The sequence below is a fragment of the Malaclemys terrapin genome, chromosome 3 (assembly GCF_027887155.1).
Source record: "Malaclemys terrapin pileata isolate rMalTer1 chromosome 3, rMalTer1.hap1, whole genome shotgun sequence".
Classification (NCBI taxonomy): Eukaryota; Metazoa; Chordata; order Testudines; family Emydidae; genus Malaclemys; species Malaclemys terrapin.
In genome coordinates this window covers 107,848,060-107,969,955 of record NC_071507.1, presented here as the reverse complement: position 1 = coordinate 107,969,955, position 121,896 = coordinate 107,848,060, and the positions used below count along the sequence as shown (strand labels likewise).

General features: G+C 41.9%; 3 protein-coding genes across 3 annotated transcripts; 2 read left to right on the top strand and 1 right to left on the bottom strand.

Moving 5' to 3' along the window:
• Positions 1 to 14,166: 14,166 nt before the first annotated feature.
• Positions 14,167 to 17,192, top strand: TCF21 (transcription factor 21). The gene is made up of 2 exons (XM_054023049.1): positions 14,167 to 14,768; positions 16,678 to 17,192. Exons 1-2 carry the CDS (start codon positions 14,319 to 14,321, stop codon positions 16,765 to 16,767), a joined length of 540 nt encoding a protein of 179 aa, XP_053879024.1. The 5' UTR covers positions 14,167 to 14,318; the 3' UTR covers positions 16,768 to 17,192.
• A 10,199-nt stretch (positions 17,193 to 27,391) lies between these two features.
• On the top strand, positions 27,392 to 46,046 carry TBPL1 (TATA-box binding protein like 1). The gene is made up of 7 exons (XM_054023751.1): positions 27,392 to 27,521; positions 36,281 to 36,467; positions 37,872 to 37,954; positions 39,922 to 39,985; positions 41,982 to 42,085; positions 42,186 to 42,280; positions 45,366 to 46,046. Exons 2-7 carry the CDS (start codon positions 36,333 to 36,335, stop codon positions 45,443 to 45,445), a joined length of 561 nt encoding a protein of 186 aa, XP_053879726.1. The 5' UTR covers positions 27,392 to 27,521; positions 36,281 to 36,332; the 3' UTR covers positions 45,446 to 46,046.
• A 5,387-nt stretch (positions 46,047 to 51,433) lies between these two features.
• On the bottom strand, positions 51,434 to 88,534 carry SLC2A12 (solute carrier family 2 member 12). The gene is made up of 5 exons (XM_054022959.1): positions 88,270 to 88,534; positions 80,304 to 81,641; positions 60,753 to 60,875; positions 57,731 to 57,863; positions 51,434 to 54,115 (listed from the first exon to the last, which is right to left on the bottom strand). Exons 1-5 carry the CDS (start codon positions 88,394 to 88,396, stop codon positions 54,016 to 54,018), a joined length of 1,821 nt encoding a protein of 606 aa, XP_053878934.1. The 5' UTR covers positions 88,397 to 88,534; the 3' UTR covers positions 51,434 to 54,015.
• Between the last annotated feature and the right edge of the window lie 33,362 nt (positions 88,535 to 121,896).

The following is a 121,896-nucleotide window of genomic DNA, read 5'->3' as shown; positions in this document are numbered from 1 at the left end:
CTCAGTAAAAGTGACTCTGATTTATTTGGATTTGTCACTATAAAGGTCTTTGGAGACAGCTATTTATCCGATGGGATTCTTGACAAATTGGCCGAGTGATCTGTGCAATGCACAGGGAGGACAGTCTCCTATGACCCTTCAGATGGGCTGAGATGAGAACAGGTAACAACTTCTCTGCCTGATCAGAAACATGCACAGAGATCACGTCATCTGTAAAGCCTGCTCTGCCCATCTAGGAGCTAGTCACCCCCAGTTCAGCAAAGCAGTTAAGCATGGGCTTAACTCCAATGAGACTTATGCACATGCTTAACTTTAAATATGCACTTAACTGCTTTGCTAAATACGGATGGACTTAACCACATAATCAAATGGATTGTTGAACTGGAGCCTTACAAAAACATTTGTCCAATGGTGTCAGAATTCATAAAATGCTTGGATAAAATGTGGATTCTCCATCACTGGAAATTTTAAAATCAAGACAGGATGATTTTGTAAAAGATTTGCTCTTATTCAAGCAGGAATAGATTTAGGAAAGTTCTATGGCCTGTGTTATACAGGTGAGCAGACTTGATGATCACAGTTGTACCTTCTGGCTTTATAATCTATAATTTTATAATCTATAACTGTTAGGATCAATTTGAAATCTAATTTTATTGGTAGTATACTTTAACCCTCTCCCTCCACCTCCTGTCTCCTTCAGCTGCCCACATTAACTCCTTTGCCCACACTGAGAAAGGCAGGGCTAGAATCGTCTGCTACTTTCTTAATTCAACACTCATATAAATCTCATTAAAATCTCTAGCTTTGATACTTCCCTCTTATTATCAGCTAGCCCACTAGCAGGACAGTTGTCTGAGCACTTGGCCACTGCTGGTGTGTTACAGATACTGTATTGAGCCTACCTTTTTCTAGCACACTCATTTGTCTGTCCTGCCCTCTGCTCACCTCCACTGGATTTCATTAAACAAATAAATAATACTTAATTTGGATCCAAAAGTGCTGATCCAAGTGAGAAGGAATGAAGATTAAACATATGCTAAGGATAAATAGAGATATACTCCAAATGAATAACAGCCCTTCCAGGAATTTAGTTGCCATTTTCTGCGGTTTTTAGTTTTATATGGCCCCATTCTCCTCTCACTTACACCAGTAAAAATCAGAAGTAGGTTGACAGATTTCAATGGAATAAGATTGATATAAAACTGATGCATTTGAGAGAAGAATCAGGCTCAGTGATATCTAAAGCAGAGATGTGCAAATAACTGATTTATCAGATTGAGGGCCAAACCAAAAAATCAAAAACCAAATTCATTTGGGGTCTATCTGAAATGATTTTTTTTTTAGGTTTTTGTTTGTTTGTTTGTTTGTTTGTTTGTTTGTTTGTTTGTTTGTTTGTTTGTTGCAAACTGAAAAAGTTGAAAAAAAAATCATTCCAGTTCAAAATGTTTTGTCTGAGCCAGAATGAAATATTTCATTTTGCTTGCAATGTTATTTACCACTGTAACAAATTAATAAAATTGAAGTGAACTTTGAAACATAAAGGCATTTTGACTTAAATTTGTCAAAATTTAGCCAACTAAATATTTCAGTTGACCCAAATCTGCATTATTGAGTGAAAAAAGTTTAGTCTGAAAAACTTCACCCAGTTCTAATCTAAAGTAATGTGCATGTTACTTATGTTGTACCATTTGCTGTTACTAAGGGCCTCAGCCTACCTCTTTTATTCAGGGTGAATAATAATTTACCTTTCAAGTAGTCTTACTCTTACTTGTGGATTAAAGTACTAAGTGTGAGTAAGGATGGCAGAATCTGGCCCTAAATGAATCACTTCAGCTTGCCTTTAATTTAGCAAACCCAGGATTTTAAATGCCATGCTAATGTTTTCAGAGTCAGTGGGAAAAAAACCCAGAATCTTAACAGGAGCTGGAGCTAGTGTGAGCTATGAGAGTGCAACTGGGATGGTCTTTTCACCCTGCTTGGTGGTTGGATGATTTCAGCCTGGGGGTTTTGCATGGCAATCTGTCTTGCTAAAAGTCAGGGTAAGATAAACTGTACTCTGTCTCTGATTTCTGCAAGAAAGAAAACAATTGAACGACTGATCATTCATCACTGAACTTCCCCTCCCCCTCCCCAACACCTCCATGTATCCCAACATGTATTCCAGAGCTGTTTTGCTTTCCTTATCCATTTTTTTAAAGTGAAAACAATGAGTTTAGAGTAGTTTGTCTGTATTTTACAATTTATCTTTAACAAAAACTGTTGGAGAGAATTAATAATGCATTTTGGTGAGAATGATACTTCTTAAAGCACTTTGAGATTCACTAAAGAAGAGCACCAGGTAAATAACATTATTATTGTTGTTGTATTTGCCATCTATACTTACATGTCCACTACATAAAAGTAACATTAATATTAAAGAGCTACATTTGCAAAATCAGCCTCTCAAATTGTGCCCACAGGTATTCACAGCTACATATTCGAAAATCAAACCTACACAGAAAATCAAACCTACATGCACAAATGCAGTTTATGGACATGCAAATCTGAGTTTTTCACATTTAATTGTGAAAAGCTGTAAGTATAATTTTACAGCTCATGTAGAAACCCCTTTGAAAATGTGGACTCATATCAGCTGTTAACATCACTAAGAAAACCACTGGAAGACAGATTAGAAAGCTCAGAAAGGCAGATCTGTTAAGAGGTACTGCAGATTGAGAAGAAAAAGATAGGATGGAAGCAAAGGAGGATGAAGAAAAATGGAAGAATGTGGAATTTATGTGGAGAAGAAAGGAAGCATATATAGAGCTATCCAAACTAGAAAGCAGAAATAACTAGGTTTCCCTTGCTGAGTTAAAGTTGTTTATACATATTCTATTATCACTTCTGCTGTAAAGCCAATAAAGCTATAGCCTTCATTATATCAAACTCATACTTGTTCTGTGTCATGATCATTGCTGTTTGATTAACTGCAATGAACAAATGTCCTTCTATGATGTACAAGTTCTTCACTTGTGGGGCCGATCCTGCTACTGCAGGTACTGAATGTCTCCTCCTCCTCCTGTGAGGTGCTGAGCATGCTCATTTCCCACTGTAGCATGGTACTATCAGAGCTGAAAGTGTGCTGGAGACAGGGCCGGCTCCAGGCACCAGCTTCTCAAGCAGGTGTTTGGGGCGGCGGCTCCGGAGAGGGGCGGCACATCCAGGTATTCGGCGGCAATTCGGCGGACGGTCCCTCACTCCGCCTGGGAGCGAAGGACCTCCCGCCGAATTGCCGCCGCAGATCGCGATCGCGGCTTTTTGTTTTGTTTTGTTTTTGTTTTGTTTTGGCTGCTTGGGGCGGTCAAAACCCTGGAACCAGCCCTGGCTGGAGACCTAAAAGACCAGGCCCCCAAGCAAAAACTTCCTGGGTCAGATTCTCAATAGAGCTCAGCTCCCCTATGGGGAGCTAAAGAAGAGGCTGCATGTTCGAAAGGGCTAAGCATCCAACAACTCCTGTTGGAGCTGCTGAGTACTGAACTCATTGGAAAGACTGGGTACTCATTTAAGTGTGTGTAACCCACTGGTGTCAGTATGTGTGTTACGTGTATCCCTCTGGGTTTGCATGTTTCAGTTCTCACACACAAATTCAAATCCTGGCTCTTTAATGCAAGTTGTAGCAATTCATGCTTTTAGCTCTGCCAATCTCTGGTTCAATCCCTAATGTGTCAGCCAAATCTGATGGTGAAAATATGCCCGTTGTGATCTTCACAATTGTGCTGCTCCTGGATTGTTTAAACTAGGATTTCTTAATATTTATTTGGGAATGTAAATATTCATTATTTTCTTTTTAATTTAAGCTGTTGGCCTCAGATGGACCAATTAAATGAAACTTTTTTTAAATATAAAACAATAAAAAAGTTCCTATTTATTATGTGTGAAACTACTGGGTTTTGAAAACAGATTGAGGCAAACAAGGTTTGATTCTCTGCACACCTCTAGCATGTCATGTGTCAGCATAAACTATTCGATGTTAAAATACTGTGTAGATGCTTTTTTAAAATGCTCAGATAATAAATCATTTTGGAGGATAACTGGCTAATAAAGGTAATCTTTAAACAATAAGGGTTGAAATCTTCACCCCACTGAAGTCAATGGGAGTTTTGCCATTGATTTCAATGGGGCCATCATTTCACCCTGAGAAGATGCATTAGTTATTTATTCAACAGAAGTGGTCTGGAGTAAGACTCTTTATAGAAGGGAATAAGTGTTACAAAGGGTGTAAGGAACGTTTATAAATGTCTTTAGATCTCCCAAGGGAATCCTGTGTCATCAATGAGAGAGAATTACAGGAAACTTTGAGCAACACTCTATTTTCTTTCCTGGAGAGCTTGGGGACTTTTGAGTAATTTAGGCTAAGGTCACTTGCTACTTGTGCTATAATGTTACCAACAATGGCCTTCTTGGTTTTCCTGTTAAATCCCAGGGTCATCACTAAGATGATCAAAGTTAGCATTTTTCTTCCTACAGAATCTGTTTTTACACCTTTCTGAATTATGTCCAAATCGGGGTACCAGTGCTCTTATCTAAAATAATATAAATTGACCAATCAAAGTGCCTTAAAGTCAGTAAAGCATCCAGCTTGTGAGCAAGACACAGGGGTATAAAAATTTACCATCTCAATTGGGGTTTCAAGAAATAAGATGAGATCAAAGATTCAAAACTTTCATCATATTTCTATTGTTCTGACATTAATCATTACCTTCCAATTATCTATCAGTCTATTTATCCTAGGCATTGATATGGTCCCTGTTACTATAGGGACTGAGCACCAAACAATAGGCCTGTGATGTAGAAAAGTATTATTATCCTTGTTTTACAGAGGGGGAATTGAGGCATTGAGACACTTGCCCAAGGTCAGAGCAAGGAATTGTATGTGGCTATCCAAAATTCCAGGTAGCACCCTGTCCATCCTCATTTGCCTTAGCCTACTTCGTACTATATTATCTTCACACTGAGGACTTAATAGACTAGAATGTGTAACTTTTATTCATGGGGAGGGTCCCTTACATATATGAATAGTCCCATTGTCTTCAATGACTTAAGGGACTGCACCTGGCTAACACCCGAAAAGAGGCACCAGTCACCTCAAAAGGGAGAAGGAGAGGCACAGAGAAGACCCTCCTATGTGCCAGCCAGAAACGCAAGAAAGCAGAAGAAGGGAGAACACACTGCACACTGCAGGGGGTGGGGGGTGGAGTAGGGAGATCTGGGAAGCTTTACCTGGGGTATTTCCACACCAGTTCTTATATAGGCTGATACCTTAAAGGTAGACTATGGCTGTAGGGTTGGGATTTTCAAAGGGGCCTGTCCTGGGGTCTGCTTTTCACTTTTTGGCAGCACCTCCTCATGGCTCATCTGGGGAATTAGCTCAACACCGTCCACACCCCATCCTGTAGTTTCTCAGCTGGTTACCTCAGTTACCTGCTCTGCAGCCCCTCACTTTCTAATCCAGAGTTGCAGCACCTCATCTTTGTAGCTTAGCCCTCCAGACAAGTCACAGTCACCCTCCCCTTCCAGGATTCCATCAGAGTCTCTCAGGCAGTCTCCCTACCACTACACTGACTATGCCACTCCCACAGCAGCTGGTATGAGAACCTGAGCCCAGTCTCTACTCCAGGTTCCAGTCCAGGGACCCTTAAACCAGTAGTTCAGGTCTATATGGTTTCATACTTTACTGCTCCTTCCCTGGACTGCTTCCTACATTCCTATTACAAGCTCCCCCTTGTATAAGGAAGTGTGACTGGAGACTTCCTTACTACTCTGTTGCCAGCTCCCTGGCTTTATAGAAGCCCTGCCTGTTTCTGCCCACGTGAGCTTCATCCCCAATTAAGCCTCATTGCATCCTAGTTCCCCTCCAGGTGCAGCCTATGGCTAATTGGTCTCTCTTGCCTCCAAGGCTAGTTTGGGTCGAACACCCCATCACAGGGCCTAGGAGATTAAGATGCCCAATGGAAGTCCAAAGAAATTGATCGCTTAACTCCCTTTGAAAATCCTGTCCTAGAAGGGTAGCTGTACCATGTAAGTCTTGGTTTTACCTGTACAAATCTGCAGTGTGAATTCACTTACAGTGATGAATAGGAAGGGCTTGGATGCAAAGCTACATGTCTGTTAATTTTATGTTCACCTTCCAACTTTGGGGTGAATCTCTGCAATAGGGTTTGTCAGCAATGTGGGTATGTTGTTGTCACAGTTTCAGGGTAACTGCACCTTTGTCCCCCTCTCCATGGTCCACTCTAGGGGTGGCTAATCAGGTCTCAAGTCTCTAGCCATCATCTGTCTCTGGGCAGGGACCCTTATCCCACTCCCTTCTGACCAGGGGGTTTAAGGCTGGTCAGCTTCCAACTTTACACTGTGATGTCCCCAGCAAGACAGTCTGCCTAAAGGTGAGCACCTGTGTGTTGCTTTCTCTCCAAGGACTATGAACTATGTATTGCCAGCAGTTAATACCCAGTTCTTTCTGAGCAAGCACATTTATTCTTAAGGTATGAGCATTTCAGAGAAAACATATAAAACCAATAGAAGTTCCTATATGCATACTAAAAGCTCACCAGATGTCACCCATCAGTCTTATGTGGCCCTAGTAGGCCAGTCTTTCTAACCCTTCTGCAAGGATTGGACTCGCTTTGGACAGTCGATCTTGTCCAATTGCTGGACCAGAAGGGAGGCCCTGAGGCAGTTTAACTGCAGCTTCTTTATGCCAAAAGCCCTTTCTTTGTCTGTTGGTCTCCAGGAATCCCAGTTTGAACCAGTCGATGCAAATCCTCTCAGGGGGTGCTGCCTCTCTGAATGAACTCACACAGAAAAAAGGATAAAAGACAAAAACACCATATCACCCATGGGTGAACACTTTTCACAAAGCGATTAATCTGTAGCTGACCTCTCAGTCCTCATCCTCAAAGAAAACCTGCACAACACCTTCAAAAGATGAGTCTGGAAATTTAAATTTATCACTTTACAAGACACTAAAAATCATGATAATAATAAATGGAGATATCCCATCTCCTAGAACGGACTTTGAAAGGTCATTGAGTCCAGCCCCCTGCCTTCACTAGCAGGACCAAGTGCTGATTTTGCCCCAGATCCCCAAGTGGCCCCCTCAAGGATTGAACTCACAACCCTGGGTTTAGCAGGCCAATGCTCAAACCACTGAGCTATCCCTCCCACCAAGGCATCTTAATAAAGACACTGGATTTATGTCTTATTACAACAATCTGTAACCCACTAGCCTTGCTTTTTTGTCCTATGACTTTTAATAGGCAACTTCACTTAGAATGGTCTCTTACAATATGTGTGAACTATTTATGCTAAACAACCTGTTCCACCTTGTATTTAACGGTGACACTCTGAATACCTTTCCCAGATCTGGAGAAAAGCTCTGTGTAGCTCAAAACTTTGTCTCTTTTATCAACAGAAGTTGGTCCAATAAAAGATATTACCTCACCCACCTTGTCTCTTTACAACCTATATGAATCACCTTAATCATCTTCCACTATATTTGGTTCCTGAAGGAGTTGTGGTAACCCTCCCAATGGAGTTGCATACAATCCCTGGCCCATAGAGATATATGAACTTAAAGTAATATGGTCCCCAAAGATATTGCATGGGATTGCAATATTTGCCACAATGATCACATTTATATCTTTGTTTAGTTCAAAAACGGTTGGATCAGGATTTTCCCCCTAACAAACCGTGATGTACATTTGCAGCACAGTACAATTTGCCTCAATGTCACATGATTTCAAGCTCTACCAAAATGTTCCTTGATTATGGGGGATATTCCATATCCTATCTAAATTCTCCTCATAAATTATAATCAAAGAAGTTCAGATTTAAATGTAAGATTTACCATTAGCTTGTTTTAGAGATGACAGAACAAATTAAAATACATTAAACCCATATAAATTTATGGGATAAAAATATACAGCAAGAACTAAAACTTTTAAAAGGCATCATTTAAAGAGAGATGCCTTCTACCCATATCACCTTGGGCTGTGATCTCAGCAGATCTCCCAAGATAAGCAAGTCCAGGTCTAGGACGTAATCCTTCCTTGGGATATGCTAGCAAAGACCACTGTGTTAACTCATATATCTTGGTCAAATTCCTAAAATTTGGGGATAACCTAGGATGAAAGGCACCCTAACTGTAAGATAATATTATTTAAGATGCAATGGTGTGCCCTCAAATAATCCCCAGAAGAGTGGAGAAATATTTCTTCTACACTACCCCAGTGAGAGGCTTCTCAGGGAAAAGGATTATTACACCTCTACCCTGATATAACGTGACCCGATATAACACGAATTCGGATATAATGCAGTAAAGCAGCGCTCCGGGGGGGCAGGGCTGCGCACTCCAATGGATCAAAGCAAGTTCGATATAACGCAGTTTCACTTATAACCCGGTAAGATTTTTTGGCTCCCGAGGACAGCGTTATATCGAGGTAGAGGTGTATTTGTAGAAGATAGCAGCCTCAAAGAGTACGATTCACACCAGGAATGGGCAAGAAGAACAGTTGTAGAGGAAAATTAATGGAAATTGGTAGCAGGATGCTTGTGAGTATGATTTTCCATACTAGCCGCCTAGAAAATTGTTTAAAAAATAATCTGCGGCCCAGCTCTTTTGAAGTGACTAGTGATTTGCATTCCTCAGTTTTGGGGCGCCCAACTTGATACACCTTAAAGAGGCCTGATTTTCAGAAAGGGGGTGCACGTTCTGAAAATTAGGCCTCTTTAAAGGGTCTCAAGATGGACATCTAAAGCACAGGCATTCAGATCTCTAGTTTATTTGGAAAATCTTGGCCTCTATATCTATATGATCTGTACCTAGCTATACCTATGGAGTAGTAGTATGGGGGAAGAAAGATCTCCTTTCCACTCTGTAGTTTTTGTCATCTTTTCCTCTCACTTCTCCTGTAATTTTAGTTCTTCAGTCCTTTCCCAACCATGCTAAATTCCCCTTCAGCATGCACATGCGCACACACACACACACCACAGACGCACACACAAACACACATACACACACACACACACACACACACGTTTTTCTAGTCTTCTTTTTATTCTCTTCCCTGTTTCGTTTTTAAAAACTGTTTTTCTCTAAATTACATACATTGAGTTTTATTATGTGCTTTTGCAACACTGCTTTCTAAAACAACCATGTTTTCTATATGTATTACAGCTCTCCATCTATTAGACGCATCATAAAACCAAAGGGCTGGATTGTGGCAAACAGCCATGACCCCACTTTGGGGGTGTGCCAGGAGCTAGGAGAGTCATTGTTTGTGAGACATGTACAAGGCCTGTCAGAGCTTAAAGGAGTGCAGGGTGACTGTGGTCTCTGCACCCCCTAGGAGATGCAACATTTGCTTTCCTCTGTGTACCCCTGGCCCCAGCTCCATTTGTTCTGGCTAATTGTTCCCAGCTCAGAGCCATGCACACACACACATCTCCAAGAAACTACTGAGTTGAGCAAATCCATGTCCCTGCATGCAATCACATATATGTGTGTGTATGTATGTAACTAGTTTTCTGGTTTGTTGTAGTACCATTTTCAGCTGAATACTGGCTTTGATGGGCATGGATCTCCCATTGATTTCAGTGGAGCTGTACATGTGCCTCTGAAGGCTTAATGTGGCCCCATATCAGAGGTGGGAGAATGGCACCCTACATGCCCAGTGGAGCCCATGGAGGCCTACAGTGCAATTTGTGGCCAACTCCACCTGTAAGAGAGAAATCCAGCCCATGAAAACAATGGGTCCCAGCATGTGGTGCTTAATTTGGATGTAGATGGAGGACATAGAATGACCCAGTCTATTAAGGGTGAGAGTAGCAGCTGTAATCTGTTGCATTTTATACCACATACCTGTGTCCCTTGACATCTTGGAAAGTTGCCACTGCAGCCCCTATCTTGACAAAAGATGGATACTCCTGGGGTAGGGTGACCAGACAGCAAGTGTGAGAAAATCAGGACAGGGGTGGGGGTAATAGGACCCTATATAAGAAAAAGACCCAAAAATCGGGACTGTCCCTATAAAATTGGGACATCTGGTCACCCTATCCTGGGGCCTGATTTTAGGAAGTTCAAGTCAATGGGAGCTTCAGATTCTCAACCCCTCTACAAATCAGGCTGTGTGTGTGTGTGTGTGTGTGTGTGTGTGTGTGTGTGTGTGTGTGTGTGTGTGTGTGTGTGTGTGTGTGTGTGTGTGTGTGTGTGTGTGTGTCGCCAAAGAAACAAAACCCACCAAAATTGTTGTGATTCCCCCTCTCACACACACCCCAACAATGACAACAAGGTCTGGGCATTTGCATCCTGCTTTTCCATTTTTTCAAGAAGCTGAAACCATCTTTCACAACTGTGTCCAAGGTACTAACTATTGGAAGACAAAAGGGGGAAATTATTTCTTATCAACAAGCTTCATCATGTTTTAAAACCACAAAAATGCAAAGAATTAGCCAACATAGAAACAGTATGAAAAGAGATATTCAAAATAAAAACAGTTATGTCTGCTCTTTAATCCTTCAGTGATAATTTTTCATGAAATATATTGCTTCTTGCATACTTCTCTTTTGAGCATTTGGTAGAGGGACCTGTGATTTATAATGTCAACTATGTGGCAATGTTTCTGAGATGCATCCTGTAAGCATTAGATAATATGCTGTGTAGCACAGATGGGCGGATACTACACATCATTGTCTGTGAGTTCTTGCTTGCATTTTAAAATGCATGTGCATCAGCCGTGCTCACACCCTTTTTGTGTTTGGCTCCTACAAACGTTGGAGAGATCAAGGCTTATTTGCATGCATGGTTGTGAAAAGCAAATTGTAAGCTTGTTCATTTGCTCATGGACAGCACAAATGGTAACTTATGATGATAAACGTATATTGGTGATAATACTGAAACTACTTGTTTGTGTGTGCCTATAATTGTAATGTATCTCTTGAAGGAAAAATGTATCCATCTTCTGCTGTTATAAATATGCCTCTACATTTTGTGCTGTTCACCAGTAAAGGTAATTAATAGATCCCATACAAACTTAACCCAGCAAGGCAAGAGGATTCCCAGTAGTACTTATCTGAGACCTGTCACAGAGGCAGGAAGTGAGTCACACGAGGGACATGACTGCAGGCTTCATAACTAGGGCCACAAATGCGCACACACACTTCCTTTGTTTCCAGCTTCTGTTTTGAACGTTAATATCACCTGAAGTCAACCCTGTTCATATTCTGCCACTCTTATTCATGGAGTATCACTTTATATACTATATATATATATACACTCCATATGTTTCTATATTAAAAATATGATCTAGATTATTCTGATTTTCAGAGTATATGTGCATGTGTATGCATGTATACACCCACACCCTCTGTATCCATTTTTATAAAAAAATACAATCTATATTAGTTTGATTTTCAGAAGTGCTGAGGACTCAAAACTCCATTTGAAGTCAATGAAAGCCAAAGATGCACACTGTCTCTAAAATTCAGATTCATACTGTATGTGTATGAAGATGCATTTTATAATGTATTTATTAGCATGTGTTTTAGATGTTTTCATAAAATCTGAAAATTATTTTTGCTTTCCCGTCTAGTCAAGACTTTGAGAAATTTCTAGGATGCAGTTAAAAGTCACTTAACTGAAAGCCTATGGAGACATACTGCTTGATATCCTTTTACTATTTTCTGTGCTTTTCTTGTGCTTTACATATTGCACTCTGTGGTCACTTGTGCTCAAAGAAACACGCACCTTCAACTTGATATTTCTGTCATCCCTGTTCTGGGAAGAATCCTGTTGCTGGTTAATAACATCAATCACTTAGGCCATAAATCTTTGCAGTGGATATGGTCATTTAAATCTCCACCTGCACAAACAACAATCAGGCACAGAAAATAAGAAAGCTCATAAATCTCCATGCTGGTGATTAGTAATTTTTGGATCTGTAACAAGGATGTTATAAAGAAAGAAATCCTAATTCATTCATTAGAGCTGATATGCTGACAATTTGTTTAGTTTATAGCACAGGGAAAATGCAAACAGGGCACAGTTAACATAACATGACATTAGAGGTTAGTGAATTCCCAACAGATCCCAGAGCTTGAAGATATGATATCTTAATATTCTTATCCTATTCTGAGTAGGGGGTGTTATCTTGCAGCCAAATGGCAAGGACTGGTTTAAAGTTTAGATCTGCACTTCTTTTTCTGGCTTATATAACTAAGGGAAAACCTAAATGGATGAAGAGGTAAGAGATACTTTCATTGCTTATTAAAATCTATATTTAATAATATTTGTTCCTCTATAAAAACTCTCATCTGAAGATCTCAGACCACTATACCATCATTTACTAATTTAGCATCACAGTATCCCCTAAATATTATGTTGGTTTGAGGGTTATTTTAGAAGTGTGGACAAAGGGCCTGATGCAGTGCTCACGGAAGCCAATGAGAGTCTTTCTCCTGTTTTCAAGGAGCTTTCGATCAGGCCTGGAGCAATTAAGTTACACATTGTGATTAAGTCTCCTAAGTAATTGTTTTCCCTGGGGACCAGATAGTACGTTCTGCATACACACAGAGGGCACCACCCATATGTGGATCTGCTTTTCTGTAGTCCTGTTCTCTCCTCCCACACATATGCACAACCCAATCTCCAGAGAGACTTATTTTTGGTCCAAGATCTATGTGTGGGGAGGGGATGAGATAGGGAAGGAAATACAACAGGCTGCATTTACTTTTCTATGGAGCTCCCTCTACACTTGCCCCCTCCAGGGATAGAGGCATGTAACCATTGACTTCAGTGGAAGTGGAGTTAGGCCAGAGATGAGTGCTTTTAAAAATCTACTATATATAGTTCAGAAAAAGCTTTACATGGGTTTTAATAACATTTACACATGTACACATTATGGGTTGGATTATGAAAACACTCAGTATCGATCTAACTCTGCACTCATTAAAATCAGTGGTAAAATTCCTATCGACTTCAATAGCAGCAGAAATAGGCCAAAGTTGAGTTCTTTTGAAATTCTTACTCTATGGGCCACCTCATGCTGTATTTGCTCAGACAAACCTCCCAGCAGGTCTTTGATAATGGATCATGCAGTAAACTGAATATAGACAACTAGATCTATTTCTACAATATAAATGAACAAAATAAATATTAACATAAGTACCAAAATCTTTGAAAAAAATATATTTATTTAAATTGATGTTTTATTTAAAGGCAACTTTTTATGCAAACTTTGCAACATTTGGTAAATATTTTTCCTGATTTCATTTCAATTTGCAGGTATATATTTTTATTCTATTTCTTATTAAAAGAAAATATTCTAACATTAAATTATAATATCACTTTGCACTTATACAGGGCCTTCAATTGGAAGAATTTCTAAGTGCTTTGCAGATATTGATGAAATAAGTTGAACAGCATACCTGAGAATTAGGGAAGAATTAATTATTAATTACATTTATTATTGTTGTTGTTGTTGTTTTATTATTGTTATTATTCCCATTTTACACATGGGTAAACTCAAACACAGAGAGATTAAGGTGCTTAGCCACGGTCACACAGGAAGCCTATAACAGAATTTAGATCTCCTGGCTTCAATTTCTGTGCTTTCACTAAGGGACCCAGCTTCCGTGTTTCAGAGTATATCCTAATAGGATGCATTCTCAAACAATCATCCACAAATTTCTTTCAGATGAGTTTACAGGACACAGTTCAGAAGCTCTGTGTTAAAAATCCATCTCCAAGTCAGCTACCTGGTAGATCCTCTGGGCACCCTGATCAGGAGGCATTTTAACTTTCATCAGGAGTCAGGGACAAGGATGACACCAGACGCCTGGGTCATCTAGCAGGCAGGAGGGAGAGCCATGCAGAGTTCTAAGGGGCAGAGGAGGGGGGAGCTGCCTTGCTCCAGTTGGGAAGATTTGAATTACAATGTTGAGATCACTGGAACTCTTCTTTGGTGCCTGTTTTCCCCTCCTGTTCTTGAGCAGAGGTTTGTGAATTTGGTGAGCAGCAACAGGCAGTGGCCGGACAGGGCCCCTCCCCTGGGCTGCAGCCGGATCCGCCTCTCTATTCCCCAGATAAATTACTAGTGTCCTCACCAAATTCCTCAGCTTTCTCTCTCACTCAAACACGGGCAAGAAGCGGGGGTGGGGCGGGGATCCTCTCTTGCCTGCAAACCTATCACACCCCAGGGCGAGGGGAAACGTCTTCTCAACCTGAGGTATTCACCCAACGCCTGCCCCTGAGGAAGCTTTGATCTTTGTGCATCTCTCAGACCATGTCCACTGGCTCGCTCAGCGATGTGGAAGACCTTCAGGAGGTGGAAATGCTGGAATGCGATGGCCTGAAAATGGATTCTAACAAAGAGTTTGGGACGTCGAACGAGAGCAACGAAGAGGGCTCCAATTGCGAGAATGCGTCCCCCCAAAAGGGGAGAGGCGCCCCAGGCAAGAGGAAAAAGGCTCCCACCAAAAAGAGCCCTTTAAATGGAGTGAGCCAAGAGGGGAAGCAAGTCCAGAGAAACGCTGCCAACGCCAGGGAGAGAGCGAGGATGAGGGTACTCAGCAAAGCTTTCTCGAGGCTTAAGACCACTTTGCCCTGGGTACCTCCAGACACCAAGCTTTCCAAACTGGACACCTTGAGACTGGCATCCAGCTACATTGCTCACCTGAGACAGATCCTGGCCAATGACAAGTACGAAAATGGTTACATTCACCCAGTCAATCTGGTAAGTTCCTGCATGGTCGCGTTTAATAGTTCATCAATACACTTGATCACTGAGGTGAAGGGAGGGGAAAATCAACATGTGTTGCACCCTTCAGAGGGGACTGCTGGCAGATCCACTGAGAGTATATTTGGGGCGTTGAATTATTGCGTTTATTAGAATAAATCAGACGCCTTCCAAGTCACCTCCCTCCCCAAACGCTGTTAGTTGACTTATAAAAAGATCTTAACATTATAATGGCACTAGCTTTTCCTGTGTTAATCTGCTCAAAAGGGGGTGACAGGTCAAAAGCGCTGCAACTGTGCAAATCGATTCAGTAACATCTTTTACACACACACTGTTGGGAGAGGGATGACGTCCCTAAAAAAACTGTGTAACAAGTTCATTGTATTTATCCAACCAGGATTTCTCGTTCAATTAAGTACTTTAGCATTGTTCAGTATATAGGAACAGGTCCGATTTCTTAAGATTCAGCCTTCATTTCTTCTTTATTTTCTGGTGTTTATTGATGTAAAATAGCACACACACACATAAAAAAATTGCCTTTTTTAAACATCACCATAGATCTGTTCTTTCATTACCTCGGATTTACTGTTCTCGGGATGTTTCTTTTATAAATGAGAACTTTAGAGTAGAAAAAAAATCCTCTAAATCCTAGGTGAGAGTTTTCTAATTTAACCACGGATTCAAAAGATGTATTAGGTAATTGTAGCTATTACTGTAGCGTTGGAAGTACAGTAAAGATAAATGAAACACAAGTTCTCTCTCGTGTGTGTGTGTGTGTGTGTGTGTGTAATTCATTCTCGCTGTACTGCCAACCGTATCCATAATAGTAATAATTCAAGCCACTACAAGGACTGAATACATTTTCTAAAATCGGTGGTTAAAATAGATCATTCTTACTCTTCATTTAGCGTTTAAATTTTAATACACGTTTGGACATTGCACGATAAATGAATTTCATCAAACATTGTGGCCGTTCAGTGGGGTGATCTTTTTAAGCTGTTTTTCAAACGTTTTGGGCTCAGCAGAAAAATAACCGGCAGTTTGCTATCCACAAGGTGATTTGATAAGGGTTTGCGCTATTTCTTTTTTAAATAGTTGCATCTTAACTTGTGGGTAGACCCAGCAATCTAACAAGTGGGCAGACTGCAGTCTGAGGGAAACCCCTTTGTACTCCTGGCAAAATCTTTTCGGGTGTGCAGCTTTTTGTTGCTAAGGCTATTAAAGGAGGCTGTTCTTAGTGCAGCTGTAAAACGAGGGGGAAATAATATAATTTAAATTATGGGTCTAATCCTGCACTCTTTACTCAGCTAAACCTCCCCTTAACCTCAGTGAGACTTTTTCCTGAGTAAGAACAACAGGAGTTGGCTTTCTAATAGTAGAATTACAGTAATCGGTACAGCATAGAAGGCTGAGACTTTTGGTAAGATGGGTTTCATTTCAAAAGCAGAGGAGCAGCACATGAGAGCGGTGCCTTGACATTACCCAGTTTAGGAAGAACGGTTTTGATCTGTCTTTACTCCTATATCCTAGTATTAATTATGTGCTCAGGAAAACGCTGTCGGTTATCTAAAAAGCGACAGAGAGCGGTTTCTGGGATGGATAGAACACGATTCATCACTGGGAGGACTATATATAATCACAAGGGAGAGAGACGAATGACTTTGGGAGGCTAAGCGTTTTTATGTGCGTTGTCACTGCGTACAATCCGGCGGAGTCATCGCTAGAAATGATTAACCCGGCACTTGGTTGCCTAGCTCAACCACTTTTTATTGCTGATAAAAGTTTGGCGAGGCTGTTCTGACCGTGTGTTCTGGTGTAGCACAGTCTCACTAGACACTTGTAATATCATAGTGATAACCCCATTTTTTTTATCCCCTTTCCCATCCCATGTCATTTCCTGCTACAGACTTGGCCTTTTATGGTGGCTGGCAAACCCGAGAGTGACCTGAAAGAAGTGGTGAACACAAATCGCCTGTGTGGACCTACAGCATCCTGACCAACCTCAAGCCTAGGAGATCATCTTCAGTGTGTAAGGCGGGGGAAATGGAGAGGGAAGCTGGAGACTCTTCCCCCCCCACCCCCAAGGAACACTTTATAGAGACGAGGGGATTCATCCTCAGTAAAGAGGAGACCAAATGTACATTAGCAAAGACTCCACCCCAAAGATCCCATATATTTAACTTTATTAACGCGTGTACAGTTGATTGTCCTGCAAAGCAGCCTTGCTGGTTCAAGTGCTAATAGCGAGGAAGATCAAACAGAACGTACCAATGTGTATCTTTTGTATGATACATTGTGACATATGTAGATTCATAGAATAATTGACTTTGATAGTCACATCTATAAAGTAATTCACGTTAAAGATATATAGATATATTTTCTTCAAACAGGTTTTGCTATATTTCTGTGAATAAATCTTCCTTTCTATTGAAAATAAATACAGAGCGGTCTAATTTTCATTTCAGCGTTTTGTGAAATGACACCACATTCTCGGTTCTTCTGAAAGCAACCACATTTATGTGAGATGATAGATCCGGGAACAAAACTCTTTGACCCCAGATTATAAGGTGTTTATTTTCCCAATTAAGAAGATTTAGACTATATCCTTTGGGGGGTGGGGAGGATGGCGGTGTTTGGAGCCTGATTGCCAGTTCGCACTTCTTTTTTATATTTTGTGGAGAAAAAGAATTACCCCTGAAGTGCAATAATAACCTGGCAGATTGGGGATTCAGGCATTTCTAAAGCAGCCGCCTGCAATTTGAAACTGACCAGCAACAAAGTTCGCAGCCTGCTGCTCCGCATGTGATGCTCGAGTTTTCATAGCAGTTTTATTGCGAAGTACACCTTAATATCGATTGTCAAGACTAGCTCCTTACTTTAGTTTTAAAAAGACTAACTTTTAGTAACTACGGGGGAGGAAAATCCGAGGCCTGATCCATTCTGGAGGCGGTTTTCCTCCCCGACAATTTAAGTTTTGGGGGAAGAGGTGTTAATGAGTTACTTATTGACGAAGTGCAGCTAGAGGAAGGATTTCCCCTGGGCCCGGGTTCTTGGTGCCTAGAATTTTTAATTTAAACATCTTCCCCTCTATTGATCAGATAGTCTGTGGGAGATTAAAGTTGAGATAAACAGACCGCGCCGGGCTCTTTCCCCTGAGCCAGCGAAGTCCACAGGCAGCTGATGCGCCAGATCCCCACCGAGCTGTTTAATGTTTCAGGGTTATGACCGCACTGTTTACAAGATGTCTTCGGTTATTTATACTGTTATTATTAGCAGAGGGGCTTTAAATTTCCGCTTCACTTGCTCTTTCAATATTTTTTTCAGTTCAATTTGATACCTGGGTATTTTCTTTTTCTTTACGAAAATAGACAACATTGGCTTTCTGGTCGCTGCCTTACACCGTCTCTGTCTCCGCCAGGAAGAGTTTACCAGGAAACGAGAACTGCACAAGAACAAAAATCTAAACAAAACAAAACAACAACCGCTGAAATACAAGTTAAAAGTGTCACGGGAGAAGCCTAAGGGCTTGCTTTGGGGGAGTCAGGGGAAGATAAGACCGCGCAGGCAATATAGCTGATTTACATTAGGGGCTAGGTGGTGATCCGATTCGATATCACTGGGAAGACAGCTAGAAAAATCTAGGGCCAGAACTTTCAAATTTAGTGGTTTAAAATTAGGCACCTACATTCATATTTCTGGCCTGACCCAGCAAGCACTTTTGCACCTGAGTAACTTTGTGCATTTCAATGTATTTCATTGAAGCCACTGAGACCCCTGGGCTAAGTCAAGTTAGATGCAAAAGTTTTTGTAGGACCGGGTTTTCAGCTATCTAATACCCTTATTTATACAAGCCCATTGAAGTCAATGGGAGCTGCGGATGCTCCGCACCTGGGGAAAACAGACTACTTCTTCAAGAGCCTAAATATGGATTTCAGTGCCAAACATTAGTTATCTACGGCTCAGTCCTGAACCCTTTAAGTCAACGGCAAAACTCCCCTTGACATCAGACCTCTACATCTGATAATTTTGGCCAAGATAAATAAATTAGATAGATAGTAGCCAATAGAAGTTTTGCTCCAGTAAGGACTGAGAGATTGAGGCCCAGGTATATCTTTCCGATTTTGTATCTCCAAACCCGGCGCACTTTCTTCTTTTTCTAGTGATGTTTTGTTAACGTTTTTTCTCTTTGCTCTAGACTCCATCACACTGTCATTTCTTCCATTTCATTTCTGACGTCTCCCTCCCGTGTAAATCTGATCTACAATCCTTTATTCAGGCAAAATCCCTCTTGAAGAAAGGGGGGTAGGATCCTGCCCTGTTTTACATAAACAGAGTCCGGACTCAAATAGGAAGGAGTGGTGAGGTCACAGACTCTGTATTATTAGATGAATGCTAATAATAGTTTAGGATAATAGCTTATTGCAAATCGGTTTCCTGATTTGTCCAATATATCAGTGTAGTGAGTTACTGATTATATTTCTCTTTTACTAACCTCTGATTTAATTTTACATTTAGATTCACAAATTATTTAGTCCCTCAGATGAATCCAGATTATAAGAGAACTAAGATCTAGTGAATTCATGTAACTAACAATAAACTGATAAACACATTATGGTCTCATAAATACAGCTAAAGAAAACAACTACCTATATATATATATATATAAACATGTTTGTGTAGGAAATATGTGTGTGTGTGAGAATTTGAAGTAACTGTTCTAATACTTTTTAATAATAGTGCTATTTACTTTCATTTTCTTCAGTTCTTTAACTTAACACTTGATGAAATTAAAAACCCAGAGAGACATCCCCATCTGGGGCAAACTAACATAATCCCCTTGACTTCAGTGGAGCTATGCCACTTTAAAACAGCTGAAGATCTGGTCTTGAATATTTTACTTATTATAGGGTAAATATAAGTTGGTCAATCCTGAATTTTTGCACACCTAAAGATGATGGTAACCTTGCCTGAATAAAAATTGCAGGACCAGAGGCATGCTCTTATTTCCACAGAATTAACCGGAGTTTTACCATTCCCTTCAGGAGGAACAGAATCCCATGACCTTAAACTAGGTGTACTTTATAATCAAGGATCCCTTGAGATTCACATTTTTATGTTACCTAATGAAACAGAAAAAAATAATGTTATTGATACTTAAAATCCTGAATTGGGTCATTATTAACTACTGCTTGCTAAAGAATTGAAGCCAAGTGCTGTTCTCTTTTCACTCCTTGAAGTCAATTGGAGTTTTGGATGTACAAAAAATGCAGGATTGGACTCCAGATTTCCTACATAAATAAATAACTCCAGTTCTCAACAATGACTAAATTTAGTCAACATTTTTCTGCTCCTTTTTTAATCTGGTGATATTAATTGTTCATTAGAGGCTAGGATTTCAAGGGATATTTGCCACTTTAAATGTACAGGAACAGGGTAGTGAAAAAGGAAATCATCTAAAATGGAAATATGAGAAATGTAATTGCAATCATGTATAAAAGCCTGCATTTAAACCAATGTAGAGACAACAGGTTCATAGTCACATAGTAGATACAAGGAGACAGATTCTGCCACCTTCACTCGCTTTGGGTAAAACCTTATTCTGCAAGTAGTCCCATTCAAGACTACTTGTGGAGTAATGTACCCCTCAAAATGAGTAAAGGCATTGGAACGTGGCCCAGTGAGACCAATTGTGCAGCAAACAAAAAAGTAAATGGTTTTACTTAGATTGAAAAAAATGAACCAAATGTTTTTCTTTACATGTATTTAAGAGACAACAGGTGACATTTTCAAAAACTTCTAAGTGACTTGCAAGTCTGAGTCCCATTTTCAAAAGTGACTCAGGCACTTAGGAGTTTAATTCCCATTAACTCTCACTGAGTGGACTCCTGAGGGGACTGGACTCGATGACCTCTCGAGGTCCCTTCCAGTCCTATAATCTATGAATCTATGAATCTATGAAAACATACTTCTTCTGTGGAGCCCTTGTACAGCAGTCTAGACTCAATAATCCAGATGGTTATTAAAGCACACACACAGCACTCTTATAAGACTGTACCCTCTATCTGTGCATCACGTGTGTGAACTTTGCTATCTGTATCTGAATTAGACTGTGAATTGAGGATAGGGACTGTGTTTTTACAGCACTGATAATCAATAACACCAATGAGATCTAAGGACCAGGTTTTTTTGAAAATAGGTATTATGAAGAATATGAAAGCAATGGCATTGGTGAAGTCACAAGCACATTTTCCTAGGCAATCAGTCACAAGTGTGAGGTCAAAAATGTTCATGCTTCAACCAAATACACAATATTTTGCAGTGTCCGATCATAGTATATTGGTTTCACATGGTCCTTTCCCACAGATGAAAAACCTGGTCTACACAGTTTTTGTACTGATTTAATTATGTCATTCAGGGGTGTGATTTTTTTTACTGAAATAGTTAAATCAGTGCAACCCCTCTGTGGATGCAGTTATAACCAAATGAAGGTGCCCATACATTTACAAGAGCACGTTATATCTGCATAACTATGACTACACAAGGGTCACCATTTTAACTATATAGGTTTCAAATGGATATAGTTAAAGCAGTCCAAAAACTCTTTGTGAACAAGCCCTTACTGTCAGAACAGTCTTGAAATTAGGCATTCTTGTATCTTATAGTTTTGCCCTGAAACCTGAACTTACTAAACTTACTAAATAAACATTAATATGTGTGTACAAATAGGCACAGGCACCAAGTGAAGAATTTGAAGTGTCCCCGGTGAGAGAGACATTTGAAAAATATCCCTCCTGATTCCTTAAAATATGTGAGGTAATTTTCACCAAAAGAGTGAAAAAGACAAGCAGATCTATATTCCACTGCACTCTTTAGCATAAACTGTACCCAAGTCCATTTCCCAGCTATAAATATGGATTAACTATTTACTAGAGTCATAGGTTCCTAGGACAGAATGGACCATTGTGATCATCTAAGCTGACTTTCTGTATAACACCCACTATAGAATTTCCCCCAAAATAATTCCTAAGGCATATCTTTTAGAAACGTCCTTTTGGGGTTGTTTAGCTGTTGTTTGGAACACTGTGGATGATGTAATATCTTTTATTGGACTAACAGAAGTTGTTCCAGTAAAAAATATTACTCCATTCACCTTGTCTTTCTAGTATCCTGGGACCAATATGGTTACAACACTGCAAACAACAATGCCATTCCAGATCAGAGAGGCCAGGAAAGGGGAGAGGTAGCAAGTTAGCCCCAGAAGGAGCCTGTGAGTCTGTATAGGTACCCAAGGAGGAGTCAGGAGTAGAGGTGAATGAACAGCCATAGAATGATCTCTCTTTCTCCCACTACTGCTCAGTCCTTCGAAAGGGAGGGGATGGACCATAAGCATCTAGATCACAAAAGGGCGGAGTCAGACCACCAAAGAGGAAGGGAACATAGCTGAGTGAGCCTAAGAGCTGCAGCTGCCTTTGTCTACTCTGGGATGAACATCTGTGAAATTCTGGATTACAGCAGCAAAGAGGAGGAGCAGGAGAAAGAGACAATGAACGTTCCCAGAGATGAAGCACACACACAGAGAGAGAACTGTTTAATTGGACGGCAGCCCAGATCACTACAGCTACATACCTCTCACCCTTCAAACATATATGAGACAAAAGCCAGTGTATGACAAATGACCAGAATGACTGTGCTACCCCGGCTTTTGGGTTTGTGCCTATTGTGACATATTTAACCATCAAGGCAATATTTTTCTTCATTGAAACAATATAACAATAATACGCAGTGTCTTTTATACAAACAAAATAAGAGATTGCAGAATAACACCACCACCTACCACTTACATTTAGTGCTTTTCATGTTTCTTCTATATTTAAAGTTCTCCCAGAGGCAAAATAAAAAATTAGTTAATAATGCTTTTGGGGTGAAAATTAATATAGAAATAGAAAAACACAGTCAGCAACCCATCTGCACTAGGGATCCCAACATTGTTAACACTGGTAATAGCAACTGAAACATTTGTACAATTTCCTTAGTGAGGATGAGGCTTTTGTATTTTCAAGGGAGCACAGCCATTGGGAGTGGAGAGTATTCAGCACTTCTGTGCAAAGAGAATTCAGCAATTCGCAGGATCAGGCCCCGGAGAAACTGATGATAGAAATACAGAATCTGAAACTGAGTGAGTGATTCTGAAGAACATAGGAAGAAACTAGAAACAAACAGAAACATAATCATTTCCTCTTTTCTCCATTTTATCCCACACCACAATCCAGCCATTTTATCAGTGGAAAGCAGAAGCCAAATCTGTGGCAATTTAGAGTGCTCAGCATGTCATGAGAGTCATTCAACACCTCTTAAGTTCTAGACCCTGATTAATATTCTGTTGCTCTTCTAATTTTATTATTCATCTCTTTATTTCCTTGGTATTGCCAACAGAATCTTTTTATGCTAAGGATACAATCTGTAAGTTTCATTAAATCCCAGCTGCTGAAATTAGATATGGTTAAGCAGGAAAGATGGTACCATTCTGCCTGCTGTAAAGTTACTAAAGGAGAATCTTGTCAGTAGCTCTTTATCTTTTCCATTTTCTTTTTGGTATAGCGCTTCTATACTTTTTTTCATGCATTAGGTTGTAAAATAAAATCTGAGGAAATAACCTTTTGTTTGCTTGGATATAAATGCTTACTGTGGAGCTGTTTTTACTATTTACACCAGAAATGTCATCATATGATTGAATACACCGAATGAGAGTTATCATACTGCACATAAAGGCATATCTATCTCAGAAGCATATGAGTATGCTGAAGGCAAGGGCAGCAGATAAGCCAGAGTGCTTACACTATTCAATCTGATAGCAAACTCAGCAACCAGTGGGTTCCTTCTCTTACAAGCCTCTTCCCATGGCTGTGTCTTTCTCCCTAGTGGCTGCTGCCTTCTGAATGCTCCTCAACAATCCCTGAGATGCTCAATATAAGCTCTCCCTTGATGATGATCTCCCCAATAAGATATTGCTGCCTCCACTTTAAGATTTAGTGCAGGAGCTGATTGTCTCTAGATATCTATTATTAAAACGGAGTGCACACTAGCTCTTTCAGTGTAGTCTGGGATACTTACACCAGGCATTACAAAACAAACAATAACTGGAGATACCTAGGGCTCAATTATAATTATTTTCATTATCATAGCACCTAGGGGCCTAATTTGAGAACAGGGCCCTATCGTGCTAGGCACTGTACAAACATAGTAAGAGACTGCCCCACCTCCCAGAAGCTTACAATCTAATAGACAACACAAATGGTGGAAGGGGAAACAGAGGGAGAGTGAAGTGACTTGCTCAAAGTCACACAGCAGATCAATGACAGAGGCAGGAATAGAAAACAGGTCTCCCAAGTTGCAATTCAGGACACTATCCACGGGATCAAAAAGATAGCAATAGCTGGCCCAAGCAATTGATCTTCAAAGGAAGGTGAGAGGGAGCATCCAACCCGTAGAGAATTACAGGGAGGCGGGAAAGAATTAGTTGTGTGTTAGAGGAAGAAGCAGCCACAGTCCAATTTAGAATGCTGTAGGGGAGTGCAAGTAATCCAAGGTCTTGTAGAGAGGAAACAGGGGAAGATGACTCTGGGAGAGTATAGGGAAGAATTTCAAGGTATCTGGTTAAACATCTAAACTTTTTACTTAGTTTCTAATTGTGTGAAAACATTTACTTAAACATTTGCATGCAAACTTATCAATCATTGAATTTGTATGCACAATTGTCTGTTTGCACATGCAAATACAATAGCTGTATATGCATCTGTCTGTGCATATTTATGTGGACAATTAGAGGCCCTGTCTTGAAAATATAGCCCAGTATGAATGAGGAACAAATGATAAACAGATAATTGGAAGCTCAAAATAATGTGGGATTAATTTCTTTCGAATACAAAACTATATTAATAACATCAGGGTCATGACTAAGCATCTCTATGGAAATAACACTAGAAGAAGGACCTGAAAAAGTAACAGTAGGTTTGTGGAAAATAAGTACATTTAGAGAGACACTGTTTGTAACACCAGGCATTTAATAACATGCTTAAAAGCTGGGCATTAAAGCCAAAAGTTTAGCTAAACCGCAATTTATTTATCTTTTTTTCATAACATGACCGCCTAGTTACTCACAAATCGACCACAGTCCTCCAGAAAAAACCTCAGCATCCTTTGTGATAGTATATCTAGCACCCCAGAGGAACTGCCAAGTTCCACAGAAGGCACCATAGGAATCTGTGCAATGGCTAAGAGATTTTTTGTAACATCTGAGGGTGACTGAGCAGACCACAGACAAGGAATGGAAAGTCACATGACACACCCCAGAACACTGCTAGCAATTCTCTGGGGTGTCACTCAACTACAGGATATGAGCAGCTGCTCTAAATTTATAAGAATCCCTCCTTTTAAAGAGTTTCCTCAATTTACTGTGTATCTTCCATGTACATTTCTTGCACTGTTGTTGTAGCCATGTTGTTCCAGGATATTAAAGAGACAAGCTCGGTGAGGTACTATTTTTTTGGATGAACTTCTGTTGGTGAGAGAGACATGCTTTCCAGCTATACAGAGCTCTTCTTCAGATGTGGGAAAGGTACTCTGAGTCTCTCACCAACGGCAGTTCGTCCAATAACAGATATCACCCTCACTTTATATCAGTTTCTGTCCATTTCATGAGCCACAAGGTGGCAGTCCTGTTGCACATAAGCATTAAGCAAAGACAGGGCAGAAGATGTAATGTTCCCAATGCTGCAAAAAGTAAAAATTGCTATAAGAAGCAGTGCTATTCTTAATAGTCTCCCAAAGGCTAGATAAAATATTTGAAGTGGGGAAATCTGAGAAAATTGCTCCTGATCAATTCCTATTTTTGGGGTGAAAATTAATGTGGATTTTGAACCAGTTGTCCCAATGCTGAGAGACGGTTTTTAAAATAATTGTAATTCAGTTTCACTTGTCCTATACACAATCAGTACTATTCCACTGTAATTTCTTACATAAAACATACTAATTTATAAAACTAAAGTTTAAAAAAACCTTAAATAAGAGCAATACATTGCACTGTGTAGTACCTTTCAGACAAGGTTCTCAAAATGCTTTACAAAATTAACATTCTCGACTCCACAATGAAGTAGTATCATATCCATATTACGAGGAGGTAATTTAAGGTACAGAGAGGTTAAGTGACTTTTTCCAGGGTCACATTTCAAGTCCATTTCAGAACTGGGAACAAAATCCAGGAGTCTTGACTGCCAAGTTTTCTAACCACTACACCATAATCACAAGTACCCCCCTGCCAACAGACATTATTGGAATACGCCTATTAATCTAGTTTTTCTGCTATTACATGTTCTTAAGTTACATTTTAAAGAGCAATGTATCTGACTGAAACGATGTTTTGGGAGACTGAATATTGAATATAGTGCAATCACACTCTTTATGTGCATAGCCACAGACCATTTCTTTCACAATAGTGAAGCCTGTCAGGCTGTAAGCAGTAACATTTCCTGCTAGCTGCAGTCACATGTAGACCTCTTAGAAGTTCCACTTTCCAGATGCTTTTCTTGACCAGACAAATTTAAAAACAAACACAATCAAATCAAATCCAGGCTCCTCTCTCTCTCTCTCTCTCTCTCATCTTAACTGTGGTGTCAATTTAAACCTGATCTGGAAGTTAGAGAGACAGGGTGGGTGAGGTAATATCTTTTATTGGACCAACTTCTACTGCTGAGAGACCAGCTTTTGAGCTTGACCTTAAGAAGGGCTCTTAGTGACTCAAAAGCTTGTCTCTCTCATCAACAGAAGCTGGTCTAATAAAAGACATTCCCTCATCCACCTTGTCTCTCTAATATCTTGGGACCAACAACACAGCTCCAACCACACAGCATACAAATTTGGAAACACTATCAAAGGGGTAGCCGTGTTAGTCTGGATCTGTAAAATCAGCAAAGAGTCCTGTGGCACCTTATAGACTAACAGATATATTGGAGCATGAGTTTTCGTGGGTGAATACCCACATGCATCCGACGAAGTGGGTATTCACCCACGAAAGCTCATGCTCCAATACGTCTGTTAGTCACTCTATAAGGTGCCACAGGACTCTTTGCTGCTTTTACAAAATTGGAAATGACACTGAAGTTAAAAGGGCAGCGGCAAACCCGTTGGACATAACCACTTTGCAAAATACCTGGAACAACCAAAGACAGCAGGGGCTAGGCTGGGACAGATACTGCCTGCTCGATTATAACCCGGTCGGGGGGAGCAAACAGCTGTAGCCCAAGTGCCTGCGCTGCACTGCCCAAGCATTGATCTCGCGGGCTGCTGAGCAGTGAACGGAGCCTGGGCAATCGCACGGGCCGCCACTAGCAACCCAGGCGCAGCGCCGACTGCAAAAGAGGGTAAAAAAAGGCTCGAGCCCGCTCCGCCCTGAACAAGGCGCTCGGCTCCTCGCCTCGTTCCGCAAATGTCCCCACGCGCACACTGCTCTGGGCTCCCTGGCGGGAGGGAGGAAGGCGAGAAAACCCGGAAGCGCGCGTCCAGCGCGGCCCTCGTGGCACTTCCGGCGGCGGCCGTTCTAGCCGGAGCCGTCTCTATGGCCGCCGCGTTTTGCGATGTTTATTGTCGCGGGGACAGGGCCCGGGACCCGGAACAACAAAGAGCGAGAGCGACGGGGCGCGTAGCAACCGGGCCGCGCGCGGCGGAGCCGGGGACACTCAACCGCCGGCCCACGCGGTAACTGCAGCCGCCGCCGCCCACCCCGGGCGCTGGCCGGGGAGAGTCTGGCGCTGGGGGCGGGCGCTGCGGGGCCGGGGCGCGGGGACAGCTGCAGGGGGCCTGGCAGGCAGGTGCCGCGGAGGGGACGGGGGGGCGCCAGTCTGGGCCCGCGGTCTGATCCCGATCCCCCAAGAGCGAGCGCTGAGCCCCTCGCGGCCTCTCTGTCGCCCCCCACCCCAATAAAGGCGCCTCTGGGTGCTGCCCCCTGCGGAGCGGGGCCGGGGGCGCAGGGCTCGGGCTCCTCAGCCCCGTGGCGCTCCCACGTCCGCTCTCGCCTAGTGGTTCGTTTCTGGGCGGTGTGGGGCAGAGATCCGAGCAATGTCTGGGCCTCCCCTCCCCCTGTCCCAACAGCTGGTGTGCTGCAAAAATAACGGTGTGTGCACAGAACGTAGTTCAAGCTGCCAGCCGCCCCATCCACTCCCTGCCCCCCTTTCCAGGGGAAGGGGAAAGTAAGGTGGAGGAGAACGAGACAAGAGCATCCACCATGGGAAACACTGTTTCCTGGCAACCAGTAGGGGCTCCTCAAAATGGCAAATACTTACCTAACCCTTTTCCCCCCACTCCTCCCAAACGATGATTTTTGTAAGTTTTTAAAATAACATTTGTTGGTTAGATTAAACCCTGGTGGTGGCATGTTAAACTAGATCTAGAATCTGTCCTAGGTGATCAGCGTTGTGAAATGGAAACTGTCAAATGATTTAGGCCTGAAATCTATGCTTTGTAGTTTAACAAAAGTTAAGCAAAAATCTAACATTCATATGTTTCCATGAAAAGATTTTGGCTAAGTTTAAAAAACAAATCATTGCTAAAAATGATTGATTACTTTTCTCTATTTATGTTCATTGATGTTTTGTACTTCATTCAGTTTGTCCCAAAACAAGAAGCTAGTCAGTTTTATTTTTTGGTTCTGATACAGCAGCATGATCCAACCTAGACATTGCAGCAAGTACTGCAAAGGAATGTTTAACACACCTTTTATAAAAAGCTTTCAAAGCAATTTTTTATATAATGAAAATATTTCTATAAATATTATGCTTTATAAAGCCTCCTTTCCTTGCAAAACCTAGATTGGGGACCTAAAGTTCCTGACAATGTCCCTAAGAAAAATATGAGTGGAGCATGTTAACAGTTTTGTGCTGCTAAGTAAGTGCTCTGTAAAAGGAAAAATTAACCTAGGAGCAACGTGTCTTGGATGCAGTGAGTTTCCTAAACTGTGAATCTGTAGAGAATCACCATCTCAAAAGAGGAAATACTTACTTGGCAGTGGATACAAGCAATAATAGTTATATGCAGCAGCACTTAAAGGCCTCAGTAGGAACCAATGCCCCTGTGTGGTAGGTGCTGTACAAACATACAGACTCCGCCCTAAAAGCTTACAATCTATAAAAACCAAAAATCAAAATAAACACAACACACCAAACACAAGGGAGGGAAATGAGATACAGTGCAAACAAAATATTACTTTAGGCATTACGATGGCCATCTCTGATCAGAGGAAAAAATTTTCCTCTGATCAGCTTGACAGCCATGTAATGTGATGGTTATGATATTGAGAGACAAAATAACTATCACCTGGTATCCTTATGTAAGGATGGGTTCTTTCTTCCCTGGCTGACAGTCATCTAATTAGGAAACTAAGAAGAACCACTGCATGACAACTGTGTGTGTGTGAGAAAGAGATTGTAATATACATATTACATACACTCACACAAAAACATATACTAGACTCCGCAGACCGCCAATCAGGTGAAGGGAAAGGTTCATCTTCTTCTTCTAAAGTTTGTTTTTAGTGTGCAAGAAGTTGGATTCTCAAACCATCTCCCCACTGAGACTATCGAGGCATTACACAAGTGCTACTGGAACTCCTATGAGTAGGGTCCTACCAAATTCACAGTCCATTTTGGTCAATTTAATGGACATAGGATTTTAAAAATTGTAAATGTCATGATTTCAGCTATTTAAATCTGAAATTTCACAGTGTTGTAATTGTAGGGGTCCTGACACAAAAATGAGTGTGGGGAGAGGGGGGTCACAAGGTTATTGGCGGGGGAGTTGCGGCACTGTTACCCTTACTTCTGTGCTGCTGCAGGCAGCAGCGCTGCCTTCAGAGCTGGGCTCCTGGCCAGCTGCTGCCGATCTTCAGCTGCCCAGCTCTGAAGGCAGAGCCGCTGCCAGCAGCAGCACAGAAGTAAGGATGGCATGGTATGGTATTGCCACCCTTACTTTTGAAAGTCTGTGAAATCTGTATAGTGTAGGGCAGTGGTTCCCAAATTTGTTACACTGCTTGTGCAGGGAAAGCCCCTGGCGGGCCGGGCCGGTTTATTTACCTGCCGCATCTGCAGGTTCAGCCGATCGTGGCTCCCAGTGGCCGTGGTTCGCTGCTCCAGACCAATGGAAGCTGCTGGAAGCAGCGCGGGCCAAGGAATGTACTGGCCGTCGCTTCCAGCAGCTCCCATTGGCCTGGAGCAGCGAACCGCGGCCACTGGGAGCTGCGATCGGCTGAACCTGCGGATGCGGCAGGTAAATAAACCAGCCCGGCCCGCCAGGGGCTTTCCCTGCTCAAGCAGCGGAACAAGTTTGGGAACCACTGGTATAGGGTAAAAGCACACAAAAGACCAGATTTCACGGGGGAGACCAGATTTCATGGTCTGATGCATTTTTCATGGCCATGAATTTGGTAGGGCCCTACTTATGAGCTACGCAGCGTTGGTGAGGCATTGATGTTTTCTAAGATTTGAGAGCTGCATAGCTTACTAGTTGGTTGGGAAGCTCTCTGCCCAGAGTAGCTTCCCAACTTCCTGCCACAGAGCTAGAGATTTAGGGAGGTTTTTTTTTTTTTTGTGGCAAGCTAACCTTTCCCTTAAATAAAACAGACTATTGTGAAGCCAACATCTGCATCCCTTAAGGCTTACTCAGGCCAGGAATGTTTTCTGCTGAATTCAGACCGTCAATTATGTTTTAAGGAACACCTCAGCATTTAAGTAAAATAATGTCCAATTAGAACCAAAGTCTTTGTTTACAAAAGAAAGCAAACATGAAGCATTGTATTACAGCTTTATTTCTATCATATAAAATAAATGTAGTTTTAATCATTTCATCATGTGGATGTTGGTACAATAGACTGACAGTACCATGATTAGCTAACAGCCTATGAAGGCCCTAGTTCTGAATTCAGAGCTGCATGAGTGAACTCTGCAACTACACAGTGGTCTTTCCACGCAGATCCAATTGTGGGACTGAGGCCAAAGTGGCTTGCAGAGCAAGACTAGTATCTCCATAAAAGTAAGTGTGTGTCATTTCCCCCATTAAAAGACTCTGGAAACACCATAAACCATGAGTAGTTATTCCCTTACATCAGCTAATTCCCTCACAGTACTTTATAGCATCAAGATGCTGAAAGACCTTAAGGCTTGTCATGAGTAAATCTATGACAGGTGTCCATGTATTACAGACTGGTTTGAACTTTTATTAATTAATTGTTTCTAGTTATCTTAAGGTAGTAGCTTTATCAGTTAAAATAACATGTCAGGTTAAGTATTATTTAAAATGTTTCTGTGCATGTGCTACTAATATTTTAGGTTATTAAAAGTGAAAAACATAATACTGAATTTGCTTTCCCCCAAATAGGCCGTTCACCTTAGGCATTTTTCTAAGCTAGGACAATAAAAAGTACGCTAACTAGTGCTTCTCAAGCACTGGCACAATGTTGCAGTACTCTTTAAGTTGACAGTATCTTTTTAATACTTTTAGGTAGGAAAGTTCATGAACAGAGCTAATCAACAAAATCTAGTGGAGTCTAATAGGGCAGGTTTAGAAATTTGGCCCTTAATAATAATTATAATTAATAAATAATAAATGCACAATTAGAACTGGAAACTTTGTTCCCATTCCTTTACAAGTATAGTTGCTACATCTGGAGTAATAATAGCGAGCCCTATAAAGCTGTTTGTTGAGTGATCTCAAAAAGTGCTTTACCAAAGGTATATAAGCACTTTTATTCTCATTTTAAAGATAGAAAAGCTGAGGTACAGTGATTAAGTGATTTGCTGAAGGTCATATAGCAAGTCAGTGGCAGAGTTAGGGATAGATACTAGAGGTGAAACATTGACTTCACTGGGGTCAGGATTTTACCCTATCGTGTGCTGCCCCCTGTCTGGACCATGTTCACTGGACCATGCTGCCTCTCAAATACGTTATCTATAATTTAAAGAACAGTTATATATAAACTCTGAATATATTTTTGCATCTTTCCTCTTGTTAAGATTGTTGATTTGCCCTTTTCTTAAAAAGGAATAACCATGCAGCTGAATCTGTATTTCTATCTTGAAGGACGGTGGCCCACCAGACTTCATTTCCCCAGAATCTTTTCATTCTTCTCAGTATAATTTTATACTGTACTAAAATGAATGTCTGAAGATTTTGTTTTAGATTTCCTCCTTTATCCAACTTCTTGGACTGTTCCTGAGACAGTGACAGCTACCTACCCCCTCTTCCCCTCCCGCCCCCCGCCTTTTACACCACAAAAGGGAACTCACCTGTTTTATTCAATGTCATTAGATCATGTAATGAAAGACCTTATCATTATGCATATGTAACAAAGGGTGAACAAGAAATCCAGCTATGAAATTCCTGACTCTTGTGGGTTCATATTCTGAAAGAACACTAAAGTAATAATGTTTTGTATTAAGTAGATTGTTCAACATGCTACTGTTAATGAGGGAACTTAAATCAGTATTAAACATCTGAAGTAGTTTACTGTGTAAACTCGCAGCATTGAAATATTAAATGTTCAAGTTTGTTTGTTTTTTCAACCACTGGAGTGGAAAGTGGTTTTCAGTCTTTTACGTTGGGCTCAGATATTGCTTGTATAACAAATGTCGCTTTTTACCAAATAACTGTCACAATCTGTAGACTACAATTATAAAGTGATGGTTAAAATTCATTTTGAAATTTCCAGTTATGTGCTTTGAATCATGTTAACTTTCAGAATATCACTGATGAAAATAGGTGCATTACTGTTACAATTTAAAATTTCAGCTTGCCAAAATCTGCACATTTAAATTGTTCTTTATTATATTCTTGTGGATGAAATCACTCTGATTGGCTGGGACCCCCAGTATATTAGTGTTCTTACTGGTAATTTTCAGCTCCCATACTGAACTTGTGGATTGTTTGTTTTTGTAATCTCTCCACCCTGTACCCACTGTTCTTAATCACTTCTATCATATAGCTGGCATTTACTTCTAAAAGATGGGTGTTTTGTGATAAAGAGTTGGAGGCATCTCTCAGGAAAGCAGTTATATTATTTAACAGCTGCTGTGGTGCAGTTAAGTAAGCATTATACTGTAATAGGCCAGCAAAAACAGACCTGTTAGGGCATTAGTAAGCTTAGGGATATGTATAGTTCTCAGTAGAAAAATATTAGTTACCATTTTTCTTTCTCCTCCATACCCTGTATCATCTTTTTTGTTTCCTCTGTTCTTTCTTTCTTTCTATTTCTCACTATTCTTTGGCCTTTCCTTTGATTCTTTTACTCTCTCCCCCCTGCCTCCTTTTTCCTCTGACAAGCCAAGAGCTATGACATGATGTTTTGGATATGGAGCCAGCTGCACAGTGAAATAGATCAGTGATCACACAGCAGCCAGTTCTATATGTAAAACACATCTGCATTTCAATGCATCACTACTATATGATGGTTCTCTTTTGCTTCTGCTTCTCTTTTGTTATCCAGCTGTAGTCCTCCACACAAGGTGTGTCTGAGAAGGCTATTGGTCAGAAGTTGTGGCAGGGTGCCATGTGGTAGGAGGCCAAGAATGCATGGCAAAATAACATTAAAAGTGCTTAGGTGGAAAAGTTGATACTAACAATCTTGGTTTCCCTCTTGCTTATTTCTAATAAATATTTTGATCTTGCCTCTGTATTTCATTTAGCAAGGGAGTATATGTGATGGTCTCCTTTTACATGTGGCAGTTTCTTGTCTTGTGGCCTCCTGCTTTTTTGATAAAACGAATCAGCATAGAGAATTTATCTTAAGGCTGACTGCTTTTCTTTCATTATATTCTTTGCTGTTTGTTGTGTTCATTCAGTATGAGGTGTTACAGGATTTTCAGCTAATGGATCAATAGTGATTTGATGTACTGTGGCTAAGGCTTACAAGTCTGTCGAGGAGGTCACGGATTCTGTGATTTTTTTCATTACCTCCGCGACTTCAGGACTCGGGCTATCAGTCCTGGGCGGTGAGGCTCAGGCTGTCACCTCTGCGCTGGGATGCTCAGGCTTCCATGAATTTTTGTTTTTTGCCTGCGACCGGTATGTGACTTTTGCTAAAAATAACTTTGACAAAATCTTAACCTTAACTGTGGCCTCCATCTCTTGAGTTGTGGTCTGCTTTAGCTTTTGAATCTTTCCTTGCCAAATTCTTGCCCATTTTGCCTGCCGGTAATGTTTCAAGGACTTTCCTAACAAGCAGCATTAAAATTTTTACTTTTCTATATTGGTAAAAAGTTACAAAAATAATTGCAGCGCCTCAGTGAGACCCTTAGTGTATGTCTACACTGCAGCTCGGAGCATGCTTCCCAGCCCAGATAGACAGATATGTGCTAGCTCCACTCAAGCTAGCATACTGAATAGCAGTGCACACTTTGTGGCAGTGGCTAATCACCCAAGTTCAGACACTCCTGATCTCCTGGGTCTGAGTTCAGTGAATCGCATGCTAAAAATAGCAGTGGAGACATCGTTGTGTCACTGGCTAGTCACCTGACCTTGGACCTGGAGGGTTATGCACACCTGGGCTAAGGTGATTAGCCCATGCCACAATGGCAGCACCGCAATTGTTAGCACACTAGCTCAAGCGGACCTAGCTTTTATCTGTCTATTGAGACTGGAAGGCATTGTCCCAACTACAGTGTAGATATACCCTTAGATATATGTCTTCTCTCTTCCTTCCCCTGCCTCCTCTCTGCTTCAAAAAACAAAACTAAAAACACCCCCACAAAACCAAAGGAGCTGACTTTCCTATCCAATTTTAGGGAGGATGGGTGTATGCTGGTAAAAATGACAAAAAACATTGAAGCTGTCATTGCATAGTTCTATTTGAATTTTAATTGTTAGTGGCAAAATTGTGTTGAAATAATTAGTTTAAAAAAAACCAAGTCTGCAGTGGGAAATGAAAGTTCAGTGTAGAGCACTTGAACTCTGGGATGTTTCAGAGTTAATTTATTTTAGTTGTGTTGGACTGATTTTCACAAATGAGAAACTGAACAATCCTTAAGTATGACAGAAGTTGGTCCAATAAAAGATGTTATCTCACTCACCTTATCTCTCTAATATGCTAGTATGTGTTATTTGTAGGGGAGAAGATTCTGAAGTAGTTTCTGGCATAAAACAGGAACTACTTTTAACCATCAAATGATGAAAGTTTCTTTTTATATTGTAGTCCAGGGGTGGGCAAACTACGGCCCCGTGGGCCACATTCGGCCCATCCGACCATTTAATCCGGCCCTCAGCTCCTGCTGGGGAGCGGGGTTGGGGGTTTGTTCCGATCCAGCCGGGAAGCAGGATCGGGGGCTTGCCCCGCTCCTTGCGGCTCCCAGGAAACAGCCGGCTTCTCCGGTTCCTACCTAGTACGCGGCGGCATGGCCAGGCAGCTCTATGCCCCATCCGCCCGGTTCCCAGCCAATGGAGCTGCAGGGGTGGTGCCTGCGGATGGGGCAGTGCGCAGAGCCACCTGGCCACACCACAGAACTGGAGGGGGGGGCATGCTTCCGGGAGCTGCTTGCAATAAGCGCTGCCTGGAGCCTGCACCCCTGAGCACCCCCCCGGGTGCCCCATTCCCCTGCCACAGCCCTGATCTCCCTCCCACCCTTCAAACCCCTCGATCCTAACCCAGAGCCCCCTCTTGAACCCCAAGCTCCCCAGCCCCACCCCAGAGCCAGCAACCCCCTTCCCCCGATGCCCCCACAGCTTGTCCCATCCCTCATCCCTAATCAAGTGCCTCTCCTCCCAGTTCGTTCATAGCATTGACTATACACAGGAAAGCTAATTTAAGGATAAAAAATACTTTGAAGGTATGTTTATTCTTTTAATGTATGCGTGTTTTGTGCATATCTTAATGTTTCAAAGGCAGCGAGAAGGCTTATAGTTCCAAAGCATAAACTTTGGCAAATATTTGATCCTTATATTTGGAATTAAATTTTATCCATGTAATCATCATTAATCGAAACAGTCAAGAGAAACAAATTTTTCCTTATGTCTAAATCTATCCTGCACTGATTTGAGGAAGGAATTGAGGAAAGGTTATCACTTATAGGTACTAGAAAGCTTTTCCTTTGTTTCATAGAAATCCTAAATCATCTTCATATTCAGCTTTTAAAAATATTTTTGTTGAAAGAACAGCAAAGTATAATTAAGATATCCTATTCCTTTATTTTTTTTTCAGTTTTTATATATAATTAGTTCTTTCATGACTATTTCTGATAAGTTGGTTTCACTGTATTGAAATGTGAGTTTTAATAAGCAATAGATTTCCTGTTTTCTGATATACAGGATGCAAAACTTTGTGGTTAACAGAGACTATAAATGAGTCAGAATGGCATAAAATTTATTTTTCAGTTCCAGATTCTAAGACTGTCTCAATTAAGGAACTAAGGTACATGAAAGGGATTTTTTTACATAACTGTGTGACACAGTATTTTTAATTGTATTGTTTTCTTTTTCAGAATGTGATCTTCATGGTGTGCTGGTGGGGAATTTGAGTTTTCAACCACCCCAATGGATGCAGACAGTGATGTTGCATTGGACATTTTAATCACAAATGTAGTGTGTGTTTTTAGAACAAGATGTCATTTAAACTTGAGGAAGATTGCATTAGAGGGAGCAAATGTGATCTACAAGCGTGATGTTGGGGTAAGAAATTTAACATATCTCAAATGCCAAACTAGACTAACTTTTATACATGTTTATCAGTTTGAGCTCTGTCAATATCCATATGGTGGATACAGTTGGTAGTGTGAATTCAGTCAGTGTAGCAGAACTGTGTTTAGAATGGCTGGATTCTTATCTCTTTGACTTCTTCCAGTTTCTTTCTTGTTCAAGTTTGCCAGGCTTCTATCTGTTCTTTGATACTAAATTTGAGGCGATAAATATTGCAGTGCTTGGAAGCCATAAGAAATGTTGTGAAATTAAATCTCTGCAGTTTGTTTCCAGTGCACACTCAGCTAATATTAAAATAAACAGGGAGAAAGTCTTGTTTGGTCATCTAATCCAGCGTTTCTCAAACTTTCTGGTCAAGGGACCAGCTTGCTGCCTTCCTAAATTGCGTCCGGGAAATTTCAGGGACCAGCACAAATCCACGGACTGGTTGTTGAAAAACACTGATCTAGTCCATCTTCCTGTCCATGCAGGGCTAGTTGGGCTGACCAGAAAAATACTCATTCTGACATGCCAAAAACGTGGCTTGAATCTTATTTATTTATATCGCTCCCTATTGTAGACGTGCACATATCTGTGCAGAAATAAAGTAAGACACAGATCACTGCCTTGAGAAACTTAATCTGATGTGTACAGTTGGCTCCCATGTATGGGTAAGGGGAACAGCTTGTTAGAAAGATATTACACAATCTTGTGTTTGTGTGTCTAGCATGGTCAAGCATAAGTGGTAGCAGGGAAGTGCTCAAGTGGTGATCAGTGTTGAATGCTAGTCAAAAAACGAGTTTTGAGTTGGGATTTTGAAGCAAAATAGTGAGGTTGCTAGGTATACTGATGTAGGGAGGCTCTTCCAGGTATATGGTGTGGAAAAAATGGGCAGCTTCGCAGGTTAGAGGAGGAGACAAACACAGTGAGAAATCAAGAGGGAATTAGCAGAGGAAGGATGCTTGGGGAAGCAAAAGAAAATGGGATCTGAAATGTAGACAAAGTGAAGTTGTGTAAAACTCTGCAGATGAGATCAAGAAGTTTGAATTTGTGCAGAAGGAGACAATCAGTGGAAAGAGTCAGAGCAGTGATGTGGTCATAGTGACAGGAGATGATTTTAGCACAGTGCTACCAGACTTAAAAAAGCTTATTTAAATAATTTCTGTTCACTTGAGCCACCAGCTAACCTGTTACTTTAATACTTGCTCATTGGCTAAGATACTTAAGGTTTATTTTGCTCTTCTCAGGAGTTGATATTGATTTAACTTCTGAAGGCAAGGAAGGAACAGTCCTCATGGCTAAAATAGAATAAAGGAAGTATTTTATTAGTATAATACTTGTTTTTTCAGTATGAAATCACACATACACTAAAACCTATTTTTCTTCTAATTCTTTCAGAAAGTATTAATGAAGCTTAGGAAACCTAGGATTACGGCCACAATTTGGTCCTCAGGAAAAGTTATTTGCACAGGAGCCACAAGGTAAACTTCCTTTTTTGTAGGAGAAGGAAAAAATTGTTCCTGGATGAAACTCTTGTATATGACATTGGAAAATACCACTTTATTGTCATGAAATCTATTGCATATATTATTGGCAAGTCTGGTACAACCATCTATTATGAAGGTTGCATGACAGTTCCCATTATAAGAGCCTGTTTTCAGTTGCTTATAATTTTGCCAAATTTTAACCCTTTGGGCAGAATTTTTTTGTGCTGAATGTCTGCTTCAGGATGAATTTTTTTGAAAATTTTAACTAAAACAGTTCAACCATTATTTCTGAGAATGACACGAGGGAAAAATACATTGTTTTACCTACATTTAAAAAAAAAAGTCTGGCAACCTTTTCTTTGAAATACTCTAGCACGGGGTAGGCAACGCATGGCACGCGTGCCGAAGGTGGCACGCAAGCTGATTTTCAGTGACACTCACGCTGCCCAGTGTCCTGGCCACCAATCCGGGGGGCTCTGCATTTTAATTTAATTTTAAATGAAGTTTCTTAAGGTTTTTAAAATGTTTATTTACTTTACATACAACAATAGTTTAGTTATATATTATAGACTTATAGAAAGAGACCTTCTAAAAACTTTAAATGTCTTATGGCACACGAAATCTTAAATTAGTGTGAATAAATGAAGACTCGGCACATCACTTCTGAAATGTTGCCGACTCCTGCTCTAGCATCTCCATGCTTTGGAGCAATGACTTGAAATTGGAGTGTGGGGAAGTGGGGTAGTTTGTGTCAGGGAAGTATTCTTTGCTGTCCCTATGAAAATCCATCCAAATTTGGCCAACTTCTAAACCCTGCGGGAAAAGAATCTCCATTTGCACATTCTCAATAGAGGCTTAATTTTAGCAGGTACATTCCCTGAAGAATTGGTCTGCACTTGGCATACTCCAGCCCAGAACTGAGCAGGACTTTCCCTACAATTGCTGTGGGCTGTGCTAGGTCTAGATCCTGGCACCTGAACTGGGAGCATGTCTCTCTTGTATTTTCCATGACCTCCTGCTTGGGACCAGGCAGCGTGGAGCAGGTTGCTGCCTGACTCCAATGCAGAGGGGACAAGGGACTAGATTGGGACGGGAGGGAGACTGAAATTGCAGGCTGGGGGAAGGGAGGGGCGGAATCTGGGACTTGGGACAGGGGGGACTGGGACTGGCTGGGCAAGGGGACTGAAATGAAGCAGGGTTCTACAGACAAAAGTCTCCTTCAATACACAAGGCCGATTTATCCCCAGAGCAGGTCCATTCTGCGAACTGAATGAAGCAAGGGACCTGTGGAAAACATAGTATCGATTGTGTAATTGAAGACTGTAACATAATACAGTGGTTCACAAACTTTTTACAAAGGCAACCCATCAAATGCATTTTGTCTTTTTGGGGGACCCACCATTATCCCCTCTCCTCCCCCTCCCTCCCTTTCTCAGCCCACCAACTTCTTACTCCCCCCTAGTCCCCTTGCTCTTGCTTTCCCCACCTTGCCCCATCCTGCAGCCTCAGCTGGCCCCTCTCTCTGTGCAGCTGGGTTGCGATCACTACCAGGCTGCTGACTGTCCAATTCTGGCTTCAGCTGCTTCCTCCATGCTGCTGCTGCCCAAATCCCTCTCCCTTCACTGCTGCCTTCCAGGGGAAGTGAAAGTGCGGGTGGAGAGAGCACCTCTGGGCCACAAGTGACCCACCTAGATGCTTTCCAAGACTCACTGGTGGATTGAGACCAGCTGTTTGGAAAACGCTGTCAATGCATATGCTCAAGGGGGCTGATTTCATATGTACCTTAATGCTGGCACTTCTTCACTTGACTTTGCATTTTAATGTTCTTTTAATATAGTTTTTGGTGTGATTACATATGTAAGTATGTGAACGTGTGTATGTATACATCTTACAATTTTAGTTTTATTGCAGTAGCTATTAGTAAAACTAGTCCCTTATTATTTCTCTCCTTTAAATTATAGTGAAGAAGAAGCTAAATTTGGTGCCAGACGTTTAGCTCGTACTTTGCAAAAACTAGGTTTTCAGGTAATGATCCTTTTGATAATAACCTTCTCTTTTAGGGGTGAACAATAGTATATGTATGTATTTCTGTTGATAGGGACTAGCATGTTTGGACCTTTTAAAACTGATGGCCAGCAGAAGAGGTGCTATAACAATTTCATAACCAGCATTTTCTCACTCAAATTCTCATTGTGTAGCAACACAAGTTATCTTGAGATTGTATTTATTTTACTGTATTTGGGGCTCCCACTTGGTAGTTCAGCATCGTGCTTTCTTATCAGCTCATGAGCAGAAATTTGTTTCAGGAAATTGGGTAAATTAACCACCTGCATATATATAATGTCCTCCTTATTCTCAAAATCTCTAAAAGGATTGCATTGAAGAAAAGTGGAAATTTGCCCCCTCCATTTGTAAAATATGCTGATTGGCATAAATATGGTTGTCATATGAACAAACACATTTTCCAAGTGGATCTAGTTTTAGGAGAGCCATTATGGTGAACAACTCCTAACTGCTACAAGTTTGATTTAAAAAAAAATTAAACTAAAGCAAGTTCCTATAGTCTAATCAGACTGTGCGCTGGGACCAGAATTTACTCCTAAATTAGAACTCACAAAGTGGAACTCCTTCTTGCCTGAGCTTGGGTCAGTTACATCTACCAGTCAGTTGCAAAGTCTGCTACTGTAAGTGACTTAGGCGTGGCTGATAGAACTATTCAGTTTGGTGTTTGTTCCTTGAGCAGAAGGGCATGTAATGACATTTTAGAGCTATCATGCAACCAGTTGCTCTAATTTAATTAAATAAACCATAAATTTACTATCAGGCAAGTAGCTAGACATCAGAGTGATGATTCAAAAGTAAGACTGTCCTACTTCCAAGTTTGTTTAGCATATAAAATGGCCACCAAATTTTAGAGGTGGGCAATCAGCCCACAGCAACTCTTACTGAGTGCATTAAATCAAACTGAAAAACTGAGTTATGGGGCTATTAAGCATTGGATATCATGTAAAAGTGAAAATGATGGAGCAGAATGTTGAATTAAGTCAAATGAAATATATACCCATGTAAAGCTTTAGTAATGGCTTTATAGGAAATAAACAGGTTCATTTATGTGCAGAAACAGATTAATGTGGCTTCTCTTTATTGTAAGAGTGAACGTTCTAGGCAGAGCACATGTTGATGTCTAATTAATATTGCACAAGCATTTCCATTCTAAGGGGGTCATTTTCATCTGCTTGTAATTTAATTGTTCAAACTGAAATTTGGTAGACTCATTCTCAAGCTGCAAACATTTTTTTTTTTTTAAAGTTTGAGCAAAAATGGTTCTTCATTGGCCATGTCTGTGTTAAGTTTCAGGAAAATCTCCCACTATTGCATTGGCTTTGCTGGTAATTCGCCACAGGCATTTTACCACCATATTGTAGCATTTTGTGGCTGTGGATAAAAGGCTATTAGCTTTTTGTTTCAAAAAGAAAAAGGAAATGGCTTTCTCTGTACTAGCCACAGGAGAAAGAAAGCAAACAAACAATTAATTTTCTCGCATTTTCTTTTTTATTTTTAACTTAAATAAAACAATGATAAACTGTTAATATGAACTAATTATGTAGCACCTTAGTGGGTTCTAGTAACACTACAAACCAAGCTTTCCTATGTCATTTATTTTGGTGTTTCATGAATAATTTGGTTTAGTTAATTTTTAACTTAGTTATAAGTGCTTACTACAGTGATATAGACCATGCATGTTCATTCTAAATGTAATTGAATCTACATGAGAAGACAATTGTGTTTTGTTTTTGTTTTTGTTTTTTGCTAGACAAGTTATTGGATTACAAACATAGTTCAGAACTAAGTTAGGTATTTAAAAATTTATCCTAGTTCTGTTTGGATTCCTACTCTTACCAGCTTTGTGTTAAACACAGGGTTTTATTGGTTGAAATAATCAAATTATTGTCAGAAGATATCTTTTCTGTATCAGATATCATAACATTTCTTATTCTTGTTCTCTTTCTCTCTCCAAAAGGTAATTTTCACAGATTTTAAGGTTGTCAATGTTTTAGCAGTGTGCAACATGCCCTTTGAAATCAGATTGCCAGAATTTACGAAGAATAATAGACCTCATGCTAGGTACAGTAGGTCTTAAGAGAATTCTTATCTTTTTCTTCAATGTATCAGCTTTTTATTAGCAAATATAGAAGTGTCTTTGACAATCTTTTCTGTTTTCTAGTTATGAACCGGAGCTTCATCCTGCAGTGTGCTACAGAATAAAACCTCTCAGAGCTACCTTACAGATTTTTTCAACAGGAAGTATCACAGTAACGGGTACTTTATGATGCCAAAATAAATATTTAACTTACTTTCTTTCATGGGAGTTCAGTTAGACTTTGAAAGCAACAGAGAGACAGGCATGTGAGATTTCATTTGTACTTAATGCTGCCAGATAACTTGTCTTTCAGTGAAAATGCCTGAATAACTGTGGGAGAATGTAATACTCCCAGCAGATCAAATGTGTTTGTTTTATACACGTGGCTGTAGTCAGTTTCTGAGGAGATGAGGCATATGAGGAAATTGAGCTTATATACCAGAGATGGAGGATATTTGCTTGTTTAATTACAAATTCTAAAACTTTTAACCTTCCTTCTCATTTTTCTTCAGTACAGTCCCATAAACTACTGCTGTTTAAGCAAGAGTTCCTATCACAGGCATACACCTTGAGACTAGAGAGAGGCCCAGCCAATATAAAATGGCAACATCATCCTGTGACCAACAACTAGGGGGTGTTAGAGATTGCCCTATTTCAGGTTTTGGTCCTAGTCTATCAAATGCTTGGGTAAACTTCCTCCTGCCCCTTTTGGATGGAAACATTACACACAACCTTGGCTGGAAACTTAAAATGAAACAAACAACTAAATAGTTGTGTGGCAACCTCTTCCTAGTTACCAGACATCTAACGGATTTCCTCAGTCATTGGAACGCTTTTGTTAACTTTGGTCCTGAAATTAAAATATATATATATTTATTTTCTTGGAGGCTTTGTGCCACCTTTCCCACTCCCCTCTATTCGTACTTGGCATCCTCTGCCCCATATCTCAAAAAGGACTTTACTGTGTTTCCCAGATATGCACAAAACATCAGCTGAGAGCAAATACAATACTTGCTAAAATGGGGGGAAAAAAACATGAATAAAAAAGATTCAGAAACTGTGGGAAATTAAAATAGAACTTCGACACGCATGATATGGAATTATCCCATACTAAATTTCTGTTGGTTGAAAATGACAGATAAGATATTGGTATCTAAAATAATGCTTAGAGACACTTGTATTGGGGGTGTGTGGGATATGGGATCCTTACAAATATCTAACATTTTATAGAATACATTTCTTTTAACTGTAATCATTATAGCTAAAACCCACAAACATCCAAAATGGAAACCTACCAAAAACGTAAATGTTCCAGCAAGCTAATTTGAACTAGTAACAGCCAAACATAGAAGAAAAATTACTTTTCAGATAAATGAGAAACTTTAATGTTCCCCAGAAATGCAGCCAACTTATTGAATTGTGATTTAACTATTTGTATTTCATAACTAAGAATCTCTATTAAAATTCAGGAGAAATACTTTTTTTTTTTTAAAAATGACGTGGGTGGGGAGGGTTGCAGGTTCGATGAAGAGAGAAAAAGAAATGAGGAAGCTGGTGGAAGTGTCATCAATTCCAGCTTTTCTTCCCCTAAAATGAGTGTTGGGTTTTCTCAACTTCTGTCTCTCTTCTCTCCCTGTGCTAACCTCCACAATCCTCTGTCTTGCTGTGGAGGGTCCCTTCCAGGTCTTCAACCTTGGAAGAATCACTACTATCCTTCAAGACCCATTCACCTGCTCATGCTCTTTCTGCTTTCCACAGCCTGCTGGGTGTTACTGGGCATTGCTCTCTAGAACTTCATATTTCTGTGGTAGCAGAGAAATTGGAGGGAGGTGCAGTGCATTCAGTGGTGCCTGCGTGAAAAGCAGAGTATGTGGACTGATAGGCCTCGTATAATCCTCACAAGGTTTGAAAATATGAGAAGGATCCTCTTCCTGGTCCATTTTCTTATTTTCAAAAAAGCACTAAAATACTGTTTTCTGAAATTTGCACATAAATAGGACATACAAAGATTTGTGATCTCTTTAAAGATCACTACATTAGGAAGAAACTTCTGGAGTCCTCTTCTCCTTCCTGGTGAAACCATTAGTTCATTAAGTCGGGTATCCTGTCTTTGACAGTGGTCAACAGCTGTTCTTTACAGGAAGGCAGAAAACCCTCCCCAAATTCACTCAACCAAACTGGCAGTGTTATCCATGAGGCAGAGAGGGACCCCAGCAGTAATTTTATGCCATGAAACATGTGACTTGATTACCCTTGTCCTAGTTTTATACAGATTTTGTTAATGGTTTTAAAATTATGCAGGCCATTAAAAATCCAGCTATGATATTTGATACTGACTTTGAGAGGCAGTGAATTATATAAGTTGTCTGAAATATTATTGTCCTTATCTTTATTTTGTCTAAAAATACTGGCTGTTTTCATTGGGTGACCCAGAAGGTTATGGGTTGCAAAATTTTGAATAAATTAATTAATTCCTTTCTAAATCTGTTCCCTTCTGGGGTAAGTAATCCTAATTTTTCCACCTACATGATCCAAAATACCTTTAGGAAGGGCTTTTTAAAGGCATAAAGGCCAGGCATGTTCCCAAATCTTCCCCTTAATCATCTTCATTGAGAAAGTCCACAGACACAATCTCGGGTCACCAAAAATTGGCAATACTCTAAATGGGGGCATGCTAGCGTTTGATACAATTTTAGCTGTATTTTCTGCATTTTCTATACTTTTTTTAAATACTGCTGCAAATTAGGCAGACCCTTTTTACTGAGCCTCCAAAATAGTTTTCGTCAGAGGAAATCACAACTTCACATGCTATCGGTGTGGTTGAAAAGTTGACTATTTTGGTCAATATATCACTAAGCTCCTATCCAAGATTAATTTTATTTGTCATTCTGCTCAATCATCTGCAACCTTCATAGTTTGTTACATAGTGACTTAGTGCCATCAGGAGACATTACCAACTCGCTCTTTCTGGGATTCTTCTATTCCAGTGCACTAGACAGTATATAATTTCTTATGAGATAAAAGTGACAGATATGGAGATATTAATTTCTAATCTAGTCAACAACCAGTTCAAATGTCATTACAGGCTCTAGAGGTTGCATATTATTTTCTTCCTCTAAGTACTTAGTAACTTCCTTAAATATGAAAAAAGGTGTGTCTACAGTGTAAAGTTGTGTTAGCTAGTATATTCTGAATGGTTTTTGAGGTACTGTTACTTTGCCCTGACTTTTTCTCCCTCTTCTCTCCATTTTTTAAATGTCTCAGGGCCAAACGTAAAGGCTGTTGCCAGTGCTGTGGAACAGATTTACCCATTCGTGTTTGAAAGCAGGAAAGAAATTTTATAATTCACCACTTAATGGTTAGGTTCCCTAACCAAGCACCTTTAAAGACTGCTGCACATTGGACTAAAAGCAAAAAAAAGGAAAACTGGACCAACAATAGCTGAGGAAATACAGACTCTTTTACTTGTTCATGGCCACAGTGTAAACTCCAGTCCCTTTGGATTTTATTTTGAACAGTGCTGTATTGTAAAAACAAAAGTTTACAAGATATGAAATTGCTGCTTTTAAAAAGACGTTCTATTTATTTTTGCAGTAATTTCTGTGTATTCATAAGTGAACCTGTCACGATGTGCACTACCTTTCAAACATTTTTTTAGTTTGAGCTTGTGTTTTATTTGTGAATAGTCTTTTACATTTTTGTATGCTGAATATTGGGCACCAAAGAAGCTGTAAAAGTTACCTTTTTCACTTGATGAATGTGCACAAATAAAAATTTGGAAAATATCTCTCTTAATACCTGTTGTTATATTCCTTTCCCCTTTTTCTATTACAATTAAAATTGTATAGTTGCAAACTAATTTGGAAACAATGTAAGTGTAGTCTTTTGCTGATACTTTTGTTCCTAGTTGTAGTGTGTGTGTATAAAGTAATATGCAGAGGTCTAGACTGAAATCAGTGGTAGTTGCATACGTGTATCAGAGGGCAGAAGTTGGTTTGTTATATTCTTAGTTCTCTTAACTAAATGCCAGATTTTAACCGTTTTTTTGCTGTCGTGTTGAAGAGAATATGCTTCTAAGCATAATGGCCGATGAGCTTTCATCTTTAGGTGACGGGAAAAGCTTACATTCTGAAGAAGCCTCAGTAGAAAAGACAAGCAACCCTTGTCTACTGGTTGGATGTGAAGAAGGAGCCATTGCATGAGCCCGTTCTTGGTGACTGACTGAAGGAAAGATCATCTTCTTGGAGCCGAAGCGAAGCAATGTATTTACCATGCTATTTCTGAAGACTAACCAAGTCCTGTGTCCTATTGGTACTGTATAATAGTATTATCCTGACAAGAACTGCCAACAAGCAACAGAGCTTGGCTCTGGCATGTAATTTCATTGGTTTTAATTTTGGACTTGAAAGCCAGTATTTATCCTCTTAACACATGCACATATGGAACACAAGAGGGGTGAATACTTAAAGTAAATGAAAATGTTACTTTTAAAAGTGACAATAAATATGTATAAATGTATATATGTCTATTTTCCCCTGTCTGAACCTTCAGAAATTAACACAAAGTGCATATTTGGTGCCACAGGTAGTGTACAACCTTAACTTGAGTCATAAAAAAATATACTGTGAACTTTCATAGTACATGAAATCCATAAATGTGAAACAAAAATAGAGCACCCTAAAGAAATCATAGCTAAAGCACAGCAGCCTACCCTTTATACGTGCATGTAAGGAAGAAATGGAAGGAGTTGGGAACAGCCATTGTGTCTTCATGGGGAAATGGCAGAGGAAGGGAAACAAACAGTAAATATACAGTCAAGGTTGGTAGAGGAAAAGAATATCCATCAGTCAAAAGGCAGAATCAGTTACTGGTAGCCAAAGGCATTAAGTGAAATAAGAATGGTTTTTATAGTTGTATCAATGAAGGTGGTGTGTGAGGGTAGGGAGAGCATGTCTGGCCTTCAATAAAAGTGAGAAACTAAACAGTCTAAAATCACTGAGAAACATTTTTAAAATTTATCTTTAAGCAGATGAAAAGAGAAATATGTCTACAGATATTGGTTAAAAGACAGTTAAAGGAATACTTGCAAACACAAATTGGCATGTTTGTATAATATCTTATGGATTCTAAAGTGTCCTGAACCAGTGGGAGTTATTTGAAAAGTCATGGAGAACAACGGCGGTAACAAGATGAGGGAGGAAGGGGGAAGCAAATGTGGTAGCCAATCTTGTTCGTTACTGTTAAGTAAATGTGCCTAATAAAATTATGTATCATCTGTCTTAAGTATTTATATTGAATTTATCATACTAAGAAATTAAGCAGCTATGTATCTATCTGAAGTACTTATCTGTTCCCCATCACCATAGCATTTGAGTGCCTCACAATTCTTATTTATCTTCACAACACCCCTGTGAGCTAGAGAAGTGCTGTTATCCATATTTTACAAATAAAGGACTTATGCATGTAACTACCTCTTTAGGCACCTAAGTCTAACATTTAAGTGCCTCTGACATTCACAAAACCACTGCTCAGCTGCTACTTAATTCTGTTGGTGCTCAAGTCCCCATATATGCCAGCCTAAATTTTTGCCAGTAGGAATGTACAGAGCGGTCTTGGCTGCCACACACCCCCTCCTCCCACCACCTAATGAGCTGCCGGGAGCAACCACACCTGATCCTCAGCAGAATTTGCAAATTTGGTTTTTCACCCACCCTGCCTTTGGGACCCATTAGGTAGGTGTACTCAGAGCATTGCTAGCCCCTACAAAACAGCTGGGATTGGGCAGGTTGAGCAGGGACACACAAATTCCCAAGTACCCAATAGCCTAGTCACTGGATATTTACCTGTGGTGAGGGGAGACCCAGGTTTGAATCCCCACTCTGCCTGATTTGGATCAAAGTTTTGAACCCAGGTCAACCAAATCCTAGGTGTGTGCCCAAACTACCAGCTTACTAGTTTTTGGGGTGGATTTCTCTCAGTCTCTCCTGTTGAAGATTTGTATAAATAGTTAATTATTGGAGAAGGGACTTGAACCCAACTCTTCCCCGCAACCCATGTGAGTACCCTAACCACTGGGCTATAAAATTAGTCTCTTGTGTTTTGTTGCCTAGTGACTAATTATTTATCCATCTTCAACAGAAGAGAGTGAGAGATACGCACATCAGAATTCCCCCTAATGTGGTCAGCACACTCACCTGGAATCAGGTAGACCTGGGTTCAAGTTCCTGCTCTATAGCAGAGCAGGTGAATACTGTAGCCACTGGGATATTGGCTATAATGGGATGAGGATGCCAAATCCTAAGTGGACTTAGGTTCCTACCTCCAACCTGTCACTCAGGTACTTAAGGCCCATCTCAATCGGAGTTAGTGCTGAGGTACCTTTGTGACTCAGGGCCCTCAGTTCCACCCCTTTCCTCTGCATTTCACTGCTGGCTAGGTTAGACATCTCCCTGCTCAGCTTGCTGGCTTCTGAGCGTCACCTTCTTAGGCACTTGACTACAATGTATAGGGAGCCTGGGTCCCTACCTTGGGGCTGTGAATTCCAGATGGCAGAAGACCTAGGACTTAGATGTTGGTCCACTTTGTGAATCTATCCCTAAATGACTTTCCCAGGGTCATACACAGAACATGTGGCAGAGGAAGGACATGAATCCAGGACTCCCCAGTGCCAGGCTTTTGCCCTGATCACTGAACCAATTGTTCATTTCTGAAAAATAACTTATAGGGACAATTTTTGAACTCTATAATTTCTAAAACAGTTTATGTAAAATGTGTAAAGAAATGCATGATGGTATCAAGTTTTTAGTGGTGCTAGTTTGGAGGAGCTGCATAATTCACTTTCAGGTTCAGTGTGTGAGGCATGCAGCACTTCTGAATTCATGCTGATTTAGATAACAGGACAATGAGCAGTAAATATGATGGGTTTCTAAAGAACAAAATCCTGGTATAAAGGCTGGGTTGTGATCCTGCAGTCCTTAACTGCTGAAGGAGAGTTTGGGGTATGCAACTGCAAGAGGTGGACTTGCTTGCTTCTTTTGTATCAAATCATAAATCAATTGGGTGCAGTCAATGAAATATTTCTGGATTTTCATTAAAATTAATTTGAGAAAAAAACATTGGCTTGGATATTAGTAGTTACTTGGTGTGAAAGATGGGGGGGAAGGCATACGATGGGCTGCTGCAGTGATTCATGTTCATTTTATTTAATATCTTTATTAAAGATCTGGAAGAGGAAACAAAATGTGTGATAGTTAAATTTCCAGATAATTGCAAATTGGGAGGTTGTGTTAAGACAGAAATAATACAAAAGGCCCCTGTGATTAGATGTATAGATCCTTATCTTCCCCCCCACTTCCATCCCAAAAGGGACCCTACTTAGGTGGACCATGGAGATGGAAATGCCAGTTCTGTGCCATCATACATCATTCACTGTGACCTTGTGTAAATCCCCGTACTGGAGTTCCAGGGGGATAGGGCTGCATAGAGCTTTGCACAATAAAAAGGAAAGCCACAGTCTACATCATCTCATTTTGGAGATGTTGGATGTCCGGTTAGATAGCTGCAGCGAAGTTAATGGTGGCTTTGTCCTGGCACCCAGAGAATTTTTCCTTTCTTTCTTTCTGCCAGGTCAATGGGGAATATGAGGTGAGAGCTGAGGTATAAAGATGTCCAGTCCTTTATGAGAATGGGTTGGTAGGTAACTGCCATGGGATTTCCTCAGCCAATTATCTTTTTTTGTGGGAACACTTGCAGGGTATAACACCAATGTTCAGTGGCAGACATTTATTTAGAAAACCGTAATTCTGCAAAGGACCAAGTGATTGATAGTGGAAAGTAAATTACACGAGATCTGTAGAAAGAATGTAGTATGGTGGTAATAATAAACCAATACAGCTTTGGACTACCTGCGTAGAGGCATCGTGAAGATATAGAGGCACAAATCAGGAAGCTGATGGTCTCCTGCCAAATGCTGTTGCTAAGACTATAACAACTTAAGAAAGCTTCATTTATTCCTCGGCACTTAGTAATGTAAAGATGTTGACAAATTGGGAGCAAATCATTTATCAAGTAACAAGAATGATTGAAGGACTGAAATGGATGACGTGAAAAAAGATAACTTACCCAAAGCTGCCTGACTGGAATATGATAATAATTCTCTACAAGTGTAACTATGAAGAGGGCTTAGAGGTCTGTCTGGGTAGAGCTCAGTGCAGGATCAGTGGCTGTCAGAGGCTAGCTGGCCTGTTAAGGTGGAGGTGAGGGCAGCTCAGCATCACCTGTGATGCAGCAACTATTTTCCTGCTGATCCTGACTTGGTAGCTTGATTGCAATTATTGGAGAACTGGGAAAGGAAGGCTGACAGAGAGAGAGCTTAGTGCGGGGGAACACACCTAGAAGATTGAGAGTCAAAGATCAAAGCCACTCTTTGAACTAGGTCTGATAGAAGTTAGGTAGCAGGATAACTGGGAGAAAGCTGTAGGAGGGAGGTAGCTTCTGTGGTGGGCCTTGAAATAGGAGTTAGAGTCTAAGAGAGATAGCCTTGGGACTCCATGTTCAGCTAAGGAATGGCACCTAGGGGTAATTTAAGAGAGAGGAGAAATTGAGCCTGAGGGGGATAGAAGCGGTTTAAGTTTGTGGTTTTAGTTGGAATTTGTTGGGAATTCTAGAGGGGACACCTGGAAGCCCCTTCCTTGAAAAAAAAAGGTGAACCTAGAGAGGCTGGGGAACCTGGGAAGGTAGAGATGTTGTGAGGCTCTGAGACAAGGAGTGTAAGGATGACAGAGACCAGAGACAGGGGCTGAAGACCTAACACAAGGTCATTGAATAATTTATTGGTAGGAACTCCTGTTACCCCAGGAAGAGGAGGGACTATAAGTGACCTGAGTCATGAGAAGAAGTGGGCCACAGTAGGGCTGGAGTGGTGTTTGGCAGCAGGTTCCAGGTGATGAGAGCCTGCTACCCCATCCTGAGCCATGAGGGGGTCTGCTGATTGGGGAGTCACTCTCCTCCAGTGCCAAAAAGTTAAAAATGAGAAAACTAGTTGCACGTGGAAGCCCAGAGAACAGCCTCATATAAATAATAGAGCACTGTTGCATTACATGTGGTCCAAATCTTCTTTTCTAAAAGTACATTTGTGCAAATGTCTAGGAGCAACAGGAATATTCTGTGACTTTGTTTAATTTCACTGTATTTTTTCAACATTGCAGTGTTTGCAGCCCTAGCACAATATTTTGCTAATGCATGAGAAAATGAAAGTGAATCTGTCTCTTTTTGCTTTTCTGTCTGGTGTGTGTTTAACACACAAACAAAACATAAAACGTAACAGCCTAGATTCTTTATTATCCACGTGGTGAGAAACACAAAATAAACACATGGCATAAACAGTACACTACAACCTTTAATATTCTTCAGTTTTAATAGTCCAAAGTGGAGCATTTAATATAGGGAAGGACACTAGTATTTTTAAATTATTAACCGGCCTATACTGCCTTAAGGGAACGAAAATTCAGGCTGAGTTACAGTATGGCCAACCCTAAGAGTTTGAAAATCATGAGTCTGAACCCAAAATTTCCTGAGACTTTCAAAAGGTGAATAAATTGTAAGTTTTGGTCTGGCTTTTGCACACCCCCTTGCCATCTTCAAAGTGTATATAACAATGGCAGGTTGAAAATTCAAACTTGAATGCCTACAAAATGTATGTGTGTGCACACATCCTGCTCTCCTGGATTCCATTTGTCTCTGGCCCTCCCCACTCCTTAGCTTCTCACTGCACAACTCCAGCTGCCCCCACAGTTCCAACAGCTGCCTCCTGGCTCCAGCCTGCAGGTGAGGTTCCAACCTCTATTAACTCCTCCTTTCTGCAGTGTAGTGCTTTTGGAGGGAAAGGGGGAGTTTGAGGAACCTGCTGCTGGGCTCAATAGAAGGGTTGGGTTCACCCTGTTGTGCTGTGCCTGCTCTGGGGCTCTGCCCCACTCAGAGCGCACAGCAATACCTCTGTATTGCAAGCAGTGAGTATAGCTCTGCTCAAAAAGGGAAACTGCAGATGACTCAAGCAAAATTCTTGATCTGTCTGATTGATCAGAATTCAGCCCAAAATTGACACGCTTGGTAATGTGAGTATTGACAACACCAGTGACAGGAAAAAATGGCCAACCATGAGATTTTACCAGTCTCTGGAGCAATGATCTAAGGGCTTTGGTGGAAGTTCCAGGGCCTGTGACCTTTAAAACAAGGAGAGCTCTGGAAAATATCATGGTATTAAAACTCCTGTGTTGGCAGGAGGATGGACTATGACTGCTACTTCCTGTATAAAAAGGTTGGGTAGCATTTTGATGTCAATTCTCTGAGAGATCAGGCTGTAGCCCTCCATTGCCTGCAGGATAAGGTGAAGCTGTGATCAGTAGGCTCACAGCCTGAGGTAGCTAAATTCCTAATAGCTGCTAGTAAATTGTATCTTTGACTATTCTCTAGCTTTTCTATGGGATTTGAACTTAGTATTCAATGCTTTAATATATGCACTTCTTAAATCCTTAATTGCTTTAGAACCTGTATCCTGAGTAGGCCTATAGCTTTGGCCAGATGGGTCAGAAAATTACAGTTCCTCTTGTGCAAAAAAATCTGGTTTTTCAATGAGATGAGAGTAGTTAAAGTAATGCCACATTTCTTGCCCAAAGTTGCATTCAAATATCAACTGAAGGTATCATTTCTGATTCCTTGACTAAATCCTGGTCATGAGGAGAAGAGACTCCACTGTATGATTGCGGTGAGCCATCAGGATTTTCCTAAAAAAAAAGACTTGATACCCATATGTTTGGGTCACTTATTTGTTTTCTAAGAGCTCACTCTACCAGAACATTAATGACCTTCTAGGCAAAGAGAGTAGAAGTTTCTCCACTTGAGCTGTCCAGGGTAACCACCATGGCCACTCCATATACTTTTGTTGAGTACTGGAGGCTGCATTTGGTGAAAGCTACAGCTTGACATTTCTAAGCAGTACAACCAGTTAGTTATGGTCACCATTGAATACAGATTGAAGTCCTATGTGTTTCAGCATGTAAGAGGGCGCTGGAAAATGGCTATTTGTGTCCTGCTGATTTGCTTTTTCCAAGTACTCCTTTAGCAGGTACCAGTCCAGCAAGCATCCGAAGTCTAGAAGTTCAACAGCGTAGCTTTAATGGCTATTGCTGCTGTTTTAAAAGTTAATCAAGCTTACTGCAGCAACTGACTGTGAGCTAGCTAGTGCCTACCGCAGGGTGAGTGGTGACTGTTCGGGGAAGATCACTTTCATGTTCCTGACTCTGGAATAACTAAAGTAGACAGTGAAATCCAATCCACGTTTCACACAAGACCTTGTGCACGCTGGGCCAAGGGTGCTGAGAGAGTCATGGAGACCTCCAGCATGGCCAGATGTGAATAATAAAGCTGCTAACTGCACTGCATAGATTCTTCCTTTTATATATTCAAGGCTTCCAGTCTAATGTGACCTGTGCTGCAACACAAAGTGATCTTGAAGTCAACTCTGATTGTTCTTGACTCCAGTTGCTAGGATAGAGGCGATATCAATCCTTTCCATCTCCCTGAGGGTCCCCACAAGTTGAAGAAGTTAGGAGTGTGGTTATCTCTATGTTAAATATCGTAATTGTTTTATTTCAATACCCATTCACCTCCCATATTTCAGAGGTGGGTTAATTTGGAGGAGGTGAGGAATGTTGGCTTTACTTATTTTAAGCCATTCTAATAAACTTTAAACTACAAAAATCTTAAATGTTTTTCTTTCAGTGACAATATAAAGCTACTAAAGAATGGAGTACAGACTAAGTGTTGTGTAGTAGTGTCAGTATTGCAGAATGGTTTTGAGCATTATTTCTCTAGAGAAACTGTCTTGGTTGCCCTTGGACAAATATTCTTCTCCAGTCTAGTAGAACGGCTCATGATGATCTCTCTTCGGAAGTTCTATTGGCACTAGTTTCTCTCTATGTTGGCCCATCCAACAAATGGAGCTCTTTGTATACTTCCTGAAAGAGAAGAAACATTTAGCATTCAATCAAATGGGCAAAGTTTGTTCTCCCCTTGTAAATATTTCTACCTCTTTGGCCAGTTCAGTGACACAGAAATAAGTTTTGATTACAGCTGGTCACATAATGCACAATCATTTGCTAGTAATACATTCAATAACTGCTTCAAGGATTTGTTGAATAGATTTATTCAATAAGCAGTTTTTACAGCTTATCATGTAAAACATTATTTGCTGAGTAACGTAAGGAACAAAAACTGGCAAATTCATTGACTAGACTATTGGGATATCACTCGGACCGCTTTAGTTTTGACACAGGATTCCTACAGCTTAATTTTTGTCTGTGTAAGTATTTTAGTTACTTTACTATTTATTCAGAAACATAAATATCTTTGGAGCTTTGAAGAGAAAGACATGGTCCCATGAACTGTGGGAGCATGTTACCCTACTTATCCACTAGGTGGCAGTTTTTGCTTAACTTTTTTTTCTTTTTAAATTTGAATTAGATGGAGAAAGGAAAATACACCTCTACCCTGATATAACGCGACCCGATATAACACGAATTTGGATATAACGCGGCTAAAGCAGCACTCTGGGGGAGGGAATGGGGGGGAGGGACTGCGTGCTTCAGCGGATCAAAGCAAGTTCAATATAACGCGGTTTCGCCTAAAATGCGGTAAGATTTTTTGACTCCCAAGGACAGCGTTATATCGGGATAGAGGTGTACTTTATTATGCCATGTGTAACAGACACTTGCATGTTGCTAGCTTTGATCTTTGTAATGATTCTTTCTCTTTCTGCAGTTTGCTTAATGATAGAGGAGAAAGGTGAGAGCAAAGGAGATTGAGTCCTTAAATCTTGTCCAATAAATATGCATTTCTCAGACTGGTAGTCAGCAACTACCCCATTCTATTCTCAAGTTCATTGATTTTTAAGGTCAGAAAGGTCAGATTTTTAAGGTCAGAAAGACATCCATAGAATCATAGAAGATTAGGGTTGGAAGAGACCTCAGGAGGTCATCTAGTCCAACCCCCTGCTCAAAGCAGGACCAACACCAACTAAATCATCCCAGCCAGGGCTTTGTCAAGCTGGGCCTTAAAAACATCTAAGGATGGAGATTCCACCACCTCCCTAGGTAACCCATTCCAGTGCTTCACCACCCTCCTAGTAAAATAGATTTTCCTAATATCCAACTTAAACCTCCCCGACTGCAACTTGAGACATTGCTTCTTGTTCTGTCATCTGCCACCACTGAGAACAATCGACCTTCAGTCTTGCTTTAAAGACTCCAAGTCATAAAGAATCTCCCTTGATAAGTTTCTCCAATGGCTAATTACCCTCCCTGTCAAAAATGTCTTATTTCTTATAAGATTTTTTTCTCATTTCAACATCCAGCCAGTAGAACTTGTTATATCCTGTCCTTCAAATTAGTAGTACTTAATGAAGGGGCACAGAGCAGCAGCAGAAATTGGATAGCAATAGTCTACTCAAATTCAAATAATGGTTGGTTTGATTAGCCAAAAGAATCCTCTGGGACCAGGATTTCACCAATAAAGACAGTAGCAAAATTCCCATTGACTTCAGTGGGGCCAGGATTTCACCCTATAACATCTGTAACATGACCGCATAAGAATTACAGTGGCCAACTACATTTTTCTGTGATTTCCCTATCCCTTTTTCCATGATGTTGGACTCCTTTGAGGCTGATCTTTGTTAAAGCAAACAGCTGGTGTAGCTAAAGGCTTCTCGCCATCAGAGGAGTGAGGCCCTGAAGCCAGGGCCAGCTCCAGGCACCAGACGAGAAAGCACGTGCTTGGGGCGGCACATTGTAAGGGGCGGCATTCCGGCCAATCTTGGGGCGGCCAGCCCAGCCCTGAAGGGGCACGGACCCCGACCCGGGGGGCAGGAAGTAGTGATCCCCCCCGGGACGCGCCACTCCCCACCACCTGCATCGGCCTCCGCCTCCCGCACCGCTCTGAGCCTGGCCTGGCCAAGCCACCTTTAAAGGAGCGGCTGAGCCATCACCTCCTGCAGCCCCTGGGCACCGGAAGGAGGGAGGGTTCTGTGGCGGCCCGGTGGGCACTGGAAGGAGGGAGGGTTCTGCGGCGGCCCAGCGGGCAGCGGTGGCAGGGACGGTTCTGCAGTGGCCCGGCAGGCACCGGAGGGAGGGAGGATTCTGCGGCGGCCCGGCGGCCAGCGGAGGGGCAGGCCCCACTGATCCCGGCGCCATTTGCACTGTGCCGAGCCCCGCTGCAATGCCGGCCCCACACAGAGGTCGCAGACCCCAGCCAGCGCTGCCTGTGTCGGCCCCCTTGGAACCTGCCCGGCCGGGAGAGGCACCCCAAGCCGGAGGGGGGAGCCCCTCTCGCCAGGCTGCAAGCGGGCTGCAGCGCCTGGCTGCCCGCGGGTGGGTGCCGCCCTTCACTCCCCTGCAAGCTGCCTTGACCGCCCTCCATGCGCTCCCTGCAGCTGCCGGTTTTTGGGGGGTTTTTTTTGCTTTGGCAGTCCGGCCACCTTTTTTTTTTGCCTGGGGCGGCAAAAAAGCTAGAGCCAGCCCTGCTTGAAGCAGCCTTCCAATTGGAGTAATGGGACAAACAACTGAACTAGTTTTTAAATGGAGCTTGATAAGTTTGTGAACAGGCTTATATGACTGGATTCCCTATGAAGTCTCTGACCCAGGAGGTCCTTTGCAGTCCTGTGCCCTATGTAGGGTTGCAGCACATCTTGAGAAAAGTCAGGAAAGTCCTGAGTTTTACAATTCAGTCCTGTTTATCCCTCCAAAGATTTTCAGGGGACACACACAGAAATTAGCGCACTGTTAAAAGGCATCAGTTAATTTCTGATCAGTGAAGCTCCTACCTAAAGAATGTGGATACAGCATATAAATACCATAGAACTGTAACTTTGTGCCCCTACGAGATTTGGGGGTTCATTGTTAAATATGTAATCACATAGGACCTCATCTGCTTATGCATTATGGAAGGTAGCAGATGGAGCTCCATTACATAAAGGATGGTCAGCATGAACCAGGCAGAAGGAAAATGTGCAAGGATCCTCATTCCCATGTAGCCATCTAACTCCACCTTTGCTGTGCTGGAGTTGCCCTATACAACAGAGTAGGGACATACACAAGACCTCCTGGTAGGTCTTTTTTGGTGAGATTTCCCCAACGAATCTGCAGACCTGAGCAATCTGGAAGGTTCTTTCAGATCAGGATTTTTGTGTGCTTAAAACTCATCTGAATCTCTGAAGCTTTTGATGTCCTCCCCATCATTAAAGGACAGATTCACTAGTGCACTCTTCCTCTTTTGTTCTGATACAAAGCAGCTGGAATGTACTGGGAGAACCTGACCTCTAGTCTAGATATTCTTACTGTTTACTTATTCATCACAATGAAGTTGATAGTGGGAGACTTTAAATCCTCTTTTGGGACCTGGTCCTTCACCATTGAAATAAATGAGGGGTTTGCATTGACTTCAGTGAACGAAGGATCAAACCCTCAAGGAGTTTGATCTTGCAAGCAAACCTAAAGTAATTTTCCATTTATTAATCTGGCAGTAAAAGGCCACAAGTTAACTAGGAGTGTGGTGAGGATGCAAATACACTTGATACTTACTGTTTAGCTAGTTCCATGGATATTTGCTCTAAAGAGCATCCCTTTGTCTCTGGTATAAACACAATGATGAAAGCCAGTGATGCTAGACTCATTATTGAGTAAATGAAACACACCCATGGCAGACCAATTAGGTCTATAAAAGAAAAAAAATATGTTTTGTTAGTATTACAAGAGGGGTATTTTTGGCAATCCCACTGAACTCAGGGTTGACAGCACTGAGCCCTCGTATCTGTAAGTAACTGTTATGCCACAAGGAAAACTTATATTTTTAATTGGTGCCTGGTGCAGGGGTGCTGGAACAATGTGTATAGTGGGGGTCCTGAGAGCCATTGAACCAAACTATAAACCCTATAATGGAAGGAAACCAATTCAAGCCAGGGGATGCGGCAGCACCCATAGTTCCAGCCTTGTGCAAGCAAACTAGGAAACCACAAATAGAATTCAGCCATGTTCTACTGGCTTGACTTTTAACTGCTATCCCCCAATAGCAGGTCTGGTAACCACTGGTGCAGGTCAGAAAGGTCAGAGGCTCTGAAATGTATTTTTGATGCGAACATTTTGATGCAAAAATAACATATTTCACATAGTTGTAGTTGCCAGCTCTAACTAATCCTTTCATGCTGGCAGTTTCCAGTACTTCCATTGCTGATAGTCCACTCTGTGCCAGTAATGGATCAAGGAGTTAACTACTGTTGGTTCCAGTGAATAACCAGTTTTTGAAAATACATTTGGAACAATGGAGAATACAAGAGATTAGAATCACAATCTCCTAGCATCTGTCAATTTGTGTCATGAGCTGAAAGTTAAGGCTGACACTCTGGGCTCTATTGTACGCTCAGATATGCAAGTACAACTCCTGCTTGCTTCAATGGAACCTGAATGCACCTTCAGTCTTTTGACTGAAGACTAACAGCCAAATTTGCTTGCCTGTGTAAATCCAGACTAACTCCACTTTTGCTAGACGAATTTTTGTGGATTTACACTCATTTAACTGAACAGAATTTGGCCTGAAATTTCTCTTGCATTTTAACCAGGGAAAAGCAGTCTATTTTTCCTTACCCTGTTTTAAGTCTGGATCGTACCTCTTTTTGATAATCTAATCTCAGCACTCTATCTAACATTACTGACCTGCAGTGAGTTCCAAGATAACCAGCTGAGGGCTTGCTCTGCTTCTGCTGAACTCTAGCTGGTTGAAACTCTGTTCTACAGGAAATTCTGACATTTGGAAACTTGTTTTTGTTTGAAATGGTCTAAAACCAAAACATTTCTAAACTTCTGGTGAAATAAAGTTCTGGAAATAAACTGTTTGAGGTTGATCAAATCATTTTAGTTATTTCTTCTTCTTATTTTGTGATATAATTTATAAACAGTCTTTTTTTTTCAAAACAAAAAATCATAACATTTCATTCTGATACAGTTGAAACAATGTTTCAGCCTTATCAAAACACTTTTTTCCAGTTTTTTCCTAAACAGAACTTCATCAGAATTGAAACTTGGCAGGAACGTGTCAGTTTTGATTAAATGGAAAAACATTTGACTGGAAAATTTTCAACCAGCACAGGTCTAGAGTAAAACTTCCATTACTTCAGGGGAAGCAGGATTGAGTCCTAACTATTATTTGTATAGCTTATTAGTGAAGAGATCTTTGATAGCCAGAGTAAGAGACCTTTGGCCAGATTCAGAGGTAATAGAAGTTAGTCCCGTACTCTGATTCCATTACGTTTCCTCAGGCATATTTACCCCCTACTTACGGGTGCGTGAGTGGAAGGCAGTGAGGGCTTCAGTTGAAGTCTAAATTGATCTAGTGTATTCTTTGTGGGGTCTGGAACACTCACCAGCAAATCACCTCTGAATTTGGCCCTTGCATTTTATTTCTAACATTTCAGTGACTGTTATGTTGTCCATACGGGAAAGGTTCATTGTGCCTGTGATGCACAGGCACATTGGTAGTTCACTACTGCATCAGCAACTCTTGTCAGGCCTGAAAAACTCACTACACCTCACACATTGCTGTCACAGTGTTTATTTGTAAAGAATGTTGTGTGAGATGTCAAATGAAATCCGGTGATGCACTGGTCATTAGTATCATTGTGAAATGTATGTATTAACACTATAGGAGGAATTATGGATACTTAATGATATTAAGCTCTAAAATCTGTAACCAAAGGGAGAAACAGGTTTTCTTCCAGACAAGAGGGAGAACAGTTATCTCCCTCTTTCTGATGTAAAGTGAGCATGGTGATGCCAGAAACATTGGGCAGTTCATTTTGAGTTGGAGGTAAACAGGAGGAGCAAATTAACATGAGGATGAGAAATCAGCATAGGAAGACACTGGAGTCTGATCCCCAGGGGTTCATCCTGACTAGTGAAAAGGACCAACTTTGGGGAATATAAGGAGAAGCAAAAAGACGCGTTGGTTATCCATCACTGAGGGGACAGAGAGGTCAGTACTCTTTGTAATCATGAACCACCGATGCATGAATGACAAGGATTGTAGCCCATTAAGTTTGTCACTAGAAAGTGTGATAATACTTTTGTTTTATTTGTAACCATTTTCTGTGTATTATCTCTGCTTAGTATCACATAACTTTCTGTTCTTGGTTAATAAACTTCTTTGTTTCATTGTAAGTACATCTCAGTGCTGTTGTGTTAAGTAGAGTGTGAATTCCTGGTTAAATCAAGCAAGCAGGTGTGTCTCTTTAGAGCCAGCACACTTGGTAATTTCTGTGAGGGTCCAGTGACCGGCTAGATGCTGCAGGGAGATGCTTCTGGTTCAGGAACTGAAGTGCACCAAGGGTTAACTTGCAAGGCAAAGTTAGGACTGGCAGAGTCCTGAGGGATCTGTGGGGCTGGCTAACCAACAGGAGTGGCGGGGAGTCGTCACTCAGTTTGACATCAACAGTTCCTTTTTATGCTGAGGCACAGGGCTAACACAGTGACATACAATGCTAGACACCCTGAGAAAACATCACAATGCCCGGTAATGGGCATGTACACTCAAGAAGAAACAAAGAATTCTTACCAGTTACAGTCAAAAATGTCAAGGAGATGAGGAGATTTATACCCCAATTCATGCTAGAGGTTAAAGCCATGGCCCGTCCTCTGATCCCACCAGGGAAAATTTCACTCAGCACTAGCCAGGTCACTGAAAGGAAGGGAAAAAAAGACATTATTTTTGAAAGGAAGCCTGGGTGACTAAAATTAGGGACATAAATCCACAATTAGGCACCTGAATGAGTGACCTGATTTTGTTTTGTGGTGCTGAACACCAGCAGCTCCCACTGGACCAAGGCCCGAACTCCAAGCTGTGTGTGGTACCTTAGTCATGTGACTCACATTCAGTCAATAAAATGCCTGTCAACTGCTGTACTATAGGGTTTTCAGGGGCAACCCAACACTAGAACAATTTTTTCCTGTTTCAAGCGTATGCATAACACTACATGTCTGAAAAGTGTGAGGCGAGTTTGAGAGTGCAATCCCTGCACAGCTGAATGTGAAAGAGGGAACTGACTAAACCTCTCTCTCAGAATACATGTTAATGTATGTGGAGGCAGCGAAACAGAGTACCCATTGGTTTGTGAGCAGCACTGCATGGTATGTTGAATTATGAATACCTGCCAAAAATACAGCAAGTTTGCTATTCCAGCCATATGCTATATATATAAGCTTTCTTTCCTCTTGAGGTAAAGGTAGATATGATTAATATATTTCTATTCTTGTTTCATGAGTCTCTTGCCTTTGTCTTATATAAAATATTGTATCACTCTAATATCCATATACACATAAAGCCAAATTCTGACTTCACTTACACACAGTGATTTTAATTGGATTGCACAGGTGGAACTGAAGACAGAGGCCCTGCTCTTTGGCTGTGCTGTGGCTGCTTTATGTTTCATACCACCAGTGCAAAATGATCCAAAAACTGGGTTATCCAGACACAAGAGGAGAACCCTAGTATAGGGGGATCTTCCTGTGGTGGAGAGTTGGTTTAGTAGCTCCTAAGCCCACCTGACCCAAGGAAGAATACTAGGCCTTTCTTGTGCCCTGACAATCTGTTGTTGTCATAACAGATCCTTTAGGTCATTGGCAGCAGAGCATAACTTAGATCAGCCGAAGGATGGTGATAGCTTATGCAGGAGGCGTGGACAACATCAGGAGAGCACACAGGTGGGGCACAGGCATCTTCAGGTCTTTGGTCACAGCCATGACTCTGGACCAGAACTGGGCCCTTAATGATTTTCTTTCTGTAGATCACTAATTGCTTGTTTCCTGTACACTTACACTAAAATCTCTGAAAATTACAATTTTAAAATAGAACATTTGCCAGTGCTTCCCGTTAGGCCATGTGCCACACCAAGTATGATGAAAGGATTCCTGTTTGGCAGGGGCAGAACTCATTGCTCCACGGCAGTGACAAATGTGGGTAAAAGAGAGATATTTCTGGGAAGAAAATGTGGATAACCTGTACTTTGCTGGCTCTGAGTGTTTGGATTTAGTATCCAGGAGAAGTAGAGAAATATAAGCCACTCCTCTTGTCTTTGTAGTTTAAGGAATAACTCCACTGCCACTTGTGATGTGTTGGTCAGACTGAGCAGCATACTGGTCAACAGTTCGAGATCCATTCCTGCAGCCCGAAGAGGCAGGGGGCACAGTACACAAACCCTTGAAAGATGGTGCCAAATGTGGACAGACGCACAGGGATTGCTGGGATGCGAAGCAGTGCATCGCGAGGCATTGGGACAGGATCCAGGATGCCCCGCGAGCCCCTCCACCTTCCCACAAGTCTTAGCGGCAGAAGAGGAAAAGATGCTCTGTGGAATAGCTGCCCAGAGTGCACTGCTCAGAATACCGCTGCAAGTGCCGAAAGTGTGAACACGCTATTGCGCAGGCAACTGTCAGTGTGAACACAATAGCGGTTTCCCGTCAGCGGTCGCTGAGCGGCACTGTAACTGCCGGCGGTGTAACTTTGCCAGTGTAGACATACCCTAATACACCTCTACTTCAATATAATGCTGTCCTCGGGAGCCAAAAAATCTTACCGAGTTATAGGTGAAACCACATTATATTGACTTGCTTTGATCCACCGGTGTGTGCAGCCCCATCCCCCCGGAGCGCTGCTTTACCACGTTATATCTGAATTCGTGTTATATCGGGTTGCATTATATCAAGGTAGTGGTGTATGTTCTGTCCATCTTTTCCCCTAATCTGAATAGTAAATAATGAATGATTCTTGGCTTTTGACCCCTCTCTGGAATTACTATCACTGTTTGTCCTTTTGCCAAGAAACAGCCGCTGCAACGGGCACAAAGGGGCTGTGTTTTCCTCTTGGGATACCTGTAACTAGGTGTCAGCTTCTGTTTGTCATCATAATTAATACCGAGAGCTGTGAATCTAGTCCCCATGCAAAGCTCGGAAAATCTAACCTGCCTATCTCTAAAGCCACTTCTGCAGAGAAACTGACTGCTCCACCTGCCCTCGCTTCAGCAGATATGTTCAGCACTATAGCAATAAGCCCAAAACTCAACTCCGGGTCAGAAAATGGTGCCCTTCCCGCACCATGTATAGCATTCCAGCATTGCTTCAAGTGTGCATTATAGTAATAATCACACAGCATATGTCTGGACAGTCCTTGGGTGGTGTGCATGCTGCAGAGAGCACAAAGCTGTGGTTTGAGTGTGAGCCAAGGAGTGCCAGGGAGGAGTGAGGTTAAGAATAGGGGGTGCATTGACACTGAAGGTGAAGGTGTAATTTCCAGCTAGGAGAGCAGAGCCATGCTAGCTTTGATTGAGCTAACAAGCTAACGATAGCAGCGTAGTTGTGGTGGTGCAGGTGAGGAGAGGGGCTAGCTGCCCTGAGTACAATCCCAGCCAGGATCCAGCTAGGCACTTCCTTGGGTGGCTAGTCCATGCCATCACCTGTGCTGTCATGGCTCTGCTGCTATTTTTTGTGCACTAGTGCGATCAAAGGTAGCACATGTACGTTTACCTGTGGTGGGAATTGTGCCTTCAGCTTGAGTGTTGATGCAGTCTAAGCGTGAGCCTCTGTGCTGAGGGCTAAGCCCTGTGCCTACTGAAGTCAAAGGGAAAGTCTCTCTTTGATTTCAGTGGGCTTTGGATGAGGCCTAAGTGAAAGTATGCCTCAGCCCCTGTGTGTTCTCTCACTTACACTCAAGCGTGGAATGCAAAAAACCCAAACAAAACCACACACCAGGGGCAGGTTGTGCTAAAAATGAGCATATTTGAAGTATTACATGGCTTTAAATGTGATCCTCAATATGCAAATGAGGCACTTGACTAAGAAGTCCCCTCTCTGATCTCACTCCTTCTAGTAAGCAAAGTAGCTGCACAGCAGTGCTTTCAATGAGAAATTGGGCTTGTGCATTCAGTTCCCTGCTCGTGTTTCCTTTCCTGCACCTGTGTTGTGCAGAATCAAGCCCTTGATGGACAGATTTAAAAAGCAGAGTACTTGAAAGAATTCAGGGTTTTAGCAGCATAAATTGTGAGACGAGATTAGGAGGATTTACAGTTTAGAAATGAAAGAGGTAGAGGTATGCAAGACTGAAAGGAATGGAATGGTCTATTAGCAACAAGAAGTCCAAACTGAAGATAAGAAGGGGATTATCTCATAAGCAATGTCAGCAGAATATCTGTAGGCAAAGGGTTCTTAGAATATGTAACAAACTTTCAAAGTCAAGGAGAGAAATAAGTGAGCAAATAAAAAACCAGGCACGACACTGAAACTGCGCAGAGAAGCAATGAATCAGCGGGTGCAGCTAATGAGTAAAGTTTGCTCTGAGGACAGACTCTCCTTAGGTCTTTCTCCAGCGGGACTCCTGGCTCTAAGTATTTCCAAAGAGTCAGATGATGAAGTACTTTGAGTGAAGGACATCTCCACATTTTGCTAAACTACCTGGGGCCAGATGCTGCTCTGCTTACTCTTCAAAAATAGTATGCTATTCCACAGGTATTTCCACTGATTTCAATGGGACTTCTTGCAGAGTAAGATACATGTAACAGGGTCTAGATTGAACATGTAGCTTTGTGGCTCTGAAGGCCTGTCTACATGAGGAGATATCCTGATATTATACCTTTACAGTTATGCTACTTTAACTCCCCGTGTGGACACTCTTATTCTGGAATAAGAGACTTTTCTGGTTTAGTTTATGCTGCTTTCAAAGCGTGAGTGACAATTTTTTCCCTGGTTTGCCTTTATTTCCCCCTTGGAACAAATCAGCTACTGCCCCATACTAGCAGCACTTTACTTCTACCCATTCTCTCTCCTTCTTCAGTTGTTCCTCCACCATCTAAATGGATGTTGGGAGTGGGGTGGGTGGGAAGGAGAAGCAGCTGCCCATGGAGCCTGCTCTCTCCCCACTTCTACAGACCAGTGGTGCTGGTAGCCCAAGCAGAGAAACAAGGTGGAACATTTCCCCCCTTATTCTCTTGCATGGATGGGAAACGTGACAATCTTGCCATAATTGATTATTTTTTCTGTAACCTTTTTCTTCTGAGGCAGATAAAGCATACTGTGGAAAATCACACTTGTAAATTGTGTGGTGAGCTTAGAGCCATGTGACCCTCATTAACATCACCCGGTATGGTGTTTTAACACTGACCCCGGTGAATTTGATCATTTGCAAATACTTTAGCAGCAACTCCGGAGAAGGACAACAAAGATTGCTAGAAGTATGCGGAGGCTTACAAACAAACAAGTGCAAAAGCTAGGAATGTTTAAACTTGAAAAAAGGCAGAGTTAGAGGCAGTTTGTTTTATTCCAAACCAGGTAAGATAGTTAAGATGCATTAATAATGGCCTGTCTTGTTCGGGAGATCAGACTAGATCAGTGGTTCTCAAACTTTTGTGCTGGTGACCCCTTTCAAATAGCAAGCCTCTGAGTGTGACCCCCCCTTATAAATTAAAAACACTTTTAAATATATTTAACACTGTTATAAATGCTAGATGCAAAGTGGGGTTTGGGGTGGAGGCTGATAGCTTGCAACCCCCTCCCCCATGTAATAACCTTGTGATCCCCTGAGGGGTCCCGACAACCCAGTTTGAGAACCCCTGGACTAGATGATCATTACAGTCCCTCCTGGCCTTAAAATGTGTGTAAATGAACACAATCCTCCTTTTTGGCTCTATCCCATAATATGACAAGAGTGGTCACTCAAGATTAATAGTCAGTAAATATGGAACAAGTGAAAGGATATATTTGCCTGTAGTCAAAAACTGTATCTAGATTTGAAAAAGGACTGCATTTAATTACCATTGGTAAAACTAGCAAGCTAAGACAAGGGTAATCAAATGTCATGCCTCAGTGTGTATCCCAGCTCCTTGGGAGATCAGGAAATAAACATTTTCCCATGTACCTCATTCTACAGTTTTCTAGGTACATTGATGTTTTAGGTATCTTATTTCTACTTTCCTCACATGAACTGGGCATTAGCTATTGCTGGAAGCAGGATACCAGAACTGATAGACCAATGATCTGGACTGGTGAGGCAAATTTTAAATTCACTTTTTTTTTTCTTCTGCTGTGATAAATTCTTTGGGCCAAATCCCTGAAGTCCATATGGATGACAATCAGGACTGTGGAAAACAGTGTTCAAGTCCTTACAGATAATTAGTCTGTGTCCAAACCATAAGCATCAATGATGTGGAGATAAGCTGAGCAATAATATAAGCACCCTTTGAGGAGCCCTTTTCTGAACCATAAAATATGTACTTCTTCCTCATTCCTCCTTCTGTCTGCTCCTCCAATTCATGTTAGAACAGAGTCGTTAAACATCCCTATTAGAACCCAGGGCCTCCTTTCTGTGTGCTCGATACTTGACAAGAATTGTAGCAATTCTAGTGTCTTTGGGAAGCAATACAATATTTTTCTTTGAATATATTCAGTAATATGTAGAAGAAAAAGAATATTCATGAATGTGGATTGCTTCCCTGTAAAAGGTGATTACTGTTGTGTAAAAGCTGAGCTGTTCTACAGGAAAATAAAAATTGCCATCCTGCATCAGGACTCACCTAGACCAGGGGTGGGCAAGCTTTTTGGCCTGAGGGCCACATCTGGGTGGGCCATGAATGCTCATGATATTGGGGTGCGGGCTCCAGGGTGGGGCCAGAAATGAAGAGTTCAGGGAGCAGGATGGGGCTCTGGGCTGGGGCAGGGAGGGGGGTGGTGAGAGCTCCAGCTGGGGGTGCGGGCTCTGGGGTGGGACTGGAGATGAGGGGTTTGGGGTGTAGGAGGGTGCTCTGGGCTGGGATTGAGGGGTTTGGAGGGCGGGAGGGGGATCAGGGCTGGGGAAGGGGGTTGGAGTGCGGGGGGAAAGAGGGTGGCTCAGGGGTGCAGGCTCCGGGTGATGCTTACCTCAAGCGACTCCTGGAAGCAGCGGCATGTCCCCCCTCCAGCTCCTATGCAGAGGTGCGGCCAGGCAGCTCTGCTGCACGCTGCCCTGTCCGCAGACACTGCTCCTGCAGCTCCTATTGGCTGCAGTTCCTGGCCAATGGGAGCTGCGCTTGGGGCAAGGGCAGCGTGCGGAGCGGAGCTCCTGGCTGCCCCTATGAATAGGAGCTGGAGGGGGGACATGCCACTGCTTCTGGGAGCCACTTGGAGCGACCCCCAATCCTGCTTCCCAGCTGGAGCGCCGGAGCAGGGCAAACCCCAGACTCCGCTCCCCAGTGGAGCTCGAGGGCCAGATTAAAATAGCTGGTGGGCCGGATGTGGCCCACGGGCCGTAGTTTGTCCACCCCGACCTAGACCAATATCCTGTCTCTGAACATGGCCAGTACCAGATGCTTCAAAGGAAAGTGTAAGAACCCCCACAGTAGACAGATATGGAGCAATTTGCTTCCCACATCAGGTTTCATCCTAATCTCTAATAGAGATTGGTTTAAACCCTGAAGTATGAGGTAAAGGTTCTCTCTGTAACCTTACTGCACAATCTGATTCCTTTTTGTTCTTGCCCATGTCGGCATTCATGCTGCCCCATCAACAAACAGTCCACTTGGCAGGCAAGCACACAAGAATGAAAAAATAAGCTTCAATGGAAAATGTGATTGCTTATAGTAAGTCACGTACTGTAGCTTAAGAAATGCCTTTCTTATTAAAACAGGGAATATGTATTTCTACTTGTGGGTGTTTGTTCAGAATATTGAATCTAGGATAATCCTGGGAGGCATTCGCACAGGAATGGCCATAGAAGCCAGAGGCTCTAATTCATAAACAAGTTATGCATAAACTACTCAGGATTATTGCATATTTCACTCCAGAAAAGTATGGAGAGAAAAAAATACACAACTTGGGTGGGTGAATGTACCTGCTTTTCTAGTACGGAAGAGGGGGTACAGTCTACTCCCAAGGGGACCACAGAACAGAAATGACTGCTGACTGAGACCCAGGAACAGGGGCAATACTAGTCTTTATGCTTTCAAACAGAAAGTATATTTTTTAACAGGAAAAAGTATGAATGTTTTTGATGTTTCCGTCCTATGAAGTGAGGTTGTTCAGGGCTTATCTGTTCTTGATTGTCTTCTGAGCATCTCCCTTTGAAGTTTGATCCTACAAGTCCCATTGAAGGCAAAGTTCTGTGCATGGAACGTTTGTAGAGTTGGGCCTGATACGGGCAATACTGCACATGCTTTTTTATTTTTTTAAAAAAGCTGTATATATTCCCCCTAGCAAACAGTCACATCAAATGAGTTAGATCTTTCTCACAGTTGCACTGCTGTAAATCCAGACCAACCTTATGAAGCAGTTACTTTGGAGCCTAAAGCCCCAATCCTGCAGACAACTCTGTATGCTGGCTTCAGGCTTTAAATTTAAGCCCACCCATGTTTGCAGGATCCAGGCCTCATACAGCAAAATGCAGCAGCAGGCTTGATCTACCTCTTCATATGTCATGTGTCTTTGGGAAGCAATCTTGAAAAACATGCCCCCTTAAACTTTCTACTTTGGATAAGCTATAAACTTGTGACTTTTAAAAAAAAATATTTTTTTGGCATCACGCACCTTGTCACCTTACAATACTTGATATGATGTGTTCATCTTTGCAGGTGAAATCAGGTAGTGTGTTTGTACTTAGGGTCCTATTGAATAAAAATTGCTCTGGGCTTTTGTACTAAGCCTTCTCAAGATCAAAGAGGTTCTGAAAGATCATCTTCCCAAGTGTGGAAACTGGACTGTGTTGAATTTGACACACTTTTAAAAAACTTTTTCACAGAATTACCACATACAGACCACATACAGACTTGCTCCAGTGAATGTCAAGTGAAATTAATGTAAAACCTTTACTATGATAATCAAAGGCCACTATTTACTGCATATTTGAATGTAACATTTGACCTACACTACATGAAGGGCAAATGTTAAATTCAAACATTCAGTAATTAATAGCGGCCTTTTGATAGCAGATAAAAGGTTCTATATTTTTATTTGTGTGCTGCCTTGCAGAAGAAAATGTCATTGTCACATAAAAATAAAATGTTAGACTGTATTGTTATTACAATAATATATATATATGAATGAGATGGTCTGCATGCATTTGTAAAATTCATTCGACATGAGTTTGGGTCAGTGACATTACTATTGCTACTACTAAATAACATTCAGCATAAATGTAGTGCTTTGTCTCTTCAAAACACTTTATACATGTTAGCTAACCAGGTCCTATCCCTCTCAGCCCCTGTGTGCATCTCCTGCACAGCTCCCTTACATGCAACCTCCCACTCTGCACAGTGGAACTACACCAGTTCTGCTTCTAAGTAGTGTTCTATGGCATAGCAATATGGAACTGGATTTGCACCTACCAGAGGCCCTGCTTATGCAAGGTACTTAAGCACATGCCTAACTTTAAGAACACGTAGTTCCATTGAAGTCAGTGGGATTACACAAAGCTTAAACACATGCTTACATACCGTGCTGAACTGGGGTCAGAACACCTAACATTATAGCATCAAGTTTTAATCCATTGTACTGAAGGTCTTTTATAGAAATAGGCAGCTAGCCTTACTCCTTGTCAATTCTCTTCTCACAAAGCCAAATTCTGCCCTTTGTTATACGTGTGCAATCCATTGACTTCAGTGGGGTTACAGGGATATATTACTGAGAGCAGAATTGGGTTTATGCGCTCAACATGCAACTCATTTGTTTGGAGGTAGCTAAGGGCTTCATCCTTCAGGGTGTTGAGCACTTCAACCTGATCTACCAAAGCACTTCATCATAGGTTAAAGTTTAAGGACTTGAGTGGGCCCTTTGAAGTCACTGGGAGGGACTCCTCCTGCGCTAAAAGCTTGACAACTGCTTAAGTGATTTGCTGAATTGGGCCAGACTACTCAGCACCTTGCAGAGTTGAATCCTAATTGAACTAAGGGAAAACTCTGGAATCTCAGCATTTTTTAAAAAATGATTTCTATGCAGGACCAAACCTGCGGCGGCCAGAACAGCAAAGCAAAAAAAAAAAAAAAAAACCGGCGGCGCAGCCAGAGCCAGGGTGCAGGGGGACTCCCTGCCTTGCAGATGTGCCCCAGCTAGCGGGGGGAGGGAGGGAGAGCGGGGGGAGAGAGAGAAGGGGGGCAGCCAGGGCTTCAGCTGGGCGCTGCCACGCAGCCCCTCCCACCATGCCCCCTGCCGGGAGGGCTCCACACTGCTCCGGTCGGCTGGGAGGGAAGGACACGGGCTGCCCTGCCGGGCTTGCTGTAGGGTGCTCCCGTCCTCCACGCCGCTGCCCCCTACAGGGCGGCCGGATCGGCGAACCAACCAATCAAAAAAAAAAAAAAAAAAGCGGCCGTGCCGCCCTAGGATTGGGCGGAATGCCGCCTCCTACAAGCTGCCGCCCCAAGCACCAGCTTGCTTGCCTGGTGCCTGGAGCCGGCCCTGTTTCTATGAAATTTGTCAATGCTCATGCATAGATTAAGTAAATCCCTTTCTTGCTATAAAATGAACAATATTTAGTTATTCCACCACCTTGGCTCAGATTAATCTATTTTAGGAGTAGTTTAGAAAACTCACACTGCTCTCTGATGTTTATAATTCAGCTTCAGACTACCTAAGGATAATTCAAACTAGCTGGCCCTTTACTTGCATCAAGTATTCTATGAAAACTCAAACTGAATGCTGGCAGATGGATGGTGTTCAATCCACAGCAAGTGTTTTCTCTTGTGTTTTGGCATGTGCTCTCACTACACAGCAGCCTATCAGCCTGTGGACATAATATGAAATGAAGACTACATATGGTGTTATTTGAATAGCCCATGAACAATGAATTGGATAAATTCTATCTACATCAAATCCAAAACAACATCAGTGTAGTAGAGCAGAGCAAACTCTCAAATGACTCTGCAGTACATGCTGGCTATGCTATGAACCTCAAAATAAAAAGATGAATCAGTTGTTTTCTAGGAAAAATAACCCTAAAATATGCCACTTTTTTATTTCGTTTGAGCATGGGGGTTTCTATACTGTAAACCAGTGGTTCTCAAATAGAGTGACCAGACAGCAAATGTGAAAAATCAGGACAGGAGGTGGGGGGTAATAGGAGCCTATATAAGAAAAAGGCCCCAAAATTGGGACTGTCCCTATAAAATCGGGATATCTGGTCAACCTATTCTCAAACTGTGGGTCGGGACACCAAAGTGGGTCACGACCCCATTTTAATGGGGTCGCCATGGCTGGCTTAGACTTGCTGGGGTCTGGGGCCAAAGCCCAAGTCCCATTACCCAGGGCTGAAGCTGAAGCCCAAGGGTTACAGGCCCCCTGCATGGGGCTGAAGCCCTGGGGCTTTGCCCCGCCCTCAGGGCAGGGGGGCTTGAGTGGGCTCAGGCTTCAGTCCCCTCTCCTGGGGTTGTGTAGTAATTTTTGTTGTCAGAAAGGGGTCGCGGTGCAATGAAGTTTGAGAACCCCTGCTGTAAACTGATTAAACACACATTTTCCAGGTTTGAGCATTCTGGCTCCAATCCAGCAAAGCACTTAAGCACATGATTAACTTTAAGCACCTTGCTTTTTTTAAGTCATGTAAACGCTGGACATTTTATTTGTGTGAACTGATCATGAAGAGTTTGTAAAACTTATGAACTCATAAATACAATGCTTCAAACAAATGTACAAGGGAACACTGTAGCATGAATGATTAACATTAAATTTCTGTGCACTATAAACAAATATAGTAAATTGATGTCTTATAAAAGCTTGAAATGTTACTTTGTCTAGTGTCAGAGATATTGATGAGAGCTGTAGAACACTCAGCTTCTACCAATGTCTTCCAATCTATTGTAAGGCAATGTGGCTTATACTGTTTTGTAGCTGAATAATGTCCAACTAAACCAACTGCTGAGAGTAATGGGTTATGTTTACAGATGGGCAAAATTTTAAGGCTGAAACTTTTTTCACTGAAAAATGCAAATTTGGGTTGTCTGAAACGTTTTGTAAATTAATGTCAAATTTGCAGAATTGTTTCAGTCAGGGAAAAAACCCTGAAAAAATCAAAACATTTCATTTTGACATTTTTGAAAAATGTTTAAATATTTTTATTCAAAATGACTTGTTTTGAATTTAACTTGTTTTCTTTTTAAAAGCATTCACCCCTTGCAAAAACGAAATGGAACATTTCATTTGATCCAAACAAACATTTTTCAACTTTGCACAGCTCTAATGATGTGCAAGTAATACTGCATCCTCACTCACTTATTTTCTTTACCAGATTTTCCAATGTCTTGAAGGAGACGCAATGTCCCCATTTAAAATTTGGTCAAAGTTGGGTTCTGCAGCAATATGTTGGGGGTGGAGGGAAATAGTGGCTTGATCATAAATATAAGCATGGCGGATCACCCTTGTCATCACATCAGTGGGTTGATCAAAGCCAGAAGTGAAGCTGGCTATTTTGTTCTGTTTTAAATTTGCACCAAGTGTTTGAAGGGAATATGCCAAAGAAATGTACAAAACAAGACACTTAGCATCTTCAAACCATGTAACAAGTCAAACTAATGATTACAGATGTGCAAAATGCAATGGGCCAATATCATCCCTGATTTAACTCCAATGACTTCAGTGGAATTACTGAAAGGATGATGGTTTTGGTTTGCAAGGGCATGTCAGTATAGACAGATACTTGGGATTTTTGGAAGTTAATTATTCTAAACTACATGAAAACACATGAGATCTGTGTCCCCACTGAAGAGGACTACTCCAAAATAGTAAAAAGCTGGATGGGGATTTGTCCCTTTCATTTCCTCCAGTGGTTAATATTTCACTGCTTTGACTAGATTTCCACATACACACACACTGCCTCCTGCGTCTTGCCTTAAGTCTTTGGATTTACATAAGCTCAGAAACTCCCAGCAAAACTCACCCAAAACCGAAGTTTCTAGATTAGGCATAAATGATCTCGTTTTCACTCAGAATTTGGCTTCCATCTCATCTGAATTTCAACCCATTCTTGGTGAATTTGGCAAAACTGGCCCAAATTTGGGTTTGCAGCAAAACCTGAAGCTAGCCATATTTCATCCTGCTTTAGTTAGATTTCATTATTAGAAATTTCACAGGCCTCTAGTAAAGATTGGTCCTACATAGAGTATGTCTTCATTGGAGAATTAACTTAGGCTCTCACTGGGTTGCCCCTAATGTGGCTCCATCCACGCATAAACCCTCTCATCAGAGCTTAGTGGTACTTTACACTTAGGCTACTGGCCTCTCCTGAGATATAGGCTAAAACCCAAGTGGTTCTTACACTCAAACTAGTAACCCTCCTCCCCTTTGTGCCATGGATGTGGGCTAAATCACTGGAGTGCTGTTAATCCTTCAGTGCTTTTCCACGGTTCCCTGTCTGCCCAGAAGGACAGACACATTGTCCTACAATTCACTGGGATAGAAACAGAGAGTGGCTCAGCTTACTGCGGAATAAAGGACCATGAGATATGCCCCCAGAAGTCCTAGCAACACACACAGGTGACTGCAGCACCAGTGTGAGAAGACGGGGTATGTCCACATTGCAGCTGGAAGCTGTATTTTCCAGTTTGAGGAGACATATCACACTAGCTCTGATCGAGAGAGCACACTAACAATATAAGTGTAGCTGCGGCAGCGGGAGGGGATAGCCACCCCCAGTACACACACATCCAAAATGCTAAGTAGATACTTGGCTAGCAGCAAAGGAAGGGGAGAGCTACCCAAGTATGTAGCTAGCATCTAGGACAGGTATGGAGCTGTGAAACCCTCTCATCCCTTTTGTTGGTCTGACTGTGCTTCTAATTTTAGCATGCTAGCTCATGAGAGCTAGCTCAGGCATGTCTCCTCAAGCTGCAAATTACGTCCCAGCTCGAAGTGTAGATGAACTCTCAGTAACTCAGGTATGGCTTTGCAGTATGGCTGCTCAGTCCCGAGCGAAAGTAACCCTGGCGCTGACCACACAGTTAGCTCTGCAGTGACGACATTAGTGAGAAAAAATCTTCTGTTCAATGCAAATTAATTCAAAAGGGCACCTAATGGAGTCCAAATAGAATCATTTTTATCTTACTGGGCCCATTGCCAAGCCATAGTAGCTAGTTTGGGTGCTCAGGAGATGGGTGAGATTGAGTATAGGAATCCTCTCTCCCTACAGAGCAGCTGCGGTGTTGCTCCATGACAGCTACTGCAACACTGAGGCTGCACTGGACCTCTACATACTTCTTCCATGACGGGGTGGGGACAGAAATGGGGAGGGTCCAAGTAACTGCCTAGGCCCTCCCCTGTCCCCTTATACCACACTCACAAACACTTTTTGCATAGTGAGATGCAAAGGCCACTGTGAAATTGAGCTCAACACTGCCCTTCCCCCTCGTGCAGTGATTGCATTGCCATGACCACTCCACAGACAAAGAGGCATGATTAGGTCCCATTTGCTTAGCTACACAACATATTCTGACTCTAGAAGTTAAGGGGGGAAAGTGATTAACTGAATAATCGATATGTAATTCTGTTCTATTCTCCCAGTGCTGAATAACGAATGGCTGAGGTTAACAGAATGTCCATTTATTTCTTGGTGAAAATGTCAACTTGTGAACGTTAGGCTTATTAATTTTTTTTTAAAAACCCACCCCTGAGAACAAAAACTTAAAGTTGGCTTTGCCTTTGCAATTTTATAAAGCTGCTTACTGGGAAATAAATTTTCCTCTGAAGCCCTGTAAAGGACATTCAATTCCACTCTTAGGATAAGACTCCCAGATATTAAATCCCACTATTTAACTAATGATAACAAATACAAATATAGGGCCTGATCCTGCAAATGCCTACTTTGTAATAGATCTTCAATGGGAATAATCAAGGTAGTCAGCAGTACTCATCATAGTCAGTGTGTGCAAGATCAGGCCTCCGTAGTGTGTGTAGGGACAGAGCCAGAGGTGAGATTTTATTGAGGATGATATTTGGGAACAAAGGACCAAGTTCTCAGCTGGTGTAAATTACTGCATCTCCACTGTAGTCAAGGAAGCTGCACTAATTTATACCAGCAGAGGATTAGGCCTCAAGTGTATTGTTCAACTGCCTAAAAGCCTCTACAACTGCAAAGCAAACAGGTTAAGATTTTACATTAGAAAGAGGAGTCACTTTGTGAAAGTATTTAGAAGTATTTAGAGAACATGCTGGGGGGCGGGGTTTACATACATACACACACACACACACACACACACACACACACACATATATATATAACCAAAATGCAGAAAATTATTCATGCTCCCCTTCAATAAAAGCATTCCTCACCATAGAATAAGTGCCAAATGATGTTCCTAAACAGCAGAAAAAGTCCCTCCACCTTTTGGGAGAAGTGATCTGCATCTGGTGTTTCTATAACAGAAGTCAGTGTTGGCAGTTTCACAGCTTTACAAGCTCTGGGAAATGTGTAGACCTCATCTGGACAATTACTTTTCCCCGCAATTTCAGAATCGCATGCAGAATTCCCCTTATCTGTGTTAGTTTTGCCATTGCCCCAAACTCAGCTCTGTTCAAACTGTGAATTGCTCCTGTGTCCATGAGTTTAATTTCACTTGTTGGAATAAATTCAGACCTTGCCATACATTTCTGTGCTTTGTCCATCTTAGCGAGAGGCCATCAGGAACTGGTTATGGCTACCTAATAATCTGCCCTGGCCTTGGCCCTGCTGCAGGTTTGAGCTGCCTGAACGCTGCTCTAACTTATGCCAGTTAGGTACGGGCCTCTACAGATCACACACCAGTTGGCTATAACTGCACTTCATATGGCTATTCTCTCACTCTCCTCAACCATGAGACAACCCCTGGGCCAGAGGATGTCAGGTGGAACACATAGAAGCTGGTTCTGCCATCACTTTTGTTTGTTTCTTTGTGAATTCCAGATGCTGGGAATATCCCCAGCAGGGGATTTACTGGAGTTTTCCATTCTCTTTGCGCAGCGTGAGCTTCAGTCCTATGTGGCACAAAGGGAGCAGACTGGGACAAAGAATCTGATCCTTTGTAAACGGGTGTCATTCCATTACTGTTAGTGTGGAACTGTACACACTTATATCAGATCTGAAAGTAGCCTTGTTGTTTGCAGGGAAGAAACAAAAACAAAAAACAAAGCCCTGGCTGGGATGATTTAGTTGGGGTTGGTCCTGCTTTGAGCAGGTGGTTGGACTAGATGACCTCCTGAGGTCTCTTCCAACCCTAATCTTCTATGATTCTATGATTCTAACAGGATTATCACACTCAAATTCACAGGTCTCACTTAGGAAAATAGTCTCATCATCAGGAATTTCCATTGCCTCGGTCTTACAACTTAATGGTGACCAATGGAGTTTACTTTTATTTACAACAAAGAACTTTTTATTTCTGTCCCCAAATGGTTATCACATCATAGATATGACTTGCTTTTCTATTATTCCAATTAATTTTCTTTCCTTCAGAATGTGATCATGAGCAGATACCCTCTGTAGAAGACGTTTGTTTCCTAGTCTCTATTAAATACATTTTTACTATTGCATCCAGCTTTCAATGTAGGCAACTTATCTGTGATCCATGTACGTACAGCATTAAACTCAGCATCCTACTTCTGTTTTGTGTTCTGTTTTAGGCATAGTGTCATCTGTAGGCTCTAATTTTTCATGTCCTATGTGTATGGCAAGTTCTTATGCGTGAACATAGGTCCTGAGGGCCCATATCTCTTTGTAAACACTCACTGAAATCAAACAAGTTTCCACCTCACTCACTTTGCCTTTGCAGCTTCATTTTCATTATGGATTGATAATTATCTGCTGTGCACGTATTTTTGTTTCCTGGTTAATGGGGCTCCTCCCCATTTGACCTTTTTGAAATGCCAGATGTTGATGACAGAAGATAAAAAAACCAAAGGTGTGTCAAGTATGTCTAACATCTGCACCTTAGTTAATAGGCGCTCATGGTGCTTATGTGAGTATTGTCAGCGAGACAATGCGTGCTGTCCTGCAGTGTGGTGCAACACTGATTTATTGCGCTTGTAATGTACCCTAATAATTGTCTGAAACCGAGTGTAAGCGAGAAGCTGGATCGCACTTCATCAAACTTAATGCAAAACAGACAAATAAAGCTGCCCCTCTTATCTTGCATAAGGGCTTGTTTATATAAATATAAAGTATATTGGAATTAAAATTGGACTAGACAGCTGCTCTCTTGTCTACAACTCTTTTATAATGCAAAAAGGCTTTAATCTATCTGTTTTCATAATGGTTGTGTCTGAGTGCTTTCATAAACAGTAATAGACAGTGATATTTAATGAATCAGTTCATAAGAAAATCTAATTGCTTCTGGTAATTTGGTAAAAAGAAGAAACCACTGAGGTACAAAATATAAAACAAAAAATGGCTATTGAGAAAGCTTAAGCAATAACTGGACTCACATTAGAGCCAAAATTCCTTGCACAGTAGGAAAAAAGGAAGATTAAAGAGCTGGATTGGAATAATATGTCCGATGTATGTACTGCCATGTTCCAGATGGATTCATATGTACTCTCCATACGAATTTGAACTACACATACTCTAAATATCATATATTTTCTAAATAGAAGGCTATTGTGGCCAGCTTTGTCCCACTGGATGAGGTGGTGGAAACCTTCTGCCCCTTTCAAGGCTAGGCACAATCCCATCTGCCTGGGGGTGCTAATTACTCAAGAGAGAATACAGATGCCAAGTGAGGTCATCCCCAGCTCTCCTCCTTCATATCAACCAACGGAGCAAGCCAGACATGGAAGGGAAGTTGCATGCTGCACTCACTGAAAAGGTAGTGAAACCTCCACTACTGTCTGCACCATCTGGGGGCCCCATGGAGATTGTCTGGCTTTGTCAGTCAGAATGTTCTGGAACTTATACTGTGGCATGGCCCCTCCCTTTCCCACATGGATTGTGGTTTAAAAGTAACAATTTGGCATCCAGTGTAACAGGTTGAGGGAATGAGTAATCCAAACATTTTAAATGGGCCAATTTTTATAATTGAGGGATTGTTTTCTTTAAAAAGCTAACACTAAGAAAACTGAATTTAACAGATGAAATCTAAACATTTGAAATATCTTTAAAGGGTTTGAGCTGCAAGCAGAAAAGCCAGGAGTTACATATGAAACTCAATCCTTATCCTGCCTTTCAGCTACGGCACATATAATTACAATATATAAAACCTTCTATTATTTACAGACTCCAGCAATTCCTTGATTCAGTTAATCTGAACTTTCTGTATTTAATCAGTTTTAACTGAGCCTTGGACACTGACTTACTACACCGTATAGATACACCGGCACATTTATTTCATAGCCAGTGTACATTGCAAACGTGCCCTTGTTCAAACCTATCTATTTTAAAGTCCCTAGAACTCAAGTGTCTGTGGAAAGCACACTCAATTGCATCCCCGATGCTAGAATAAGTTGCCCCTTCCAATAAAATAGACGTCCACATTTTGTTTCATTTGAAGAACCTTTTAATTCCTTGTTTTAAGAAAACTTGTTAATGGAATAGGAATTGAAATTGTGATGCTTCCCTACTGGTTGCTATTCTAGGATTAGTTTGTGCTCTCTGTTACACTGGTGTAAATCTGAAGTAACTCTTTTTAGTGATGTTACTCAGGATTTATACCAGTGTAACTGAGAACAGAATCTAGCCCTTAGACTGGTTATAACGTACTAAAGTATGCTGGAGTAACATGCATCCAATGAAGTGGGTTTTAGCCCATGAAAGCTTATGCTCAAATAAATTTGTTAGTCTCTAAGGTGCCACAAGTACTCCTGTTCTTTTTGCGGATACAGACTAACATGACTGCTACTCTGAAAATTATCAAACTGCTATCCCTTAGGTCCCTCTTGGCAATGAATGTTTATCTCAGGCAACTATCCTAGTGAGCTATTTATCCTAAATAAATAACTATTGTTGGTTTTGTCTTCACTTTTTTGCCTTTAGTATGACAGTAGGGTTGTTATGCTCATGGTAAACTCTTTATCATAATTAACTGCAAGGAGTACACTATGTTTCCAAGCCATTTTTGTGTCAGGGCACACAGGCACACAAAGTCTGTTAATAAATAATGGGCTTCGTGCATGCACATTTTACAATCTGATTTTTAAAAAAATCAATCCGATGGGTAAAATAATATGAAAGAGTTTGTGAAAAAGAAGAAGGAAAAGAGTAGTTTTAGTCACTGGGAATGGGAATGACAGGAAAGTTGTCTTCTGTCATTAGTGAGGACCCTGTTGTGGTGTTTTTTCTAAAAGCTCGCTTTGGTTTAAATTGATATTTTATAGATTGAACAATTCTTAACTTTTTTGTTGCTTAGTCTGTTCAGAATAGGAAGTGTCTGGGCCAAGAGAGTTTACTCAGTAGGATTAAATGTTTTCCATTTCCTAGCAGTAGGTTGGATTACATGGTCAGTGTGGCTACATGCTCAGAGAGACAGAACCTCAGCTGGAGTCAATAGGTGTAGCTCCTGTCGAGTTGGGGATGCTATGCTCATTTGAAGCATCTAGCAATATGTTTTTAACTTGGGTTTATGAGCCATCACAGTATAGCTTATGTAGTATCGTTTACATGGTAAGAAAAAAGAAAAGAAAAGGGGTGGAGTGTGGGGAATTAAAAATGGCTCTGGACACACAGTCAATGGGATACAGAGTTTTTCACTTATAGGTCGCTGATTCAAATCAACACCAGTTGGCAGTGACTGAGGGTGAAATCCTGGCTTTGCCATTGACTTCAATGGGGCGAGGATTTCACCCTGAAAATTACCGCTGGTTGGATATTCTATAGCCCTATTTTAAAATTTCTCAACCTACTTTGTAGTGGTAACATGCCCTCATCACTATTAGGGCCTCTAGTGGCGATCTTAGCAGAGAGGTCAAAGACTGACTGGGCAATGGAGACTGAATTGCTCTCTCGCACGCCTTGAATTGGTTTCTCCGGAATAGGATCAGAGTCTGTTGGCAGAGCAGCATGGTGGAAACACATACTGCTGCTTATTGTGATGTTTGTTCTGTGGATTGAGAACTTCAATTTCCAGTGATGTCAACATGGGCATCTTACACCAGTGCTTAATTTACTTTTAAATAAGTCATTTAAAAGGAATAAAAAATATGAAATACTTACTTGGTCCAAGACCTATGGAAAAAGCAGCAACATAAACAAGCAAGCTGGCCAAAGACAGCCATTTCAGAGCAGCTGGAACTTCCACAGTGTCTATTACTATGTGGGATGCTGTTTGGCTGGCTGCAGAGGTCCTTCCTCCTGCCAAGGCTGTGCTGTTCTGCTCCTCCTCCTTAGCAATTTCAAATTTTCTCAGCGTGGTTAGTGATGTTCTGCCCTGGGAAGGCATACCAGCAAACTGCTCCTTGAGACTCTCGTTGCTGGCACTCACGTTTCCTGGTCCATGAAAAATGGAATCTTCCAGGAACTGGTTTCTACAGATATTAGTGAAATTCATGTGTATATTAAGATTCACCAATCCCATGGTGACCAGTGACACTGCCATAATAGAAGAACCAATACACAGAAAGGTTTTGCTTCCAACTTGATCCACAAAAACAGTGGCTGGGATTGTACTAACCACTTTAACCACTCCAACTCCAGTCGAGGCCAAGCTAGCTGCTTCATTGCTCTGGAACCCAACTGACTTCAAAACAGTGGATGCATAAAATAAAATGTTAGGCTGCCCTGTTGTTTGCACAAAAAACACTAGCGTGAGGCCTATTAGCATTCGGGCTCTCATGTTGTCTTTTGAACGAAACAGGTCCAAGAAACTGTACTGATGTTCATCTTTCAAAGAAGACTTGATCACAGTGAGTTCTTCAGCAGTATTTGAAGTTGCCCTTAGCCTTCCCAGTACCTTGCTAGCAGCTTCATCACTACCTTTCATAACAAGAAACCGAGGACTCGGTGGAAGGAAATACATGGCAATAGCTTGCAAGGCACCTATTGGTATCACAAGGCCAAACATATACTTCCAGCCATGGGAAACATTGGCGAATACATAATTTGAAATGTAGGCAAAAAGAATGCCAATCACAATCATAAGTTCATTTAATGATACAAGCAGGCCTCTTCTATGCTGTGGGGCTATCTCAGCGATATATACACATGTTGCAATTGAGGATAATGATATTGAAATGCCAATAGCAATCCGTCCTACAATAAGTATGCCATATGATGTACTGAGTATCAAGATCAGGCTTCCCAGTACAAGTAAACAAGATGCTATAATAATCGCAATTCTCCTTCCAAATCGGTCTATTAGGAATCCACCAGTAAGTGAGGCTAGTAAGGCCCCAATGAGGAGGGAGCTTACGACTATTTCCTGTTGTTTGCAAGAAAGTGCTAGTGTACTGCTTAGCTGAAGAAGAGCCCCAGAGATGAGTCCCAGTTCATAACCCATTAGGAATCCACTGATGGCAGCAATGGCAGATGACAGAAAAGTAAACGTTCCGCATCCTGGAATTACAGAAGAAAAACAAAAATGAGCTCTGTACCATTCTAATCATCAATAATAAAGTTATTTTATAAATCTGTCCTCAAAATCCTGTTCTAAGGTCTCAGTTTGGGGAACAACAATATGATCAAATGAAGAAGAACCCAACAACATTGGTTATATCTAGTGACATTGCCGAAAGCAGGAAAAAATATATCATGTAATGCACTTCGTTTTTCCCCTTTATTTTTAGTATCTCTTAAGCATCTGATCCCAAACCCATTGAAGTAACAGAAAGACTCCCATTCAGTTATAGAGTTTAATGCCAGGTGGGAGCACCAGATCATCTAGTTTGACCTCCTGTATATCACAGGCCACCAACATTACCCAGCACCTGCATATTAAGCCCAACGACTGAGGCCAGGTCTACACTACAGACGTATATTGGTATAACTATGTTGCTCAGGGATGTGAAAAATTCACACCCCCGAGTGACTTAACCCCCCATGTTGACAGTGCTGTGTTGGTGGGGAAGCTTCTCCTGTCAACATAGCTACCGCCCCTCAGGGAGGTGGATTCATTATGTCGATGGGAGACGCTCTCCTGTTGGCGTAGTAGCATCTTCGCTAAAGTGCTACAGTGGTGCAGCTGTGCTGCCGTAGTGCTGTACATGATGACAAGCCCTGAAATTAGACCAAAGTATTATGGCCCACAGGAGACTAGACTATTATGTGCCAAGACAGAGAATAGGAGGGACCAAGGTGCACCAGTGCCTGGGGAATGAGTAAGTGAGATATACGCAGATAATACTGGCCAGCGACCCACACCCACACAGTGCAGGAGAAGGAAAAAACCCCAAGGTCACTGCCACCTGCTGACTCCACATATGGTGATCAGTTAGACCCTGAGAATGTGAGCAAAAACCAACCAGCCAAGCACTTGAGAGAGAGAATGCTCAGCACCACCTCAGAGCCGTGGTGCTCTCTGTCCAGTGTTCCATCTCCAGCCATGGCCATCCCTGATTTTCCAGAAGAAGAAGATAAAAATAAATTGGTGCTGGGGGAAATCCCTTCCAATCCTGACCCCTGCAAGTGGTCAGCTGAAGCCCTCCTACATTAACTTTTAGAAACGTAAGATGTAAACAAGAAATGGGCCAACCCCAGGGCTGTTGAGCCCTGTCCGCTACCATCACAAGCAACCCCATCAGACAATCACACTCATAAATTTGTCCAGCTCTCATTTGACTTCACTGGTTTTTAGATCAGACCCTAAATAAGTAAGCCTGCCCAACAGTGACAATGGAACAGACATCCAATAAAGAGGCTTTTGCCAAGAAAGCATTTTTTCCTTTTAAATTTCCAACATTTTTCCTAAGTTGAATTTAGTCACCACGAAAGGCATCAGACTGACAGCCCTAGAACCCTTATCCACACAGTTGGTATATTATAGACAAGAATAGTACATACTTCCTAACCAAAGTGCTTCAATCCCACCTTAGAGGGACCACCCCTACATGTGAGAATATAGTTTATCCTGGACTCCCATTAAATCTCTGGCCTTGCTGAGAATGCCAAGGCTGCTGATTTTGGGGGTGTTTCTTTGTAATGTGGACACTTATCCACTGGGAACCAGACTAAGATTTCCAACCCAGTTTTGCTGCTCCAGATAGATAGATTGGATATTTCAGATAAGCCAAATTTTGGGGTGCAAACCTCTGAACACTTTGGGATTCACTCATCATTAATCCTTGGGTTCTTTGTAACAAAAAGATCAGATATTTCACATCAGAACCAGCACTAGGCATAAACAGACTAAGCAATTGCTTAGAGCCTGAGCAGCTCAAGGGGGCTCCCTAATTAATTATTAGTATGTGTTGTGTGTGGGGAGGTCCCTAAAAATATTCCTGCTTAGGGCCCCCAATGGGCTAGCATCACCTCTGTTTCATATAGTTTCTGATGGCTGCACCATTGGGAATAAAAACCAGATGGTGATAGAATAGACAAAATGGAAACATATGCCATTGTATCTCCACTTTAAAATAAACTGTGTTTTATACAACTGAAATTCATTGTTTATTACTACAAGAAAGATGTAACTGATCATATTCTGCTTATTGTGAAGCCTTTGCACCCTAGCCTTTGATGGATAAATCTAGTTTATTATTGTTGGGTTAATTCTTCCACTCAGCATAGTTGTTTTTTTTTTTTTTTTTTTAATTCTCAGCATGCTGTTGGCTACCATACAATTGGAGGCCAAGTGAATTGACTGCTGATTTTCCAGTTAGTTGCAGAGAGCTCATGTACCAGTGGGAAGTGGCTTCTGCAACATAGTGCAGACAGTATTTCAACTAATTCTTTTGGGGCAGGTTTGGATGAATAGTTCAGTCAACTTGGCTGGAGAGTGGTGTATGGTAGAAAGATACCTAGTCCATCTGAAAGTAATGGATAGCTCTGTATTTATTTTCAATTGCTGTGATCTCCTCTGCACTATATCCAATACTTTTTTCTCCATTTATATCTACAGTATCCAAGACCAATAGGTTTATTGGAAGCATCTGTGGGCCAGATCTTCAGGGGATATAAATTGGCTTCAACTGAGCAACCCCAATTTACACCTGCTACAAATCTGGCTAATGGTATACATATGTGATACAGGTGTTAACCTCACTGCAGAAACTAACCTTCTCCCACCTTTCATCCTCTGCTTTTAATACAGTAGTAGTGCTGGGGGGGGGAAATCCTTCAGTTATGCCCTTGTGGAGGAATTCAGTGGGGGCAGAAATAAGACTTGTGCCCCCAGGATAAATATTATGGTTATTTTAAAATAAATTATTTTTGATTAAAAAAAGTATGCCAGTTTGGTATGGTCCTCAGACAGCTTGGAAGTTACCAGTGTGGGACTCAAGGCCACAAAGGTTGTGCACCACTGATGCATGCCAATGTTTAATAAGAATAGGATGGTTATTGTATTGGTAATTTTAAATGTTAGCTTTGTTTTTTCACTACTAGTTGGAGAACCTCCTATAGGGCCTGACAATCATGTTATTAGATCTACCCAGTTTTACAAACTTGCGGAAACTTGTGTTACACTGTTGATCTACAACTCTCACCGCCTCTCTCTTCCACCAAGCAGGTTTGGGAACAGCTAGTTACACCAGTAGAGCAGGTTTTTAATTTTTAGGGAAGCCTCTGGTTCCCGTTTGTTGTCTGACAGTGCCCCCCACCCACCACAGTTCTGCAGATGAGCCTATCATCTGTCAATCCTGGCAGCCTTTTGAAATGAATTGTGCTGCCTTTTCAAATTTGGCCCTTGAATGTACAGCACCTTCTGGCATGAAAGGGGCAAATAGAACATTCTACAATCTCAGCAGCAAACTCTCTCAGCAGTTCTACGTGAATCACATTTAATCTGCAGTCATTGCTTTTCCCAGAAGCCTATATGTGTTTTTATTATTACTGGGCCAAATCTTAATGTCCCTTACCATACTCAGTCCTTACTTGGGCAAAATTCTCATTGGGTTAAATCCTGAGAGCTTTACTCAGCTTCCACTCAGGCCAGGTCTACACTATAGAGTTATATTGGTATAACTACATTGCTCAGGGGTGTCAAAAATCCTGACTGACGTAGTTATACCGACCTAACTCCCGGTGTAGACAGTGCTCTGTTGATGGGAGAGCTTCTTCCGTTAACATAGCTACCGCCTCTCATGGAGGTGGATTAACTATGCTGACGGGAGAAGCTCTTCTGTTGGCGTAGTAGCATCTTCACTTGCGCTACAGTTGCGCATCTGTAGTGCTGTATGTGAAGACAAGCTTCAAGTCTTTTCCCGACAAAACTCCCATTGACTTCAATGTGACTTTTGCTTTAGACTTCCAGTAGTTTTACAGACATTCCTTTTAAATACAGGCTTTTTGTAATATTTCTGGGCAGAGAGGGTTTTAGACATTCCCTTTAAAAACGCTTCTTTTAAAAATATATATATTTATTTTGTTTTTGTGAGAACCGTAAAATATAAAATATATATATTTCAATTCACTGTCATGTGCTGCTAATATATATATTTTAATGGGAGGCTTCTGTAAAAAATTCTGGATAAACCCCATGGCAAATGGGTGTGTGACTAAAAATAAAAAGGATTGAGAAAGCTATTCATTTGTTTTTCCATTTCAACAAAAATGCTTTCTCACAACCAAGGAAGAAAGCAGCACTGCCTGACAAACAAACTTATCTTTAAGAGCATTTTCTAAAATGTTTATGCTTTGTTCTTGAAAATCAGACTGAGGATAGTAACAATATTGCCTAGAGTTCAGAATGTGTAATTGAAATTAGGGGTAGAGATGAGGGATGAAGATGTTATGGAGGGTGTGCATCCTTCCCCATAATTTTTTTAACCTGTCATTTGGTGCAATCTGAGCCATTTCAAAGGTAACTGTATATTATGAGATGCACAGGTAAGTCATTTCTTGCAGGGAAGGTTTATAAGCATTCGGGGGGGGGAGGGTGATTCCGTCAGAGGCAGGTAAAACCATCCTTATCTGCCCTTCAATTTGTAGCAGGCTCCTGACTATGGGCATTTCGGAACCCTGTCCAGCACATCACAGCAGATTCACATCTAAGATTACTCCAGGCATGGAGATTCCTTTTGTGCACAAATGTTTCTACATTGTTTTTTAATTACTCCAAAAAGCACATTTCAGTTTCTCTGTCTCCATAATGACACAATTTTAAAAAAAATGTAAATAAAATGATTTTGTTGTTATAATTTATTATTTGTAGTACAGTAATGCCCACAATGCAGACAGAAGGAAATTGCTGCCCCAAACAGGATATGTTGGTTATGGGATGTGGAATCTTTCATCACTCCGCCCCTGGTACAAATCCAGCCCACTTTCATAATGTCTGGAAATAGATGGGTTGTTTTTTCAATCCCTCACCTTCCTGAACTGTCTCAAGGGTAATTTGGGGTGAGAAATTTCACATTTCCGGGAAAGAAGCAAACAGCTTTTGGAAAGGTTTGTTTGTTTGTTTAAAGTGTTCGCTATTTACAACTATCCAGAGATTTGGAAAGTTGGGTGCAGTTCTGTCAAAAATAGGTTAATGGTAAATAGATCAGGCAGTCAAAAGTGCATGATAAAAGGAGTTTGTCACATAGATATGACTATATGACACAATGGGATTCCCCCTCTCCAATGGGACAAGGCATTTATTTGTAGCCTTGGTAGATCATAAGATATCAAACCTTAAAACTGCAATATTTATATGGAAAATTGATTTTAAGTAATTTTTAGAGATTTCTACAATGTATTCCTTCATTTCCCCCTGGTTATCTCTTTCTTCTTCCTCTGAGAGCTGGACAGTTAGACTGGATTCAAGAGGGTTGAAAAAAAGTTTTACTTTCCCATGGAAGTAAAAACAGTTCAGAAGGATATGGATCCTTTAAACTGGAGATTATTTTCAGGCCAGCTGGTGGAAAATATATTTCATATATTCATAATTCTACAGCCCTTTAACAATAATTTCTAAAAATCTTGCTGAAAATACAGTACTTTAAAACTGAAATTTGTACAATTGTTATGTCACTGAAAAAGAAAACAAAAACAAAAAGAAAACCCAACCTAGTTCACGCTTTGTGGCTGCGTTAGTGCAAAAGACTGAGGTGTTGGAAAGTACTGGGTACTGGGTACATTGTAACCTGAAGATTATGTTGCATAAATAATGTACAGATTGTAAAAACAATAGTTCAATAGTGTGTCTGCAAACTGAATGGCTTTTTGTTCATTAACCTTAGCTTCCCTGTGATCCCAGATATCAGTGGATATTGCTGGCCTCATCAATAACTTTTTATTACACTCCAACAATATTATTTGTGCCAATAATATCTTAACATAGTTGGGTTAGTTAGTTCACTTCAATTCATTTATTTCTAAGCGAACATTAACTCAGGCATAGCCCTCTCTGGCTTACAGTAATGTTTTCTTTCTTCTGCCTCAGCTTTAAATCATGGTAACAGAATGTAACGATTTTGTGTCACCTCCTTCTGATCTCAGTAAAAGAATCTCTAGGTGTAAAAAATGTGTTACACCAGAGGCTGGGAGAAACTGACAGTTAAAACAGCAAAGTGCAGATGGATTAAAGTTGTTCTATGATTGCAAATATTTTTTTCAGTAGTAATTTTATATTGGATTCCTAGTCCGCAGACCCAAAGTCAAACTGCCATAAGCAGGTGCAACTCCCATTGGAGTCAATGAGCTCCAGTGATTTCAAGGGGAGGGTTGAATTTGGTCTTCAGTGTGCATGGGTCACAATAGAATAGACATTGTGGGCATCAGTGGCTCTTTTGATCTTTCAGGTGACTAATCTGCAAAAGGAGAAGGATTTACACATTAGAGGGTGCATCCATGAGCTGTAGGATCAAGGTCTTCTGGGGAAAGTATTTCAAACACCCTCATTCAAAGGGAAAGGTGACACTTCGTTCTTTGCTCACATTTTCCCTCTCTTGCAATGCCAGGAATTAGGGGGCAGACGGACAGTGTTAATTTAGACTCTCCTGGCTTTTACCAGGCTATTTTCCTCCAAACCCGAATGTTATTTACATATATTTGCTCCTATTGTCATTCAGTCACAGCTGGCATTCAAACTGTGCCACATTACCTGTCTGAGTGGGAAGCTTGTGTAGGTTGGCGTTGCTGCTGCTGTCGCCTCTGTTATCATCACTCTCCCCTGTTCTCATTTTCCTGCACTGCTGGTTGAGGTCCTCCGCATTCTGCACAGGTACCATTGCCGTTTAACAGCTCTATTCCACACTTCAGGGTAGAAACACTTCACAGGGCAATTGTCCGTCCTGTGCTGCCAACAAACGCACAGGTTATTTTCCTCATGGCAGCGTGATACAGAAGCTTACAGAGTGTATGGCACAGAGTGATTTGTGAACAACTTTGTTTCTATTTCAGAAGGCTTTGCCCTTTCTAGTGACACAGGCTGTTGCTATTTTTGGTAGCCTATCACAGTCAAGTGGGAGGGCCATCTTGCAGAAGTATTGTTTTTGCCTTTAAACAAACAGTTGAAGCCATTAGGCATTCACACAGAGCTCAAGGCACATTCTTTAGCCATTAGCTTAAAGGATCTCTCTTGTGTTAATGTACCTTTTAAAAAAAAAAACAGAGAAGGAACATGAAGGGCAATTTAAACTATTTGCTGTGTCAGCTAAAGTTAGGGCACTGAATACACACAGATGGTGTCAATTAATTCTTTTGAATGATGAACAAGTTATTAAGACAAGTTTCAGAGTAACAGCCGTGTTAGTCTGTATCCGCAAAAAGAAGAACAGGAGTACTTGTGGCACCTTAGAGACTAACAAATTTATTAGAGCATAAGCTTTCGTGGACTACAGCCCACTTCTTCGGATGCATATAGAATGGAACATATAATGAGTTATTAAGAGAAATTCTAGAGAGCAAAGCAGTGTCAGTCTTTCAGCCTCTGAGTGCAGTACCCAGTGGTAGTGATGGTATATTTTTAGTCATTTCTACCGTGCCACAGTTACGCATGGCACTTTACAGATTAATAAAAAGGTGCCTGCCACATGAGTTTAGAGTCAAAGGGCCCAATCCTGGGCACTGCTAAGTACCCACAATTCCCACTAACTACAACCGAAGAAAGGGGCAATAATAAACGAAGGTGGGGGGGAGAAAGACAAGGGTTACAACAGTGAAAGAGGAGCTATGTACATAGAGCTATGTACATACTCCCTTGAGTAGGCCCATTGGCATCAGTGAGGCTAGCTGCTCATGTAGGCACGCACCAAGTGAGCCGGTAGTGTGGTGTAGACTTTTAATTTTGTTTCTTTTTTGTTTTGTTTGTTTTTGTTGCAGTTAATGCATTAACATGTGGGGATAGAATGGGAGTGAAGGCTAGGGCAGAGGGCAGAGGTGGAAGGCTGGTAACTCTTGCACTAGTACCATTTTCAGGAAGGAGCATTCCTAAACATTTTTCACCTTAATTAAAACAGACACCAAACACCCCTTATCAGTCTTTGCTTGACAAGGACATTCTACAGAAGAGAAAATAAATGTCTTTTCTGACAGGTGGGTCACAGGAAGGTCTAGAGGCAGGAACATTTGGATTCCAAAATAACGAAGATTCTTGCTGCAGCCTTATTATTTTTTTTTTTGGCAGTACATTTGGCATTGTCTTACAAGAGTCAGACTAATCTTTCTGCCACTGGTAAATTTTTTTTTAGAAAGAAAATCAAATAAGAGCATATCCAGGAGTCAGCAGCTATTGGATGCTGTCAGAGTCTGTAAAACAAAAAAAACTCACTACTTCCAGCGAGATATGTTTTCATGGGGTACATTTAAAGAAGAAAAAAAATCATGTTTATTTTGAATTTTTGATAAAAATGGGGCGCTGTTTCTATGGTGGGGGGAGCTGTAATTTTGTTTTGAAAAATCTGTTTTAATTATGAAAATGAATAATTTTATCTATGGCAAGATTTCCCTGTGACAATCTGACTTGTACCCAGCCTTTTCTGAGGGCCTGTCCTGTTTCTTGCGTGATTCTCAAATAGCTCCCTCCCTCCTCTTAGACAAAACTCAGACTCTTTTTCAGTTAGATCCCTACACAGATCCTGGTTTCTTCTAGTGTCCAAAATCCCTAACCCCTCTCATTAATGATCTTGGTGATGCCTGAGGGCATTATCCTATGTGGCATATTGGCTGGAAACAAGTCCCTCATCCTGGATGCTTGTCTTCGGGAGAACATGTGGCTCAGTTCCCCTCTCTTGACTGCTAGTTTGTGGGGAAGCTAGATTCTTTGTTTGACCCTCTATAGTGTTTCAAACTCTGAGATGATACATACCATAATATATTGCGTAGCCAAGAGTATATGAGATTTCAGTTTAGTGGCAGCGGGGGCCCCACAGAAAGGTTATCAGAGGACCTTTAGGCCCTCCCTGCTGTCTAGCAAAGATGAGGGCTGTGTTTGTAAGGAGAAGGGCCTAGTAGAAAATCATAAAGGTAGAATAATAACCATGGTGGACTTCCCCCATCTCATTCTCCTTTGGTGGTGGGGCTAATCAAAACTTTGTCAAACCTTAAAGTTTGAGTTCATGGATGAGTGATGGAGCAGGTCTGAAAATATGGCCCATCTCTAGATAATCATGTATGTCAGAGATTACATTGATTTTGTTTCTGTGGGTTATCGTTATGTTTGCCTTCCAACTAATAAGAGGCTGTTTTGCTGGAAACAAAGACAACCCCTGAGGAGTTATAAGGATGTTCTGAGAAAACAGAGGAGGCAGCACTGAAAGCACTATAATTAGGTTTATCTCCTCCCTCCTCACAAATGTCAAGAATTTTTAGAGCTTCTACCCTTCCTCCCCCCTCAAGGGGACACCGCAAATCTTCATAAAATATTTACTCCCAGCTTTGAGCCGATTCAGCTTCAGCAGTCTGTGCAAGTATTATTTACTTTTTGTTTATTTTTTACAAGGTGTGACAAAGTGGGGGGGGGGTTCTTGTTTTCTGTGGAGTTTCAATGGACACAAGGATTGGAGAGAGACCCTATGACTGTATCCCTTTTCCATTCTTCCATTCCCTTCCACATGTATCTCTCCATTTAGAGTGCTAAAGAAAGGCATATTTATTAAGTAGAGGTGGTGGCACTGGGAGGAGGGCTATTACCTACTCTCCCCATCTAAAAACATTCTCTCTCAAGGCCCTCTTCCCCCGTATGAGAAGGATTCTGCTGCCAGTCTAGGTAATAAAAGGAAGAGGCTGCTTCTCATCAAGGTTCCAAAACTTCTGTTAGGTAGATTTTACATTACAAGTGCAAAATAAATAAAGACATAAAATTTAGTGATTTCAATAGAAAATTCCCAATTGATCAGTTTAGAGAAATGGACTAAGAGTCAGGAGGTCTAGAGCCTTATCCTTTAAAACACTTACATAAATGCTTAACTTGAGAGCCAAAGGGACCCACAAGTCCTTAAAGTTAAGCTCATATGTATGTTTTTTGCAGGACCAGGGCCCCAGTTTCTCTTCCAAGCAATGCCATTATTTTACCATGTAACACTGCTGTCGGGCAGCCTTTACCTAACTTTTCCCACTGAGGTAGCCTCAAGAGATAGCTCTTATTTTCATTTGTGGGAACATGGTCTGTACATGGTGTTACTTAAGCAGATTGTTAAGCAACACAAACAATAATACATGATATTCAGTCTAAAACAGTGAACTGCCTTGTTCATCATTCTGATTAGAGTGTTACCTCAAATCCCTTTCTGAATATTTCCGCTGATAATGCCTCAATAGCATCTCTCTTGTCTGGCCAGAGGAGAGGGTGCTATCCTGGGACTTAAGGAAACCCGCATTCAGTTCCTTGCTCCACCAGAGGCTTCCTATGTGATCTTCGGAAAGTCTCTCTGGTTATATCTACACTTCAAGCTGGAGGTGTAATTCCCCGCTCAAAGAGATGTAACTGCACTAGTTATGACTGAGCTAGCGTAGTAGACATAGATTGTAGCCATAATGGTGTGGGTGGCAGGAGATGGTAGCCTTCTCAAGTGCGTACCTAGTGTCTTGGGCGAGTATGTATTTGAAGCAGTATGTACTTGGAGCGAGTATGTACGCTTGCGCTGCTGCAACTACATCCTATTTTCAGCATGCTAGCTCGATCACTGCTAGCGTGGGTGTATCTCCTCAAACTAGGAATTACTCCCACAGCTCAAAGTACAGCCACACCCTTAATCTCTCTGTGCCTCAGTTCCCCATCTGTAAAATGGGGATGTAGTGAGTCGGTGTGGCTCCCCTCCTGTCCAGAAGAGGGAGCCCACGTGCCGGCACCAGAGTGGGTGGGACCACCACCACCTGTCCCCGCCCCCCGGAAGTCAAGGGGCGGGACAGGAAGTATAAAGGCCGGCCGCCAGAGCTCAGTTGGGGCCCAGCCACCACAGGGAGCAGACGTGCGGCCGGTAGCTCCTGGCCAGGAGACCGTCGAAGACCGGGGCTTGGACCCTGGCTGGCCTGAGCTACCCCGGGCCCGCTACGAGGAGGAGCCGCCGGAGCCCGTTCACGCCCGCCACTGGGAGAACCCCTGGGAACCGGACCCCACTAACCCTGAGGGTGAGACTGGACCCGAACCCCTTCGCCCCTGCTGCTATCCAGAGGAGCCGCCTGAGGACCATTGGCCGGACTTCCCGGCAGAGCTACCAGACTTGCCACCGAGCCCGGGCAGAGAGGAGCCCATGGAGATGGACTGGCCCGATCCCGGCGTAACGAACGAGGTAGGCTGGGAGGGGGATCACGGAAGTAGCCCGGGGATAGCCGACCCCGGTCCGGCTGCAACTGAGTGTGAGCCTATGTCAGTGTGTTGCGGTCTGGATACCCCACTGACCAGCAGCGGCAGCAACCGCTGTTAGGGCCCCGGGCTGGAACGCAGTGGAGTGGGTGGGCCTGCGTTCCCCCCTGCCACCCTCCGCACGGGTGGCAGGCTTCCCCCTCACCCAACGCTCGGCTACAGAAGCCTAGGCGTATCTTATTTGAACTATTTGCTCGCTCAGCCCCTGCAACAAGGGCCTGAGCTAACTGTGTTTGCCCCGCCCTGATCCAGGGCCCGGGCTTTGAACTATTTGCTCGCTCAGCCCCTGCAACAAGGGTCTGAGCTAACTGTGTTTGCCCCGCCCTGATCCAGGGCCCGGGCTTTGAACTATTCACTCGCTCAGCCCCTGCAACAAGGGCCTGAGCCTAACTGTGTTTGCCCCGCCCTGATCCAGGGCCTGGGCTCTGAACTGTCTGCTCGCTCAGCCCCTGCAACCAAGGGCCTGAGCCTAACTGTGTTTGCCCCGCCCTGATCCAGGGCCTGGGCTTTGAACTATTCACTCGCTCAGCTCCCTGCAAACAAGGGCCTGAGCCTAACTGTGTTTGCCCCGCCCTGATCCAGGGCCTGGGCTTTGAACTATTCACTCGCTCAGCTCCCTGCAAACAAGGGCCTGAGCTAACTGTGTTTGCCCCGCCCTGATCCAGGGCCTGGGCTCTGAACTGTCTGCTCGCTCAGCCCCTGCAACCAAGGGCCTGAGCCTAACTGTGTTTGCCCCGCCCTGATCCAGGGCCTGGGCTTTGAACTCTTTGCTCGCTTAGCCCCTGCAGTAAAGGGCCTGAGCTTTAACTGTGGTTGCTCCGACTCTGCACTAAAGAGCCGGAGTTCCGGGACTAACTGACTACTTGTTCCCACAGTAGTGAGTCGGTGTGGCTCCCCTCCTGTCCGGAAGGGTCGAGCCCCGGCTAGGACCTACTACAGGGGATAATAGCACTTCCCTATCTCACAAGGGAGTTGTGAGGGTAAATACAGAAAAGACTTGAGATGCTCAGATAATATAATGATGGGGACCATATTGGTACTTCAGATAGATGAATTCTTTCTTTCATTAGGAAGTTTGTTCTTATTTTTAACCTAAACTTGAACTTCTCCATTTGAAGACTATTCTTTCTTGTAATATGTCCTTAGTCAACATTGAATGAGCCTCCCTCCCTCCTGTATATTATTTTCTTGTATGTTATTGGCCCTTTCCATCCGTTTCTTTATGGTATATAAGTTATATTTTCTTCATCATTCCTCTATTGTCAGACTTTCCAAACCACTTATTTGCTGCTAATTTTTTATTCTCTCTGGGTCAGATCCTTGCTTAATCTTTACTCTGGCAAGACTCATGAGTAAGAGTCTACTTGAATAAGGGCTGAGTAAAAACATAGTAAGGACCTCGGGGCTAGGGCCAATATTTGTTACCAAACTTCTGATAGTGTGTTGCCTACAATTTTATATAAATAACAAGAAGATCAAGGATATGAATGTGACTCACCTTCAGAAGCAATGCTGTTTGGATTTAGAATGGGGTACTGGGGAAAGTCACCACTGCCATTGGCCATCTCTCCCCTACTCCCCTTTGTGGCACACATATGGAATGTCTAAATGACACATGGAAATCATAAAAGCATTGGGCTCTCCATGTTGGTGAATTTGTGACTGCTGTATAAAAATAGACAAGGTTATGCAAAGGAAAAACTGACTGATTTGCAAAGATGAACAAAAAACAATTTCCTTGTCTCTGGTTCTGAGAAACTTTTAATTTTGGAGATGAGATAGGGCACAGGTCAGTGGAGTAGAGATAAGAGATAACTGAAGTGGCTCACAAAGATTTTTAAGTGGTTCTAAATATTGAGGTGAGATAAAGATGTATCTAAGTGACAATTGGAGAGGCATAGTGAGAAGACAGAAACATCTGTGAGCATTGTATAAAGTGACCCCTCTCAAGATTTGTTCGGCATTACTATTTTTCAGGGTTTTTCATGCCCCAATCCAAGAAACTGCAAGACTATATTCATTGTTCATATTTGAACGATGAGCATTTCTCTGTCAGTGGGAATGGGAACTACTCATTTGTCTTGAGATGAATGGCTTGGCACTCAGCCAGGTACAAAGGGCTTTTTGCCAAGTCATCAGTATCAAGCAGAGAGTAAGCGAATCCATAACTCAGCAGTTGAGAGAATCTATTCATACAGTAGTGGCTGAAAAACTGAGACATCAATAATATTAATGTTAATTGATATCCTACTATAGGAAGGAACTGGAAAAGGACTAGCTGTAGTCAATGAACACAAACAAAGAGAGGAAATGCTGGCAGTTCATACCCAAACTCTACAGCCAAGAAGATCATAGGAAGAGTATGTCATAAACCAGAATGTTCACAGAGCACTCGCTGGTGGTCCACAGACAGGGCCGGCTCTAGGCACCAGCAAAACAAGCTGGTGCTTGGGGCGGCACATTTTTAGGGGCGGCATGGCCGGCGCCAGAACGCCGCCCCTAAAAATTTGCCCCGACCACCCTAGCTCACCTCCGCTGCTGCTGCCACGGCGCGCGAAACAGCTGATTCGCACACCGCTACTCGCCCTCCCTCCCAGGCTCTCAAACCTGGGAGGGAGGGGGAGCAGCGGCGTGCAAATCAGCTGTTTCGCGTGCCGCCGCGGCTCGGGGTCTCCCCCTCCCTCCCAGGCTCTCAAACCTGGGAGGGAGGGGCAGATCCCGAGCGGCCGCAGCGTGGCGCCGCTTCTCCTTCTCCCTCCCTCCCTCCTAGGCTTGAGAGCCTGGGGGGAGGAGGCAGGGCTGGGGATTTGGGGAAGGGGCGGAGTTGAGGCGGGGCCGGAGTGGGATAATTAAAGAAGGGGGGGGGCGGCCAAAATTGTTTTTGCTTTGGGCGGCAAAAATCCTAGAGCCGGCCCTGTCCACAGAGCAGGACCATCCCTAGGCATACGCAGCATACACAGTCGAGGGGGTGGGGGAAGGAGAGTAAAAGACCGGGGGACTTAAAGTGACAGTGCGCTCACTGTCTCTCACACTTCCCTAACACACACACTGTCTCTCTCACACACGGACTGGCTCTCAGACCCACATACACTCTGCCTCTTACAAGTCAGAGTCCCCCAATAGATTGTCTCTCTCTCTTTCTCACACACACACACACACACACACACACACACACACACACACACACACACAGTCTCTCCCCAACACATACTTTGTCACACAGTCCCCCAACACACAGTCTCACACACACTCAGGCTCTCTGTCTCTTTCACACACACTGTCTCTCTGTCTCACACACACACACATACACACAGACACACACACACACACGTATTATTATTATTATTACTGCTTGGTAATTCCTGTCAAAATGCTCGTGGTGAGCCAGGAGTGGCAAGGGGCTGCAGGAGGGCCGTGGGCTCTGGCAAATGCACCCCCCAGGTGACAGCGTGAAGCCTGCCTTGAGCCACTGCTGCAGTGTCTGCTGCGTATGAAGCTCGGTGTGTGTCAGCAATGGGGGCGGTTCTGGGGATCCGCAGGTGGGGGTGGTGGCTGTGCTCCCTTGACACACTGGGGTCAGCAGCGCTGCCTGGGGACCGCCTTCAGTGGAGCATATGGGCACCAGTTTAATAATACTGCATAGAACCCCATAAATCCTAAGTATGGCCCTACCACAGAGGGCTGGCTGGTCACATAGTGTTGGCTCCTCCCCTTATTTACAGAGGAGAAAAACAGGACATATGTGAGGGAGAAGACAATGTGAAGAGCAAAAGCAGACAGTGCATTTAACTCTTTTCTAAACAACCCAAGCACCATATTAAAGGTAACTAAAATACATTAAGTACTTACCTTATATTACTTTTCCCTGTATGCAATTAATACAATTGCCACATTAATGTTACACAATCACAAACTGGAGGGGAGATGTCTGTACTATTGTGAATGGAGAGAGGACAGTCCACAAGATCATCTTGAATAAGAAAGCCTGTCTTTATTTGGGATCCCTTATCATAGAGGCTGCATCTTGGACATGACTGATTGGGTCCCAGTCTGCAGAATGATATAGAGCAGCAGTTCACGACACCCAGATGGTTTGCAAACAGATGATAAGGGGTTACAAATGTAATCACCCTGTCCTCCTCATGTTGCTCCTTGAGAAGGGACTCCTGGTGAGAACTGGCTAAGGGAAGGGCATTCTGGTATGGAAAAGGTAACAAGCGGGAATCCCAATATGGAAATGATTAAGAACCACTGGGATGGACTGACAAGTTAACCAGGCACCATGCAACATAATAACGATGCTGCAGCTTCGGAGCAGACAGGATGTCATGCTGTTCAGAAAAAAGGAGGAGGACTGAAGGGATTGCAATTAATAAAGCAAAAAGGTGAGGGTGAAAATGTGAGCCAGTAGCGCTCACAGGAAGTATTTGTTTCACTGGTGCCCAGATAGCATCAAAGTCATCAGCTGAGCTATTTTCTTACATCTGCTTTCAGAAATGAATCTTTTAGCTGACTTAATAGCTTATAATTAGAAAAATAATCACAATAGAAACTGAAGAATTACTTTTAATTCTAAACTGCTGAATAAGGGGAATCTGTAGGCTTTGGGCCAATGTTTCTTGAGGATCCCACCCTATGCAAATGTTCCTGGTCTCAGCTCCTGTCTTGTCTACATTACCAACAGTCCTATTTTGTGGGATTGGAAACGGGGCAGAATGCACTCCCATACAAACACCTCTTTGACTTTTTGAATTTGTTCCCTTCACATATTTTTAAAAGGGGGGGGGGAAAGAGTGCACCCATCTTATCTCCTTGGGCCTTCATATCTAGCGAGTCACAGTTGCTCAATTTCTTCCAAAATCTGGAAGTAAAATTTGGCAACAAATCCTTAAGAAAATATGCCTGGTGGGCCAGTTCTCTATGGGATTCCTACCTCCTTGAGTGTCAAGCTTTTGCTCTCAAAAGGAAAGGTCCACCTCCTGTTAATAAGGTCAGTTGGCCAGGCATGCCTGGATCCTGGGAAGGGGAGTAGGAGGAAGGGAAATAACAATTCAGAGAGAGAGAAAAAGAAACAGCAGAGAAAAGGAAGAAATGGAGAAGCAAAACCAAGACAAACATACAAGTACTCCAGAAAAAGAACAATATAAAAAAGCACAACTAGCCTCACCTCTCCCCCTTGCCATTAGAAGATGAGCTGAAGCATTGACACCCACTCAGCAATGGAGTTTGGCAAAGTTCCAAGTGGAAAGACATAAAAAGAGACAGAAAAATATCCCAAGAAAAATAAGTAATCCATCCTTGAGAAAATATAGTTGTAAAAAATAACACGTACTTATTATTATTATTATTTATTAGTTAATACGATGTAATTCACATAGCCATCCACCCTGCCCAAAAAAGCTTTTTACAAACCTATGTTAAGCTTCACGGCACCCATATGAGCGAGGTAAGTCTCATTTTCCCCTCTTTGCTGGAGGGGAAACTGAGGCACAGATGTTATGTGATTTGCCTTAAGACAGCCACACAGTGACTCTGTGGTAGAGCTGGGAAGAGTGTCCTCATGTGTCCCCAAGTGTCCTCAGGCTGAGTTCTGTGCTTTACCTACAGGCAGTTCTCTCTCTCTCTCTCTCTCTCTCTCTCAGAGGGGCTATTAAGTTATATGTACTTATTTAATTCAATTATATATACTTAAAAAAAAAACACAACAAAGCCTTTCTGAAAAGTCCTTGACATCTGTTAAGCAAACAAATAATCAACTCAACCAGAAGCTAACACCATGCTGCAACAATTTCCCTTCCTGCTCAATCGGTAAAACACTTACTAACTTCCTACTGCACCTACTGTTCTCTCAGCATTAGAAGTGCCTCTCACATTGGTACCTTCTTCGCATTTTGTCAAATCTGCAGTGCGAGTGTTCTTAAAATGAACAACATGTGCTGAGTCATCATCCGAGATTGCTATAACATGAAATATATGGCAGAATGTGCGTAAAACAGAGCAGGGGACATACAATTCCCCCCCAAGGAGTTCAGTCACAAATTTAATTAACACTTTTTTTTAAATGAGCATCATCAGCATGGAAGCATGTCCTCTGGAATGGTGGCCGAAGTATGATGAAGCATACAAATGTTTAGCATATGTGGCATGTAACTACCTTGCAATGCTGGCTACAAAAGTGCCATGCAAATGCCTGTTCTCACTTTCTGGTGACACTGTAAATAAGAAGAGGGCAGCATTATCTCCTGTAAATGTAAACAAACTTGTTTGTCTTAGCGATTGACTGAACAAGAAGTAGGACTGAGTGGACTTGTAGGCGCTGAAGTTTTACATTGTTTTGTTTTTGAGTGCAGTTGTGTAACCAAAAAAAATCTACATTTGTTAGTTGCACTTTCAGGACAAAGAGATTGCACTACAGTACTTGTATGAGGTGAATTGAAAAATACTATTTCTTTTATCATTTTTACAGTGCAAATATTTTTAATAAAAATAATATACATTTTGATTTAAATTACAACACAGAATCCAACATATATGAAAATGTAGAAAAACATCCAAAATATTTAATACATTTCAACTGGTATTCTGTTGTTTAACAGTGTGATTAATCATGTGAGTTAACTGAGATTAATTGACAGCCCTACTTTTTACCATCAAATTGGAAATATCTTTGGCTTAATTTTTCTCTCACCTATGTAGTATATATACAGTATTCCCATTGGAGTTAATGGAGAAAAACTGGTGTAAAACTGTAATAAGTGATTAATCAGATTGATATTTGTGGCCAATATGTTACTTCCAAGAGTAGGTGAATGAAGGACTTATTTTATCCAACCACTTCAATGTAGATTGGTACTATAAACTTAGCTCACAGAAGTATGCATTTTACATGTATTTTGGGGGAGAGGCAGAGGGCACAATGGAGTTAATTACATTTGGAATTTTAACAACTTTGATTATGCTGGATATTAATTAAGGCCCAATCCTGCAACTTGATTTGCATTGGTGTTGTCATCTGCCCATGTGCTGTCAGTTGCAGTATCTGGGCTTTAAACCAGTGAGTTGATAATGGCACCCACTCTCTGAAAATCAGGCCTCTTTAAGATGTCTCAAGTAGGGCACCAAAAAATGGAGTCCCCCAAAAAGACTACTCGGAAATTTACCTCAAGGTTTTTGTAATTCATAACATGTAAATATGTTTCTTCTATATATGGTCCTCTCATGGTGCATCACTGAAAATTCTCACTGCCCTTCCTTATCAAGAGAAATGTAAATTACTAACATGTATTTTGTGTGCCCAACAAGATTTATGCTCCTCCACCATTTGTTCGTCATACACAAAATGTTCATGGTTTTAATTATTTCCATGATGTATTTTATTGAATATTTAGAGTAAAAAAAAATTGGTAAATGTCAGCAAGTGGTATTTCAAGTTCTGGTAATTTTATTGATCATAGTTTGCAATTTAAAAGAAAGTTTACATGCAATGAGTAATACTGAATGACTGGAACCAGATTTCCAAAGTTCAGCAAAGTTTTCAAAAAGTTATATGCTAAAAGGTAATGTTCTGTTACATACACCTCCTGTCTCAAATGTACAGATTGTTTTACAATGTGTGTGAAATATACACAGTGCACAAAATAATGTTAAGGGATGTATGTTTAAAATAGTCTGGTTTTGTGAATACTTCTTTGAGATTATTAATAATATAATAGCTAATGATGAATGAACTTCAAAAGAGTTGGAAATTCATGCTCAGCACTTGCCCTCTGCATTTCAGTCCCCTTTAAGGTCTCAAGTTGGGCACTTAAAAATAAAGTCACCCCAATTCACTAGTCACTTTTGAACATTTATATCTGTAATTCTTAACAAGAGTTATCAAAACTCTGAGAGGCGGATAAAAGGGACAGAACACAGAGAGAGAAGAAGGAGCAAGAGTCCTGCCCAGCAAAAGTGCCAGCGTGTCACCTTGACTTTTTCTTGGAAAGAAAAACAAACAGTTTTTTCCTAATCTAATCTATTATGCCAACACTTTGCTATTAAACTAGCGACTACTAGTACTAAAGTGATTAGAATATGAGCCATGCTGGGTGATGGGGAGCATCCAGGTGTGTTAGGACCAAAGGCATCTTCATGATAATACCTAGCTCCTATTCATCCATAGATCTCAAAGTGCTTTACAAAGGAGTTAACTATCATTATCCCCATTTTATGGTGGCACAATTGAGGCACAGAGAGGTGAAATGACTTATCGAAGATCACCTAGCAGGCCAGTGACAGCATTTAGAACAGAACCAAGGTCTTCTAAGTCCCAGTCCAGTGTTTTAGGCACTATCTCTGTATTTATGTTTTAAAATAGAGATGAGTGAAATACTGCACTGGGAGTATTTTGACAAAGGGCTCCCACAAAATGTTACCCCCTCAGACTGTGGTAAGACCCACGTGACAGGTGTGCACTTGTTTGCAGAGAGCAGCAATGAGGGACGTGAAACTATTCATTTGTTTTCTAATGAGAAATGAGAAAATTCTCATTATAACTATAAAGAGGAAGGAGATGCTATTTTGGCAGACAAACTTGTATTAAGTGTAATTCCCTGAAAAGTTTAGACTTTGTTCCTGAAAAATTATGTTGAGTACATTGATAGTATCTACTTCTGCTGTTTGAAACGAGTTTTGTGCATGTGCTTGTAGGGGTGAGTGTGTGAGGGCAGAGGGGAGGGAGTATCTTGTAAAGAGACCTGTGGAATATCATCCTGAAAACACTTTTTTCCTGAAAATACCTGACACTCGATATAGTCTGCTATATTCCTCAGACCAAAATTGTCACTTCAGAAGTTTTTTTTTTTATAAACCCCGAGGCTACGTCATCTTTGGAAGAGATGGTTAGCAATATGCAGGGAGGGAGTGAACTCCCATCAGGGAAAAGAAAATTATCCCAACCCTCCCTTTAATTTAACAATATGATTTTAACAAGGGGCTCCTGTGAGCCATTGAGAAGCCCCTCCTACATACAGCTGGATGGAGGAACCATTTTGAATAAAATAAAACTCAGATTGTTTTAAAATTTGCAAAATTCTGATAACTTTTTTATTATTAGTCTGCAGTTCAAAACCACAAGCAAAGTAGATTCTTCATTGGATATGTCATCCCACATATGCCTCTAGTCCCTTCCCTCTCTCCTGTTCACTTGAAATCAGCCGCTGTGCTGTTGTACTCTGCTTACAGCTCCCCACCTCTGATTTGTCATTGAATCTCTCCGACCCCAATTCCTCTGCCCCCACCCCTATGCATACAAGCTTATTGGATCTTGTTTGTAAATCTGTATTTCATTAGGTTGGCCTACAACTCTGACATCTTTAAAATTATCAATATCACTGGTCTACAATTTTTGAGACGTCGTCTGCTTCAGAGATAAAATGTGCTATTTATTATATATTTTGATGTGCTGAATTCAAATATGACAATTAAAACAACTGATTGGCTACTGTTTCTAAGATATTTAAGTTTTTACATTTTATGTCTATGTATATTGTGTAGATAGTAGAGTTTTAATCATAAATTGTAAACCTAGGTCTTTTCATGTGTTTATGGTTGCTTTACATGATAATATTTCACCTGTCCTGTTTATGTAACACTTTAAAAATCAGCAAAAGTGTTATATAAATAAAATTTATTATGAAACAAAAGGCAAAAAACTATTATGTACATACTTTAGTCCTATTCAATGTCTACTCGGTGCTTCTTGGCTTGTCTCTTGTATTTATTAAATGGAGCATCTCTTGTCACTGTCCAGCAATAGTCTGCAAGCATTGATGGGCTCCATTTGCCCTGATAGCGTTTCTCCATTGTTGCAATGTCCTGGTGAAATCACTCGCCATGCTCGTCGCTCACTGCTCCGCAGTTCGGTGGAAAAAAATCTAGATGAGAGTGCAAAAAATGTATCCTTAGTGACATGTTGCAACCAAGGCTTTTGTATGCCTTCAGGAGGTTTTCCACCAACAACCTGTAGTTGTCTGCCTTGTTGTTTCTGAGAAAATTTATTGCCACTAACTGGAAGGCTTTCCATGCCGTCTTTTCCTTGCCACGCAGTGCATGGTCAAATGCATCATCTCGAAGAAGTTCACGAATCTGAGGACCAACAAAGACACCTTCCTTTATCTTCGCTTCACTTAACCTGGGAAATTTTCCACGGAGATACTTGAAAGCTGCTTGTGTTTTGTCAATGGCCTTGACAAAATTCTTCTTCAGACCAAGCTTGGTGTGTAAGGGTGGTAACAAAATCTTCCTTGATTCAACAAGTGATGGATGCTGAACACTTTTCCTCCCAGGCTCCAATGACTGTCGGAATGGCCAATCTTTCTTGATGTAGTGGGAATCTCTTGCACGACTATCCCATTCGCAAAGAAAACAGCAGTACTTTGTGTATCCAGTCTGCCGACCAAGCAAGAGAGCAACAACCTTCAAATCGCCACAAAGCTGCCACTAATGTTGGTCATAGTTTATGCACCTCAAAAGTTGTTTCATGTTGTCATAGGTTTCCTTCATATGCATTGCATGACCAACTGGAATTGATGGCAAAACATTGCCATTATGCAGTAAAACAGCTTTAAGACTCGTCTTCGATGAATCAATGAACAGTCTCCACTCATCTGGATCGTGAACGATCTTGAGGGCTGCCATCACACCATTGATGTTGTTGCAGACTACAAGATCACCTTCCATGAAGAAGAATGGGACAAGATCCTTTTGACGGTCATGGAACATGGAAACCCTAACATCACCTGCCAGGAGATTCCACTGCTGTAGTCTGGAGCCCAACAGCTCTGCCTTACTCTTGGGTAGTTCCAAATCCCTGACAAGGTCATTCAGTTCACCTTGTATTATGAGGTGTGGTTCAGAGGAGGAGGATGGGAGAAAATGTGGGTCCTGTGACATTGATGGTTCAGGATCAGAAGTTTCATCCTCTTCCTCTTCCTCGTCTGACTTAAGTGAGAATGATTCTGGTGCATCAGGAACTGGCAGTCCTTCTCCGTGGGGTACTGGGCGTAGAGCTGATGGAATGTTTGGATAATGCACAGTCCACTTTTTCTTCTTTGACACACCTTTCCCAACTGGAGGCACCATGCAGAAGTAACAATTGCTGCTATGATCTGTTGGCTCTCTCCAAATCATTGGCACTGCAAAAGGCATAGATTTAATTTTCCTGTTCAACCACTGGCGAAGATTTGTTGCACAAGTGTTGCAGCATATGTGTGGGGCCCACCTCTTGTCCTGATCTCCAATTTTGCAGCCAAAATAAAGGTGATAGGCTTTCTTAACCATAGTGGTTATACTGCGCTTTTGTGATGCAAAAGTCACTTCACCACAAACATAGCAGAAGTTATCTGCACTGTTCACACAAGTACGAGGCATCTCTGCTCACTTTGGCTAAACAGAAATGTGTCCCTTTGCAAAATCAAACATTGACAAATAAGAGAGCATGACACTGTATGATTTCTAGAGCTGATATAGGGCAATTTGTTCAGCAGAGTGATGTAAGCTTCATTATGATTGCATCATTCATGACTTCTAGGAATAACATGATGCAATTCATATCATGTATGACGCAATACCAGCTTCAGATTGCATCATTCATTGTTTTGCCTAAAAAGCAAGTACTGTCCCAACCCAGTCATAGATTTATTCATAGATCCAGTCAAAGATGTATTTTAGTCATTTCTGGTTTAAATTGAGATCCCTTCCCTTTATAACTCACTTATCCTCCGCCATTCCCAAGTCAAGGGTCGTGTATACTGACCCAATAGCATATCTTGAAAACTAGAGCCAATCAACAATTTGAAGCATCATTTTCGTTCTCAGTGACCCAGAATTAGTAAAGTTTGACTACATTTATTTCAGAAGCATTTTCGCTGTAGAGCAGTATTCCATTGCCTGAATTAGGATACCAACGTGAAAAACACTCTAAGCTTAATTGTGGCTTTGCCACAAGCCCCGAGCAAGGGACAATGCATTGTTGTGCTGCCCTTTGGAGCAAACCGTAACATATTTCCCCATTGCTCCAAGGAGGAAGTGCCTAGTGCCAGTGCAACACCAATAGACCCTGGCCGTCAGCAAGCAGGATCAAACCTGGGACCTCTGGAGCTTAGGGCATGCATGCATGCATGCATGCAACAGGCTGTTAAGCAGACTAATTTTATCTTGGTCTTTAAGTGGTCTCGGTGCCACTAGACGGGACAGAACACCACACCCAGAAGGTGTGTGGGTTACACCAGGTCTATGTGTGGTGCAGCTTACTTCTCTCAGTATAGCTGGGAGGAGGTGTTTGGAGGAATGAAGCCTTGAATCCATCCACTCCCTTTCTCCGCCTGCCACCTACCAGGAAGGGCCTGCCTTGGCTCTGTACAGCCTCCTCTCCTCCTCAACTGTGGTACGAGTAGCTGCTACAAGGGAGTATATGGTGTCTTATATCCCATTATTCCCTTGCACTGCTATACACTCTGATTTAGCATTGTATAAATGCAGATAGCTAGATATGACAAATATTCCATTCAATGTGGTGCAAACAAAGCTTTATAGTTCCAATAATGCATCTGTTCTGGGTGAGATAGATTGGTGCAAAATGTGGATAAGAAAATATTTTGTAGTTGCTACTAAAGGTTGGCTGTGAAAACTCTTCCTGCCACCAATACAAAGTGTGCAAAAAACATTCTTGCCTATGACTGGAACTTTGATTTTATTTTTTCACTGTCCTTAGCTACAGTTCCCTTAATTGGATATGGGGGGCAGGCTACTGTCCTGGGGGGGGGGGGGGTTTCCAGGCAGCATCAGGCCCATTCTCCTTCTCTAGTATCTTCAGGGGATATCTCACTCACTCTCTGCCCATTGGCACATAACACCTATCCCATTGCAAAACCTGGCTCTGCCACTGCATCCACCCCAGGGTGAAGATTTTGCAGGTTAATGAATGTGATATATATATATATAAACCAGAATAGTATCAGATTAAGAATCCATTGTATCTACTCTGATTATAATCAAAAGGTATTTTTGAATTTTAGATTTGGGACACTAGGCTTTAAAGTTAGAGAAGCACTGCATTTAGGGATCTCTTCTATTATTCCACCCCCTTTGTTATTGTGGGGGGGCAAGGTCAAATTGATGTCTTTGACAGTTCTGAAAGTGGCTCAAGTTGTGGTTGTTTTCATAGACTATGAGGGTTGGAAGGGACCTCAGAAGGTCATCTAGTCAAACCCCCTGCTCAAAGCAGGACCAATCCCCAGACAGATTTTTGCCCCAGATCCCTAAATTGCCCCCTCAAGGATTGAACTCACAAACATGGGTTTAAGCAGGCCAATGCTCAAACCACTGAGCTATCCCTCCCCCCAGCATGTCTCTTCCAGGAGTGAGTTCCAGCTGTGTGCCAGACACTCAGAAAGCATCCTCTCTTGTGCACACGAGTCTCACCCTCAGGCTGACAAGTCCATTGTTCCACAGACCCACTGGGAGGTGATCTTTATTGCTCAGACAGTCCCCTGGGCTAGGGTGACCAGATGTCCCAATTTTATAGGGACAGTCCCAATATTTGGAACTTTTTTTTTATATGGGCTCCTATTACCCCCCACCCCCGTCCTGATTTTTCACATTTGCTCTCTGGTCACCCTACCCTGGGCAAAGGTAGCTATAGTGCCCACTAGCTTCAGACATAGCAGGAAAAAGGAAACAAATAAGTTTTGGAGCATGAATTGAATCACTTGATGGTAATGCAGAGACCTCTCAATGAGTTTTGTATATACATTTTGTATGTTTTGATAACATGCTGAGTCTTTCAGAGGCAATGATCATAGAATCATAGAATATTAGGGCTGAAAGAGACCTCAGGAGGTCCTCTAGTCCAATCCCCTGCTCAAAGCAGGACCAACACCAACTAAATCATCCCAGCCAGGGCTTTGTCAAGCCAGGCCTTAAAAACCTCTAAGTATGGAGATTTCACCACCTCCCTAGGTAACCCATTCCAGTGCTTCAGCACCCTCCCAGTGAAATAGTGTTTTCTAATATCCAACCTAGACCTCCCCCACTGCAACTTGAGACCATTGCTCCTTGTTCTGTCATCTGCCACCACTGAGAATAGCCTAGCTCCATCCTCTTTGGAACCCCCCTTCAGGTAGTTGAAGGCTGCTATGAAATCCCCACTCACTCTTCTCTTCTGCAGACTAAATAACCCCATTTCCCTCAGCCTTCCACGTAAGTCATGTGCCCCAGCCCCCTAATCATTTTCGTTGCCATCCACTGGACTCTCTCCAATTTGTCCACATCCCTTCTGTAGTGGTGGGGGACCAAAACTGGACACAATACTCCAGGTGTGGCCTCACCAGTGCCAAATAGAGGGGAATAATCACTTCCCTCGATCTGCTGGCAATGCTCCTACCAGTACAGCCCAATATAAATAAATAAATGGAGATGTCCTATCTCCTAGAACGGACCTTGGAAGGTCATCAAGTCCAGCCCCCACTAGCAGGACCAAGTACTGATTTTGCCCCAGATCCCTAAGTGGCCCCCTCAAGGATTGAGCTCACAACCCTGGGTTTAGCAGGCCAATGCTCAAACCACTGAGCTACCCCTCCCCAAGAATGCTGTTGGCCTTCTTGGCAACAAGGGCACACTGCTGACTCATATCCAGATTCTCGTCCACTGTAATCCACAGGTCCATTTCTGCAGAACTGCTGCTTAGCCAGTCAGTCCCCAGCCTGTAGCGGTGCATTAGATTCTTCCTTCCTAAGTGCAGGACTCTGCACTTGTCCTTGTTGAACATCATCAGATTTCTTTTGGCCCAATCCTCTAATTTGTCTAAATCACTCTGGACCCTATCCCTACACTCCAGTTTATCTACCTCTCCCCTCAGTTTAGTGTCATCTGTGAACTTGCTGAGGGTGCAATTCATCCCATCATCCAGATAATTAATTTAATAAAGATGTTGAACAAAACCAGCCCCAGGACCGACCCCTGGGGCACTCCGATTGATATCAGCTGCCAACTAGACATTGAGCCATTATCACTACTCGTTGAGCCTGACAATCTAATCAGCTTTCTATCCATTTTATAGTCCATTCATCCAATCCATACTTCTTTAACTTGCTGTCAAGAATACTGTGGGAGACCGTATCAAAAGCTTTGCTAAAGTCAAGATATATCATATCCACTGCTTTGCCCATATCCACAGAGCTAGTTATCTCATCATAGAAGGCAATCAGGTTGGTCAGGCATCACTTGCCCTTGGTGAATCCATGCTGACTGTTCCTCTAAGTGCTTCAAAATGGATTCCTTGAGGACCTGCTCCATGATTTTGCCGGGGACTGAAGTGAGGTTGACCGGTCTGTATTTTCCTGGGTTCTCTTTCTTCCCTTTTTTAAATATGGGCACTATATTTGCCTTTTTCCAATCATCTGGGACCTCCCCCAGTCGCCACAAATTTTCAAAGATAATGGCCTTTACAGCTCCACCCTGTGGTCCTACTGGGAAATAACATCAGCTGCCTTTAGGACTTAAAGAATGCTTTGTGGAATTTTTTCACTTGCAAGATCTTTCCCTGTGCTCAGATACTATGATGAGATATGTTTTGTAAATGATACATGTAGCATGAATAGTAACAGTTATAGAGTGAGAGAGAAAGGGAATCAGAGTTTAGAGAACACAGAAACTCACAGGAACAGGTTTATACCTATACTCTTCAGTTATTTAAAGCCCCAAGCTTTAGAGTTCCTATTGTAAATGCCAATAGGAAAAGTCAGTTGATGTTTTGAGGCCCTCAGATGCATACCAAACTGAGCAAACATTCAGACATATTTAATGAGAGATGTTTTTGTTTCTGTGGACTATTGACTTGAAATGGGAGCTGCTTTGAAGGGGAAAATGTAAGATTTAATTTTTTTCTTCCACTAGGTGTCATCAACACTGTATTTTTACAGACTACAGGAATGGCTAACATAGAATGTCTCAATAACATTTCAGCCAATGAATGGGCACATTACTTAGGGTTTGTCTACATGGGGAAATTGACCAGCAATAGCTACTCCAGAATAGTCACTATGGCTATTCTGGATTAACTGCCTGGTGTGGAGACTCTATTACAGAATAAAAGTGACATTATTCTGCAATAAAATCTAAAAATTATTCCCTGTCAAAAATTATTCTGGAATAGCTAATTTATACCAGACTAGCTATAGCAGAATAGTTACTCTGGAACACCTGTACCAGTCAATTTCCCCTGTGTGCATAAGGCCTAATGCTCCTTCTTCTTCTTCTGGTTTTTCATATCAGTACAATTAACAGTTGGAAATAATTCAAAAAGAACAACATTCCCTAAACAAGAGAGTAACTGCTAAAATGAGTATTTGTAGTTAGAGTTTCTGTTCCTCGTGGCCAGTGCAAGAAAAGGGCAACAGGAGGGGTGTTTTAACCCACTTTTATGCCTCTCTAATTCTGGACCTGCTTGGGAGCTTGCTGCAAGGCTGCTCTAAGTTGTATTGACTTATAATGCCCCTCTCTGCGCTATTACAACCAGCACAGAATAGTTGGAGCACAGTGCACTCCAGCCACATCCCCTCCTATCATCCCGGCCTTCTCACTACATTGAGAACCAGGAGTGTTGCCAGCACAGAGCTATTTCACAGGGTGTACATCCATTGCCCATCCCACATCAAGGGTATCCTGCGTGGAATGTTTAAGTCCCCTTTTACTCAAGGCAGTCTAGTACATAAGCACACTGTGGCCCCCACAGCTCCAGCCCTGCAACAGCACTCCTATATCGTGCCCCACCTTTCATCTCCCAGAGATGCATGGTGCAGTGTACCACTCTGAAAGCTATTTTTTTCAGTTTCTCTGCACTCCATCAGCTACACTCAGGTCAAGTTTCCAGGCTTTTCTTCACAACCAGGAGGGCTAGCATCTTACTTTAAAAAAAAAAAAAGAAAGTTCTGATATGATCACATGACTCCAGGAGATGATGCCCTAGGCATATGCCCATAGCGCCTATGTCTTAGTATGGCCCTGCCTTTACCACCCCAAGCATTACCTGAAGCCATCTAAAGGGGCTGAGGTCATGTGGCAGACTTGAGGGCCAATATATAGGTTCAATTGCTGGAGAGTTTTATCTCTGTGAATAACCAAACTTCAGACTTCAGCACACTTTCCAAGCCAGGGACTTGGTCTCGATCTCCCACATGCATCCTGCAGGTCATGACATAACAGTGTCTAACCACAGCCAGAGGAGTCAGCGGTGTGTGACATGGGAATTTACCTGCCCTGACCTGAGCAGGCCAGGAAACAAAGAGAATATCTTTGCCACATGGCTGTGTGCTGCTCAGTTGGTGTTGGAGGCAGGTGTGGCTGCCAGGTTTTGTGCTGCTCCACCTGGGGCATTTTATGTAAATTATTTAATGGCATAATTTGCATATTTGCAAACATTTTCTCACCCTCCCTCCCAACAGCCTCCCCTTTCCTGCCCCCCAGCCCACTGCAGGCCCAACTCTATTATCTCCCTGCTCCTCCGCCCACTGCAGGCTCCTCCGCCCTTTCCGACCCTACCAGCTGCCGCCACCTCGGCCTCCTCCCTGATGCACCAGCTAGCTGTGCCCCAGCAAGGGGAGCAGTGAGAGGAGAGGCAGAGAGGCCACCTGCCTCCCTCAGGCCCGGTGCCACAGCAGCCCCCAGTGGCAAGGGGGTGAGCTGCAGCTTTTGCTGGCCATGCAGCTGGATGTGTGAGGGTCCCCGTGGCTGTGGGGACGTGTGAGGGGCAGGCTGCCGAATGCCTGGGCTGTGGTGGCAGCCCTGGGTAAATGCAATATTAATAAAAATGTAACAAAGGAAACTGCCTCAATTTCTCAGCCTAGACGGGAGCCTGGCAGGGAACTGCAGGAGGTGACTGCAGAGTGTCAAGATGTTCCTGGAAGCAAGTGGTATTGGGGAGAGTCATAGCCTCCATTTGGCTACTTGGGGTCACACGATAAGGGAATTAAACTTTGTAACCATGACTCAAGTCAGGTGACTGGGATGGGAAATAAAGCAAGGCCAGCATTCCTATCTCCTACACCAGTGGTTTTCAACCTGTGGTCTGCAGACTGTCTAAGATTTACAAAGGGGTCCGCACCTCCATTTGAAAAATTTTAGGGGTCCACAGATGAAAAGTTGAAAACCACTGTGCTACATATTTTTTACAGGATGAGGTGAAAATAAGTTAGCACTTACATACACTAGTGCCTTTAATCTTCAAAACACTTGGCAAGCAGTAGATAATCTGGAATGGACAGGTGCTGAGGGTCAGCTAATGTTGCTTCTAGCAGCAATAACATCTGCAAGGAAATCCCCATGGTTACAAAAGCACTATGCTGTTGAGTACAGATGCCTCCTGGTACTTCCCTGAACTCCTACCCATGCTGTATCTGCCCTCTACTTCCCAGAGTCCTAAATTCATGAAGGAGCATAGAGAGGCTTCTGTAGGATCCCGGGATGGGAGGGATGTGCAGAGGAACTGCTGCTTCCCCAATTCTGGCTACATGTCCTTCTGACATTAGATTTTGTTCCAATCAACCTATATGCAAGGAGAACCATGAGTGCTAAGTGGTGTATCTGACTAATCTGAGAGGACAGAGAGTAGCAGCAGGGATTAGGATTCAGGATTTCCCATCTCCTGGTCCTGGGCTCAGAACACACCACCATGCCCATCCTTAAAAGAAGAATTAGTACTTCTGTCTTTTGGTTTTGGCTCAAGCCAAAACTGGCAAGGAAGAGCTTCTTCACTCCGATTAATTGGAATATGGAAAAGGCTACTCTATCATGGCCTGGATGCACAAAGTAGAAAAAGGCAAAAAGGGCTACAAGTATACTTAGAATCAGAAAATACAATAGAATATATCTACTATCACGATACACTTGCTGGAAGGTTAAACATGAACTAAATAGATATTTGGGGGGGGGGGCTCTGTCTACAAATTATGTTGCATTGTAATTAGACCTTAAAATTAACCTGCTTTAAAGAGTTGTCCCATAGTGCATCTTTTACTTTGAGGGGTCCAATAAAGTATTTTTTTAATTAAACAAATGCTCTTTACACTAATTTCTGATGGAGAATTTCTAATATTAAAAGTTTATAATCCTGATTTTGGAATCTTTTGGAAAGCAGATTTAAATACTACATTTAAAAGGAATGGGAGGAAGGAAAGCTTTTAGATTTAAGCAATTAACTAGCTTTTGTAATGATTCTTTTAATTTGAGTGGTAGTGCTGGTCTGTACTCTCTTTTCAGATTGTGGATTTCTATAATAAACTAGAAAGAAAGCTCTCTGGAGAGAATGAAGCTTCCTGGAAATACCACATTTACATTCACAAATTAATATCCTTTTTATATCCTGACAGTTTCATCAATGTATTCTTTATCTGTAGGCTCAGAGTAATTATTTCGTTTAACTCCTCACCTTATTTAGGACCATTGCAAAAGTCTACGATTTACTGAGAATGTAAGCAGAAAATTTAAACCTGTAAAGTTAGACATTCTAAATTTAGAAAGGATAATGGAAAGCATTGTTCTTAGAGCTAAAATTTAGGACAGACAGCATAGTGGAAACAGATTAGTGCCAAGCTATTTGCTTCTACAGCAGGACTTGTCAATTTGCCATTTATAAATATGAGACCAAATTTTTGTCTTAGGTACCTATGTAAACTTGTATTATAATTTACACTGATATAAATAAGAGCAGAATTTGACTGTAAGTTTTTATTCTGTTCTTTCTGAAAAACCAAAAGGGTCAAGGAGTCTGATTTAAATGAAATTTACATTCTTTCAACCAAACAGCAAACAAAAAAGATTAAAAAGGGTACTTAGAAACTCCAGAAGTAGCATAGAGCTTGGTAGGCTCTTCAGCAAATTTCATGCATGGATAGAAAGTTGAATATATGGGAAAATCACCCAGACTGAATAAATAATACCTGCACCCTAAATGATTCTGCATGACGTACCGATGTTCCTACCTGTGAATAATAACTGCACCAATTACATTCTGCCTGGGAGGTACACAAGTGTTCAGAGAGGTGAAGAGGCACCTTTCCCCCAGAAATCTCATTCAAAAGTACCCAGAATTGAGGGCCACATTCTGCTTTCAGTCACACTCCTCTAAATATGCAGTAACCCCATCACAGTCAATACAGGCAGTCTGTATTTATTTTTTTATGTGTTAAATGCTGCCAATGTGCAGCCTTTATCCCATTCTTGGGCCCCAATGTCATAGTGAATTATACCCAGGTAAGCAGTTATTGCTGTGTGGAATCACACAGATTTCATATAGACTATGGGTCAAATATTCAAAGGCACCTAAATGACTTAGGATCATGAGTCCCACTGAAAATCTGCTAAGTCATTACGCACTGTGATTCAGGAGGGCCAGGGAGCAGTGGTAGAGGGGAAGTATATAAGCCGTAGGCTAATTAAGGCGTGGTTCCCTGTAGACTAGGGAGGGTTTCTACAGGTTAATTGGATCACCTGTAGTCAATTATAATCAAGCAGGATCTGTTGTACAGGGTAGTGCCAATACGGGGGGAAGTAGTAGAATAGCTCTTGGTGCCACGGAAACACACAAGGGCCGTATTAGAGTTAGCTCATAGTCATCTATTTGGGGGACATTTAGGAGCAGACAAGACCCTGGATAGAATCCTAAGGAGGCTCTACTGGCCGGGAATATGGGCAGAAGTCCAGTGCTATTGCACCTCCTGCCCAGAGTGCCAGCTGCATAGCTCCCGACCTCAGGGAAGGGCCCTGTTGATACCCTTGCCTATAATTGAAGTTCCTTTTGAAAGGATAGCAATGGATCTAGTGGGCCCACTAGAAAGAATGGCCAGGGGCCACCAAAGCATACTCGTCATCTTGGACTATGCTACACGGTACCCCAAAGCCATTCCTTTAAGAAACCCCACATCCAAGGCGATCACAAAAGAACTGGTGCAGGTTTTTGCTAGGGTAGGCATCCCTAAGGAGATCCTGACAGACCAAGGGACTCCCTTCATGTCGAGAGTAATGAAAGACTTATGTATCCTGCTCCGCATCCAAGCCTTGCAGATACTCAATCTATCATCCCCAAACAGATGGTCTGGTTGAGCAATTTAACCACATTCTCAAGAGCATGATCCGAAAGGCCCAATACGGAAAAGACTGGATGCCCTCCTACCATAGCTGATGTTTGCAATACAAGAAGTTCCCCAAGCATCTACTGGATTCTCCCCCTTTGAGCTACTGTATGAACGCCACCCATGTGGCATATTAGACATCGCGAAGGAGGAATGGGAGGAACAACCCAACCCAGGGAAGAACGTCATTGCACATAAAGCCCAGATGAGAGAACAAATAGCCCAAGTGACCCTCATAGTATGAGAAAGCATTTGGAGAAAGCACAAGAGGCCCAATGAACCTACTACAATCGTTGGGCAAAAACACAGAAATTTCAACCAGAAGAACGAGTGCTGGTTCTGGTACCAACAACAGAAAGCAAGCTCCTGGCCAGTTGGCGTGGACCCTATGAGATTGTGGAAGCTGTTGGGGAGGTGAATTATAAGGTGAAGCAGCCAGACCACTGAAAGCCAGAGCAGATATACCATGTCAACTTACTGAAACCCTGGATCAATCGGGAAACAGCTCCATCCCAGGCAGATGACCCACAAGGGCAGGTAAAGATATCCCCCGAATTAGCCCCAGAACAACGAACAGAGGTCATCGAAATGATCCAGCAGAACCAAGACATGTTCTCCATACAACCAGGCCATATGACGCTGATCCAACACAACATCATCACCTGTCCCGGAGCAAGAAGAGAAGAAATTAGGACTGAAGTAAGGAAGATGCTGGAACTTGGGGTGATTGAGGAATCACACAGCCAGTGGTCCAGCCCTATTTTCTTAGTTCCTAAGCCTGATGGCACCCTGAGGATTTGTAATGACTTCCGGAAGTTAAACGAGGTATCCCAATTCGATGCCTACCCAATACCACGTATTGATGAGCTGATGGATCAGTTAGGCAAGGCCTGATACTTGACCACCTTGAACTTGGCAAAAGGCTACTGGCAGATTCCCCTGGCTGAGGACGCCAAGGAAAAAAACGCTTTCTTTACACCCGATGGCCTCTTCCAATATACTGTCCTCCCTTTTGGGCTCTATGGGGCCCCTGCGACTTTCCAACGATTGACGGACAGATTACTTCGACCCCATGCCAAGTATGCTGCCGCCTATTTAGATGATGTGGTAATCCATAGCCCTGACTGGGAGATGCACCTGGGGAAAGTGGAAGTGGTACTATATGTTCTTAGGCTGGCCTCACCGCTAACCCATCCAAATGTGCAATAGGGTTAGCCGAGGCCAGATACCTCGGGTATGTAGTCGGAAGGGGCCTGGTGAAGCCCCAGTGGAACAAAGTGAAGGCAATACAGGAATGACCCCGCCCGATTCGCAAGAAGCAAGTCAGAGCATTCTTAGAGATAGTGGGGTACTATTGCCGGTTCATCCCTCACTTCACCACAAGGGCAGCACCTCTGACGGATCTGATAAGAGCTCAGAGCCCGGAGATAGTTAAGTGGACCGAGGCAGCAGAAGAAGCTTTCACAGACCTAAGGATGGCCCTTTGCAGCCATCCAGTGCTCATAGCCCCAGATTTCAAAAAGAAATTCATCCTACAAACAGATCCCTCAGAGGTAGGACTTGGGGCCGTCTTTTCACAGATGGTGGGGGATGAGGAGCATCCAATACTTTACCTTAGCTGAAAACTCCTGCCCAAGGAGCAACGGTACGCCATTGTAGAAAAGGAATACCTAGTGGTTAAATGGGCCATGGAGATTCTATGGTACTATCTGCTTGGGCGGCAGTTCACCCTTGTGACAGATCACTGCAATTGATGCACACAAACAAGGAGAGGAATGCATGAGTGACTAGATGGTTCCTATCCCTACAAACTTTCCACTTCCAGATACAGCATAGAGCTGGAAGCCAACACAGCAACACAGACAGCCTGTCACGACAACACTGTCTGTCGTCCTAAGTAGCCCAACCCCATGGTATTGAGCTGGGGGCAGGGGCAGATATGTGATACAGGAGGGCCAAAGAGCAGTGGGAGAGCAGGAGAGGGGAAATATATAAGCCCTAGGCTAATTAAGGCATGGTTCTCTGTAGACTAGGGAGGGTTTCTACAGGTTAATTGGAGCACCTGTAGTCAATTAAGGCCCTGTCTGGAACCTAATAAAATCCCCTGCTTCAGGCAGTCAGGGGAGGAGGAGGAAGGAGAGAGGACTGGAGCTTGGAGGTGTGTGCGAGATTTGAAAGACCAGAGAACTGAAGTAAAGGAGACCCTGCCCCAGCAGGAAGGGCCGGATTAAGACCTTTAGAGGCCCCAAGCACTGAAAAGATTATGGTGCCCCCCCCATATGTAATTCAAAATAAAAACAATACTATTTTATTTTTCTAAATGACACAAAACTTACATGTATGCTGAAATTTAAAATAGCTTCTTTCTAGATTTTCTGATTGCAAAATTCTGGATAAGTTCATCAAAGCTGACTCGACGAAGCATGTCCACTTCCATACACAATAGGGAAAGTGAATCAAGTCTGTCCTGAAACATTGTTGTTCTCTGAGGATTTTTTATTCTTTTCAGCTGAGAAAAAGAGCGTTCTGTGGAGCAGTTAGTAATCATCAATATTAGAAAAATACGTAGTACAATTTTTACATTTGGAAATACAAATTGTATTCTGTCCTTCAATATTGTGTCATGAAGATCAATGTGACTGAATTTCATTTTTCCTGTTTCATTTAACTTTGTGCACATATAAAAATGGAACTGCTGTACTTTTCCACAGATATTCATGTTCAGGTCAACAGGGTATTAGTCAACTAGCTTTTGGGAACCTTATGAATATTGTTCATCAGATAAGTCCATATCATTTAGAAAAGAAAATCTACTTGATACTTCTTTGTACACTTCACCTCTCCTCTTCATATGAGCTTCAAGTGTATCAGTTATAGCGTAGTAAGTAGATACGTGAAATTTGTCTCTAGGATTCAATGCTGTTTCTGTTGCACTGCTATCATTTGCAAGTTTTTTCCTGATTCGCTTGTGGGACTGGGCTTCTTTGTAGTTAGTATCAGGCAAGATATCTTTTGATATGTCTTCAAATCTTTTGAAATCATTCCTCAACGTATGTAAGTGGTCTGCTAATGATTGACAGAGGTCTGCACATGTTTTCAAATCCAATTCTTTTTCTTGGAGAGCTTGACTTGTGTGGTAAAAGTTGTAAAATTTCATTCCACATGGTCAACATGAATACAAACTCTAGTTCTTGCATCTTTTTTTGCAATGTTTCTGCCTCTCGTATAGTTTCTCCCTTTTGTGATTGGTCTTCAGCTGTACTTTCTAATGCATCCACAATCTTTGAGTAGGACTCCAGAATTGCACTTGTTGCCACTGCATGTGCCTCCCAGCGAGTATTAGAGATTTCAACACACAATCATTGCCCAAATATGTTTTAAGAACTGCCCATCGGTGTGTTGAGGCAGAGAAAAATGTATAAAGTAACTGGACTGTTGAGAAAAACCTTACTGCCACCGGACAACAATCAACAGCACTGCGGCCAACAAGATTGAGAGTGTGCAGCACATGGTAAGAATATGGCATATTTGTTCTGTTCTAAAAGCTTTTTCTGCATTCCTTGATAATGCCCTGACATGTTGGCAGCATTGTCATAAGATTTCTCTCTTCACTTTGAGAAATCTATTTTGCAAACTTGGCACAGATAATGCAGAACTTGATTTGCCATTTCTTCACCAGTGTGGCTTTTCAAATTGAGGAATGTTATAAATCATTCAACTGGTTTTCTATCTGTGGGAGACACATATCTTAGTACGATATTCAATTGATCAATATGTGAAAGATCAGGTGTAGAGTTGACAGATAAACTGAAGTACCCAGCAGTACTTTATTTCATCCACAATAGCTGAACGAACTTTGTCACTCATTAGACCAATGAGTTCATCACATATTGTCTTGGATAACTATGATGGGTTACCTTTGCCAGCATTCCCATATGTTGAGATATGGCCTGCTAAAAATGGGTCAAACTAAGCCACAAGCTCCAACAATCCCAAGAAATTTCCATTCTGCAATGATCCAAATCTGTCATTTGATCCCCGGAAAGGCAGACCACGTTCAGCTAATGTTTGAATAACAGCTATAACATGCTGCAAGCAGGGCCAGCTCCAGGCACCAGCTTGTCAAGCAGGTGCTTGGGGCGGCCACTCCGGAGAGGGGCAGCACGTCCAGCTATTCGGCGGCAATTCGGCGGACGGTCCCTCACTCTGGCTCGGAGCGAAGGACCTTCTGCCGAATTGCCGCAGCAGATCGTGATTGCAATTGCGATCACGGCTTTTTTTGTTTGTTTGTTTGTTTGTTTTTTTGGCCGCTTGGGGCGGCCAAAACCCGGGAGCCGGCCCTGGCTGCAAGACATGTTGCCAGTATTCACACTCCCCTTTAATTTGTTCTTCCAATTTTTTTGTCAATCCAAAGCCCTGTCTTCGATTTAAATATGTCAACATTGAATCTTTCTGAGTAGCGCTATTTTCATGTTGTTCAATTAAAACAGTATTCCGCCAGTCAGTAAATCCATCTGCAGCAAAGCGGGATGTTGAAGGTTTATATGCAAAAAGTTTGCAAACAAAACAGTACACAGACCCTGTTGATGGTGAATACAGTAGCCATTCTCGAGTGTATTTCTCACCATTCGCTTTCATGCCAAAAAATATTTTTTATGGACAATATCTTGTTTGTTTGCCATTGGTAAAAGTCCGACATGATTTCTCAAATGGCCCAGTGTGGTGTTGACAGTCATTTGGTCCACGATCTATCCAGTAAGCTACACCATCGGTACTGAAATCAACCCACATACCGGGATCTTTTCTCCTATTATTTACATCATGAGCAGGTTCAGTCTCTGACACATCCACACCTTCTAGAACAATGTCTGTTTTACCACCAGGAGTAGGATGATCAGTTACAGTCTGATTTCCTCGCATTATTTCGATCTACCTTAGTAGGATGCCCCCCTGGTTTAGGTGGGGATAAGTAATAAAAAGAGAAAAATGGGGGGAAAGTGTGTAGTGGAGTGTAAGGAAGTCTAACAAAGTTCTGATTTTTCCCATGATGACTACTTAGATGCTTTTTTTGAAATATCAAATATCAATTTTTTTTTAAAAAAAAAATCTTTTTTTTGGTGCCCCCTGCTTTGCTGGTGCCCTAAGCACGTGCTTAGTCTGCCTATTGGGTAATCCAGCCCTGCCGGCAGGGCAGGGAGACTCCCTCCCCCAGCGTCTAAGGACCAAGCGTGACCCCACCCAAGGGGAAGAGGGGAAGAAACCCGCAGGGGTTGAAAGGGGCTGGGACTCAGAGCGAGGAGCAAACTCAGACCCCTCCCAAGCTTGCCTCCTCTACCACCTTCCCGGGCCACTAGTTGGGCTCTCAGCACCCAAGAGCAGGGGCAAGAGGTGGCATCTTAGCCCCACCACCACCAAGAAAAGCGCAGGACCCATCATACAAACATCGGCCATCTTGTCACAGCACTTTTAAAAATTTAACCCTGTATGCCAGGATAGAAGCATAAAAGACAGACACATAGAAGAGAGACTGAAATGGGAAATCAGAAGAACAAGTAATTTAGGCCCTGGTCCAGCAAAGCACATAAGCATGGTCTTAACTTTAGACACATAGGTAGTCCCATCACTTCAACTTGACTATTCACATGCTTATAGTAAAGCCTATACTTAAGTGCTTTGCTTGATCAGGGCCTTAGAAGGGTTTTGTTAGTTTGCTTGCTTTGTTATTATTGTTAACCCACTACTTGTGGTCATTTACACCAGTGTAACTGAAAGCAAAATTTGTCCATAATCCCAAGCTAGTGTTATGCATTCATTAGGATCAAATGGTAACTCCCAATAGCTGTTGTTAGTTAGAAGCCTGCAGTTTGCATAGATATATATGTCTTATACCCTAACTGCTAGATCTGTTTAATCTAGCTGTATACACAAGGGAGGAGATAGACTTCTGTAGGAACTATCTACTGAACATTACAGATAGCATAATATATGATAGAAAAAAATATAAGGTATAGGATTTCATTGTTACAGTTAAAATGCCATTACTGCATCTGTGTAGACCTGGTGACCATAAGTGCACAGAATCAACGGGCAGGCACCTAAATAAGAGTTGAACATTGGAATTATTTTTTAGCATTATCATCTTAGCTGCATTACAATTATAATTTATAACTGAGTGACAGATAAAATAGAGAAAGGTATAATAGGTCTCATTTTTATTCAGTTACTGTAGATAAATGTTAGATATTAAACTATAAGAAACATATATTACAATGACATTATAATGGCTTGGGTACTGCAGGTATCCTTATGACTAATACTGCATGCAGAAACATCATATATCACCTGTGAGCAATGTGCCATGCCTGTGTGGACAAAGAAAATTGGGTTCCTGAACCCTGATATAGGAAATAGGGTTTATTTATCATTTAAAATCATTTCTTCAAAAAATTCCTGATGATCTATAAATCCTTTTTACTTCACTGCTTGAAGAATAAGTGTAGGACTATCTTATATTATAAAGATATATTTGCTGCAATAGGCAAAAGGTGCTTATAAATATATGGGCATTGTATAGAGGCTGTTCACATAGCCACAAGTGGGAAGAATATCCCCCTTTCTGGTGACCACATATACCCTGTTGGTTTTGGAGGTAGTTAGTACTGGACTTAGTATTGATGGACAAACATTCAGAAGTTTGGTTCAAAAATGCATCAGGCCAGATTCCAACTAGCCTGCTTGCATTTAAGTAGGCTTTGGCTGGGTTTGAGATTTGGCCTGTTGAGAATTATTGCCTGTTAAAACAAAAAATTGATAAGAAAAATGTCTTACAAAGGATTAACAATCATCTAGTGCTACAACAATTGTGTACTAGTCATATACACCTCTACCCCAATATAACGCTGTCCTTGGGAGCCAAAAAATCTTACTGCATTATAGGTGAAACTGCATTATATCGAACTTGCTTTGATCCGCCGCAGCGCGCAGCCCCGCCCCCCCTCCCCCCCCGAGCGCTGCTTTACCGCATTATATCCAAATTCATGTTATATCGGGTCACGTTATATAGGGGTAGAGTTGTAATTTAAAACACCTCATGAACCTGATTTTTCTCTTAATTACACAGGCGACAATCAGCTGTGAAATCAGTGAGTTTACATCAGCATAAAACTGGTAAAAGGCAAGATCAGAGTCGGGCCCATTATGTTTGTTTTTTAATTGTCAGTTGGCAATAATTTTAGATAAAATAACATTATCAAAGCAAAATGGATGAATGTGCTTTTGGGAACCTTATCCTTAAGCATTACCAAATTTCCAAAATGATTGTTAGAACTGGCTCCGTAATAGCAAAATACGTGTGCATATACTTAAGGTAAATTACTTACATTTGACTCACACTTATTCATGAGGCCTATATTATTTATTACTTGAGGCTTCATTTGAAAACTTATATTCATGAAAATGTTCACAAATCTGTACTGGAAATTCATCATTATTTATTTAGTTATCAGTCTTACACCATGGGGAATTTTATTTAAACAAATCATATTCACAATATACAGGCTCTTTAAGCACAAAAAGGGGACAGCTATGGTCTAAAATTTATTCTCATGAGTCACCAATAAATCCTGACCATAAACTGACTCATTAGATTTGGGTAGTCAGGAGTTTTGTTAAACTCTCGGCAAAATTCTTGCATTTTGGTACTCAAATGCACACCTTTGACTTTCCTTAAAATTCTCAGTGTTGAAGAGCGCTATCTTCCAGA

Excerpts from the sequence above, each read along its gene's own strand:
- TBPL1 (XM_054023751.1), top strand. The coding sequence starts at position 36,333 with ATGGATGCAGACAGTGATGTTGCATTGGACATTTTAATCACAAATGTA. Across the intron at positions 42,086-42,185 it reads AATAATAGACCTCATGCTAG|TTATGAACCGGAGCTTCATC; the intron begins GTACAGTAGGTC and ends TCTGTTTTCTAG. Across the intron at positions 42,281-45,365 it reads AGGAAGTATCACAGTAACGG|GGCCAAACGTAAAGGCTGTT; the intron begins GTACTTTATGAT and ends TAAATGTCTCAG.
- TCF21 (XM_054023049.1), top strand. The coding sequence starts at position 14,319 with ATGTCCACTGGCTCGCTCAGCGATGTGGAAGACCTTCAGGAGGTGGAA. Across the intron at positions 14,769-16,677 it reads ACATTCACCCAGTCAATCTG|ACTTGGCCTTTTATGGTGGC; the intron begins GTAAGTTCCTGC and ends TTCCTGCTACAG.
- SLC2A12 (XM_054022959.1), bottom strand. The coding sequence starts at position 88,396 with ATGGTACCTGTGCAGAATGCGGAGGACCTCAACCAGCAGTGCAGGAAA. Across the intron at positions 81,642-88,269 it reads CAAGCTTCCCACTCAGACAG|GATGCGGAACGTTTACTTTT; the intron begins GTAATGTGGCAC and ends CTGTAATTCCAG. Across the intron at positions 54,116-57,730 it reads TCCATGGAACTAGCTAAACA|GAAGTATACAAAGAGCTCCA; the intron begins GTAAGTATCAAG and ends CTTCTCTTTCAG.